The sequence below is a fragment of the Lontra canadensis genome, unplaced genomic scaffold (genome assembly GCF_010015895.1).
Source record: "Lontra canadensis isolate GAN:19392208 unplaced genomic scaffold, GSC_riverotter_1.0 scaffold40, whole genome shotgun sequence".
In the NCBI taxonomy this organism is placed as follows: Eukaryota; Metazoa; Chordata; class Mammalia; order Carnivora; family Mustelidae; genus Lontra; species Lontra canadensis.
Genome location: NW_022631034.1, coordinates 17,318,616 through 17,442,134, shown reverse-complemented (window position 1 = coordinate 17,442,134; position 123,519 = coordinate 17,318,616). Strand labels below are relative to the sequence as shown.

The 123,519-nt window shown below is 43.6% G+C and overlaps 2 protein-coding genes and 1 non-coding gene across 8 annotated transcripts in view; all 3 read left to right on the top strand.

Annotated features, from left to right (window-relative positions):
* The first annotated feature begins 1,998 nt into the window (after positions 1–1,998).
* On the top strand, positions 1,999–54,752 carry MCOLN2 (mucolipin 2). 5 transcript variants are annotated; one of them, XM_032870269.1, is made up of 14 exons: positions 1,999–2,176; positions 18,854–19,013; positions 24,737–24,910; positions 26,859–27,012; positions 30,882–30,957; positions 31,062–31,158; positions 32,954–33,053; positions 38,674–38,786; positions 40,002–40,151; positions 41,589–41,690; positions 41,797–41,919; positions 49,616–49,822; positions 51,440–51,561; positions 53,909–54,752. In XM_032870269.1, exons 1-14 carry the CDS (start codon positions 2,100–2,102, stop codon positions 53,943–53,945), a joined length of 1,692 nt encoding a protein of 563 aa, XP_032726160.1. In that variant the 5' UTR covers positions 1,999–2,099; the 3' UTR covers positions 53,946–54,752. The 5 variants fall into 5 exon arrangements, with proteins under 5 accessions (XP_032726160.1, XP_032726162.1, XP_032726161.1 ...); XM_032870271.1 differs by lacking the exon at positions 1,999–2,176 and adding an exon at positions 2,586–2,607; XM_032870270.1 differs by lacking the exon at positions 1,999–2,176 and adding an exon at positions 2,681–2,824.
* Positions 54,753–82,509: 27,757 nt separating this feature from the next.
* LPAR3 (lysophosphatidic acid receptor 3) overlaps positions 82,510–123,519 on the top strand; it is a 76,322-nt gene continuing 35,312 nt past the window's right edge. Inside the window, exons 1-2 of one of the 2 annotated variants that reach the window (XM_032870267.1) lie at positions 82,510–82,679; positions 109,025–109,781. In XM_032870267.1, the coding sequence (XP_032726158.1) occupies positions 109,046–109,781 (736 nt within the window). In that variant the 5' untranslated portion in view covers positions 82,510–82,679; positions 109,025–109,045. Of the gene's footprint in view, positions 82,680–83,043; positions 83,096–109,024; positions 109,782–123,519 lie in introns of those variants that run through there. The other variant, XM_032870268.1, reaches the window with a different exon arrangement.
* On the top strand, positions 113,643–113,749 carry LOC116875114. Its single transcript, XR_004384135.1, has one exon. It is a non-coding gene; the product is annotated as a U6 spliceosomal RNA (small nuclear RNA).

Here is a 123,519-nt window from a genome sequence, read left to right as displayed (position 1 = left end):
AAAGGCTTTGGAAACTCAAAGACCTGAATAGAAACCTTGGATCTACTACAAATTGTGTGGGTGACCTCGGGGCAGTAACTTAAGCCTCTCTGAACCCATTTTCCTCATTTCAAAAGGAGAGGACAGGACACAGAGTGCTGAGTGTTCTGTGAGATAACATGTAAATCAAGCTTCATAACTGGTGGGCACTCAGGGTTACTCTGGTCCCTTGAAGCACACAGCCCTTGCACGTGGTGAATGTTAATAAATGCACTGTTAGGGGTGCGTGGGTTGGCTAAGACTCTGCCTTTGGCTCAGGTCATGGTCTCAGGGTCCTGGGATCGAGCCCCACATCGGGCTCTCTGCACAGCGGGGAGCCTGCTTCCCCCTCTCTCTGCCTGCCTCTCTGCCTACTTGTGATCTGTCAAATAAGTAAAATCTTAAAAAAATAAATAAATGCACTATTAACAACAAATTTTCTTTTTAAATACCCAATCATAAGTTATTTAGTAGGAATATGAAGTTTTAGAAAACACCTGTAATGAGAAGTCGGCTGATATAAAAAGAAGTTATCCCAGTTTACAGTCCCCCTCTAAAGGGATTGTTGTTCTTAGTGGAGTCCTAGCGTTTTGAGATTAATAGGGTGGCTCTTCATGGTGAATTTTCTTTCAATTAAAAAGCCTTGAAAATTCCGTAGTGTAAAAACTGTGCATATACATGTGCTATATACATGATATGTAATTGTGTACATATTTACACTATATATATATATATAAACATAGTATGTCTTACTTTCCATATGCTTCCTCCAACACTTTCCAATCAAGCCACAGTCTGTCTTTTTCATGGAGTCCACATCCTCCCCACAAAAACCACGCTGTACTATTTCCTCTCCTCTTCCAAAAAGGAACCTAACCAAACCACCCTTGCGCCCACCTGTAGATTCAGTACTACGCAAACGAGATTTTCCAAGCCTGTCCGCACCCAGTGGGCACCTTTGTGAAAAGAACTCTAAAATAGGTACTTTTGCCTTAAAAGTGACTTTCAGAAGAGGGTCAGTTATGTGTATCTATTTACCTTATTCTGTCCAATTACGTCTACCAGCAGGCGCATTTTAATATAATTACCTAGCAGAATATTCTTTTCCCTAGCTAACCCCAGAAACCTTTTAAGCACTTGCCGATCCAAATCGCCTGAACTCAGGACTTTGCTGCTGCTGCTGCTGCTGCTGCTGCTACCACGGGGAAAGAAGGAATAGGACTCCCCGGAAACGAGGCTGTCGGCCTGGTCCAAACTGCCAAGTCAACATTACCCGCAGCTGAGCATGACATTTGAGCACGTGCCCGAGAACCTCATTTCCAAGATTCATACCCGGTTTCCAGCAGGCCGGTGTCCTTTCCTTTGTGCCCTGGGAGGGAAGAGCGGCGGCAGCAGCAGCAGGCTCGGGCTCGGGCTGCCGCTGTCCCCCCGCTCCGGTCCTGCACGTCTGCGCGATCCCTCTGTCCCGCCCAGGGCCACGCGGACACGCACTCCCTGCGCAGAAGGTCCCCTCCAGTTTCCTCATGCGAGCGAAAGGCGGTTTGTTTCTCTTTTCCTCGTGCCTCCGTAGCGCTTAATATCTCCGGGACGTGGCCCTTGAGCCGTGTGATCGTGTACTTAAGAATACAGACACGGTCTAACGAATGAACTTATCCGAGTGAACTTGCCGGTGGTGCAAAGTCCTAGAGCAGAGGACCGTCTCTTTCTTATCCCGGTGTCCACAGCGCCCAGCATTCGGCTTGGCACTGAGTCCCGAAAGTATCAAAATAGAAATGACTAGAGTAGTGCGCGGAATGGTGTAGAAAACGGGAGCACGGAAAGGCAGGCGGCCTCGGAGGGCAAGGAGTGCGCGCCCCCGCCGCCCGGGGGCAGTGTGGAGCTCCACCACCCGGTTCCCTTTGGACCGCGCTTCTCCCCAGCTGGAGCTCGCGGCAGACACCCGGGACGCGGGGCCGGCTGGCCGCATCTCCCAGCATCACCCGAGACCCGAAGGCGGGGGCCTCGGGCGAGTTCCTCGGGGCCGAGGCAGGTGCAGCCGTCCCACCCTCGGCCTCCTCCTCCTGACTCACGGGGGCCGCACCATGCCTCCCGGCGTGGAGGCTCTGGACCTTCCGGCGTGGAACGGAGCCTCAGACGCGTCCTGGGGTCCCCGCGGCAGGTCAGTACCCCCGAGGCGCCCGGCTCTCCAGCATCCCACGGTCCCTCCCCGGGGACGCCACCGCCGCCCCCTCCCCGGGCTGCGTTCCTCCCGGGGTCTTCTGGCGGCCGCATCTCCGCTCCACCTCTCACCGCCCCCGCCGGCCTCCGCTTCGCTGCCTCCCGCCCTCGGGGCTCCGAGAGGCCTGCCGGGTTCCACGTGGGAAGAGTGCCCCAGGGCCCGAGTTGAGAAGCTCTCAGCCAGCTGCCCGGTCTGCCCAGCCCCGGCGGGAGGCGAAGAGGTGGAGGAGGTGGCTCGGGGGCGGGGCGGGAACGCCTGAGCCACGCGCCCCTGGGCTACCGGCGCGCACTTGAGCCCTGTGGTCCTGCCGCCGGCGGCCGCCGTCCTCACCCCCGGGCTCGGGTCTGCGCGCGCCGGCGGCTACAGGAAGGGTAAGAGATGGGAGCCCGCCTGGAAGGTCTCCGAAGTTGGGGCGGGCGTGCCCGGGAAGGCCGAGATGCGTGTGCACTGAGCGGGTTTTCCTGCTCAGAACCCCGAACGAAAGCTGTGGAAAGTTTGGAAGGCGGAGGCACTGGCCCCGCAGCCTTATCTGTTTCCCTGGGCCGGGAAGCCCGAGACAGGATCAGGTGTTTTCAGGCTAACGATCAGGTGAGGCGCCCGAGCTGTGTCTTTCAGGATGTCAGATTCTGGAGGAACTCTCCTCAAGTGGATGCCTTTACTGTTCTAAACTAGAGCTTACTTGGGGCCTTAGGAGTGCTTACATTCACTGCTTGCAGTTGGTTAAATAAGGCTGGGCTTTGCTTTCCGGAACAAACAGGCCTTTTCCTCAGGTGGGAGGGTTATAGTGCGGCTAACCCCCATTCCTCTGCTTTTATGAAAAGGCGTACAGTTCAGCTGGGTGATGCTGCCAAGGGGCCCCACCTCCGTGGTCAGAGCTGCAAACACCCAACTGCGCAGCTGAGCCCGGGGGTGGGGAGGTGGAGGAGGTTGAGTACAAACAGGCCTTGGCTCCCCCACCTCTGCTCACAAAACAAATATAGAGGTGGGCCGTTAAATTTTCTAAAATAGTGTAGAGACTCTCCTGCTTTTCCTGCGTGGCGTTCTCAGTGTTATACACAGACTTAATGCTAGCAAGGAAAGCCAGAATTTAGTAGAAGCACTCACTTGATCTCTGCTGGCTGTCCTGATAAGTAGTTCCAAGCCAGGGTGGCATACACTTTACTAGTGTGTGTGGAACCCATGTTCCACTCTTCGCCTGACTGTTCCCACGCAGAGGTCAACATAATGGTGCCAATTTGATTTAATTTCCTGCCCTTAAAAATCGGTATATGCTGATGAAGTATTTGAGGAGGCCGTGTTGTTTTCTCGCAAGGAGGAGCATATCGAAAGTGGTGTTTTTAACAACAGAATAGTAAATATAAAGTCTCCTAATGAAGCAAGGAGGAAAAGTAGGGAGACAATTTTGCAAGGTCAGTTTTGAATGAGAAGACATAACTTTGGTACAACTTTTTTGACAACTGGATACTGGTCAATGTTACACCAAAAACGACCATCTCTTCTAATATTAGGTGTCTATTTTTAATGGGGCAGATCGGCAGAAATCATACATTTCTTCCATCTGCTTTAGCTCTAAACCCCTGTTCTGAAAGGGGGAGCAAATGGACTCTGGCTTTATTTATGTTCCCCTTGGACTGGTAAACAGGCTGGTGCTTATGGTGGGTGTGGTCTATAATCTTGCTCTTTTTTAAATCTTTATGCCAGTATTTTTCTCAGCCTATTTCCTCCAGGAGTTAACCATTTGCATCCACTCCAGAGAGTATCTCTAAAAGCTCCCACTCTTTTTTTTTTTAAATTAACATATAATGTATTACTTGCCCCCGGGAGTACAGGTCTGTGAATCATCAGGCTTACACATTTCACAGCACTCACCATAGCACATACCCTCCCCAATGTCCATAACACAACCACCCACACCCTAACCCCCCAACCCTGTTTGTTTTGTGAGATTAAGAATCTCTTATGGTTTGTCTCCCTCCCAATCCCATCTTGTTTCATTTTTTTCCTTCCCTACCAGAGGCTCCCATTCTTACACTGTGGAACACGTACTCGGCTCTACCCACAAATAGCTTTCGAAGGGATTCAGATTTGAAATATATGTGTGTGTATGTCTGGTTGTGCGATGCCAGTGGGAAATTGGATTGTATCATTGTAAACTGAGAATGGAAGAAGGGGTTATTAAGAGACAGGTGGAGAAGTTGTCTAGAACATCAGGATAGGAATTCTTATGTTTTCTGTTGAAGGGACCAGCTACCTCATTCTCTGCAGAGGTGGGATGTGGGCTTCACACTTTCAGGAACTGCTCACCACCTCTGTGATGTGCTAACCAAATAGCCCAAGTGTGGGGGAATCCAGCAGCTTCTTCCTTTTGAGTCAGCAGTCTCAAGATTTTAGCTCATCTTCCTCTTCATACTTTGAGTCAAACTCCCATGACTGTAAAGTTAGCCTTCTGTAGCAAACCTCCCTTAAACCAGGTTCTGTGGCCTGGACCCATTGTAAACACCCATGTTCCATTCGCCTGACTGTTCCCATGCAGAGGCCAACATAATGGTGCCAATTTGATTTAATTTCCTGCCCTTAAAAATCAGTAAATCTTGATGAAGTATTTGAGGAGGCCGTGTTCTTTTCTTGCAAGGAGGAGCATATCAAAAGTGGTGCTTTTTAACAACAGAATAACAAATATAAAATGTTTTCTAATGAAGCAAGGAGGAAATGTAGGGAGACAAATTTCGAACAGAGTGGCAGAGAATAGAGAACTGAAAGTCAGGAATGATCCTATTCATAAGCTGAGTTCTTCAGGCTCGGTCTCTATCAGTGAAGTGAAACCCAGGATAAGACAAACCTCAAAGCTTAGTGGGAAAACAGGTGGCTTCTTGTGGCTACAACTTTCAAAGTAAAATCAGTAGCTGAAAGAAACCCTTTTGGCCAGACAGCTAGAAGTGGGATCTTCCCTGAGGCTAGGCTGTTCTAGGTTCCCTGTGTCATTTCTGAAGAGTGAGAGCTCCCTTCGGGGAGTTCTGACATCACGTGTTGTGAGATTCATAGAGAAAAGAAATTTTATTTCCAGACTTCATTCTTTTTTACTCAGGCTGCAATATTCTTCTCAGGGGCAAATGTTTAAAGCCAAGTTTGATTGGTTGGTTGGTTTGCTTTGGCAATCATCTGGGGGGTTTTCATCCCATTTTCCTTAGCCTACCCCTAGCTGAGCTTTCTACTCTGTTTTGATCTTGGTCTCTGCTGCCTTCCCTCTCCCTCCCCCCAAGTCCCCAGGTGACAAGACAGCTTTGGGGGGGGGTGATGCCAATATTCCTGTCCCCTCTGTTGGGAGATGGCTTCCTTTCTTCTCCTTTGAAGGTGATCTCCCCTTGAATACATCTGGTATTTCAGCCTAAAGCATCTGTCAGGCAATAATTGGTGACTCGTGAAGCTAAACGTTCGGAAATACTGTCCTTGCTATAATTCCAGGACACCGGTAATTTAAGTGATGGGCTTAAAAAAAATCATGTCACCTATGGTGACTGGAGGGAATTGTTAGAGATAGGGTGAATCTAGGGATTCCCCAACCGACACGGAGGTGGGCTTGTCTAAAAATAAGGTAAACTCATTCAGTGGTTCGAGGAGAAAATGATTAATTATGGCTTTGTGGCTTTTAATTTTATTTTTCCTTAGGGATTAGGCATCAGCATGACCCTGTTAAATTGGGCACTTATTGATATGTTAGAGGAAGCAAAATGTAAGGAATGCCATAATTCCAGTCATTTTCTCAAGCTTCAAGTCTTTTTTTCCCTTAGGCTGGCTCCGTGCCTGGCGCAGAACCTACTTGGGGCTTCATCTTAGGACCCTGAGATCATGACTTAGGCAGAGATCAAGAGTCAGAGGCTTAACTGAGCCATCCAAGTGCCCCATCTTCTCCAGCTTTAAGTGCTTTGGGAATCCTGTATTGCTGAGAAATGGAGTTTTGCTTTACTTATCTGTGACCTAGAGAGCCGATTGGTCAGGATGTGTTTTCAAAAGGGGTGTGACTTGTTCTGAACAAGCACTTTTTAAATGTGCAGACTAGTTCTTCTTTTCTGCTGCTCAGAGGCAGCAAAGTGGTGATGGGAGATGATTTTTTAGGAACTTGGTGACATGGTTGGTCATGTCTAGGGAAATTCCTGAAAGTTGTAGCATGCATATTCTTTATGAGTAGCTCTAGTGGAAAATGAAAAGCCGTTCAGTCTTTCTTCCCAGTGCTTCTCAGGATTAGAATGGGCATATCATTTATGTTCTGAGAGCTATGCTTAGAGGGTAACCAAGGTTTCTTTCTTTGAGTTTCTTTTCTTTTCCTTTTTTTGTTTTTCCCTCCTTGACTTCCTTTAATTAGGGCCTAACTACCCAGAGCCTCAGCTGTCTGGATCACGCTCTTTCTTTCTTTCTTCCTTTCTCCTTCCCATCCATTCCTTCCCTCTCCCTTCCTCTCTCTGTCTCTCTCTCTCAGCAACTCTTCAAATCATGACAAAATCAGTTCATTGCAAGAATTGGAGTAGAAGGGGCATCTGGGTGGCTCAGTGGATTAAAGCCTCTGCCTTCAGCTCAGGTCATGATCTCAGGGTCCTGGGATCCAGTCCCACATCAGGCTCTCTGCTCAGTGGGGAGCCTCTCTGCCTTCCTCCCTTCCTCTCTCTCTGCCTGCCTCTCTGCCTACTTGTGATCTTTGTCTGTCAAATAAATAGATAAAATCTTAAAAAAAAAAAAAAAGAATTGGAGTAGAAGAAAAAAACCAATGTGGTTTGTTGGGATTTTTCTAAAGTCTTCCATCTGCCAGATTGCCCTGTGGCACCCCCACCCCTGGAAACACCACAGTTCAGCCTCTGCATGACTTCCCCACTTTCTCCCTCCCCCATGAATGTTGGGCAGGGAAATACTGGATTACATGTATTATTAGATCCTCTTTGACATAGCTTATTTTAACTCATAATGGTAACTCAAGAATCTGTATGTCAGTCACCAAAAATCAAGAAAATGTGGAAAATTTAAAGAAGAAAATTAAGATTATATATAACATGACTTCACCAAATTACCAAGACTTTTTTTCCTGGTTTATGCACTTCTAGACTTTTAAGATGTCTAATTACAGATATAAATGTCAACATTTTTGGAAGGATAGAACCTCAGTATATTTGTTTTGTAACTTAAAAAAATTAACAATATGCATAGACATCTTTAGGCCAATTACAAACTTGTCAGTAGGGTTACAGTGAACATTTTTGTAGTCATTGTTCTGACTGGTGCTTGTTCTGAAAAACTCACACCCCCTTTGACAACCCATCTTGTTTTTTGTTATGCCACATTTGTGGCATAAATCCATAGAAGTTTGATTCGTAGATCCCAGTTACTGTCCCAAGTGCCCTTCAGAAATTTACATTTCCATCAATAGAGTTTTGTTCTTGTTATGATAAATAAAACTTTAGATTTTCACCAATTTGTCTGTTAGTCCATTTTTGTTGTTGTTAAATGTTCACTGTCCTGTTCAGATCCTCGGCCTGTGATTACACTGGGTTGTCTTTTTCTTACTAATAGCTGAGAGCTCTCTACAGATAACAGGTCATAAACTTTTCTGTCTGTTCAAATATATTGCAGACCTTTTCTGCATTCTGTCTTTTAACTTCTTGAAATCATAGATGTTTGTGTAAAGATCTTTCAGTCTTCATTGGCTTGTAAATTTTGTTATCTTTAGAAAGGCCATGTCAAATCCTATTTTAAAAATGTCTATCATATGCTCCAACCAATTTTACTTTTTTAAATGTATCTAAGTTTTACTTATGCATTTAATTTCAAGGAGGACACTCCTTTTCTCTCTCCCCAATGTATTGTGAGTTTTTGTGATAAGTCATGGAATCATTCATTCTTTGGAAAGACTTTAGGAATATTAATTGAAACAAAATAGCAATTCAATTACCTAAAACTCTCTAATGTATCTTGGCTAAGCAAACCTTTTCAGTATATTTTTAATTCAAATTTTCCTACCCATGTTTTAGACTTTGCATTCTTGTTATTGTATTGCTTTTATTATATTTGTTTCTGTGACTGGCATTATTATTAGTTCACTTTATCAGGTGCTGGCCAAAAAATGTTCATGTTGTCAGCATTGTTGTCTCCTTCATTGACCCATTTCTTCCCAAAACAAATATTCATTGAACACCTCTTATGTGTTAGGTGCTCTGCTGTATGCTAGGGGATATAGTGACTAGCAAGACTGGACCTTCCTGCAGTTCTCTTGTAGGGAAGACCAATAAAGAATGTTATCTTAGTTATAAAGGAAAATCAGTGATGGGAGAGGCAGTGGGGAGCCAGGCATGCAGAGAGCTGGGCAGAGCAGAAGGACAGGTGAAGCAGCAAATGCATATGTCCAGATCAGGATGTTCCAGGGCTAGGCAGGAGGCCAGTGGGGTAGTGAGGAAGGGGAAGGGTGGGTGTGGGAAGGAGGGGGGCAGGAGACTTTTAGGCAATGGTGTGGGAGGGGGGCTTGGATTTTAGTTTGAGAGCTGGGGAAAGCCACTACAGAGTTTTCAGCAGGGAATGATATCTGACTTGGGCTTTTAACATTACCCCTCTGACTAGCCTGTGGGACAGTGGAAGGCTGTTAAGCTGTCAAGTGAGAAGTGACAGGGCATGGACCAGGGAGGCAGCATTGGATAGAGAGAGAGATGGAGACCAATCCATGATGTGCTTTGAAGGAAGACTTGATCAATTGGATGTGAGGATTGATGAAAAGGAGGACCCATCGTAGGGCTCTGGAGTACAAGTTCCTACACTTTCCTGCCCATTAGAATCACCTGAAAATCTTATCAGAAATCTTGATGTTCAGCTCATAACTGGACCCAATTAAATCAGAATGTCTCGGGGCTGGAAGCCAGGTACTGAAACGTTTTAAAAGTCCCCAGGTGCTTCTACTGCATAGCCAAGCAGGGGGAACCACTGATAGGGGAAGTGATTACAGCTGAAACATCTGGACAGATGCATTGAGCAGATGGGTGGAGAAAGGGGTGGGGAGTTGATTGAGAAATCTCTTAGGCGGGTGGAGTTTCAAGAAAGAGGTTGGATAAGGGAGTCTGTTCAAGAGAGAGACTTGCTGGAGTGTCAAATGTGAAGAGTCCACATCACGTGGGTAGTATTTAAAGCCACAGGACGGGGCAAAGTCTTCTAGAAGGGAGGACAGGGCGGGGGATGGAGGAGCCCTGGGACGTGTCCTGAGGCACTCCCATTCAGATGGGAGAGGAGCCAGCGAAGGAGACCGGGAAATGCCCAGTGAAGTAGGCAGAAAAACCAGGGCAGTGGGGGGTCCTAGAAGCAGAGAGAAGAGGTGGTCCCAGGGCATGTCGTGGTCAGCTGTATCAAATGCTGCTGAGCCCTTACGCTGCAGCCTGAGGAGTGGCAACCGGAGCCCGCAGCAGCGGAGGGCGCACCTCCAGCAGTTCCAACAGAGCAGAACAGATGGAACGCTCTAGACGGTCAGAAGCCCGCAGAGACCCGGAGCAAAGTAGATGTTGGCTTTGTCCCATCAGATGGCTTCTCCTGTTTTTTCTTTCTCATTTTGATAACATGACCGTGTAGAAGTCTCCTGATCTTAGGGACTAGGATCCTGTTGTTGGCTAAATTCCGCACATTTCGAAATGGGAGAAAGTGTGTTTGAAATACTAGTTTATTTGCACATAACACTTTTTTTCTTCGTTCTTTACCCTCCTACAGGCCATGATTCCTTAAGAAGTATTTAATTCTGGGATCAGGAAGGAATACTGTCAGGGTCAGCAACTTGCATTCTTTGGGGGCGGGTTGCAACGTTAGGGACCTTTAGGTGTCTTATTCATAAAACAAGGAGACAGAAACTATAATCTCTCAGGTAGAGGATTTCAAACTGGGTGTACGGTAGAATAACCTGGGGAGTTTTTAAGAGCTCCCCCCACCCAGATGCCCAGGCTGCACCCCCACCAGTGAGGCCAGAATCTCTGGGGGTGGAAGCTGGGCTTCCGTGGTTCTCAAGTGCCCCCAGGTGACTGTGTGTGGCCGAGTTGGTAAACAGTGGTTTTGTGTTTTTGCCTAGCTCTTCTATTGAATGACCCTATTCTTGGGTGTGAATATATTCCCTACTCTCAACAAAATCAGGAAGAAGGGAGGAATGGATACTGGGCGGGCAGTTAGCAATGTCTATCAGGGGAAGGCTCAAAATTTACTTTCCAGGCTTCCTTTCACAGGCAGGGATGGATGGATACTCGCCATAAAAATGAGGGAATAAAGGAAGTCCTGGAAATGCGGCATCCAATTTGGGAAGAAGGTGAAGAGAATTCCCAAATGGATGGCTCTTTATAGGGATTAGAAGCAACCAGTGTATAGGCTGGAGCAAGAGGATGTATGGGGAACGATGAGTTGAAACAAATTGACAAGTTGCCCCACTTGTTTGACTGTATTGAAGGGAGCTGGCAGATTCAGCCGGTTTGGTGATGAGCCCTTGTTGGTGTGCTGAAAACTGAGCAAATGGGGCAAAAGGCAATTAAACACCAAAACCTTCTTTTTGTAAGAAAGAATAAAAAATAGGGTGGGGGGTTGCCTGCTTGGCTCAGTCCGTAGAGCATGCCACCCTTAATCTCAGGGTTGTTAGTTCAAGCCCCGTGTTGGGCATGGAGCCTACTTAAAAAGAAAAAAGAAACATATAAATATACATATATATATATATATATATATATATATAAAATTTACATTTACATATAATATATGAATATAATTTATATTTATATATATAAAATCACAGTGTACTACTGGCTCAACTATGAAAAGTATTTGCATATTTACTTTGTAAATTTTGAATATTAATTTATCTAAAAGTTTTATTAAAATTTTATTGGGACAATGGAGAGGTGAATGTGTATGTTTGCTGGTGGGGAGCAGATGTAAGAGCTAAAATCATCTTTTCCATAGGAGGATATAAATTGATAATATCTAAAAGAGTAATAAATAGTGGGATAATATTATTGAGAAATATTAAAATAAATAGCTGAAGAGAAACGTGAAAGAAATTTCCTCCAAGGAGCGAAAATCAGGGGTGGGGTTGTTACTATTCTTTTGAAATTATGTGCACTCTTAAATTTGGGGGGAAAAGATGACATTGTGGGGGGGGTAGGTGAGACCAGATGAAACAGAGCTCCCCAGATGTGGGTTCCTGGAAGGCTGGTGGTACTTATTGGTCCCTGTGCTAAGGATAGAGAAAGCATCGACTATGGAAGTGGTTCCCCTGCTTCTGCTGTGTCATCCTCTGGGACGAGTAAGAGAGTTGTGAATTAGGAAAACCATTCTGTTCTAGCACCACTGCGTCGATATAAGATCCCCAAGCAGTGATGTCTGTCAGGAGCTAGGAGAACAAACCCCAACTCCCCCCAAGCTAAGGAGTTTATAATGTCAGCAGGGACAACAGAAGAACAGCCACTGAGGTGTGGTTGGAGCTCTGAGAAGCTCCAAGACTAGAGAAGTAGTCCCAAAGATTTTTGATAATTTACCCCATCAACTAAAAGAACATCCACCCTCTCTGAATGTGTATCTGTATATTGTAAGTAGAATCATATCCACTATGAAAAAGGTGAACATTTTTAAGAGGTAGGCAGAGGAAGAGGGAGAGAGAGGATCTCAAGCAGGCTCACGCCGGGAGTGGAGCCTGTTAGGGGGCTTGATCTCATGACCCTGAGATCCTGACCTGAGCCAAAGGCAGACACTTAACCAACAGAACCACCCAGGCACCCCCTAAAGAGCTTTCTTGATAAATCTGTTTCTTTTTTCCAGATCAGATCTACTTTTCATCTTTTTTAAACTCATGGCAAGCAAAAGTTGCACTAGGAGAGTATTTGAGTTTCCATTTTCTTGATGTTAACATGGGCCCTCATTCATTTTCCAGTGAGTCTCAATTTTTGGCCAGAACCTTTATGTCCCTTGCCCACCTTGTGAGGGTTGACTAAACAGGAAAGTATACTTCAAAAGTGCTTAAATGGGCCACGTAAGCCTTTAGTGGTAGGGCCATGCCGAAAATCAGTGAGGCCACCACCATCAAGACCCTACTTTGGGAAATGGCTTTCTTCCCCAGGGTGTGTTGCCTACCTATGTGAGGCACAGGTATCCTTCGTTCTGACCAGGTGAGGGCAGCTTCGGTGTGATACACAATGATCCCTATATTAAACCTTGTAAACTTCACTTCTGGCTTTGCTAGGTTAGTCCACTTAGAAGCCCTAACCCTTTCTTCCCACATACCAGTAATCGGCCTTAACTCCCTCTTGTGTGCACACATACCTCTTTGGATGCCACTAGAGTAGAAAACAGTATTTTCTACCTCTTTCTATGTAGGGTAAGGGTCATGCAAGCTGAGAAACTAGCAGCCTGGGCTGGCTAGCTTATTTGCTGAGCTGATTACACGAATAGGAACAAGGTACCGTCATCGAAATTGGTGTGTGCATTTTTCTGAGGCAAAGGTCAAAAGTTTTCACTGGTTCTCACAGGGGGTTATGAGATTAAGAATTGCTGGTAACTTGTTTTCTTTTACGTTTTTTAAAACTTCAAGCTTCCATGGACTTTCTTAGTTATTGATTTGTTAAAGACGGAATTGCCCTTGGTCACACGATAGCCTTAAGTGTAGCTGACATTGCGCAGTCCTGATTATCGGAGGGAAGAGTAGATTTTCTTAGTAACAGACAGTAGCTTTGATGTGACTTCTCCCCATACTACCCAGGCTCGGGCGTCTCTCTTTCCCAAGTGCTGTTTGCTTTGCCATTTAGCATCTCTAGCTTTCATTTAGCCCATCATGTGGGTGCATTTCCATCCTGTCCCAGATCTTGTTTTTATGCTCCCCAGTCCTGGGCTTTTCCCCTCTGATACTTTGGTCTTTAACAGTTCTCTTTATTAAGCTTATATAATCCAGATCATGCATTTCCTATAGTTTAGTGAGACATAAATAATTCATGAGTCCTGACTGTTCTTATTTATTTCGTGCAATTTCAGCTTCACGACTATGCTGCAGTGGATGGGTCCGATTTAGATCTTCATTGATTTCTCTCCCTTACCTTTTTTTATGGTGCAGTTTCCCTTCCCCCGAATTGTGTTACAAGTTCTCGGTTCTCTGTCCTTTTCTCAACCTGTTGGTGCATTTTCATCATCTGTGATCGAACTTGCAGTGTTTCTCCCGCCAACTTAATTCTTGCTTCTAAAGTTGAGATCGCAGCTTCCAGCCTCTTGTACCAAACACCCCGCTTGGTGCTCAGCACAGGAGGGTGTTGGATGTCAATGGGTGTCAAATGCGGGGATGTTTTAGTCCAGTGATACTCTCTTGCCTCTTTTCTTTTTTTCATTTTCCTTCTTTTTCACTTTGCACCATTTGTTTGTTTCGCACCATTGTATTTTTGTTCTAGGATGTCTAGTTGTACATGGGTGTGTGTTTAATACCCTTTGCCGACCAGGGAGATAGGGCAGATCTACAAACTGGGAAGAGCAGGGCAAGAAAGAACGCTTAGAAAAGTGAAGATTGGAAACCTTAAGCATTTACATTACCCTTGAGATTCCAGAATTCTTGAACCAAAATATCATTACCTTTTCCTCCAAACTTTAGATGTTATTTCTTTAGTAGAAATTTACTTATTGATTTTAGAGGGAGGGACAGAGGAGGAGGGAGAAAGAACCTCAAGCAGACTCCCCGCTAAGCACAGATCCCACTCCGGGCTCCATCTCACAACCCTGAGATCACGACTGGAGCAGAAATTGAGTCGAACGCTCAACCAACTGAGCTACTCAGCCCCCACCCCCCAGATGTTATTTCTAAACTTAAGTTGGACTTACTAAAAAGAGCCATCTCATAACTTTATTATTCACATGAGTTCTTTTTTCTGTACTTCTATTGATTACGTTCGACTAGTGCTATCCTTTATTTCACCAAGGGGCTCCTGTATGCTTGAGGGGAAAGTTTTTCATGCTGGCTTTTCCGTTTTTCTTTTTATCCTTCACCATGCCAGAAGTATTACAGCCGCTCTATAAGTGAAAAACTTCAGGTGGATAGAGTTGTGTGAATAATTCAACAAAATAAACCCTGATGTTTATGATCTCTTACTTTTTGTATGTGTGTGAATTATCTTTTTTTTTTAAGATTTTATGTATTTATTTGACAGAAAGAGAGAGCACAAACAGGGGGAGCAGCAGGCAGAGGGGGAAGCAGGCTCCCTGCTGAGCAGAGAGCTTGATGCAGGGCTCAATCCCAGGACCCCAGGATCATGACCTGAGCTGAAGGCAGACACTTAACCACTGAGCCACCCAGGTATCCCTGTGAATTATCTTCCTAATTAGGCTTCTTAGGGTAATGTTAACATCAGTTACCATGTTTTGAACATTTAGTGACAAAGTAGTCAAAGAAACTAGCAGCTGAAAGAATTCTCTGGAGCTACTTGAAGCAATTGGGGCAGTGTGTTGTCTGTGGCTGGGGTGCCCAATGCATATTTCATTTACAGCATGGAACACATTTTATTGTACATTCATGTATTCATACATCTCATTTCTACTGCACTGAGCTGGAAGACAGGAGAATGTCTCTGGCACACCTGGGCTCACAAGGCGTTCACTAAGTGTTTGCCCTAATGCCCTGTGTTTCACACCAGTGTTCTCAAGAAAACCATCTCTGTCTTCAGTATGGTGTTTCTCACGCTAGAGACCAAGGCAGGAGTTTCCATGCCGTGTTCTGAGGGTTTGATCACAACTTTTCAGATGCCTTCTTCCTTTTATTAAATGGAAAAAGTACCGTGATTCATCAGGATGACTGTATTAGCCACACAGGTCCGCTAAAGCAATGGTGGTTAACTCTAAATTTGGTACTGCTCAAACATGCCCATGAAGATTTCTTCTGGCATGTTCTCAGGGGTCTGAACTCTCACCTCCGAGGATGTTGCTGTCAGGCACAGTTAAGATACCACATTCTTCTGGGAAATACCTCCCTCCGTGCTCCTTGTCAGGCTCCCCCAACCCCCTGTGTGTTATGAGGGGATTTCCCCTTGGGCTCTGTGAACCTCTGTGTCAGAGTTAGGCCTGTTTCCACAGTGCTTTTCACACTCAGGTACAGCATTCATGAAGCTATGTGGTAACTTGGGAATGTGCACTCAGGGCTCTCTCTCTCTCCCCTACTGGAGCCGAGCATCTGCAGTCAGGGGTGCTCTCCAGCACTGAGTCCGGAGCACCCAGCTCAGTCCCAGCACTGTGCCCAGGAAGGCGGTCTGATCTGATCCGATCCAGAGCAGACTAGAGTGGACGCAGGCAAACACATTGCAAAGGTCTCCTCATTCTCTTGAGATGAGACTCATGTGGTTGATTTTTCATTTCTAAAAGTAGTTTTTGTTTTTCCCAAATTGGTCTTAGAGATAATTTTACCTTTTCTTATCTTCCAATACACTGAGCATGATGGTCTTTCCAACCCATGTCTGATTCCTATAGACTTGGTCCTGGTTCTGGTCCCTGTCTCTAAGTAGACTTCTCAAGGGACCTGGTTTCCTCATGTGCTGGGTTATATATTACGACCTGCTGATTAATGTGTATTTTAGGTTCTGTGGCAGAGTGTTAGAGAGGCCACATCCTAGGATGAATCTCTGGAGAGTTCTGTGGGAGTTTGCTAGGAGACAGGACAGGCTCAGTCTGGATCCCCTGAACCAAGCAAGCTCTCATGGTTTGAAGTTCTCTGACTCCTCGGGGTGTAAGGCTCAAAGGGCTGTGTCATGAGCATCATTTCTCAGGATGGGCCTATTTTTTAATTTAATTTCCTGTTTATTTTCTTGCTTTGAAACTACTCTGGCCTTCTCCATAGCCCTCTAAGTTTGGGGACAGGTAGTTGTGAGGCAAGGTATTTTTCTGAGAGGGTGGCCCTTTTGGGATCCCCATCTCAATTTGAGGAGGGTCTCCTGTCAGATCTTGGGTGAGCTTTGGGCCTTGAGTCCTGGCTCCCTCATTCCCCTTTCCTGGGGCTGCAGACGAAGCCTAAGTGGGCATGAATGGCAGTGGGCTCCCACTTCTCCAGGATCCCCACAAGCTAGACTGGGAGTTCCTTGCTCTTAAATTGTTCTGTGTTCTTAGAAACATCTTTATTATATGTTTTTTAAATTGAAATATATTTGATGTATAACATTGTACAAATTTAAGGTATATAACTGATTTGATACATTTATATATTATAATACAATGGCTACTATAGCAATAGTTAGCTCCTCTCCAACCTCACAGAATTATCATTTCTTTTTGGCTGTGAGAATAATTAAGATCTTGTCTCTTAGCAAGTTTGATGTTTATAATACAACATTATTGTCTAGATTCACTATATTGTGCATTAGATCTCTAGGACTTACTGGTCTACATTTCACTCCTCAGTCTTTTACAGGTACTTCCTCCATCTGCCCCCCAAAATATGTAGGTATTTTATCCAGCCTGTCTTTTCTCTTTTCTTTTTCTTTTCTAACCTTCTTTCTAACCTCCCTCTTCTTCCCCTTTCCTTTTTCTTTCCTTTCCCCCTCCCTCCTTCTATCTTCCTTCCTTTTTCCTTCTTTCCTTCTTCCTTTCCTCCCTCTCTCCCTCCCTCCTTCCTTTCCTTCCTCCCTTCCTTCCTTTTTTGTACCCAGCAGGAAAATTCTAAATAACCTAGCCTACTCATTATTCTGGCAATAGGAGATCTAAAAATCAATTTAAAGATAGAAAATTATTAACTGAGTATAAGTCTTAAAATAATCTTAAAATAAGCCTTAAAAACACTTTCCTTTTTAGTCTTATTATTTATTTATTTATTTTTAAAAATTTTATGTAGGCTTCACACCCAACATGGGGCTTGAACTCACGACTCTGAGATCAAGTGTCGCATGCTCTACTGATGAGCCAGCCAGGCAATGCCTCCCCCACCCCCCTCCACCTTTTAGTGTTTAAAACTTGAGGTAGATAATGTAGATCTGAAGTCAGTATACAAATAGGTCATTTAGATATTTTAGGTGAAAAGATGCCCCCAAATGACCCCCAATTATAAAAACTTCCCTAGAAATGGGTACCTTGAATGATTGGCTGAACTTAGCAAAATTTAATCCTTGAATTTACCATCAAGACACTTCCTGTTGTAAGAAGCACAAGACTAACTCAAACTAGCATAAACCCCAAAGAGTATTCATTAGCTTACATTGCAGGTTTTGGGATGAATGGCTGTAGGCACAGCTGGATCCAAGAACTCAAGTGTTATCATTAGGCTTAGTATCTGTCTCTTGTCTGTTCTGTGTTAGCTCCACTCTCTGGCATGCTCTTCTATGATGGCAAGGTGTATTCCACAAACTCCAGACTCACAGCCTTTCCTTTAAATCTGTGATCTCTAGGCTTTTTGATTATGTATCCAATGATAAAAGTCAAGCACCTGTTCTCAATGTGTGTATACCTACTTATAAATTGTATGTGATTATATACTACTGTTAGCCTATATGTTATATGAGTTAGTAGAGTTCAGATTTCTTTCGTTTTTTAGATAAAGAATAATCTAGGGGCACCTGGCTGGCCCAGTCAGTAGAGCATGTGACCCTTGATCTTGGAGTAGTGAGTTCCAGCCCCCTGTTGGGCACAGAGTTTACTTAGAATAAAAAATTAAACTATAAAATTAATTTCTAAAAAAAAAGAAGAAAACAGAAGTACTAATACTTTCTACACTGCCAGTGGATTGTTTTGCACACACAATTTGGTGGTAGTTTAGTAGGCCTCTTTCCCATCAGATACAGTCACAGTCTTGAGACCACAACTCATTCGTTCTTTTGGGCCTAGCTTGAGTCACATGCCTGTTCCTGAGATCAGAACCCTCAAAATAGTAAAAGCAAACTTTACTAATGTAAAGTGACACAAATACCTGACAGGGCATAAATAGATACTATTTTAAGTTTTTAAATGTATTTACATTTTTGAACCTTATTATCATTGGTATATTATAAAAAAGGGACATAATCATTTAGTACCACATTTTAGAACAAAGATTCTCTATTTTCATAGCAATTTATTTCTGTTAGTCCATACTCAGTTGCTGTGATTTCATACCTGGTGTATCATGAAAGTGTCCCTTCTAGTTTTTGTTAATATTCCAGTGATAGGTGAATGCTATATGTTAAGATACAGGAATTGATGAGTCTTGCAAATAAAATCCCATTCTTACAAATTTTGACAGTGGCCATTTTGAACAAGATAGATAATTGTGTGGGAAGGCAAATGATGGAGGGTCCTGAATAATTTTCAGATTTCCAAAGAGAAGAGGATTCACTGGTTGAAGGGAGAATTTTGCTTGTAAGGATGGGTAAAGTATTATTCAGAAACTTTCTTTTTTAAAAAAATATTTGAGAGAGAGAAAGAGAACGAACTAGTGGAGGGAAGGGCATAGGGGAGAGAGAGAATCTCAAGCAGATCCCATGTTGAATGTGTAACCCAACACAGGTCTCTATCCCATGACCCTGAAATCATGACCTGAACTGAAACCAAGAGTCAGACATTTAACCGATTGAGCTGTCCAGGTGCCCCTCAGAAACTTTCTGATGAACAAGATGTTCTTTGTATTTAAAAATTGATCTTGTGTGACAGAAATGCAATGGCTCATCTTGATTCTGAGGTGAAAGAAGAATGTCTGAGGGAAGACCTGAAGTTTTACTTCATGAACCCTTGTGAAAAATACCGAGCCAGACACCAGATTCCTTGGAAGCTGGGATTGCAGATTTTGAAGATAGTCATGGTCACCACACAGGTAATTCATATTATCAGTTTGTTTGTTGTTTTTTTTCCCCTTATCCCAAGATGAAACTCTTTTCATGTGTTCCACCCTTGACTTTCGTTCTGAAAAGTCCATACTCGAGTTCATAGAACTGTGAAATTATGTTGACTCTGGAGGACAGATGGTAGGTTGAAGTTCAGTTTCAATAATGACCTTCTTTTAGTAACGGTTCCTGAGGTCATCTTCCCACAGGTTCTACAAATAAAGATAAATAGTAGGTCTATGTAATAGCAGATTGATATGGCGGTGGGGTGGGGTTCTATATCTGAATGAGGCACAGGAAGTTGCTCAATCCCAAGTGAGTGTGTTCTTGAAATTTCTCGTCTCCTTTCAAATACACTTTTGAAATTGCATTTTTGACTGTTTTGATTTGAGACTTGACAGAAGTCTGTTTCCCTTCCATCGTAGTATGAATCGGTCAGTGAATAATTGGGCCTGTCAGGAGAGTACAAGGTCTACCTTGGGATCTTTGGTTGAATTTCTTGTTGTTGAGACTTTATCTCCAGGACCAAAACAGCCATCAGAGTTGTCATCTAGTTTTTGAGACTGTGGTTTGGAAGCTGTTTCAGGGAGGCTCCTGTCTAGATAACTACATTTGAAAAGCGTGCCCTTCTAAAAACATGATCAGCCTGGGGTATTTGGCTCCTTTGGCAAATAATCATCTTGTCATCAATGTAAAGATGTTGCTCATAAAGATGTTATTTCTGGAACACAAAAATAAAGACCTTTCTAAAAATAGGTTTGTATAGTTTTAGAAATGAGAGGAGGTTCCTATTGTAACTGAAGTTGCATCTTTCTTCTCTGATCATAAAGAAGTCTTTTCACTAAAAGACATACTTTTCATTACACCAAGTTTTAGGATAACCAAGTTGCTTTAAAAGAAACAACAAAGTTGAAAAAGAAAACCCAACAAAGTTGAGGCATAGGGACCCTGTTAAATGTGTATGCTTGGCTTTTTCCATTTAAACATCTTTTCATTTTAATTCTTGGGTTTGAAATTTTAATTCCGGCATCCTAGAAAGTAGGTACATTATTAGTCTTACTTGGAAGGAGGAGAAATAATGTCCCCTTTTTCATTTGGTTAATTGTGTTTCGTAATTTCTTCTCCGGCCAAATCAGCTTTTGGTTCAGCTTCTTGATCTATTAATGTTACCAAAACTCCACCTTATCTAGGCATCGAACGTCCCGATCTTTGACTTACCTTCTTTGTCCTGAAGCCTACTAAATCTCATGGGTTCTTCCTTCAAAACTGTTTCTACTTATGCTTTACCATACTCACCATCTTCTCTCTCTAGCCCAGACTCTTATCTGATTAATTTACAATATGTATGACGCACCTCCCGTGCTGTGAGTCCTGCTGGGAATACAGCTGGGAATACGTCACCGCTGCTGAGAGGTAACCTACCATGTGGCGTAGCATTTGCCATGTGCCAAGCGAGGTGCTGTCCGCATGTTCATTCATTTCATCCTCACAGCAACCCTGTGAGGCGGGTCCGTTATTGCTCCCATCTTGTGGATAAGGAAATGGAACCAAAGAGAATAACTAATTTGCTTATGGCCATTCAGTTGGTAAGTGGTAGAGTCGGATTGGAGCCCTGTGGTCTGACTCTAGGGTCTGCACTCTTACCCTCAGATCGTTTTTATTCCAGGCATGGGTCTTGTCCTCAGTTCATGGTCTAGGAATACAGTCAAGTTAACGAGTCTGCTTCCAGACTTTGTCTTATGCCGACCTTCCTTGTCCACACCCACACCAGTGTGTTCAATGCTAATATCAAATGAATTTTTCTTAGAATGTCTTCATTGGGTCACTCTCCTGCTCAGAATCTTTGGTGGTACCTGTTTTCCCACAGAAGAGAATCTTGACTGTGTACCTTGAAGTTCAGATTTCCATAGTCTCCTTCGACTTGCCTTTCCAACGGGTTTTCATTCATTTGCTCCCCAATCCCAGCCAGCTGGATGCACCCAAGGATTCTCATCCCTGCCCTGTTTGCTCCACCAAATCCAGAGTGGTTCTTTTTCTCCATCATTTTGCAGGTGCCCTTGGAAGTCCCCCGCTGGTTTTTCCTGACCACTCCCCACGTGGTTTTCCTGGGGACACTGCTACCTGTTGCTGTCTGTTTGAATGCTTTTGCTTTAAATACACTATTTCTGGGGGGCACCTGGGTGGCTCAGTGGGTTAAGGCCTCTGACTTCGGCTCAGGTCATGATCCCAGGGTCTTGGGATAGAGCCCCATATTGGGCTCTCTGCTCAGTGGGGAGCCTACTTCCCCCACCCCCCACCTGCCTCTCTGCCTACTTGTGATATCTGTCAAATAAATAAATAAAATCTTTAAAAAGTCTAAAAAATATAGTGTGAATAATAGTCTAAAAATACAGACTAAATAGTAGTCTAAAAAATAGACTATTTCTGGGAAATAATAATTTGCTTTTTGTGTGGGTACACCTTGTCTTCCCTAACAAAGTTGGGAGGTGTTAGGTTCTTGTCCTGCTGGAGGACCATTCTAATAAGTTTTCCTATGTGGATGATATCTAATTGGAGCAGATTTCTCAAATACCTTTCTTCCTTCTTTCAGATCCCACTTGTCCCTCTTCCTCTTTTTCTGTCTCTTAGCACTCCATCCTCAAGTCTAAAGGGATGGGTGGCATTTTATCAGGGTTGATGAGGAGGAAACTTAAAAAAAAAAAAAAGACATTTCTATTCTGCAGTAATTTGTAATCTTGAGAGAGGTGTCCACATATTTGTTCTACTTGTTCCTTCTCATATTCTGTGTACATTATTAGAGTAGAATCTTGTTTTTCACCTGGTACAGAATATTTTCTCCTACACTGATTTCATAATAAAGTCTTACCTTCACGAAGTGCCAAAGTGCACTTAATGTGTAACTATTCTGTTTCCTATCATAGTCTTGGCAAATCTTAAGATCTAGTTAGTGGGGCAAGAGTGCATTTTTATGTCAACCATTAGACCAAAACCATCATCCTGAAAGTTGAGCTGATGAGCTTTGAGTTTAAATAAGGGGGTAGCTTAAAATATCAGCAAATAGTACACCACTTTCTTGGTCAAGTTATCCATTCCCCATTCACATTTTTGTGTGTGTGGTTTTTTTGTTTTCTTTGGTTTTTCTCAAGTGTGAATGTGGAAGGAATAGGTCAAATACCCCGGTTTCTAGAGTTAAGTTTGCAGCATCTCTGAGAGGTAGTGGGGCCAGATGGTCCAGAGAAGGGATATGTAAGCCTAATAGACACCTCACTGACATTTTCTAGCTGTTCCAACTTGAATAAGTTCCCTAACTTCAGCTGCACATGTATAAAATGGGATTATATTCATCAGTGGGTTCTGTATTTGACTCTGGCAGTTCCTAAGTGGGGAGTGGCGGTGGGGGGGGGGGGCGGGACCCTGTCCTTGTGGAGCCCAGTGTAATATCCCCCTCATAGACAAATTAAATTTTTTTTAAAATTATAAATTTTTGGCATAGTCCCTGACACTCAGTAGATAAGGGCTGTGATTCAACACCATGCAACTCCATCTTCCCCACATCATATAATAAACACTCAGCAGACTTTGACTGAAGAACTCAATTCATGTGTGTGTATACCAATTTTTTTTTTCATTTGTGCGTCAGTATTTAATAAGGCCTTGAAACAATCATGTGTGTATTGGTTCCCTGGTTTACTTTTGGCATTCAGAAAGCGGCATGACCCTTTCTGGCATCTCCTACAGCTACCATTGACAGATGTTACATGCTTGGAAAACCTTTGGCTTCCAGTTGCTTGATTTCTAGCCCAGCTGGATGATGTGGGGTTTCTTATCTGGTATTTTCCTTAGACTAGCTGGGATTTAACAATTGCTCAATCCTTTGACTTGGTATTTGAGGAATGTGACCTGGTGAAGCTCAGATGCTAGAGTGTCAACTAAGTATGTTCTCAAATGGTAGTGGCCATTCTCAAAAGCCAGCACCTAAATTCTTTTCTCTAAGAATCCCAAAGCAGATTCTTCAACAAAGATAAATTGTATAGCACAATAGGGTGACTTTGGAGTTAGACCTGACTTTCATTCTAGTTAGGGGACTTAGGGCAATTTAATGGGGCTAAATCTCAGTTTCCACAAGCATAAAGTGGGGATTAACCATAGTCATGTCACTTAGAGTTGGTGTGTTAGTAACAGAGACAGTGCTTGTAGTGAAGTTCGGTAAGCACCTGGAGTATAATAGTTGCTGAAAAGCGGTAGCTATTTTTTTTTAATTATTCAGCTTTTTCAAAGAGTCAGACAAACTTAAATTAAGCTAAAAAATATAAATCATTAAAAATAGTATATATATTTGCATATGCAGATTCCCGTGTGTTTCATCTGAAAGTGTCACTAGTTGAGGTCCGGTTCAGTGCCATGGAGTCTCTCATAGCCAGCCGCGGAGTGACTGCACATAACAGAAACGCCACAGTCGTCTAGCTGGACCTGATGATTTCACACATGAAGAAACAGTCCCAAATTGCTTTGGAGACTTACCAGGATAAAGATTTAGGGCACAATTTTTGGACTTTTATTGTCTTATGAAGTAGATGAGGAGACAAAATAGGTAGATGGGGAAGGGTGTGTGGGACAGAGCTTAGAAAGGTCTGACTTATCTTCTGCCATTACGTGTGTGTGTGTGTGTGTGTGTGAGAGAGAGAGAGAGAGAGAGAGAGAGGGGGAAAGAGAGAGACTGAGAGAGATTGTTGGTGTGAGTATAATTTCCTGGGTTTGTTTGGTACATATTTAGTGCCTGCTAATTTTCCCCACTTCCTGGATTCCAAGATGGGCAGGAAGAATACATTCCCTCCTGGTAAAGGGAGACCTTGGTGCCTGAGCTTGGACTAGGATACAGTGTAGGGCAGAGTAAGTAGTTTTATCACAATAAGGTGGGTGCTTACTGATAGTGAATGGGTTTGAACTCAGAGTGGTAAAGCAAGCCCTGTAATTCTCTCAGAGGCTTAGATGCTATAGATTTTGGAGCAGGAACTCCTAGGTGTAAATCTTATACAAAAGTTCTTGCAGAGGGGCGCCTGGGTGGCTCAGTGGGTTGGGCCTCTGCCTTCACCAGGGTCCTTGGCTCTCTGCTCAGTGGGGAGCCTGCTTCCCCCTCTCTCTCTGCCTGCCTCTCTGCATACTTGTGATGTCTGTCAAATAAATAAAATTTAAAAAAAATTCTTGCAGAGCTGGAATCATTGAATTCCTTTGACAACTCTTACCTCTTAGTTGGAGTAAGTATCATATAGCTCACTTTTCCAAAAGCATCCTTAAAAGCTATATATAAAACATAGTTGTGATTTTTAAAAATAATTGCAATTTCTAAATGTTAAATCAACAAAAAATGACTTATTTTATGGAGCACATCAGTTTTTAAGACCATTAATTTGAAGCTGAAGTATACAAAAAATGGATTCTGACTTCACTGATTTGAATTTCTCCTTTTTCTCCTTCATTAAAGTCCAGTAGGGTTGGCAGTCACTGGGAGTGGTAATTTCCTCTAATTTTACACTATTTTGACTTGGTGATGAGTTTGATGAGGATTTTCTTTGGGGGGACTTGTATTTGGACATAAATACAGTTAATAAACCCTGGCTGAGGTTTCCAGGCAGGGGTTGATGATAATAAGAATGCATTTGCCTGCCCTGGTAAATGGAAAATTCACATCTTCCTATTTGATTTTCTTTTCTAGCTTGTTCGTTTTGGTTTAAGTAACCAGATGGTGGTTGCTTTCAAAGAAGAGAACACTGTTGCTTTTAAGCACTTGTTTTTAAAAGGCTATTCTGGCACGGATGAAGATGACTACAGTTGCAGTGTGTATACTCAGGAGGATGTCTATGAGAGCATCTTTTTTGTTCTCAGTCAGGCAAGTGTTCTGTTGTGAATGACCTACACTTTATGAATATGTTGATACTTGGTTGTTTTTAGCAAAAAAAAAAAAAATTACACATGTATTAAAATATTCTAATTTAAATTTTGCCTTGTCTGCCCAAAAAAGTTCATTGCTATTTCTCTAGCTACATTTCCACACAATAGATTTTGCTGATTTAAGTTTTTTCTTTAAGATTTGTGTATTTTATTTATCCCTTTACACCCACTACCTTTGGGAGATTACTTTCCCCCAAGTTCAAATTGCCGAGAGGGGATTTATAATCTCAGAAGTTTTGATGAAGGAGATACCAAATCTATGACTCCAGCGTCTCAACATCGGTGTCTTAGCATTAATAAGCCGAGCTGGATCTTAAGAATATGGAGTAGGATAGGATATAGTTGTATCTAAGCAAGTATTGAGAAGCCAGATTGATAGGCCTGAAGAAAGCATTTAGGGGCAAGAAATCATTCTTCTTCTTTTTTCTTTTCTTATTCATTCAAGAAATATTTGGGTGCCTACAATACACAAAATACTGTGCTAGACACTGGGGATGCATCATGAATAAAATGGACAAAAGCCCTGTTTTTACAGAACTTCATTGTAGAGGAGAGAACCAGACAAATGAGAGGTGAACTGGATAGCCTGAGTGCTAGCTCCCTGAAAACACCACCAGGAGAACACGTTGATAAGCAAAACTGAGCTTATTGCTTTACAGAGGTGGGGGAGATGTTCCCTTCATCCTTCTCCTTAGCTCCTTGGGTAAAGAGGGCAAAGTCCAAATACACATTTTTAAGACGACGTAGGGTGGGTCTTTCAGTGTGAGGGGAGCTCATTTAGAATTGGGTAAAGATAGGATATAATAGTTTTGGATTGGTGGGCACAAGAAGGCGAGGGTTTTGGAGAGGGGCATGGTTTCAAAAAGTCTTGGATTTATTAGACTCAATCATCAAACTGATTATCTGCTTAAATGGGTTGGTTTGGCTATTCCTGAAATGAACAATAGGGTTATTTGTAACTTATGTTTCTGGGCAGTATTTTTCTGGTATGGGACGCCAGGGTGACTCTGTCAGTTAAGTGTCCAGCTCTTGATTTCTCTGCAGGTCATGATCTCATCTTAGGGTCTTGAGCTCAAGCCCCAGTTGGGCTCCACTGCCACGGGTGGGCGTGGGCGTGGAGCCTGATTAAGATTCCACACCCTCCCCCTCTCAAAAAAGAAAAAAAAAGTTTCCCAGAATAGTAAAGTCATGTTAATGAAAGGTGGGAGCTAAGAAAACCCTCTTCACCCTCTTAGTGCAGGCTGGCGAATGGTAAAGTCATTTAATGAGAGCCACTGTAAGTTCATATAAGCCAAGGCCAGTTGTGCTAACGCGAGCTGTGGGGAGTAGACGGCTTGGGTCTTCAGTGATGTGTCAGAAAGTGATAGTGCTGTGAAATAAAGCAGGGGAGGAGAAGGGCAGTGCCTGCTGGAGCCTGTGCGGTGGGGATGGATGTTTGCTACTTGTACTGGACGGTAAGAGAAGACCTCACCAAAGTGGTAATTTTTGACTCAAGATCTGAAGGGGTGAACCTAGCAGATAGATAACACGGGGTTCCAGGCAGGGGGAACAGCGAAGGCTGAGGCAGGAATGTGCCTGGAAAGCTCCAAGAAACGCCTGGAGGCCAGTGTGGCTTGGGAAGGTTGGGCTTGGCACCAGAGGACAGTACTCTGCTGCGAGGCCAGAGCACCCTGGCTTTGGCCGTCACTGCGGTGGGGGGCGTCTGGCAGCATGTTTACGTTAGCTCTGAGTTCCGTGAGACAGTGTGTTTCCTGCCCAACCATGAGAAAATCACCTTGTGGTATTTTACACAGGGGAGTTCTGTTGAGGGATTGATAGAAATATGCTGTAACTTCTGATGAAATCCTTAAAAGCCTGTATTATTTTTATTTAACTATTTTTAACAGTATCGTCAACTAAAGAACATATCCCTGGGGACCCTTGGTTATGGAGAAAATGAAGACAACAGAATTGGCTTAAAAGTCTGTAAGCAACATTACAAGAAAGGGACCATGTTTCCTTCTAATGAGACACTGAATATTGACAGCGACATTGAAAAAGGTAACACACAGATAATTTCATTATATACTCTTATCATCTTCTGTGGAAAGAGCAAACATCCCCTCATGTGCTGATGACCCAAATGGACCCATGTTGCTTTTGTGACAGCTAATTTGAATATATGCCTGCAAACGGCTTTGCCTCAGGGAGCTGCGGGTCTACTGAGTTAGGACCGGGGAGCATTTGTGGAACTTCTTGTACAACTCAAGATTGTTGGGGGTTGAGGTAAATGGACAGGTGTTTCCTGTTTGTTGAGGTTTTCCCCTCACAAGGAGACAATTGGGCTTTTGAAAAAAAAAAAAAAAGAGTCTATTTATAAATAATGTATGTTAAAATGCTTGGTACTCTTGAATTATATGTTAACCACATTAATGTTCTACAAAGATAAATTGGGGTTAGCAACTCATTTTCTCTTTGAGGAGGTTGCTTTGCAAAAAGTTAATATCTAATCAAGTAGAAGTATTTTGTGCCACTCTGTTAAGAATTTAAAAACACACTATATGTAAGTGCAAAGTGGTTGACTTAGGGCTCTGGGGGTTTTGCCATTCATTCAACAAATCTCTGGTGTAGAACCTATCATGCCCAAGTCACTTCCTGTTTCATGTACTGGGGTTCTGTACTACCAAGATTCATCATTCATGACTCCTCTAGAAGCTAACAGTTCAGGAGTGGGGGGGGGGGTCCTAGGAGCAGTTTAAATGTGGAATAGTTTTATTAAGAGAGCATCACACAATGCATTTGATGGTACTTCCTATAATCCCATCTTAAGACACTTTGGTAAAATAATCAAAGAACACATCTCTCGAATAGAGGTTCTGAGTCTGTTTCCACAAGCTGCCCACTGAGAATCTCTTCATGAGTCAATGTGTCCCATGCTCTTAACCCTGAAAGAAGCAGCCCATAAGCCAGCACTACCAAGGGTCACAGGGTGCTTTGAGAGGTCATCTAGGTGTCTGCAGTGTGGTTCTGTGGTCAGCAGCCTTGAAGTGCCTCTTGTCCTCTTAAAAACATGCGTACAACTATTTTCCAGTGATTCTTACATCGTTTTTCTCAATTGATTTTTCTTGGAAAATCGATTAAAGAAATGTGGCCAGAGTCGGTGTCAGTGGCTGGGTAGGACAGGCAGTGCCAGAGAGCAGGATTTATTACCTGAACCCTGGGCAATGGTGTCCTTGTTTGTTTTCCATCTATCAGAATCTGGAATAGTTTTAACCAAATGGAGAGAAGTTGGTTATTAAGAGATGAGCAAGTTAATTGTATTTTTGACTTAGGAAATGTAACTCATCAAAGAGAACCCTTTGACATATCTATTGAAAAGATGTAAAGAATACAATTAGGATGCCTTATATTGGATCTTAGACTTTCTTTTCTCAGATATGTTGGAGGAAGCCTGCACATGATGGGAATAGGGGTTGGTGGGTGTTACAGTTTATGTGGGTGAACTAGCAGAAGCTGTTCTAGATTACCTACCTATGCATGAATTTTGCATCATCTTTGTCATTAAGAGTCATCCTTCGGTGTGCTAAATGCAGAGGTCACTGTCCATGCCCACTTCCTTGGTGGGTCTCTATTTAATTGCATGATGAAACGTGCCCTTCAAGCTAAGGGTTTCCCTTAAGTCATGCTATGGGCATATCATTCTTCTAGACCTATAGCTTTAGAGTTTAGCCTCATTGGGGGGGCTGTTATAAATTTCTGTTTTTAAAAATGTTTTTACAACATTTGGATTGCTATCATTTTAATACAGTAGTGCTTCATCTTCTGTAACACAGATTTTGAATTCATGTTCTCCTTTCCACATGTTCTCAGCCTGAGACATTACGAGCATTTCATCATTTTCCCTGTTGTTGTAAGAACATGTAAACTCTACCTTCCCTTTATCTCTAAGAGCATTGTTATTTCATTTGCTGGAGTATTCTGCACTGTAAATGAGATTCTCTGAGTGCCCAGGATGCTACTCTAATGCCAGTTCGTTCTGTTTGAGGTTTGATGTTTTACTTAAGGCTTTTGCTGTCCTTAAATAAAAACCCAAAACCCAGTGCTCCGATTTTATTGCCAAAAGGTGCTTGGTGTCCTCATTAGCAGTGACTGTAACAGAAGATCAGCCAGACTTCAGAGAGTCCTGAATGTACATTTAGAGGAATGTAACTCCATACTTACAATTACAAAACTTGAATAACCAAATAGACTTTTACAAGGCGAATTTTACATAAAGTGTAAAATTAACTAACAAATGCTATTATATTTCTCTGAATCTAAGATGCCACTAATATTGTTAAATATAAGTATAAATATTAAAACTCTTCTGTTTCAGAGGTATTTAAAAGTGAAAAAAAAGAAATAGCTTAGAATGAGTGAAATACAGGAAAAAGAGACCTTGGACAGAACGTGGCACATAGATTTTGAACATGTTCCTTCTCTTTTCAGAATCCAGCCACTTAAATCACTTTAAATGTTTTATTTTCTTTTACTTTGTCTTCAAATAAGAATGTGAGAAGTGGAAGGACCTTAAATATCATCAGTTTGGCTTTTACTTTACATCTGACGAAACTGGCGTTCAGTCAGGCGAGGTGGCTAAGCCGAGGTCATGTCCTGTTTAGTGATGGGAGGTCATTGCTACTCCAGGAGCAGCGGAAGAAGATGCTTAAAGAATCGGCCATCAAGTCTACCAAGGTTCTCAAGAACCTCCTGGGTACTAGACACTGCCGCAGCCCTGACTTCTCCATTCCAAAGGCAGCATGAAGGGGCAGCAACAGCCTGGGCAAGAGGCAGCCAGGCTGGCTTCCCCCTGTTCTGTGTCAGGGCTTTGTGACCTTGAAAGGCATTCACCATTTCTAGACCTCCTTGCTTTCCTGCCAAGGTGTTGAGCTACCCAAGGACGAGACTATTTTTATGGGAGGCTCTTGGAATTGTTCTTTTATAGTTTACAGTTCATAACTTGCTTTTACTTGAGTAAAACCTAAGTTTCTTTCTTTTCTCTTTTTTATTTTATTTTATTTTTGGGTTTTGAAAAAACATCAGACTTAACAGAAAGGTTGCAAAATAGCACAAAGATTTCCTGGTAATACCTTTCATCTAGATTTTCCAAAGGCTAACATTTTACCACTTTTGTTTTATCATTCTTCCAATGTATAAATATTTCTCCTGAAATGTATGAGAATAAGGTACAGACTTGATGTCTCTTTACCTCTAAATACTTCAATGTGCATTTCCCCTAGACAAGAACATTCTCTTACATAACCACCATACATTGCTCAAAAGCACCAAGGAACCTGGATACAGTACTGTAATCTCCAAATCCTATTCACATATCACCCATTGTCCTGTTCTTTATAGAAAAAGAAAACTGCCTGCCCATCCCCCCACCTCTCTCCCCTACCCTCGCCATGGGCCCCTCCCCCACCCCCTGGCACCTCCCTGGACCAGGATCACAGAATGCATTTAGTTGTCAGGTCACTTTAATCTCCTTTAATCTGGAGCAAAATGAAATTCCTTAGCCCTTTTTTTGTTTTTTTCAATGACCTTGACATTTTAAAAGAGTAGAATGTTCCTCACCTGGGTTTTTCTATTTCTTTATGACTTGATTGAGGTTATGCATTTGGAGGGAGAATACCACATAGTACATTATTTCAGGAGGTTCATGATGTCTCTTTATCCCATTACTGGTGATGTTAACTGTGATTATGTGGTTAGGGTGTATCTCCAGGTTCTTCCCTGTCAAGTTACAGGTCTTGTTACAATGAATACGGATTTTGTGGGAAGATACTTTGGAACTTTTAAGTGTCCTGCTTCTCAGCACACCTTGCCCCACTACTTTTGGCATTTGATTGTTGCCTGAAACAATCCTTCTTGTTGTTTCATTGCTCTAGACTGTGTTCACTTAGACCTCTCCAAGTCCCCTCAGGACTGGAAGAACTCGTCATTGTTCAGACTGGAATTTTATCGGTAAATATGTTTTTAAGTCTCATTTCCCAGGAGACAGGGGTGGGGAAAGCAGAGTAGGATAGTAAGACCATGACAATTTATACCTTGTAATATTTCTTATTCAGGCTCTTACAAGTTGAAATTTCCTTTCACCTCAAAGGCATTGACCTACAGACGATTCATTCCCGAGAGTTACCAGACTGTTATGTCTTTCAGAACACGGCAAGTGTCTTGTCATACTAAAGGTTTTTATTATTTTTCTCTACTCCTATTGCAGATGCCAAACCTAAGTTTCTTTCTTTTTCTTTTTCATTTTATTTTATTTTTTGGTTTTGAAAAAGCATCAGACTAACAGAAAGATTGCAAAATAGCACAAAGATTTCCCGCTATTGCAGATGCCAAGTGGAAAACACACCAGCCTCTAAGAGATGTGTTAGGGGCAGTTGTGTTTCAAACAGCTTAATGACACTTCCTAGTGTTGTTGGTCCAGAGACCATTCCTTGGGAAAATGAACCAAACCCTTTCCAACATTTTAAAACCAGACTTCTGGGCTGGAAAGAGGAATTTTCAAGATTAGCTTTGACCTAGCACTCCCATAATATATTAGGGGAAAAAAAGTTGATGACAAGTGTTTTGAGTGTTTCTGATGTTTCTCCTACTTTCAGAGGAAGGTCTTTGCAACTGTTAATAGCAAATGTTTTCAAACCTCCAGGCAGAAAGTGCTCCCTCTCCCCACTTGATCTGAGGGCCAGTCTGCAAAGGATTAGTTGTTGTTTCTTTTATTTTGAGGGGAGGCACGTGCACTAGAGGAGAGTATACACTTCTGTGGGGAGACTAACTGGCCCTCTCGTTCCTTGGACTTTCGCTCTTACCTTCCCTCTTTCGCTCCCGTTTATAGAGGGACAAAACCAAAGGCTAAGCCGACAGTTGTCTGTGACCACCCTTTAGCAACTCAGAGGAGTGTTCTGTTCAACAACAGCCAGTCAGTATGGAATGAGTCCCCCCTACGCACCAGACACGGCCACACTGTCAGGGTGCAGTGGCCCTCAGGAAACTTACAGCCTGGTGGAAGAGCTCACCTGGAAAACATGTACACAAAGAAATAAAAGTAATTCTAAATCTTGACATGTGGTGAGGAAGAATGTCTCTGGCACAGAAGAGTATGATTAACCTCCCTGGGGTGTCCTACATATTACAGAACACAATGCAGAAACCCCCAGTACTCACAGGCAGAGAGCTCGTAGAGCTGCATGTGTAGGGGATCAGTAATGAAATCCACACGTGCCCCATGAGCCACACTCCGTGTAATCCAAGAATATCCCTCCAACCAAACCAGAGGCTTGAGAATTAGACCTGCGAGCCCCACTTCAGGGCCTGTGGCCTGTGAGGACACCCCCACTAACCCTGGCTCACGCACAGCCTCGTCCTCCCCTGGGAAAGCCCCCCCAGTACTGCTCTCAAGCCTTAAGATCTTCTGCGCATTCCACTTGTAAACAGCATGACTGAAACATAAGTGGAAGGTCGAGGCTGTTTGGAAATCTTAAATTCAGACTGCAGCCTGGGAGCAATCTTTGTCACTTATGAAAGCATTGTAGCATTTGAAGCAAATAGAAAAATAATTTCCATCCGAGTGAAGACCTAGCATTTCATTCCCAAAGGACTAAGCTGAAGCAAATGCTTTTAAATTCCAGTCAGTATAGTAAATGAGATCAGTGTGTTCTCTTGTCAAAGTCTGGTGAATCTTGGTTTTGTTCTGAGGACTGGTTAGCTGTTACGCTCTCAGATTTCTCTGAACCCAAATGTGATTCATTAGACGGCACGTGTTCACCTTTTGGGCCCTATTTCTTCATTAGTAACAGAAACGTGGGAAGGAATCATGTGACGAGGGCATTTTCATCAGTATCCTTATTCTGGAATCAGCGAGCTGTGTGAATGCCAGTGGTGTTTGAAGTAGAGTTGCTCCGGTGGGCCATACTTCCTGCTGGGCCGTAACCTTGCCGTGCATTTGTGTCTCCAGATCACCTTTGACAATAAAGCTCACAGTGGCAAGATCAAGATCTATTTTGACAGTGAAGCTAAAATTGAAGAATGTAAAGACTTGAACATATCTGGTTCTAGTAAGTATGTCACCTGCTTGCTCATGATGGACCATGGATGATTTTTAACACATTATTTTGGGGTTGGGGGTATTTAAGTGGTGATGGGAAGAAAGAGCTCCAGAAAACTCTTGAGCATTCAGTCCTCTGCGGTATATCCTAGAGCTTTGCCTTTTTGTTCCATTTCAGCAGGTGTTGACTGCACACGTCTTAGGAAAGGCCATGTTCCCAGTCCTTAGGGCCAATTTCTAGAGCCAGACTGCCTGGGTCTGGGTCTTGGTTTTAGTCACTATGCATGTGATCTTGAACAAATTACTTAACCTATTTCTTAGTACCTTTCTCTATAAAATGAGGGTGACGATAGTACCTACCTTCCAGGATGCTGAGTATTAAATGAATTGCATCAAGGAAAGCACCAAAAAAATGAGTTGGCATATAGTAATTGCTAGGCACTACGGAAAAAGAAAGGAAATGCCTCAGGAGAGAGGTTGACATGACTGTGAAATCTAAGTGGTGGAGGTAGAAAGGGATGAGGATAAAGAAGCAACAGTTAACTTTGGGGCAGAGTGAGGAATAAAAACCAGCAGTGATTTTTGGAGAAGGTATGCTTTGAGCCAAGTGTTTGACAATGGACAGAGATCAAAACCTCGGAGGTCAGAGAGCAGCCTGTACAAACACTGAGTGGTTTACTCAGTTCTTACTCAGAAAACACCTCTTCATCCACGGGTTAAAATGGGTGGTCGTGATGGTGTTAATAATGGATCGTCAGTATTTTTTTATTTAAATCTAATGAATTAACATAATGTACTACTAGTTTCAGAAGTCAGGTTTTTTTTTTTTTTAAGATTTATTATTTGAAAGAGAGGGAGAAAGCATGAGTGAGTGGGTGGGAGGGACAGAGGGAGAGAGAGAGTCTCAGGCAGACTCTCCGCTGATCACAGAGCAGGGCTCGATTCCTCAACCCTGAGATCATGATCGGAGCGGAAATCAAGACAAGCAGAAATCAAGTGACTGAGCCACTCAGGTGCCCCAGATTGTCAGTATCTTTTCCATTAAAAAATAATTCAAAAAAAAAATTTTTTTTTTTGAATCAGAGATAGAAAGAGAGAGTGAGCACAAGCAGGGAGAGCAGCAGGCAGAGGGAGAAGCAGACTCCCCGCTGAGCAAGGAGCCTGATGTGGGACTCTATCCAGGACCCTGCAGTCATGACCCAAGCCAAAGGCAGACTTTAGTGGGCTGAGCCACCCAGGTGTCCTTTGTCAGTATGTTTTAATTTACCAGTTTTGTTGAAGTGAATTTGCCTTTGATCAGATTATTAGAACCAAAGAAAACATAAAATACTTGTGGTTTTTTAACTGTTTTAGATTTATTTTAATCTAGATTTGTGTGTGGCCCGGGGCTGTTTGGTTATATAATATATCCCAATGATTCTGAAAGTTTGGTTTTAGTATTTCCATTAACTGACTCAAGGCTCTGATCAGCATAGACAGTTTTAGTTTCTTTCTGTTTGAAAGTGGTTCCTATTTCCCAGCAGAGACACCCCCCTGCCCAAGAAACACACAGATCACATGCATATTTGGCAAGTCCAAGTGTAGATTCAGCTATTTAATGTGAGAAAAGCTAACCTTTGTCGCACATGAAATGTGGTTTGGAATAGTCATTCTGACCAAAAGAGTTAGTGGGTCAAATGTGTTGCCAGAACCTGGTTTCCTTTATCCCTCCAGGGCTGCTAGGTTGTTGGGGAGTTTTTGGTGCCTGTTCTCAGAAGAGAAGAGCTCTGGCTCCCTTCTGTGGCCAGTGAGGAGAAACACAAACCTCACAGACCACTGAGTAGAAACATGAACATTCATCTTTCTCCCAGACCTGTGTACTAAGTAACCAGATTCTGTTACTAGGAGAATATGAATTTTACATGATGTGACGTGAAAACCTTAAAAGCTGAAGTTTGGAAACCAGCTTAGGAAGTGGATTTTTTTTCCCCCATCTATGGAAGCTGTCTGGTGGATGGATTGAAAGTGGGAGAAAGGCAAGGGTGACATCTGGTGGGATCTATGTGCTATTTGCAGAAAGTTCTGAGGCTCCTTCAAGTCCATATTCTTACCCTGAGGTTTTTCTCTTCCTCTTGTCATTACCTGTGTTATCTCAGGAAGAATGATGAGGGATCGTCCATCTTCACACACAAACCTCACATTGCCTTTTATGACTTCTAATACCCATCCCCAAGTGTGCCACTCATCTTCACTTTAACTGGATTTTATAAACATAGGAAGGAGGGTATGAGGGACTGAAGATGGTAGGGACTGGTGGGCAAGATCCCCCACTAAGGGGTGATTTCCCAAGTGTCACAGGGAAAGAGCGGTTCGCAAGCAGGGGAAGCCCTGGGTTAGAGGCCCTCAGGTGGACAGTGACAGTTAGTGCAGGACTTCTCAGGACCTCCAGGAGGAGGGGTGGTGTGTACGACTTCCTTAACCAGGTTGGCAGGGGCTTCTCTCTGGATTAGTGTTTTATAACCAAAATTTAAGAAATGTTCCTATGGCAGGAATATAGATTCAATGGAGTAAGAAAACAATTGCAACATTCATAAAATTCGTTTTTTTAGCACACCAACTAGTCTTTTCAATAGATAAAACAGAATATGAGAAACAGACAAACCAGGAAATGGGCTCTTTTTTCAAAATTTTTTATTTTTTAAGATTATTTGAGAGAGAGAGCAGGGGGGAGGGGCAGAGGAAGAAGGAGAGAGTCCTAAGCAGACTCCACGCTGAGTGTGGAACCCAACACAGGGCTCGATCTTGTGACCCTGAGTTCATAACCTGAGTTGAAATCAAGATTTGGACAAACTGAGAGACACTTAACCGACTGTGCCACCCAGGCGGGTGTTGTATAACTGTCGTACACCTGAAACTAATATTACACAGTATGCTAACCAACTGGAATTAAAGAAAAAAAAATAAATAAAAAGATGTCTGAAGCTAATATGACAACAATAATAAGAAGAACAAAGGCTGAATATGAGACTGGTTTGTCTGTTAGGGTGGGTGGTTTATCCTTCTCTTAGATATGGGCCTCCATTTCCCCATTTGTAAATAAGACCCAACACAAGTAATCATAGAGATTTTGTTCTGGTTATACGCCAGCAAGGAAAGTACTAGATGCTGTCCTTGTGTTTCATAAGGTTTTCAGGCCCATCTTCCCAAGCACCATACCTATTCCCTCTGTCCCATCCCATGGCTCCGACAGGCAGGCAGACAGACAGACAGAGATAGATAGATAGATAGATAGATAGATAGGAAAGAAAGAAAGAAAGTCTTGGGTTCTGGTTATGTTATGTTGTTACCTACCCATCAGATGATATCTCAAGATAACTAAAACTTCATAGTTATAAAACGGCCATAAGTAAATGTAAGTGCTAGGTGCTGTTCTAACAAGCACTTGACGCGGATTATTTCACCTGGTGTCCTGACAGCCCATGAAGAAGGTACAGTAGGCTCTGTTTTGTAGTGGAGGCATCTAAAACTTCGCAAGGCTCAGTAATTCGCTCAGTGAACTACATTTACTAGCTGGCTCTGCTCATAACCCACGGGATGAGCTGTTTTGCCCTCAGACTGACTGGCCACTGCTGCTCACACCCTTGAATTATTAAATCCATGGACACTTGGTCTTTTTGTTAAAGGCCTTTTTTGTAGAGGGCTCTGCTTTATAATCCCCGCCCCGCCCCGAGTGCCCCACCGAAGGTCGCCTGTCCTCAGTGCCATTCTCTTCTCCCTTGGCCCTTCTCAGTCTACTTCCTAAGCTCAGCTCCTCCCACAATTCCCCACATTGCGGCCCCTCCTCCTGTCCTTCCTAGTCCCTGTTCCCCTCTGTGGTCTCAGTGGCCATGTCCGCACCCATGGCTTTAACTGCCACCAATTCGTCCTCTCTTGTCGTGAACATCCAGACTGAGCTCAGTTCACTCAAGACAGAAAATCAGGAGTCGTTCTTGGATGGTCCTTTTCTCTTACTGCTTCGGTCCCTCTGGAGACCTTGGTCTCTCACAGCTCTGTGCCTTCTCTCCCTCTGCATGTAACGAGCTCAGACCTTCACGGGTTCTAACTTGAGTTATTCAGTAGTTTTCTCATGTTCCAGAGGCTCTGGATTCCTCTGTAAGCATTCTGAAACATCGGGAAAGCACAGACACCGTAGTGTTGAGCAAATGTATGTGGTCCCTGCTTCCTAGGGTCAGTCATTTGGTGGGGAAGATAGACCGACCGGTGATATCCAGTAGGAAGCACTGGAAATGCTGTTCTTTCCCTGGGGCTCTTCCAGGGGCTTTAGTCTATGAACTTGTTTCATCCTCACAACTGCCCTGTGGTGGAGGGTTTTTTTTTCCTACCTTTCTTTTTTTTTGGACGAGACATCTGAGGCAACTTCCCCAAAGCTCCACAGCTTCTGAGCACAGACCTGAGATTCAGACCCAGCGCATGAGGCTCCCAAGACTGTCTTTCCTGTTCTGCCCTGTCTCTGTGCCCCTTGATGTGCTGTCTTGGGAGGTGTGTGTACTTGTGCACAGTGCTCTGAAAGAGTATAGGAGGGGGCTGATATGGATGGGAATCTAGGGAATTCTCTTCTGGGGAGGAAAATATTTCATCTGAAACCCAAAGCTGAAAAAGAAGAATTTAACTTGAGGGGTGGGAAGGGCCCTGCTCCAGGCAGAGGGATCAGCCCTTGTAAAAGTCCCTGAGGCAAGAGAGAAAGGAAACCTGATAGGAGCAGGGACAGAGGAACAACAGTGTGGCCTCAAGGTAGAGAAGGTGGGGAGAGAGGAGGGACAGGTACCGAAGCTGCAGGAATGGGCAGGGGACCAGGCGTTGGGAATGCGACCATCAGGTCTCAGAGAAGCTGGGGTTCCAGGTGCATATACCTCCAGTATACTCCCCCGTGCTATGGTGAATTCCACCACAAAAATGTGGTCACTGTTGTTCTTACTTCCATTCCAGGGGGCTCTTTGCCCCATGTGCAGAAGTAGCTCATGGGATTGGCACTATTTACTGGTCAGGTACACAGTAAGGTTGAGAAGCAGAAATGGATTCTGAGGAGTGGTGTTTTAAATTAGTCCCTCACGGGCGCCTGGGTGGCTCAGTGGATTAAAGCCTCTGCCTTTGGCTCAGGTCATGATCCCAGGGATGGAGCCCCGCATCAGGCTCTCTGCTCGGCAGGGAGCCTGCTTCCCCCAGCACCGCCCCCCCACCCCCACCCCCGCCTACTTGTGATCTCTGTCAAATAAATAAATAAAATCTTAAAAAAAATAAATTGTTCCTTCATCGGTGGAGAACTTGGTGTTTGTGCTTTTATGAAAAAGAACTCAAGAGTATGTCCCTTTTGCCTCTTTTGAATAGACCCCAAAGGGACCACCCTCTGTTGAGTTCTAGCCCATTGAAAGTATTTTTAGTACATGTAGCAGAGTTTATATGTTTTTAAATGTACAGTTCTTAACATCAGGGAATGTTTCACCTTATGTAAAGGCTTCTGAATGAATGCAGTGTGATTTGTTTCTGATGTTCAAGCATTTATCATTTGAACTTCTCTTCAGACTGCCATTCTGTTTGGAAATTATTCCCAAGTAACATGAATTTGACATTTGAATTCTGTTTCTATTCCACAGTTCAGAAAAATACTCAGTATGTCCTGGTGTTTGATGCATTTGTCATTGTGATTTGCTTGGCGTCTCTTATTCTGTGCACAAGATCCATTGTTCTAGCTCTCAGGTTACGCAAGGTAAGTGTGTGTTCAAGTGTGCTCTCTCCCTTCTTGGCCTCCGCCCTGTTTGTCCAGACAGTGGACCCTTGATGTTGGGTCATCCTGCCCTTTCTGGAGCTCTCAACTAGATTGGATTCCTTTGAATGATTGCCCCCCCCAACAACAAGACATTAATCAGCTTGAGGTGTGGAGGGTGAGTTAAGGGCTCCTGACATGTCGGGTGGGATCAGATAATTATCCTGCTTAAAACTGAGCTACTAGGCACAAGTGCACAGTGGTGAACTCTCAAGCTTTTGAATGTTTCCAGAATAAATGAGAGACCCTTTTAAATTCAGGAGCGATCTTAAAAACAGAGTAATAGCATGTGTGGGTTTCATCTTTTGTCTTTAAATGAGTTCATTTTGACAGGGAGGCACGGCATATGGGTTATAATGAAGCATAAAATACTTTATTCTATTTTTATAAATAGTTTAAAAATTCTCTCCTGAGTTTCATTTTACCTTTTTACCCTCCGAGTTCTCTAGAATGTATACTTCAGCTTCCCACAAATCTTATTCTGGTTTGTGGCATGTGATTAAATGCAGACTGGGGTCAGGGGAAAAAGGAAGTCATCTGTTGTGGATACCATTTGGAGCAAGAAAATAGTCTATACCCTAGTTTTCTTATTCTTGACCTTTGTTGACTTATAATGTAAATATCCACTTCTCCTGCCTGTCCCCCAAGCCTCTTGACATTCTGAATCCAAGGTCAGGGTCCTGGGTCTGCCAGAGTTAGGGGCCATATCATTGAGAGTCATACTGACTCCCACCATCAGGTACACACATTCTGGAGCCAGGCTGCTGGGTCCAGACCGTGGCCTAGCCTTTCTGTGCCTGAGTTCCCTCTTCTGGAGATAGGCCTGGTTCATGGGGTTGTCAGAATGAATGAGATGGTAACAGGTAAAATATTGGGAATGTCCTGAGTGTTGTGTATTATGACAGGAGTCTCTTGGTGTTAGAGCATAACCCTTTGATGTGTGAGTTAACTTAGCAGGTACTGGAATGCTGACTTATAGCTTTGGTAGGTTATGGGAGAAAGTGGCGGCCATAACCGTCACCCTTGAGGTGGCTCCATCCAGTTGGGAAAGGTAATGCCACGTCACTTTACAAGGCAAGAGCACTGTTTTGCGCCTGTCTTCTCCTTCCAGAGGGCAGTGTGGTTTATAAGAAATGCTTTTTAAAACATTTGCCACAGAGATTTCTAGATTTCTTCCTGGAGAAGTACAAGCGACGAGTGTGTGACGCCGACCAGTGGGAGTTCATCAATGGATGGTATATTCTGGTGATTATCAGCGACCTAATGACAGTAATTGGATCCATATTAAAAATGGAAATTAAGGCAAAGGTGAGGGGCAACGCATTTTAATCTTTGATTCTTTCCATCCTTCTGGGTGACCCCAGGCACTTTGAGATATAAAATCCTTATGGAGACTATCTGAGTCTCGTATTTTCTCTTCTCACGTCCATATAACCGAAGCTTCCTCTGACTTCATTCCTCATCAAGGGAACATGTGAAAACCATTGTTCTGTGGAAGGTAACATTTCTACGAGTCTCCGCCAGAGACTCAGCAGCACCTTCAGAGTAGGAACTGAAGTTTGAGAAGCTTGGCAGTTTGGGTGGGCTTCATTTTTTTTTTTTTCAAGTTGCAGAAGAAGCAGCTGGCCCACGAACCAATCATGTCAGGAGCCAGTAATGACCCTCCAGGACGGATGGGTGCTCTGGGAGGGGAGTGAGGGCAGGAGTGTTGAGTGACCACCAAGCACCTGATGTTCTCTTGTGGTGGTTAGTTGATTTGATCTCATGACTCCATCTTGCCTCCTCCTCCATCCGGCTCTTTCCCCCTGTGTGCTGCCAGCCGGCAGGTCTCACCCCTTTTACCATGTGACCACCTACCGTGCCTCCCTCCTCTCCACTCTGACTACTCTGGCTCCCTTCAGGTTATCTTCCTTTCTGGCCTGGACGCTACAACAGTCCCCGCACTGGCTTTCCTGCCTTCCACCTTCTATGCCTCAGACCCATCCACACCACTGTCAGACTCATTTTTCTCCAAGTATGGAAACCTTCTGCCTCACAGGGCCCCCACTGGGATGCAGTGGCCTCCCTTCAGCGTGGCCTCTGCGGTCCTCATTCTCTTGCTCTGCTTCCTTCCTTGTCCTAGCTCTCCTGAACCCATCAGTCTTCCTCACCAGGACATCCTGCCCACCCTTGGCCTTGGGTCTTTGATCAGCCTTTATCCGTTGACCTACAGTGCCCCCCACCCCCCAGCCTGTCCTCCAGGCCCAGCTCCATTCTGGAGTCACACCACGGAAAGCGATTGTGACAAGCCGGGCGTTGTGGCTCTCGTTGCACTTACCGTATTAAGTTAGAGCTGTGCTTTTGTGTGTTTGTCTCCTCAGGGAGACCTAGAAGGCCTCAAGAGCAGGCATTGGGTGAGCAAATCATGTTGGAGCTTTCCTTCGAAAATAGCTGAGTGGTATTGTTTGGTATTTACCAAGCACTATCACCTTATATTCTTTAATGCCTGGGTCAGTAGTCAGGGCAATTTCTCTTTCAGGATATTGTTTGAACAGAAACTCAATTCAACCAATTCAAACACAGAGAGGAAATGAGAGACACATTTGGAATTGGGCTGTTTTCTTCTTCAGTGTGCAGCGCTTGGTGTCACCTGAGAGAGGCAGGCAGTCCATTCTCTTCCAAGACCATACTTTTCTATTTAAAGTGAGATTAACAAGCTGAGTGGAGTGGAATGTCTTGCTCACGTCTATTTTTTTCATGCCTTAGAATCTCACAAATTATGATCTGTGCAGCATTTTGCTCGGGACGTCTACGCTTTTTGTCTGGGTCGGCGTCATCAGATACCTGGGGTACTTCCAAGCATATAACGTAAGCATGTGGCCTTGGGTAGGGCACGGGGACTGAGACTCATTTCTTCACTGGGTCCTGGTAAGCCACTGTTTAATTCCCCTCATCCTGTTGATTTTTATTTCAGGTGCTCATTTTAACGATGCAAGCCTCACTGCCCAAAGTTCTTCGCTTCTGCGCTTGCGCTGGTATGATCTACCTGGGCTACACGTTCTGTGGCTGGATTGTCTTAGGACCGTATCACGACAAGGTGTGTAGCCCCGATTCTTCCTGCTGCACGTTAGGCACTCAGAGCCCTTCCAGGAGGGCTCCCCATGCTGCCCTGCTTCCCACTTAGCGCCAGCAGGTACCAAGTCAGTAAGACATATGTTCGCATCAGTTTTCTTTGCCTTTTCAGCACACTGTGGTGACTTCGGGATATCGAAACAAGAACTGTAGAGCTGTAACGAGAGGATACATTTCCTAGTTGTCAGGGACCGGCTTCAGGGGGTGCATAGTAGCCCAGCCGATCACCAGCTGAGAACTGTTTGGACACAAGATCGCTGTATTGAAAATGAAAATTAAATAAGGAAAATTATCACGGTAGTCTTCTCACCTAAAGTATTAGTGTTCTCATCCACATTAATTGAGAGAATGAAGGTAGACAAAGGCAGCCCAAAAGGACCGTCTTAGTTCTAGGGTTACAATGATAACACACGTCTTTGCAGGTGGTTTCGATTACAGTGTCATCTTCGTGCCTTATTAAAGATCAGTATCTGAATTCCAGGCTATCCGTGGGCTTCACATCTCAGGGACACCAAAGTTACATTCAGATGTTCTAGTTTTGGGTTTTTTTTGTTGTTGTTTTTTTTAAGATTTTATTTATTTATTTGACAAACAGAGATCACAAGTAGGCAGGGAGGCAGGCAGAGAGAGAGGAGGAAGCAGGCTCCCTGTGGAGCAGAGAGCCCAATGCGGGGCTCCATCCCAGGACCCTGGGATCATGACCTGAGCAGAAGGCAGAGGCTTTAACCCACTGAGCCACCCAGGCGCCCCCAGATGTTCTAGTTTTAAAATGATAAATTTGATTGATAGATGCCTCGGGAAATGAAATTCAGTAGGCCTTGCTTTCAAACCAAAAAAAAAGTAAAAGGAATTACTGCATCTTATCGTTTTCTTCCATGGGCCTCAGGCAGCTGGAGCAACAGAAACAACACAATGACCAATGATAACTGGTAACCACCGTTACCAGATGCCTGTATGTTGGGTACTATGCTAAGCATGGCTCTTATTTAATCTCTGCAGCCCAGGGACTGGGCTTGCCTTAGGTTCTCTGTAAGGAGAAAAGAGGTAAACACGCAAAGGGTGGTGTTGAAGCTTATAGAACAGCTCACCCTTAAGTTTGGAGCTGGATGGTTGCACTAAACAAAACATAATATCAAATCTTGTTTGCAAACTACTCACAGAAAGTGAGTAGTCCACAAGGTTCCAGCTTTCTGTGTTCTCATACTAAAATAAATCCTGTACCTTGACACACAGGCAGGTTTTCTCCTCTACATTTAACATGTCCAAAGAGAATGACTGTTCTACTATTTGAGCAACTGTATAATTAACCAAGTGACAAGCCCTGGGTTAATAGTAAATCTTGATAATCTTATTGCTCTTCCATTTCCATGCCACTGCTTTAAAGGTGACTCATGAGTAAAAATTGTGCTTTGATATAATCTCTCTGATCTGGAGAACTTACTGTCTTAGTGCCTAGGAAAATTTACATTTTTCTTCCTTGCCTGCCTCCCGCTCTGAATGCTTGTCCACATTTTTGTCACTAGAGGGCAGTGTTGCACCGTGTGGAATGAACACTGAGCCTGAGACTTGGATCTCCAATTCACTGGCTCCAAGGCCTCAGGTTGAATGATTCTGTCTCCTTTGCCCTCCATCTCCCTTACCCTACCATTATTCTGGAAGGTGATTAGATCATGTTGCTTGCATTTTGCTAAGAGGGCTACCATTCTCGAGCATTATATGCGAATAGATATAGTGCCCAAGTTCTCTACCTCTTGCTATGTCAACCCTCCCAGCAGCCCTGTGGGGAGATATTATATTTCTTTTACTGAAAATAAGGTTCTTAATATGTTAGTTTACCCGAGGTTATACAGCTAGTAAACGGCAGAGATAGGATTTACACCCAGGTTTGTCTGACCCCAATACACGTGCTTTGATCAATACCCTGCAGGGGTTTTCTTGGTATTGTCTAAAACAGATCTTTACAAAAGAGCATTTCATTTCATCTGTGAGAGGAGAGCTGTGTAATCAGTCCTATTTCCCTCAGTGTGTCGACCTTGAAGAAAACGATGTTATTCGCTTTGTGGGTCTGAGTGTGTTTTCATACGTTGGCTCTGTCCTTTTCAGAATCCAGGCGAGACTGGGTTGCTCTGACAGCACTGCAGTAAAAATACGAGAGCTCCAGAGGAGAGCCACAGCTGTCCTTTCACATATTCTAGGAGCCACATTAAGAAAAGAAACCAATGAAGTGACTGAGGTTATGTATTTATTTAATTCAATATATCCAAAATATTAGTGTGTTACTTTATCAGGCACTCAATATAAAACATTGAGAGACTCTCCGTCCCCCCCCCCCCCCCCCCTTTCTCGGTGCTTGGGAATCTGGTGTGTATCTTCTCCGGAGAGCAGCTCTCAGCCTGGACTAGTTGCTGTCGATCAGGTGCTCGGTCATCACATGTAGCTAGTGGCTGTCATATTGTACAGGGCTCCTCCTGAGTTGTAGCTCCCACTCAGTGCCAGCCCTCTGTTTCTCCCCCAGAGGAGCAGATGACAAGGGCTGCATGGCAGGTCCATCAATGGCATCTATCTTTCATCTCTAGCCAGCCTGATATATTGGGGCAATGCACAGTTGAATTAACGCAGCAGATGCCTTAGTGGAAGCAGAAGACCTTCACTCTGGTTCTGGACTTTTGTGCTTTTCTTCTCTACTTTGCTTCTTCTTCTTGGACTCCGAAGTTTAAAATGTTGACAGCCCCCTGCACCCACTCCCCCTGCAAATTAATCCAAACTGTCTGAATTTTTAGATTTTGTCAGCCTCTGTTGAATCAGAAGACCTTTCGAATGACCTGAGGTCTTGAAAAGCAGGGCACCATGGCAAGCATTTTCTAGGATTTCTAAAATATAGCAACCTTGGGGGTGGAAGTGATCTCTTCCTTTAAACCAAACACTCTAAGAGGAGGTGTCAGGAAAACTAGGTTCACACGGCAGTTTGATTGGTAGCAGGCCTCCCATATTTCAGCTTCCTGCTTTCCTGTCAGACATTGGATTTTGGTCTTTCCCGTCAGACATTGGATTTTGGTGGTTCAGCTGGAAGGGAGTAAAGGGACCAGTGTCCTGCCAACACTGATCCCAGCACTAATGGACTTTGGCATGGCGCCCTTTCAAAATGTCTGGGCATGGAGGACTAGAGACTGTTGGTGTTTAATAATTCAAGATAAGGGTTGGAAGAACATTATTCTAATGCGGCTCTTCCATTTCCAGAGGAATTTTTCACTGTGAAGAATAAACCAGTCTTACCTCGTCCTCATTTTACAGACGACAAGACCAAGCCGTTGAAAAATCGTTGGACTTTGCTGATGGCCTGGGTAGAAGTTGGGCAGAATCTACAGGACATCCTCATGCTTTTAAAAGACTTCTCCTTGTAAACCAAGCTCCTCTCTTATTCAAAACAACAGTTATCCAGTTAAAATATTTCACCCTAAAGTTGCATGAGGTTCTCAGGACCAGCTCTCAAAGCAAATTTTTATGTCATTCTCCGTAATAAGGCACTGCAGGTTAAGTGTTCATTCAAATGAAAGTTCTTTGTGGCTCAGTCACAAAGTGTGGAACAAATGCTCAAGTTCTCACTCTGGTCCCATGGAACCTAGGGGAACTCTTTATGGAAATAACCATTTAATATTTACTAAGTGTACACCAAGTCTTGTCAGGTTCTTCTAGATTGAGTTCCCTGAGTGACTATGGCTCCTTGCTTTTTGCATTCCCCATGTCCAGCATGGTGTGTAGAATGTGGTAGAGGCTCAGCAAGTTTTTTAATGAACAAAGAACAGAGAGATAATAGCACTTGATTTTTAGGGGCTTACAACTTCATAAGAACCAATGCAATTCCCTCTAAATGTAGTATTTCTAGACTGGAAGCCCATAAGGCTCTTCTCCTTACCTTGGGTATTATTAAAGTTCACTCCTGCTGTGGATTTTGGCCACCAAAACTGACTGTGTGGTTCACAACCACTTCTTGTACAAAATGGCAAGCTGTGTATCACTTAACTTTATTGGGTCTCTTTTAAATTTCTGGTGGGTTAAAATAAGTCTCATGTGCATAGAGGAGAGGGAGTTACACTGGTTGTGAATAACATTAACATTGTGGCAGGTGTCACATCTAGGCTGATACATGTAACTGCAGGGGAGACTGAGGAATGAATTTGATGCATACTCACCAACTGCCCATTTGCCCTTTTGGAACCCGAAGCGCAGACTGTTACGGGTTCTTGAAACTAAAGAAAGGACTTGACCAGAGTCCAAAAGAATTATTAATGGTGCCGGCAGAGTTGTAATTCACATCCATAGAAACCAGCTTTGATTTCATTGTCTCAAGGCCGGTAGGGATGGAAAATATTTACTCTGAGAACTGCCCGTCTTACTGTTAAATAATCTGCATATTGTTAAGCAGTCACTCCCGTGGATGTTACCTCCAGATCTCTGGGGAGACCAACTTCAGAGCTTCTCAGAGTTGTTGCTGATGTGCTGAAGGCATGGGCATGATCTCTGTGTGGGCTACATTTGTGTACTCTCCCTTGGTTACAGGCTTTACCCTGTAGGTTCAGTCATGGAGCAGGGAGGTTAGGACGTGGTGTGTTATCTAGTTGGGGTATGGAGAAGCATATAAACCGATCAGAAGACAAACGAGTGATTTCCTCGGTGGTTCTTACTGATCCAGGGAAGGGACTAGAGCTGCCAGGGCGGTCTGGCTTGAAGTGGACTTTGAAGTAGCCCTTTAGTGTTGGCGTAATGGGATACACAGACAGGTGGAGAGGAGGAGGGGAAGGAGGGCATCCCAGCAGGTGAAGAAAACACATCCACGAGGAAAAGAGAAAGAAGTGGGCCTGGTGTGTGGGCGCAGACAGGAGCAGGACGCTATTGTCAGTGAGGAGAGGGGAAGAGGCCACGTGAAGAGGAGATGTATCCCAGCCTTCTTGTTTGGGATTTTCACTTTGCATCCTAGCTTTGTATATTCTTAAGCAAGAGAAATGACCCAAATGAAGGCTATGTTCAGTGAAGTTTAGATTTTCCTGAAGTTTGGACTGCAGAATGAAGAGGTTGGAGTAGACTTGCTTGGAGGTTTCTGTAATAATCCGGGTGTAAGTGCTGGTGTTGAAATGGATCAGACATCCTAGGAGCAGACAGACCTTAGAAGATTGAAGACAAGGGAAGACTGATCAATTCGATTACTCAATTATTTTGGAGTAAATGTTTCTTTGATAGGAGACAGAAGTCACTGATAGAAATAGGGAATTAGAGGGAAAGACCAGTTTCCTGGTCGGGGTGGGAGGTTTTGCCTTGCGGCATGTGAAATAACACCACCACTTCTGAGTGGAGGTGCACTGGAGAAATTCGTCAGGAACGGGGCTATCCCCAGAGCCACGTGGACTCCGTGGACATGTGCGTCTCATGCTCAGAACAGAATCAGGTTCAAAACTCTACACGAATGTGTCCCATCTGTGTTTGAAAACTTCACTGTCTTTGGCCTCTGAGGTCGTAATTGTTCGTTAGAAGATTTTACATTCCACCAATGTTTAACCCTCTGGCCCTGGAGACGTCCCGTTATTAAGCTGTTTGTTGGTAGTTGCTGTAGCAATAGTTTGTCAATCACTTCGAGCCAGGATGGCTGCCTGTGGGGTTCTGGTGGGATTCCCTACTGCGTACGCTCAGCTCCCGAACCTCCCACTAACCTCCTCATAGCAGCATTTCTCCCTGGCACCTCGGACTTGCTGCACAGAAAACGGAGTTCCCTAGGTGTGTCTGTCCTTTCCCAGGCTTATGTTCATCTACCTTCCTCTTCCTCCCAGTCTCTCCCAGATTCCTTGCAACCCGGGGCTCCTGCATGCCCCGTGCCATGGTTAAGGAACACAGATCAGATCATGTCACTGGGGCATGAAGCATTTTCCTGGTTTCAAGTGATGGCCTGTATTTGCTTGAAGTGTGGAAAAGACCACAGGGGCCCTTCAGCGTGGCATAGACATGCCTCTTCAGCTGCTGTCCAGGCTGAGCTCTTTACTTCTCCGGTGTTTACTGAGTAAATCCTGACCTTTCTCCTCTCACGGGTGAATGACCCAGCCTTCCGGCCCTGGTTTCTGAGGGTCGCTTTCGCTCCACAGCGCCCCCTAGCTCTACACAGGGTACTACATGTCTAGGTTAGGGTCTGTCCGCTGTTAGCAGGGGAGCCCCACGAAGGCACAAACCATGATCCCTCATCTTTTGACACTCTCCCACCCTTGGAAATCTTTAGTTTTTAATGTGCTAAAATTACTCGGACTGACAGTTGGAAAGGCGAATGTAAAACCCTCCATGTAGCAAAACTTTCTTGAGCCTATGCTATGTCCAAGACACTTCCCTCTCTGCTGGTTGCAGAACACAGCAGCCACTGTTCTTCCAGAAAGCAGTTTGGCATATGAGACCCAATAACAGGAAAAAACACTGTGCTGAGAAATGTTTATTACATTGTTCTTTATTATATTGTGAACATTATCGGGATGTCTAGCCAGAGGGAAATAGTTAAGTTTGACATCTAAGAAATGATCTGTTATATTATAAAAAGACTTTCTAAGTGTGAGTAACGTAAGAAAATGTTCAGTAGAAAAAAAAAAATCAGGATCCCAAACTGTTAGATGATATGACCAACAATATACATAAAGTGCAAAGGAAAAAAACTGAAGAAAATATCAAGAGATTATCTTTATAAGCACGGAGGAGAGTTTAAAAAAAAAGATTATTTATTAGAAACAGTGTAAGCAGGGGGAGAAGCAGAGGGATAGGGAGATAAGCAGACTCCCTGCTGAGCAAGAAGCCTGACAAGGGGCTTGATGTCAGGACCCTGAGATCAAGACCTAAGCCAAAATCATGTCAGGTGCTTAACCAAATGAGCCGCCTGGGTGCCCCGAGGAGAGTTTTGAATAATGTTTTCTTTTCGTGGTATATTCTAGATGTTCTTTAATTTATTTTTAGAGATTTTATATTTATTCAAGAGAGAGAACACGAGTAGGGGGAGGAGCAGAGGGAGAAACAGGCTCCCCACTGAGCAGGGAGTCTGACGCTGCACTCCATCCCAGGACCCCAAGATCATGACCTGAGGCAAAAGCAGATGCTTAACCAAGGGAGCCCCTCAGCTGCCCCTAAAATTCATTTTAAAGCATCTAGAAAAGGGGTGCCTGGGTGGCTCAGTCATTAAGCATCTGCCTTCAGCTCAGGTCATGATTCTGGTGTCCAGGGATCAAGCCCTGCACTGGGCTCCCTGCCCAGTGGGGAGCCTGCTTCTCCCTCTGCTCCTCCCCCTACTCATGCTCTCTCTCTCTCAGATAAATAAATAAAATCTTTAAAAAAAATAAAATGAGGGCACCTGGGTGGCTCAGTGGGTTAAGCCTCTGCCTTTGGCTCAGGTCACGATCTCAGGGTCCTGGGATGGAGCCCCGCATCAGGCTCTCTGCTCAGTGGGGAGCTGCTTCCTCCTTTCTCTCTCCCTGCCTCTCTGCCTACTTGTGATCTCTCTCTCTCTGTCAAATAAATAAATAAAATCTTTAAAAAATAAAAATGAGTATTAATAATAGAGACAACAACAAGATAAGTTAACTAGATACTTTCCTGCTTTTTGGGACCATACCTCTTAAAAACTCATTTTGGTTTCCCCCCTACAGTTTGAAGATCTGAACACAGTTGCCGAGTGTCTGTTTTCTCTGGTCAACGGCGATGACATGTTTGCGACCTTCGCTCAAATCCAGCAGAAGAGCATATTGGTGTGGCTGTTTAGTCGCCTATACTTGTACTCCTTCATCAGTCTTTTCATATATATGATCCTCAGCTTGTTCATCGCACTGATTACAGATTCCTACGACACCATTAAGGTCAGTCACATTTCCTGCCAAAAAAACGACAACAAATTCTGTATGGGTTGGAACATTGGAAAATGCTATGCTTTTTTTTTTTTTAAATTAAAATTGTACTCTTTTATTTGGATTTTGAGATTTTTCTAGAAAAGAAACTTCGTAGGTGCTGGTGGTGAATTTCAGATATGCATTTCGGGCATTGTCCCTGTCACCCAGACCGAGGCGGACTGGTTTGGAGGTGTGTTGCAAAAGAGAAAGGATGTGGGTCCCAATGGGCTGAGTTAGGTCAGTCAGGGAGTTGGGCTGTCAGTCTCCACAGTGGCAGCTGTACCTGCCCGTCTTGGAACTTAAGCTTAGAATAATAAGCTTCAGCGATAAGGGATGACGGCCACCTTGACAGCATGTCCAGATGCAGGCACGCCTGGACGCTGCACGACATGGCCATCTGCGTGGTGCAGGTTTCCTTGAGATGATGAAAACTTAGGCTTTCGTGGCTGCCTCGCCTCTTACCTCCCTCAGCCGCCCTGTGGTCTGTGTGCTTTCAGACCGATCTGCATTGTTGCTCTGTAGCTCACAGGAAACTCTGTGCCCCCTCGTGGGATGGCCCCTCCACAGCAGAGGGTCGTGCTTGGAAAATCCCATTTCAGGACCCGCATCTGAGCACCCAGAGGTATTATGTCAATGCCTTGGGGTTTTGTCCTCTTCTTAAACTCAAACTAATTCGGAAGAAGACCATCCATTGAGGGGCGCCTGGATGGCTCAGTTGGTTAAGCATCTGCCTTTGGCTCAGGTCATGATCTCAGGGTCCTGGGATCAAGCCCACGTTGGGCTCCCTCAGCAAGGGAGCCTGCTTCTCCCTCTTCCTCTGCCTGCTGTTCCCCCTGCTTGTGCTCTCACTCTCTCTGACAAATAAGTAAAATCTTAAAAAAAAGAAAAAAAGAGAAGAAGAAGAAGAAGAAAACAACAATGACAATGACCACCGTCCACTGGAAATGCTCCCGAGTGCTTTGTCAATGGGGAGACAAGTGCTCACATGGGGATGGGTGGTTGGCTCTAGTAGCAGGGCTGGGCATGGAGATGGGAACTGCACACTTTTGCCCTGGGGGTTCCTGTCTTTGATGAGGCTGTGGCCCTGGGAGTGGGTCAAGCCTCGGTGCCCTCAGGAACCATGGGACAAGCGGGGTCTCAGGCAGGGTCTTTTTGTCTACTGGGAAGAACTTGCTGCCTTCTGCCCCACTGAGTGTCCAACTTCTATAAAAGTAGAGGAAACAGGCCTTTCTCCTCTCTAGACTCTATACTGGCAGTGAGAGAAAGGGGAGATCTTATCTGGTCTTATAATTAGCATTAAAATTTTAGACTTTTGACTATTTCCTTCATCCCCCTTACTAACCCAGCCCTCCCCTGCCCAGCCATGGCTTGCTTTCTGGGACTTTCGGATTGTTTCTGTTCCCATGGTAGCCCTGGCTTGGCTTTTAGGACTGACAGATTGATGCATCACTGTTAATATCAGATCTTGGATCTGAGTGAGCAATGTGGGAGAGTTTTATTTTAGCCAAGGTGGGTTTGATGTGTTGACAAAGGGAGCAGTTTCTCATGCTCTATAAATAAGGTAACAACACTGTGTACTTTTTACAGAAATACCAACAGAATGGGTTTCCTGAAACGGATCTTCAGGAATTCCTGAAGGAGTGTAGTAGCAAAGAGAAGTATCAGAAAGAGTCCTCAGCCTTCTTGTCATGCGTCTGCTGCCTGAGGAGGTCAGTATGGTGTTTAGTCAGGTCTCCATGCTCCTACGATGAGCTTCTCCATGGCCTTAACAAAGAGTTCTTCTAAGGTTTACTCTGCACTCAGAAATCAGCTCATTGTGGGAAATGATTTGTCTTTCATTTTCTTTCCTCCCACTGAAACTGGCTTCAGAAATGAATTATTTCTTTTAAAACGGGGTAGAAAGCCACATGACATGGTTGAAATCTCTTGGGGCTATTATGAGACTCTAATGGGAAGTCATGAGTTATGTCCCTAAAGTTAAGAAGGTGAACTCTGAGGTGGCCACGTAAGAGGTCCAAACTCTTATTTTTAGAGGTGGAGCTCTGGGAATGTCCAAGGCCTTTTCCCTTGCTGCAATACTGGGTACAAATAACCGTTCTTGAGCAGAGTGGGAAACCTGCTTGAGAGGAGGCCTTGTCTGGGAGCACACATCAGGAGCTCTACCTTGACCAACTTGGCTCGTGTCAGCAGGACACTCAAGCAAATGGTCTATACCTCGACGGCAAAACATCCACATGGTGTTTTGGGGGCTAGAATGGAGGTCAGATGAGGATAGTTTTCTTGATTGTACCCTTGTTTGTTTTCATGTGAAGTCAGAGGTGGGGTTGTTAACTAAAAATACCCCCTACCCATGTTTTCTGAGAAGAATTCTCTAAACCAAATTCCTGAAGGCAGACGGAAGAACATAATTGCTACTTAAAACCACAAGATGTATTTTCTCTTAATCAATTCATACCGCATCTTGGGATTTTGAAATGATATGATTGAGCATTTCCAAAGAATGTCTGATAAATACGAAATGAGGTCTTCTGAGAAAAGTGAAGTTTTAAAAAATCACATTTCTTCCTCTCAGAGCATTAAATTGTTGCCATAGGAGCTGAGATAAAGGGAAATTAACTTTCCTAATAGACAGCTACTGCCCAAGAGGCACCTTGTATAAGAAAAGTCTTGTGAAGTTGCTCCTTCTCATGTGTATTTAACTGTAAAGAAAAAATATTCATCAGAGAAAGTAATTGTGAATTCTGCAAAGTAACCAGTCAGTCTTTAGTGTTTGGTTTTTGGACCTTGGTGTGCATCACAAAAAGCCACAGGTGATTTTTTAAATATTTTCTCATGCAGCCATATGGAATGAGTAAAAGGTTTAAGGGGTAGAGGAGAAAAGTTCTTGATCAGATTGGGTCTGAGGGCTGAGAAGAAGTAGCAGTATCAGCAGACTGTCCTCTGTATGCTGTGCTAGGGGCCATTGAGAAGATGCTGGTTCAGGGGAGTGTCTGCTGGTCATGATGAATGAAAGAATTAAATGGAATGAAGGCATCCACCAAGGAAGTCAACTGAAGAACTAAAATGTTGAAAGTTTTGAGCAAAGGGATCTCAAAAATGAAAACAGTAGTGTCTGTTACTAAAGATGGTCATGGGTGAAGTCAGCTAGAGCGGTTTGACTTGACTCATCAGATCAAGGCCTGGATCCTGGGCAGATTTGGATGGACCCTGATGAGAGTAAATGAAGGTCATGGGACTGAGGCAGGGAATGGATTGTTCTGAGAATAAGTGATGGCTTTGACTCCATCAAAAACTCAGCACCCCTGCGTGTGTTTAAAGGCTACAAATCTAAGAATGGTTTAAAATTGAGCAAAGCCGTAAATGGAGAGTAAATATTGGAGAAGGACCTCACTGAGGGAACCTAGAGATTGCGGGCATCACAAATGTTGGTTTCGGGACCCCCAGCTGGTGCCTGTGACTGACAGCCCCAGCTATCACAGCTTTGCCTCCTGCAGAGCACAGACGGGTGTCACTCTCTTTTAATCAAGCAGTCCGGCGACCACCACAGACTGATTCACCTTCAAATTATTGCCAGAGCCTCTAGCCTGATCCTCAGAAGACCTGAGTTTCTGTTTTGGAACCTACCGGTTACTGAATGTGTCCCCTGAGCTCTCCTTAACCTCCTGATCTTTCTTTCCAGTGCCACCAGACTGTGACATACGACCTCTGAAATGTCTTCCAGTTCTAATGTGATGTAATTCTTTGGAAAGATCTACTGGGATGGACAGTTGCAGAGTTGAGCTTTCCCCTTCTCCGCTGCAGTACAGGGGAGAATCTGTTGTAGCCATTGAGTGAGGCTTTGTCAATATAAGGAGATGCAGGGTCCCAGGACAGGGACAGCTCCTCAGATATGCCAAAGGCATCCACTCAAACCAAAAATAATGTGCATTGTCCTTCTTAGCCTTTCTTCCTCTTCCATGTGACACTCAGCAGCTCTAGAACCTAAAGTAGTCCTCTTCCATCTCAAAGATTTTGAAATCATTGTTTTCTCTTTCTTTGTCTCCCTTTCTGATACAGGAAAAGAAGTGAGGACCGCTTGATACCTGTCACCTAAAGTCCTTCTGCTAAAGATAACCAAGTTTCAGGCCTAACTTTACCGAGTGACAATGCAGAGGGACCCTGAACAACTTGGACCAGCACTCCCCAAAATACTGAATTATTTATTGGTGGAGCAGGAAAGAGGACTGTGAGCTGGTTGAACACAACTGAAGTTCCAAAGTTCCTCTTATGAACTTGGATGATAAAGCATAGACCGTAGTCAACTACTGGGCATAAGTGCAATAGAGCCATGATAATGACATTCCGCTTCGGACTTTAATTTATGATGACACAGTGGTGGGATGGAAAAAGGTATCAATTTCAGAGTGCTCAAAAACAATAGCACTTGAAGCCGTGCGTTGAAAGATGCGTGTTTATCATCCAATAAGTGTTTGTTTTAAAAGTGATAATTGGATTCAAAGACATTTGTTAATTCATGGTGTGTACAGCAATGAGGTTGGTTGCAATACTAAATTAAAAATTCCAAGCTGGAGAACTAGTAAGCCTTTTAAAGAGCACACTTACATCAACAAAAAGACCACTTGTAGTGGACATGTCTGGGCCTATTTGTGTGTGTGTGTGTGTGTGTCAGCATGACAGGAAGCAACTGTTGGCATGGTCAGTGGGATAAACTAGAAACAGTCATTTGGAGACCTTGTCACTTGTGCTGAGTGTTGACAGTACCTGTGACATGTGGACGTGAACTGTAGCAGTGCTCACTCATTGTAACAGTTGAACTCTACTATGGTGGTGATTTGCCCTCGTCAAGCAAATAAAGATGGTATTTTTTCCCCCAAATAAATTTATTTTTATCACAACAAAAGGAGCCGCTGCTATTTTTTTTAATGTAGTATTTCTTAATATCCACTGAGTGCAAAATTCAGATCATATCTCTTTTAACTATCTGGTCTCCAAATAGGATTTCTCACTTTCTTAAAGGCAGTGAAGGAAGGGTTAATGTATAGAAGTTATTCAATAAATATTTATGATAATGACTTGAGAGTTAGATCACTTCATGCATGGATTTATCTCTACTGTCACTACCTTTTAGGGGTCAACTATTTTAAATTTCTTAGAGAAGAACAGAATTTGAATTAAGCAGGACACTCATCCCAAGGTTCTCCCTCTTTTTTCCCTGCTCCTCCCTGCCAAGCCCCTTTCAGATTTCCTTTCCCATACTCTGCCCTTTCCCCCCACGCCCCCTTTCACCAAATCTAGGCCAAGAAAATCATTCACTTAATACCATTAAAATTAATAAGTAACTCATGTCTACACACAAGATACTTTGCTAAAGTGATCATTTTAGTTAACTTTATTAAAAAAAAAGATTATTTGAGAGAGAAAGAACATGAGTGGAGCGGGGGAGGGGCAAAGGGAGAGGAAGAAGCAGACTTCACGCTGAGCAGAGAGCCCAATTTGGGGCTCGATCCCAGAACCCTGAGACCACAACCCAAGCTAAAAGTAGATGCTTAATCAACTGAGCCACCCAGGTGCCACATTTTAGTTAACTTCTTACTGAAAAATGTCAAGTTATATTCAACTTTTAAACTAAGGGACCACTTAACTGGTAGTTCTAGGGTCATTCCCAAGACTCCAGAATCAGGTATGCGATTGGATCACTCGCTCACTTCTGAGTACACCCCCAGTATTTAGTCTCTGAATAGAACTGCTATTAAAGCCCTCTGTAGTCTGCAGCTGTGTGACGGTCATTTGAATAGAAGATGAATGATGGTCTTCTGTGCTCATGTTTTTCTTTTATTGGCTTTCATGTTTCCTTTTCTCTCTTTTCCCTCTAGATAAACAAAACACTTTCAGGAAGAAAACTCTTTTTCAAGGTTACCCTCTGACCATGGAAGCCTTGTTTTCTCTCTTTTTAGTAATTTTAAATGGTTGCCATTTTGCCAATGGTATTATCCATTGAGGTTTTATTGAACAATGTTGCTTTCACAGTTCTGCTCATAGACACATCTGGGGAAAACCATTTTCTCTCCCACCCAGGCCTCTGCTTGGAGAGTTCATCATGGAAGGTGGCAGATGTATTCTCCTTGGTTCTGTTGGTTTCATCCTGGGATCTCCAACCCTTGAGGATGACCCTCCCAGCCAGATGCTACTCCCTGGAGCTTGTTGACTGGAGGTGGGAGGAAAGAGTCTGGGCGTGGGAGCCATCTGGAGTGACTCGAGTGAAAGTCCAAGCTTCCTCTGGAGCTCTGTCCTTCTGAATGATGGTGATAAACCTCAACAGACTGTGGGATTTGCATGTCAGAGAACTCGGGTAAATCCGGCACTAAAATTGAAACCTGAGCCATTCTTTCCTTCTGATTCTTCTGTCATGTTTGTAAGTAGGTTCCACAGTATCAGACAATAGTGAAGACGTTAAGATGTTTAGTGTGCATCCCTTCTTCCTGGGCTCCTGTCCTCTTCCTACTGAGTCTCCTTGGACAGATCCCCCAGGGCCTCAGTTTCCTCATCTGTACAATGGGGACCAGGAGGATTAAATGAGTCAAACATTAAGTGCCTAGAACTGGGCATGGCTCCTGAGTGCCTGGTGAATGTTATGTCTTTGAGTAGTTTTTCTAGCATAGTGTACAAGTATGCAGATCTATTCACCTAGGCTGGCCAGGAAGATCTTTATTTTGTCGTGAGCTTACCACCCACTTTTAGTGGACTCTGTTCCCGTTAGGACTTTAAGTGTGGAAATACCCCACATCCAGTCCTGTGGGGAGTAGGCTTGGTGAACTGCTGCTGTGGTCTTGACCATGGTTTGTTCCTGCCACTGCAAAGATCCATGGTATGTAAAGATAATGAGTCCCATCATCTGAAGGATTCCCCTGTAGCCACCATTTATTTCGGTAACTTTGGATGACTAGATCATGCTTTACTCTTAACCATGTTCACCTTTGTTTTCATGTAACTCGAGCAAATTTTATTTTGCTACTCCTCACTTCAAGTTTGAACATCCCAACCATAACGTTATCGGAGTCTCTCTACAAAATTCAGAATAACATTACTTGTGAGACATACAGGAAGCAGCTCTTGTGGGACAGTAAGACCGAGGAACACCAGATGAACCCCTGAGCGTGGTGTTCAGATCGGAGGCACTTGAGGAAGGACCCTGAGCTCTAGACACAGGAGGGAAAATGTGGTGGGCCGAGTTGGAGCGAGGGCAGAGCATGTCTGCTTTCCCGTCCCTTCTATTTGAGATGCTTGATTTTGATGCCATGCAGCTTTGGGGCCCCATGACCTATGTGTTCCCAAAGGACCCCACATGGGATTTAATGCTTTGCCTGCACAACCTTGCAATTCTTAATATTTTTTGAGCAAGAGGCCCCACAAGTCATGTAGCAAATTCTCATGTTAGGACAGTGTAACTCAGTGATGACCTCAATGATTAAAGCGTGGTCCTTTAGGATAAAGCTAGAAACCCAGGATTGTACTTTGTCTTCAAACCAATGGAAATTTAATGAAAGGAAAGAGAGAACCTGAGTACATTGGCAGGTTGGACGCTGGCAGGTTGGACTCTGGGTTGCTCACTTTTCCCCTCATGCCTCATTTGCTTACTTTCTATTCCATGTGTTTCCCTTGACAGAGAGGCAGATGGGGGCAGTTCATCCTCTAAACTCCAGCATGTTCACCCAGGCACCATATGACATCTGACCTGGCTCAGCAAAGTCTTGTGGGACCTGCTCCCCAGGACAGTGGGACGCTTTCTCCAAGCTCTTTGCAGCCATTTGCTGTTTGAAGGGCCTGTCTTGAATGGGGAGATGTAAAATTGCTAAACATGCTGTGTGTTGGAGAAAAGAACATATTAGCACCGGGAAGACATCAAGATGAACCAAATCTCAGAACAGACATTCAGGTTCTTAGGGAAAACAATACAATTCAAGGCTGTCCTACCATGGGCTCCTTTCCAGCAAATGCTGCTGCAAACCAGTGGGTGAAAATGGTAGCAAATGTCTCTCCTGCCATCTGTCTCTGCCGGAGACCTGGGGAGTGAATGAGAAGCTAAATGAGTCACATACAACATTTCCACACCATCTTGTATAACAAGGACAGCACAACTCTGACTTCTTAAAGACCCCCGGGAGCTATTGGCTGTGGTAAATGGGAGAGACAATTTATTAGGGTGATGTATGTTTCTTAGTTTCTAATGATACATAAATTATCCCATGAGCCATGATACATATGGTTTAAAGAGAATTTTAAATGAAAGCAATTTTTTTTTTCCCAGCAACACTAATTGCCTAGCAGCAGTAAATTACTCATACCCCGCTGCCTGTGGGCTGTGGTCATTATTCTCTCCTTGAGGTTGTGCAGATGTCCCCCAAGAGGAATGTTTGCTATGACAAAGTGAATTTACATCTTCACTTGTGTGTCTTCCATGCTGGGTCTACCAGAGGAGAGAGTATTAATAGCACCATTTGGACCTAGCCCCGTGGGTTGCGCCAGCCTGCGTGTGTTATCCGTGATAGCCGGACAATGAGTTGGTCTTAGCTCTTGGTTGCCTTTGGGGGAAAATCAGGGAGCCGTTATCAATATTTAATTTTCTCCAGCTGGAGGGTTTGAGAGGTAGACTTGGCTAATAAGCATGGACATTTCCTAGATGACAAGTTGGCCAAGGGAAGTGATAAGCACCACTAATTTGGGGAAACACTAGGTAACCACATGATGTGTAGATGGAAAAAGGAGATGCTATTAAAGACCATTAATTCAATGCATATTTGTTGATTTCTAATACTGTAGTAGGTACTAAGGATGCAAGGAATGAATTCCATGATCTCTGGGCCCCAAGAAGTTTAGAGTCTAGTGGGGAAGACAACAATGTACAAAGCAAGGATAAGACAGGGTCACCCAAAGTGTTGTGTGAGAGCAGAATGGCCATAGCTCCTGCTTGTCTGAAGGATAAATTAAGGCTTCTTATGGAGAACTGGACAAGGTTGGAAATGAGACTTGAATAATAAGTTGTGCTTGGCCAGATGGCCGTGGTGTGGGGTCAGGGTAGAGCTTTCTGGAGGAAAGCAATGGTAGGGCAAAGGCATGGATATATGAGAGAACCCAACCAGTTACTAAAACTGTTTTGGGGTGGTTAGAATGCAGGTTATGTATTGAGGAAAGTAATAGAAGACAAGACCAGAGAAGTGGTAGGCAAGGCCATAGGGACCATAGGGACCAGGGAGCTACACGGCCAGAAAAGACAGCACTATGAAGGACGGATTAGATTTGGGTGAGATGAGTGGGAAAATTAGTTACAAAGCTGCTGCCATCATCCAGATTAAAACAGCAACACAGTGATGCCATTTCCCTGTAATTAAGCACAATAACAAACACAAGGAGAAATTTGCCTGAAAACTGTCTCTAGGGAATATACCAGATCTCATGTATATATTTTATCTACCTGTATACATATTTTTGCTTTCTCAGAAGACTTTTCTGCTAAATACCCTGTCATTTTCTTGGGAGTTCGTGCTTTTGGACTATGCATTTAGAGAGGAGGGTCTGTTTTCCTAACTCCTGTTATGGAGAAATACACTTATTAGGAGGAATGGCTTGAATGCATATTTCTATCCCACGGGCATTTCTCCTTCCCATACACTTAACAGAAGCTTATTCAAGACTTTCTGTTGCTGCAGCATCCAGCCACACCTGCCCTACATACACACATGCACGCACGTACACACACACATGCAAGCATGCACATACACACACACGTACACACGCACGCACATGCACTCTGTAGTACCAGACCTTAAGGCCAGCCACTGTTTGCATCTGTAAAGGTGACAACGTGTGTGTGTGTGTGTAACTGCCATTAAAGCCAGCCTGACTTCCATTGTCTGAAGCTTACAGATCGCAGAGACTCTATGAAGAAGTCCCTCTTCCTCACCACCCCCCCATGGCCGCTATCAAGATTCAGGTGTGGGGTCACAAAGGTTCAGAACTAAGTGGGGCTCCCTGAGAAAGGGGGGTGTTCCGGGTAAATGCTAGGAGGTGCTTCCCGTTTATGCCTCCCTTAGGCAGGGGCCGTGAGTGGGGAGGTCGAGGATTAGGGGATGGGGGGCGCACTGACTGAGGGATTCAGAGGACTGTCTTCTGCCCACCCCCACTGCCTCGATTTGGGGGATGGTAATGAATGAGGTCATGTTAGAGGAGTATTCCTGAGCCTGATGGCCCAGGAGGGGACTGTGTGTCTGGGGGGCGCAGGGCAAAGAGGGTGGCGTGGCCATTGCCTCACAAATGAAGAAGACATGGAGCTGTCCACGTGCCTGAGTGCACATGGGGCTGATCTGCCCATTTCTTTCCAGAGCCCAACAGAGAATGGCAGTGGTTTGGGCCAAGACCAACCCTGATACCTGTTTGCAAGCTCTTTCTGACTCTGGTAAAACAACTCTGTGAGTGCTGTGGGTGGTAAACTCTTAATACTTCCTTAACATGTGGAATGCGTGGGGCGGCAGGGTGCTAGGAAACCCCATCAGGAGCTTCCGTACTTCCCAGAGCAGGAGGTCAGAGGAGCCCAGCTGGGCACCGGTGGTGAGGGAGAATGCTCGAAGCTCTGCGGACTGACCATGGAGCAGGGAGGTGATGCGGTCCCTGAGGGGCGCCGTGGGCAGCTGGCTCAGGCTGCATGCTCAAAGGACCAAACCATGGGCTCAGCAGGATCCATACTGGCACTGTGACACCGGCTGAGCAGCGAGACATGCCAATGTGGGGAAACTACCATGTCCACACTCACCCTTGGCCCGTGAGGCCACCCAGCCCAAGTCCAATCTCTGGGCAGGTGCATCTGAGCTGCCAGCCAGACTAACACAGAGACTGCTTCCCATATCCTTTCTTGAGTAGGTCACATTCTAGAACAGGTTTTAAGGACCCAAAGTAACAGACTGAGGAAGGGTTACGTGACGATTTATAAGAATTTTCTTTCCCTGTCATAAATGCTTCCATAGTGCATCTGGGAAAGATGACCATAAGATGACAGGCAGTTGAGGGAAGCTTTAGTGTGAGTGTCTGTGGCTAATACAGTGATGACATGACTCTCTCTCTCATAATTTTCTCTAGGCTTAGAGTGCCTCTGACCTTTAAACCTCGTATAAAATATTCTGTTTAAGTTTCACATTTATATGACTGAGGCAAAAGAACTGACACTGATTGTTCTACCTTAAAAATGAAGGAAGTAAATGGGATAAAACCCATCGATATACATTTTCCCCTTTGGCCTTTTTCAAAGAATGGCCGTTCACGTTTATGGCAGACAACTCAGAGGGGAAGTTATGGAACAGAAATGGGTACAAACCAAATGAGCCGCCAGTATCATAAACCAGTATTATCAGGAATGTGTCTTAAAAAGATGACCCTTCAGCACCTTAGCACCATGGAGCCAAACAAATTCTGAGTGGATTAAAGATTTAAGTGTGAAGAACAGCCTGTAACAAAACTAGGAACAAGTATAGATGTCTGAAAACTGATCTGACACGAGAAGTAGAGAAAGGCTTTCTGGGTTTAAGTCTATCAGTAAACCATGACAAAAATCATTTAGATTTATTCCACAAAAGTGAAAAACGTCAGAGAATGAAGAATGTAAACAAAAGGGGCACAGTCAGTGGAGGGTCTGACTCTCGGTCTGGCTCAGGGCTCAGATCATGACGTCAGGGTTGAGGTGGAGCCCCACCTCCCATCCCCGCTCAGCAAGGAGTCTGCTTGAACATTCATTGCTCTACCCCCCCCCCACCCCTCTCTACAATACATAACGAAATCTTCAAAAAAGAAGAATGTAAACAAAATTTAAAAAGCGTACTCAGAAAAAAAAACAACTGTGGCATATACAACTGGCTTAGAATCCTTGCTCGACGAGGAAGCACTACAAATTCCTGAAGGGTGAGCGAGCCCCTGACGGTAGGGACTACATTTTCTGTGTCTCCATGTTTCATGTGCATAGCAGGGTTCCTGGTGAGTAGCAAGTGCTCAAAAAATAGTATATATTTAAAAAGGTATTTTGGTTGAATGCCTACTATGTACAGGTAGTATTGCTACACATCACAACATCCGAATTTCCATTTTACCAAAGAGAAAACTGAGCACAGAGTAGGTGGCAGAGACTGGCTTCATGTCTGAATCTTCTGGCTCCCAAACTCTCCCCCAACTCACCCTGCTTCCTGCCTTCTAAATACTTCTTGCTGAATCAAATTGAATAGCAGAAAATTAAGTGTCACCTGCTTAATGAGAAGTGTGACTTTTATTTTTGAACCACACCTTGTTCAAAGGAAACAAGTTTCCTTGAAGTCACACAACACTGGTGCTGATGGAAGACAAATCTCTCTTTGTAGGGGAGCTGAGAAAGCTCCACAGAAGCTCCCAGCCGTAACACGGAATTGTCAAGCAATTTAGACAACTCGCTGAGCTGCCCCAAGCCTCAGAGTCCTTATCTGTAATGCAGAGATAATAAAATCGAGAATACAGGAAGGTACAGGAAGGTAAAGGAGCTTTCCAACGTCACACCACAGTAGACACCAGAGCTGGGACACAAGACTGAGGGAGAACATCTTTAGAGCTGAGTAGTTCACAAGGTAGACATCATGTCTAGGAGATAATGGACGTAAGCAGCTTTGAAAAGGATAAACCGGATACACTGGTGAGTGGAGGTAAAACTTAAGGTTATAAGCCTGCGTGTGTGTGTGTGTGTGTGTGTTTATGTGTGTGTGAGAATTGTGAAAATCAAAGCTTGATGGGGACATCGCAAATGTCTGGGTATGTCCTTCTCGACCTATAATCTATCTTTCAATGGACATGGCTGGAAATGTCTGCTGACAAACTGGCCATCCCCTCCCTCTCACCCCCTTTATGTAAAGCAGCGTGAGACTAATGGATCAAAGTCAGTATGCCCACATTTAGAATCTCATCTAACAGCCTCCTTGTTTTAAAAAAGATTTTATTTATTTATTTGAGAGAGAAAGAGTTAGTGAGAGAGTGAGAGAGAGAGCACGCACTTAAGCGAGGAGGAGAGGGAGAAGTAGGCTCCCCCCTGAGCAAGGAGGCTAATGCGGGGCTTGATGCCAGGGCTCAGGGATCATGACCTGACCTGAAGGCAGACACTTAACTGACTGAGTCACCCAGGTCACCTAACAGTCTCCTTTAAAAAAAAAGAAAAGAAAAGAAAATGAAAGTAAAAGTAAAACATAATTACAGACAGTGGGGTGGATTTTCTGGCAAGTGCAATAATGAATCACCACATAGTTGTGATTGAATAATAAAACCACCCCATAAAACTTTGACTCAGCATGTCTTTCATTTTACTGGCCAGAAGTCAAGAGAGCCAGCGTTAGTAACATGTTTTAATATTGCTTATGTACTTTTCATGTCTCAGTGTAGTATTTGACCATTGATGAAGTCAGCAGTGGTACACACAACTCAATGCATGTACCTTTCAGAAAATGTCCTTCATATTCTCTGTACCTCTAATTTATAGAATTTATTTTTCTGAACCATTTGAGAGAAGGTTGCATATATTATGCCTAAATACATCAGAATGTATTTCCTATCAAGAATGGCTTCTTGGGGCGCCTGGGTGGCTCAGTGGGTTAAGCCTCTGCCTTTGGCTCAGGTCATGATCTCAGGGTCCTGGAATCGAGCCCCGCATCGGGCTCTCTGCTCAGCAGGGAGCCTACTTCCTCCCCTCTCTCTCTCTCTCTCTCTCTGCCTGCCTCTCTGCCTACTTGTGATCTCTGTCTCTGTGTCAAATAAATAAATGAAATCTAAAAAAAAAAAAAAGAGTGGCTTCCTATGGAACCACAGTCTGGTGATCAAACTCAGGAAATGAAGCATTACTACAACACTTTCATCAAATCTTGCTGCACTTAATCCAATTGCATCTGTTGTCCCAATAGTGTTCTTGCCGCCATTCTTTCCCCTCCAGCATGGGACCCAATCCAGGGTCACTGCTGAGTTTAGCCATCATGCCTCCTTACATTCCTTTCATCTGGAAAACCTCCCCAGGCTTTGTCTTCCACGGCACTGAGATTTTTGAAAACTACTGGTCATTATTTGCATGTAGCCCCTTAACTTGTATTTGTCGATGCTTCCTCAGGATTAGATTCAGGCTACGCATGTTTGGGGGACAGACCACAGAAGCACTGTGGTGTCCTCCTCTGCGTATCCTATCAGAGGTACATGATATTGGTCTGCCCCTCACGGGTGATACTCGTTTTGATCGCACTATAAGGTGTTCTCAGGTCTCTCCATCCTTGCTGTGGCCACGAAAATGCAAGGCCTGGCTCTCCTGCTTGGAGGAGCTCCCTGGAGGCTGCATCTGTTGCCGGGCTCTGCTCCGAATCTGTCTGCACCTGTCTGAAGTTGAGCTTTCCATGGATCACTTGGCCAGTGGGGGGATGCAACAGTGGTCCTAAAGCAGACTCATTTCTGGTACACGGGGAACCCTCTGGTGGCCTCCCTATCAGCTTGGCTGGATCCCTCTCAGATCTAGGCTGCTTCTAAGACTTTCCTACTTGACATTCCTCCTCTTCCTCTGTCCATCTTGGGGTCAGACCCACACTGCAGCCTCACAGCCCTCCTGGCCTCCACTGGCTCGCTCCCCTTTTTCCCTTACAGGAGCTGGCCCACAAATCCTCTTGCATTTCTAGTCCTATATTGGCACTCTGCCTCTTGGAGGGTCTGAAGTAACACAACATGGTCCTGAAAAAGATAGTTGAAACGACGTGTAAGACGGAGATCTGAGCCTAGTTTATTCATCCCTGGTAGGCAAAGAGGGTGGGGCAAAGAGAGTCCCTGATACAAGCCAGTGGCCCACTTGCCAAGGCTTTCCCTGGTGGTGACCTGGCAAAGCGTCTTGGTGGTGGGGACTGCTGTCACAGCTGCAGTGATTAGGAATGATTCCAGCATTTAGAAGATATGGTGAAAGGGATGCTTACAAAGACAGTAGAGTGGTTTCATCACTTCTAAGTTGATCGACACTCTGCCGAGAGATGAGAAACTGTAGGCTGAGATCAAGTAGTTAAGGCCAAGTAGAAGAGCAGAGGTCTTGGTGGAAGCCTACATAGAGCCGCTGATTCTCTGTGGCATAAGAGCACACAGGCTGGGCAGCAGACCGAGCACCCTGTTTCATAGACTTCCTCACCCCTACTTGATATGTAGATTTCCTTCAGTAGATTTCCTTGCCCCTGTTTTAAAATGGAGGCTTGAAAAGACGATGTAACTCGCCTTTCTTCACCCACATTTCTGACAGTTCTGCCTGCCTCCACAGCACTTAACTCTTTCTTCAGATGCCTTTGTGTGGATCCACAGATTCTACAGAAGGAGAAGAAGGGGGGCACCTGGGTGGCTCAGTGGGTTAAAGCCTGTGCCTTCAGCTCAGGTCATGATGTCAGAGTCCTGGGATCGAGCCCCACATCGGGCTCTCTGCTCAGCAGGGAGCCTGCTTCCTTCTCTCTCTCTCTCTCTCTGCCTGCCTCTCTGCCTACTTGTGACCTCCATCTGTCAAGTAAATAAATAAAATCTTAAAAAAAAAAAAAGAAGGAGAAGAAGGTCATGACCTTTGGAGGGAATGTTGCTATCTCCTATCTACTGTCTATTCAGCTTCATCCCCTCTTCCCTACAATTTTGACTGCAATTTTTTTCCTTACCAGATTCACATTATTTACCTCAAGAATTTGGTGTTATCTACATAAGAGTAGTGAGTCAAGTCACAAGAAGGCAGTGCAAGATATTCTAGCCCTACTTACAAGAGCCACAAAACCCATTATTAAAGAAAAAATTTTCACACTAAATACTGAAGCAAGTTTTCCTTGTCCTTGAATGTACCTGTAGCTGTGTGGTGTGTGTGTCCAGCAAGAGAAAGGTAAGCAGCTGTTTTATTTGTATAAATATTTGTGTAAATATATAGTATTTGTGTAATATCGTATGTTTTATTTGTGTGAATAATATTTGTGTAAATATATAAATGCGAGTAGTTTTACTCTTCAAGATTAGATAAAACTCAGCCACAGAAGATTGAAATTTTACAGACATGTTCAAGGAAGGGTAGGTAAGGCATCTTAATATGAACATTCCATCCCAGGACTATGGATTCATAATGATCTCTTACATTACATAATGCTAAAAGGTTTGCAAAGAGCTTTCCCATGTATTATTTAGTTTTATCCTCACAATAACCCTGTACCAAGTAGAGCAAGTGTTATTACTCCTAGTTTGCATATGGGGAAGCTGTATTCTTTCACAAACAGAAAAACTGAATGAAGAAAATTAATTGAAATGCCCATCCGTTATGGGAAATGTATTTGAAACCTGGCATAAGAGGAACTCAGTTTTTGAAACTACTCACTGTTTTGCCTAGAAACTTTAATTTCTTTCAGAACATTTAATATTTAATGTAATTGCTAATACACTGGAGTCAGTGTTTCCAACCTGCAGAAAACCCTCACGAAAATCTATAATTCCTTTTGCTGCTTATTGCACTAAGGATTTAATAAATAAAGTAACAGGAGTGCTTAACATGAATCCTTTTCCTTCAACATTGCTGAAAAATTTAAGTGACATTAATCCTTTCAGATTGCCATGGGCTTAATTAAAAAGGAGAGAGAAAAGAACCAAACTCGGTCATTTAGATCTGATTTATTTGGGAGGTTAATAGGAAGGTGTTATTATTTTTTCCCAGTAGGAATACTTCTATAAAAGTTGCAACGGAAGTGGTGAGAATACAGTTTTATGGACAGAACTTTGCTTTTTAACAAAGTAGCTCCTTGGAGAATTATTACTTTTATATATGTGGCAATTCTCTTTTTCCCAATAACACTTTTTGCCTTAAGGTCTCTTTTGTTTGACATTAACAGTTAAACAGGGTTTCTTTTGGTTAGTATTCGCTAACTCTGTATTTCCTGTCGTCACAACTTAAATAGGTCTCATTCGTAGAGCATGTAGCTGGATTCCTTGGTTTCATTACAATATCTCTATGTCAACTGAGTTGTTTGTTTTACTTACATTGTTATGATAATGGATATATTTGGACTTCTTTCTATAATCCTAGTTTGTGCGTTCTATGAATTATACTCTTTTCTTTCTTGTTTCTCTCCTCCACTGCCCATCCCCCATCTTTCCTTTTTTTGAATTAATGGAACTTTCCTTGATTCACCTCCACTTCCTTTCTTTTAGTATGTATTCTTAACTTGTCAACTTCTCACCTGACTTAGAAAACTCTAAAGCTATTCTAAATATCTCCGCCACTCTTCAATAATGTAAGAAGCTTTGGTCTTTCCCCCAGATCATCTTCATTCTCTGTTTTCCTTGTCTAGTCTGTTAGTTCCTTTTTCCATTTTTCTTCCCTCGTTGTTATTTTTACTTAGTGTCTGGTACAGACAATATTTCCTCAGTTTCACTCGTGTTTTTACCACTTACCATGGTAAAAATGATTTCTGCAGACCACTTCTTCTTTCTGAGTCCAATTTCCTTCTTTGTTTTGTGGTTTTTTGGTTTATCGAGGCTCAGTCTTCATCTGAAAAACATTTTCATTTCACCCTTGTTTTTCAGTAATTCTTTAGTTGGACATTAAATCCTAGGTTGCCCCTCTTTTCCCTCAACATGTTGGTAATAGAATTCCATTTTCTCCTGGTCTTTATTGTTGTTGAGAAGTGTTACCGGTCCAAGGAATCTGACTGTTCTCCTGGATTGCTTTTAAGACTTATTCATCTTTAATACTTCATTGTGTGTGCGTATGTGTTTTAAAATTTAATTGTTCGAGATAATTGTGGTTTTTGAATAAAAAAATTCATGTCTTTCCTCAATTCTTAAAACTACTGAGTCATTAACTTTTTGTCTTTTTTTTTTTTTTTTTTTTTTTTACTATTGTTTCTGTCTTTCCATTGCCTCTTGTGCTTTCTGACTCTGATTAGAAACAAGTTGAGGGGCACCTGGGTGGGTCAGTCAGTGGAGCATACAACTCTTGATCTCGGGGTTGTAAGTTTGAGCCCCACGTTGAGTATACAGAATACTTTAAAAAATAGAATCTTTAAAAAAGAAAAGAAAGAAACATTGTGAACATTCTCGTTTGTTCCTTCTCATTCCTTCATCTCTTAATCTCTCTTTCATATTTTCGATTCCCTTTCTCTTTCTGCTATAGTCTAATGAGTTTCTTTAGAGATATTTTTTGGTTCATTAATTCTCTCTTTAGCTGCTTTTAAGTTTTTGTTTAATTGGTTCATTGAGGGTTATTTGTTTTGTTTTTGGCACATAAGCAACACACATTTATTTCTTGTAATTCTGGAGGCTGGGAAGTTCAAGATCAAGGTGCTGGCAGATTCAGTGTCTGGGAAGGGCCCACTTCCTGGTTCATAGACAGCCATCTTCTTGTTATAACCTTACTTGATGAAAGAACCAAGGGAGTGCTCTGGCACCTCTTTTTAAAAGGGCTTCACTCTTGTAACCTAATCACATCTTAAAAGCCCCACCTCCAAATATCATCACATTGGAAATTAGGTTTCAATATATGAATTTGGGAGGTGGGGGGATACAAATTTTCAGTTTGTAATACTCCCCATTATTTGCTTCCTTTTCCCCACCAGCCCTATAGACAACTACTTTACTTTCTGTATTTATACATTTGCCTATTGTGGACATTTAATTCATTGAGTTTTTTTTGTTTGTTTTTTGTTTTTTGTTTTTACAATGACTTGGGTTTTCATTTCTAGAAGTTCCTTTTGGGTTTCTTTTCCTTTTTTAAAAGAGTGATTTATTTATTTGAGAGGGAGAGAGAGAAAGAACATGGACAGGAGGGAGGAGCAGAGGGAAAGGAAGAATCAGATTCCCCATTCAGCAGGGAGCCCAACGTGGGGCTCAATCCCAGGACCCCAGGAAATGACCTGAGCTTATGGCAGATGCTTAAATGACTGAGCCACCCAGGTGCTCCTCTATTTTCAATTTTTTGTGTGAGCTGGACTCAGTAAGATATGAACAGAACATAAATTTAATCTTTCCCCAGCTACCCATTTAAATCCAATATATAACCTGGCCTTTTTCTTGCCTTTTGGGTGAAATCTCAGGCAAGTCTCATAAATGTTCTAGTTATTATTAGATAATCAGGCATCCTGGGATTACTTTTAGAAGAAAGAATAGCCTTATTTCAATAATTGCGATGTCCTTCCTGGTATAATAATTAAATTTCTGAATTTCATTTAAAGTCAAAATTTCTCTCCTTCTAAGGCTTGTGTTTTTCCAGCTGGAAAACCTGAAGTAGGAGAGGGAATCCTGGTTGTCTTTGGTCTTCTTTTTCCTACCTGTATCCCTCTACCCAATTGTCTTAGTTTCTAACCTCGCAGGAGCTAGCCAGGAGGAATACAAGAAAGGAGACATTCGTATATGGCTGATGCTATCTTGTCTGGATTTGGGGACTCTCTGGATAGAAAATATTCAATAGTGGTGTCTTTCTCTCACAGGACTTTTCTGGCTTTCTCAGAGATGACTCTCTTTCCCAAACCCCCTGCCTCCCAAAACCCTTAGGAAAAGATAGTTGCAAGTTCCAGGCGTGGGCAAAGCCTTGCTTGTAGCCAACTGCTTACTTTCCCAGTCTTGGTCCGGGAGCTCTCATCGTACACCCCCAGCGACTACTTTGCTCAAGCAAAATCCCCTTCAAACCAGCCCGAGACTGACAGCACATTGTGTGGATCTTGTTTGATTCACAGACACACCAACTCTGTGCTGCCTTGGGTGAGAGTGCATTGGGCTCCCAGTGTGGCCCTCTTTCCTCCTCTGTGCTACCCGCAGGGTGACTTGGACACAGTTCCTCATTCCAGTCCAGATGCTCACCCAAAATCTAAGATAGTGTCTCTCAACCCTTAATGCACATACCAGTCCACTGGAGAATACTGTTAAAATGCAGATTCTGGCTCAGTGAGTCTGGGCTGGAGTTAAGATTCTGCATTTCTCACAAGCTTCCAGGTGATGTCCATGATAATGATCTGTGGACCACAGTTTGATGGTCTAGGGCATATATGTCAAGTTCACTGACTGGTGTTCTCATTTGCTTGAGATGGGGCGGAAGCACCTTAGTCCTTTATCTGAAGTCAGAGGACAGAAAACTGTCCTTACTGAGCTACTGCTCAGTAACATTTTCCAAAGAAACCCCCTTGTTTGACCTCTCCCACTTGTTTGACCTCTTGTAGGTTGTAGGGGACAGACTGCCCATGTTGGAAGGAACAGTTTTACAGTGTTTATACATTGTGCAACTGGGGTCTAGCATGTCATCTTAGACTACAAGGTTCTGCTGTCTATTTTGTTTTGGGCACTTGAGGCTTCAGTCAAATCTGAAAAGGAGAGAAAGCCATTAAAGCAACTTATTAGAATCGTTATATATTTTATTAGCTTAAAATTTATGCTATGGAAATTTACAAATATATCCAAATATAGAGAGAGTCATAATTTAGTACAGATTTTCAGTGTGAAGATCACTGGTTTTGGAGAAACCAGGATATAGAATGTTTTACCCCCAGAAGTTCTCTTGAGCTCCTTTCCAATGAATCCTGTGACTCTGATTTCTATCACCATACCTTGGTTTTGTTTGTTTAAACTTCATATAATTGGAATCGTATTCAATGTCTGAAATCTTTCATGCAACCTGATGCTTTTTATATTCTTCTCAGTTGTTGCTATGTCAATAGTTCATTATTATTTTTATTGTCAAGTAGAATTCCATTGTATAGTTATATAAAAATGTGTTCCTTCATCTGTTGAGAGACATTTGTGTTATTTCTAGTTTTTAGCTATTACAAATAAAACTGCTTTGAGTACTACTATAAAAGTCTTTTGGTGGACATATGTTCTTATTTTTCTTGAGTAAATAATTACAATTGGAATTGCAGAGTCATAGAGCAGGTGTATGTTTAAACGTATTCAAAACAGGTTTTCAAAATGGTCATACAATTTTATACTCCTATTGGCAATATACAAGACTCCCAGTTGTCTCACTTTTTGCCATATTTGGTATTTTTAATCTTTTTACATTAGTCATTATGTGTATGCAATGATAAATCCTGGCAGTTTTAATTCGGGTTTTGCTGTTGACTTTTAATTATCTTTTCATGTGCTTATTACCTATTTCACTTATATTCTTCTGTGAAGTATCTGTTCTAATAGTGTGTGCATTTGACAATTTTTTTATTATTGATTTTTAGGAGATCTTTGTGTATTTCAGATGTAAGTCCTTTGTCAAATTCTTGTGAAACAAGTATTTTTCCCCAATCTATAGATTATATTATATTTTCATTTTCTTAATGATGTCTTTTGAGAAGAAGTTATAATTCTGAAGTCTACATTTGTTATTTTTTTTTCTTTTCCGTTAGTGCTCTTTGTTTCCTGGCTAATAAATGTTTACCTCTATCAGTATAATTTCCTATAGTTTCTTCTAGAAGCTTTATAATTTTAACTTTTTTGGATAGGTCTGTGATTCATTTTGAAATAATTTTTTGGCATTAGATTAAAGTTGAAGTCTGTTTTCTTTCCACATAGATATCTAGCTGTTCTGGGGCCATTTGTTGAAAGACTATGCTTTCTCCGCTGAATTACCCTGACTCTAGTTGAAAATCAATTTGCCATGTGTGTTGTGACCTCCTTGTGGGCTCTATTCTGTCCCACTGACCTACTACTTATCCAATCCTGCATCACTGTCATGCTATCTCAATTACTGTAACTTAATATTCTTGAAATCAAATAATGTAGGTCCTCCAACTTTGATCTTCTTAGAAATTGTTTTGGTTATTTTAGGTCCTTTATTTTCTCATATGAATTAAGAATCAGCTCTTCAATGTCTATCAAAAAAGCCTAGTAGGATTTTAATTGGGATAGCATTGATTATAAAGATTAAGTAGGGGAAAATTAAAACCTTAACCCATCAACATGGTATAGCACTTCATGTATTCTTCATGTATTTCCAATATGGATGGGCTTTTATTTTGTTTAATTACCTTTTTGCACAGTTTCCTGTAGAATTTTGAAGAGAAGTGGTAAAAATGAATATTCTTGCTTTGTTCCCAATCTGAGTCAAAGTGTTCAACATTTTGCCATTAAGTATGAGGTCAGGAGTAGGTTTTTCATAGATGGCCTTTATTACAATGGGAAAATTCTATTTTATTTCTAGTTTGCTAAGTATTTTTTAATCATAAATGGATGTTAAATTTTTTCAAGTGCATTTTCTGCATTAATTGAAATGATCATGTTTTTTCTTCCTATTCTGTTAATATGGGAAATTACTTCGATTTTTCAAATGCTGAATCAACCTTATATTCATGAGGTAAATTTCACTTGGTTGTATTGTGTTATCTGTATATTTTGCTAGATTTGATTTACTAATTATTTTTGAGGATTTCTTTTATATATTCATAAATGATATTGGTCCTTTACTTTCCTTGTAGTCTTTTTGTCAGGTTTTGCTTTTAAAACTATTCAGGCTTTACACAATAAGTAAGGAGGTTCTTCTTCCTCCTCTATTTTCTCAGAAAGTTTTTTCTGTGAAATCAATACTATTTTCTTCTTAAATATTTGATAAATTGACCAGTGAAACTATCTGAACCTGCTGTTTTCTATGTGAGAAGGCTTTTATTTATATTTTAAATTTCTCTGCTAGGCATAATGCTACCGATTTTCTATGGCCTTTTTTGTCAGTTGGTAAGTCCTGTTTCCTAAGGAGTTCATCCTTCTTATCACAAATTGTCAAATTTGTCAGCATAAAGTTGTTCTCATATTATTTTATTATCTTTTTGTTATGTGTACAATTGAGAGTGAGGTCCCTCTTTCATTCTTGATATTGTTAATTTGTGGCTTTCTTCTTCCTTACCTAGACCAATCTAGTATAGGCTTATCAGTTATATTAATCTTTTCAACCGCTCAGTTTTTAGTTTCCTTGATTTTCTCTGGTTTTATTTTCTATGTCATTATTTCCATTTTTTTAAAAAATTATTTCCTTTCTCTACTTTAGGTTTAATTTTCTCTTCTTTTTCTAGCTTCTTAGATTGTTAATTTTTAAACTCCATTTCTTTCAAATAGAAGCATTAGAAGCTATAAACATTCCTCTAAGTACTGCTTTGACCAATAGCCCCTAAATTTTGGTATGTAATGTTTTCATTATCATTCGATTCAAAGTATTTTCTAAATTCTCTTGAGATTTCTTCTTTAATTCATAGGTTATTTTTAGGTATGTTACTTAGTTTTCAGATATTTGGGGATTTTCTAGACGTTTTTTGGTTTTGGCTTCTAATTTATTACCCTTTTGGCCAGAGAATAATTTTAGTCTTCTTAGATTTACTGAAACCTGTTTTATGATTCAGAATATGGCCTATCTCCTGATGTTACATTTATACTTAAAAAATATGTATTTTACAGTGCTATTTTATAGCATTATACCCATAGTGCTTCATAAATGCCAATTAAGTCAAGGTCAAGTTGGTTGATAGTGTTGTTCAAATCATTTATAACCTGATTTTTAATATTTTACATATTTTATAAATAGAAAAATACAGTATATAGTCTCCAACTATGTGGATTTGTCTATTGCTTTTGGATTTGTTAATTGTGGATATTGTCTATTGCTCCTTTTAGTTATGTTAATTTTTATTTTATTTATTTTGAAGGTCTATTATATGATGACCCTTTTATTATCATGAAATAACTGTTTTTTTCCCTAAAAATAAACTCATCTTAAAAATTGCTCCAATATACTATTTTTTTAATTCTCACTATATTTGGAGGTAATTAACTTTGTTGCATTTATAGCTGTAGACACTGAGTGAAACTGGGCAAGATTGTCTAACTAATAACTATGGTGGAGCATACTGAAGTTTTTGAACTTGACAGCAAGTCTTAGAAGTTATAGATACTTTAATTAACACAATTCTTCTACGATAAAGTTCTATAATGTGTCTTATTTTTATTCTTTTGGTTTTCAGTACTTTAAAAAATTTTTTTAAATATTTTATTTATTTATTTGACAGAGAGAGACACAGTGAGAGAAGGAACACAGGGCGAGTAGGAGAGGGAGAAAGAAGCAAGGCCTCCTGTTGACCAGGGAGCCCAATGTGGGGCTTAATCCCAGGACGCTGGGATCATGACCTGAGCCAAAGGCAGATGCTTAACCAACTGAGCCACCCAGGCACCCTTGTGTTAGTACTTTTTAATTGATGTTTATTCCTACATACATGAGTCATCATTATCCTTACTAATATTCATACTTCCCCCTCATTGTTATTTGCCTCCACTATATCCATTCCTAGTATAATACGATATAATGAAAGTAAATCATACCACAGTAATAAAAAATTAAGATTTTGAGTCTCCTAAAAAATCTTCTTTTACAGCAAAATAATTTATCGTGATATTTTCTTGTTTGTAAGTAAAATATTTATTAATGATTGAAAAGCCAAGTATAAAATTACTTGATACAATTACTATCAAGTGTTTCTTTCATAAAATTACAAAATCCCATTTTATTTTATACTGTATTTTAGTTTATATTGTATCTTATACTGTATTTCTAGTTTCAAACTTAATCACATTAAAAAGAACTCAAAACTTCTTAGCTCTTCATCTTTCATTTTAAATGAGTCAATCCTCTATTTTAAATGGGCTAAAGATTAACAGCTCAAATTGTTTTTATAGTGCATTCATGTCCAAGTCAATTGTAGTATTCAAATTACACAAGAACATTAAATATTAATCTGGCCAGTATTTATCAAATCCAATTGAATAAATCAGTCTCAGATATAAGAATGTTAATGTCATATTATGGCCTTCTTTTGCAAAACAAGGGGAAAAGTTTAGTGCATAGAATGCAGAAAATTCTAACAAATTATTTACAACTCTCTCCTTTTTCTCTATCAGGTTTACCAGAATAAATATTTGTGCAGCCGAAAGTGTTGCTAATAGCAGATTCTTGGTGCCCGACTCAGGTACGGCAGATATCTAGTCAATAGCTTGAGCACCAAGTTTGGGGGAAGTTAGCCTACTATACAAGGGGTTACCATTGCCCACACATGGCTTCATCCTTGTCTGAGTGGACCCTCAGCACCCCACGTTGTGGAATATATGCCTGCTCCATGATGCCCTCTTAGAGTATCCTGGTGTAGTGTATACAAATTTCTCAGGCTGCAAACTTTGCAGGAAAACATACGACTGTTTTTCTAAAAGTGAATCTAAACTCTATCTTGAACTTCCTATTTCTATCACTGACAGAATTGAATGTTACTGTTACTGTAATGTCCTGTTACTTTCTAGGTAAACTCCGGCCAATTCAATGGCCTTGGTCATTTGGAGTTTATCTATCCTTAGGCTTCTGTCCCCCCCATTTCTTTCCCTGTTGTGGGATTGAAGTTCAAAATGGACTTTGCAGTGTTCAGGAGTTGGGGTGAAGTGGGTAGGTAATGAAAACCTGCTTCACTACATCCTTTTGAGAAATGATCCCATCTCCTAATCATACTGACTTCTGTCCCTGTTGCATCTGCTGCCAGTATTTCCCTTTAGGTACTTTTCTGGGAGGAACTGACGTCAGTGCTGTTCTGCCTCACTCAGGGACCCACAGAGAACTCAGAGAGAGTGGATTCAGTTCCTCTTGTGTTTAACTATGCCATGACACCACTTTGGTATCGCTGTTCCCCTGTCACAGTGACAGGGAGCGCGCATGTATGAATGCTTCCTATCCAAGTCTCAGGTGGACGGCAGGGTATAGGACTCTGTGCTTGTGTTGGTCAGGACAGGCTGGGTTATGCTGTGGTGATGAATGCCCCCCAAATCTCAGCTGCTTAGAAGGACAAAGGTCTACTTCTTCCTTGGATGTCATTCAGGTCAGCCATGGTGCTGCTCCATGACCTCCTCCCTCCTGGATCCAGGCTGATGGAGCTGCCTCTCTCTAGGACACCGCTGGTGGCAGGGCAGGGGAAAAGAGACCACGGAGAACTTCCTGCTGGATAGTACAGCTCACACTTTGTTGGCCAAAGCAAGTCAAATGGATAAGCGGAGAGGTATAATTCTACCCCAGGGAGGGGCAGCTTTTATTTTTAATTAATACAATCTACCCTATGATCCCTGGGTTGCTAACTCAAGGGAGCATCTATTTTGCTCTAACAACTTCGCCTGAGGAGGGGTGAGGGGTCAGAAACCTCCGCCCGGAGCTATCAGTGTTGCTTCTCCTCCAGCTCAAATTCTTCTCCCCAGGCAGGAAACCTTATCTCGTCTTCAGGGAGGGTGGTCTGGTTCTCCCATCTGTTTTCTTCTAGTTGACTGTTTCTGGGGGGAAAAGAAAAAAAAAAGTTTATATTAAGCTTCTTTCAGCATGTAGGGCTTTGAAACTCAAGAGAACCCATCTTTTACAAAGCACAAACCTTGGTGTTTATTTTGTGCATGTGTGTGCTATCAGTTTAAGGAAATCTATTTAGGAACCCAGGAGCTGAGAACTGATTTCTTGTATTCTTTCAGGTTTTTTTCTCTGAAAGACATGTAGTTTTGTGTTCTCCTTTATTAAATGCTCCAAAGAACAATGAATGATCAGGAGTCAGAGGGGCAGTAAGGAAAAGCAGTCAAAGAAAACCTCAATTATTATCTCCAAATGCAATTTCATCATAATTGTAAAGAAAGTGAAGTGGTTGTGAAAATGAAGTCTGCTTGGGGGAGGGGAGATTTGGGGCATTGTTATCTTGAGTGAAAAAATCTCACTTTTCCCTGGTGATGGTGGATGACCATTTCCCATGCCTTGGTCTCCAAGGCTCATTGTAAAGGATTTTGGTAAAGGACTTACAATTGCAATGCTAGCCTCCTAGCTTTTGCTTGGGACCTTTCCTTTGAGAAGTGCTGTGTTTGCCTGTGGTAGTTCACTAGCCAAGCTCACAGGTATGAGAAATCAATATTCCAGTGAATCCCCACTAAAAGGAGTCAAGCAGAAAATGCGTAAAACAAGAAACTAATCTTTTCCCTTAGAGTCTGGTTTCTTGGACCATATAAAATTGAGCAAACCCTCCCATCGCTATTTGATGATATGCTTTCCTTATTTATAGTTATTTATATTTGAAAAGGTATGGGATCCACAGGACTATTTATTTATAAGAATTTACCACAAAATATTATTTGTAAAACATTTGGGCTACAAAAGTTACACATGCTCATGGCATAACATTTTGAAAATACAGCAAAATATGTAAAAAATAAAAATGTACATAATCTGGCCTGCCCTTTATATCTACAGTTAACATATAGGGGTAGTTTTTCTTTTATGTAGGCAAATGTGTTTTCAAGAGAAAACAGATTTAATTAAATAGTTTTGTTTTCTACTTTTTATAAAAATTTAATATGAAATACAGTGGGTATGTGGTTTCCTTTTGGGGTGACAGGCATGCTTGGGGACATAGAAGCACTATGAATGTACTAAATGCCACTGAATTATTTATTCACTTTAAAATGCTTCTTTTCATGTTATGCAAATTTTGCTTAAATAAAACAAAAATAAGAAAATTCATATAGACACATTGACAAAATTTAATATGCAATGAGGAATATCTTCCTAAGTCATTATATATTCTTTGAGAACATCATTATTAAGGCTAGATACCATTCAGTCCTATGAATGTATGCTAATTTATTTGATCAATTTCTTATTGAGCTCTGCAGGTTAGACTTTTAGGTTGTTTTTAACATTTCAGTTGTATAAATAATACTGAAATGTTTATATTTGTACTAAAATTTCTGCATGCCTCTAATGGTGTCTTTAGGATAACTTTCCGGATATGAATTTGCTGGGTCAAACAGTATGAACAAATGGTATGGGTTCTTAATATATCATAGTGCATCATACCCAAGGTCTCATAAATTGTGATGTGCACTGTTATTTTATGTGATACCAAAAAGGAAGATGATGCCAATTAAACACAGTGCTTTCTTAACACTATATCTTTTATTTTATAATTATTGAAAGAGTTTCCTCTTTCAATAATTGAAATCTTTCTTTATTGAAATTGTATTTCAAAATACAATTAACTTATATTTTTTTATTATTATTTTTTAAGATTTTATTTATTTGATAGAGAGAGAGAGAGCAGGCAGAGGGAGAGGCAGGCTCTCCCCTGAGCAGGGAGCCCGAAGTGGGGATCAACCCTAGGACCCTGGGATTGTGAGCTGAGCTGAAGGCAGATGCTTAACAGACGGAGGCACCTTGCAGAGGGGACAGTTTGTATTTTATTCTTTTGTACCCAGAAAGAAGAAGCAAAAACCCTGGCTAAGGTATTCATTCCTGAACTTCCTCATTCTTTGAAATCACTTTTTGACACAGTGTGGTCCTCAGCCTGAGTGCATCGGAAGCATTTTGATGCAGTATATATTAAAAATGTTCTCCACTCTTTGCTCCAGGATTCCACACAACAGCTGACAGCCAGTCTTCAAAACCCGGTGCACAGAGGCAGCAGGTGGTAACTAACTCATGAGCACTGGCTGGCTGACAGGGATCATAAAACGCATCTCAATTTAGAGATGCTAAAATGTGAAAAACAACTGTGTTCCTGAGAATGAATGGAAGATACTCGATTGCAAATTGTCCACCAGAAAAGTTTTCCCAATTTGAATTCCTACCCACACCACAAGAAGTCACCCTTTTCCCTTATACCTTAGCTCGTATTGGCAATCTCTGTAATCAAAAACCTTTGCCATCGGCTAGGTGAAAAGTAGTCTCCCATTTTCATTTCCACTTGTCTTACTATTAGAGTGGTTGAAATTTACCTTCATATATTTTTGGTCATGTGTATTTCTTCTTTTGCAGTTGCCTATATACTTGCCTTATTTTTGTTTTGGTGTTAATCTTTTCATTTTCTACATGCCTCTCAATAACTAAGGTAGGAAGGGTGTTAATCTGTCATCTATCACATGTAGCAAATGGTCTTTTCCCGAGTTTCTAGTTTGATTTCTAAAATTTAAATTTACAGGACTATTTTTATTATGTGTAGGAGCATCTAATTTGCATGCAATCAGCTTAGTTAATAATTTCTTCTGTGATTTCTTCCCTTGCTCTGAAGTTTAAAAAAGTTCATCACAGGGACACCTGGGTGGCTCAGTCAGTTAAGCATCTGCCTTCAGCTCAGGTCATGATCCCAGGGTCCTGGGATCAAGTCCCACATCAGGCTCCTTGCTTGGTGGGGAGCCTGCTTCTCCCTCTGCCTGATGTTCCCCCTACTTGTTCTCACTCTCTGACAAATAAATAAATAAAATCTTTTTTTTTTAAAGTTCATCACAAATTTTATATTTTTATTTTTTACAAACTTTAAATCAAATAAATATTAATCTTTGCTTCTGCTTGTTTTATGGTTCTTTCTCCTTTTTAACAAACTAACACTTTCATGCATATGAGAGTTGTTCTTCTAAGTGTCTAACCTTATTTTTCCCCAAAGGTCAATGAATTATAGCAGGGCAATTGACTGAATAGGCCTTCCATTCCCTACTGATTTAGGATGTCAGCTTCTTCTGTACTTACTATGATTTGTATATGGGATGGATAGGTATTCTGGTCTAATGTTTTGTCTTTCTAGCTTCGTACTGGTGTCATATTGTTTTAATTATTAATTAAATTCACCATCTAATATAAATCAACCAAACCAGGCTGCTTTTGCAAGTGAATTATGCCTGCATGACAGGCTCAAATCTGAATCCAGGGGCACCTACTCGTGATGCTTTTATAATGTATTTTCATTTTTGCTACAGCAAGATTCTCATGACTTTTGTTTTCAAAATTGGTTAGTCTTATCTAAAGCATAAAAATATGCAGAAATTAAGAAGTAATAAGATGTGTATCTAAGAAGAATTTTTGAATGACTTACATACATCATATGAGATGGTTTGCTCAATTTAAATGAGCTTGAGTTGGATTTTTGATATTTTGGTATTTGTTGAATATTTCTGTGACTTAGTTCCTTTCCACTTCGAGTTACATGCAGTTGAGAGGTACTCTATGGGGCCATCATCTTGCTTATGCCATCTCTCTTTTCCTTTGGGTTCTACAGAGTTACCCTTTTGCCTCAGTCTGTCCTCAGCATCTTCTAGCTAACTGTTATTTCAGATACCATTTACATCCCTTGTGCCCTTCCACTTTCACTATTCATCTGCTGTAGGCATCTTCATTGCCAATTAGTACAGAGGAGCAAAAATTTAACAGTTTCAGCTCGGACTTCCCAAAGTTGAGAATGATAAGTCTATGAATTTCTGCTCATGCTATCAGAGGTCCAAAACAAGTAAGGAGCAGAGGAACATGAGTCTCTTACCATAAATCCTGAGAGGGAGAGATGACGTGCCTGAGTCCTGTGTTGCCGCTCACTGTAGTAGGTGTCAGGCTGGGTTTTGGTTTTATTTGTTTACATATTTATTTTGCAGAAATTATTCTTTGCTAAGTAGATGTTGGTGGACAAAGGTTCTCCAAGGCTAAAATTGCACCTGCAGCCATCACAATTCCTTTCATCAAGCGCAGTGGAATGTCCCTTTCTTGCCCTTATAGAAACAATGTTATAAATTTTTGTATCTCCAGGAACACAAAACACAACCCTCAGGACATAGGAACCTCATCAGCAAATGTTTGTTGAAAAAGTTTTGGATGAGTTTCCAACCAATGATCTCTAAAACTAAGTATACCCTCAACCATGGCATTTGTCATTTTTCATGCCAACTTTAGTTTTATTAATAAAAACATTTTGGTAGAGAAGTGAGACACCACAGAACCTGGAAGGACTTAAGGAAGGTTCTGGTGGATACTCCCACCAGAAGCTTCTTTTCAAACATGAGAATGTGGGGCCACATCTTTCTTTTTACTTGTGCTTTGACTCTTGTCCTTTTTGTCCTTTCCTGCTCATAAGTCTGTAAGTTGGGTGTTCTCTCTGCCTCTTTCCCGCGCATTTCTTTTCTGGCTAACTTTCTTGCCTTTCCCTCACTTTTGACCCACATTAGTTAAAAAAATCATCTAGCTGGAATGTCTGTTTCCTTTCGCAACCCAGTTTCACCATATTCCCTTCTCCTTTCTCCTTTGTTTAGGACTCCTATATTAAAGGTAATCACATTTGGCTTTACAGAATCCCTGTTCTCTTTTGCAATGCTCAAGTTCAGGAAGTTCCCAAGTTACAACACAATCATGTTTCCCCAGTGCCTTTGCTAGTAAGTTGCTTGGAACCTGGGAAAAATTTCCAGCCAAAGAAGGCTTTGACCGGTGTGTACAGTTGCTTGTTTACAGTTACAACAACTTACTCAACTTCCTCAACTTTAGCAGGGTCTGAGTGCTGGCGGTTGCTAATTTTTGTGTTCACCCGGTTGCCCTTTCAGCACTCTAGCTGTTGGAGTTGAGCTGTTCACTCCCCTCACCCTGTTCTCATATATCATCTGCCACGTTTTTCCTTGTCCCAGTAAACATGATCTTTCTTTAGCACTAGCTCTGCAAGTTGTAGCCCTCCCTATACCATTCATCTGTAGAACACCACAGGAATTTTCTGAACACCCCGGTGGAGCAACGAAAATTTCCACATGTCGCTCAAGATTTAGCCATACCCTGTGAAAGCTGGAGGTGTAGCAGGATGTCATGCTCTCTGGGATGAGGTCCATCACGTAAGGAATAAAACATTAAAATATTATCTTCAGAGAAAGCTCCATTTCTCGGATGGTAGGGGGCAGGTTACCATACAGTCCATCTCAGGAGGTCCTATTATCAACATCGAATGGACAAGGAATGAACGAATGGCCAAGGGCTACAGCCAGACCTCTGGGCACAGGCTCTCGGCCTTTCCTGAGGTTTTGAAGTGTGAGTAAGAAGGATCTCACTTCACAGTATTTTTCTCTGTGAGGTTATCAGAAATTCCCAGCTTTTAGCATGTCTGTGACTTCATTTTGCTTTGCAAAGTTCAGATAGAACAAAGTCTTGAGAACAGACATTGTTTCCCTTTGCATCTTTCTTTACCAAAGGTGGGTCAACGGAGTCTATTTCAGCTTTGAAAAACAAAGTATCCGGAACTATTTACCCCAGGAGGTTAAACAGCCTCTCTCAAGAACTTGTAAGTTTTTTTTTTTTTTTTTTTTTTTTTAATATCTTGTTTCAACAAAAAGATGCCCAGGAAAGATTCCAGGTCAGAAGCACGTGAATATGCTTGCCCTCTGGGGGCTGCCTGCACCCTGGGGTAGCTTTAGGGTTCAAGTTTTAGAGCAAGCATTCAGCCTGGCAGTGAGCCTGCCTCCCCTGGAAGGGTTGGGCCGCACTTACCGCAGCCCCTTCACATCTCTCCCAGGAGAGTGAGGAGAGAGGGACAGCGCTTTAATACCGCGCTCCGAGGTATGGCTCTGTGAGCCCCGTGGCTGCTCACGGTCCTTTAGTGGGTGCCATGTCCTGCTTTGGGACTGCCACCCTCGTGGGGACCAGTTCCAGGCAGGCCAGCACCCACAGGAACGCTCGGGGGCACAGATCCGTGCCTCGCCGGTGGGGGGCGCTCTCCCGTGGGAACGCTCGGACTCCAGGGGATGGGCTGGGCAGGGCGGGGCAGGGCGGGGACGCGCCCCCTCGGCGCCACCCCTCGCTCCGCCAAACTTTCCTTAGGCTCCGGGCGTGTCACAAGCCGCTGGATAGGAGGCGCGCCGCCGCCCGCCCGCCTTGTCCTCCACTGCCCCGTGCGCCCGGCCAGAGCCCGGCCCCCGGTCGCCTCGTCGCACTCGGCCCCGAGGGCATGCGGCAGCCGCAGGGGCCCCCGCTCCCGGGCTCGGTGGCGGGCGAGCGTGAGCGGTGAGTGCGGGCGCCGGGGGCGGGGAGGGTTCCCGGAGCCCGGGCGGGCCGGGGCGCGCTTGGGGAGAGGCTGGGGCGCACCTCCGCCGGGCCGGATCCGCGGCTCTCCAGGGTTGCCTGGCGGCCCGGCGGGCGCCAAACCCACTCCGAGCACCTGGGACGAGACTCTCTGGGGGGCGCATGTTGCCCTCCCCCCCCACTGTTTTCCTTGGCGCGAGAAGCCACCGGGATGCCAGATCGGCGCTGCCCCGCGCGTGCTGTGTGGTGGGCAGGACGCCGGGAGCTCGGCGCAGGCTCCCTCCGCTTTGGCGCAGGTACTTCTTGTCCGAGCTCGGCTTTAACACCCGTCGACGGTTAACTGAGAATCTCCGGCGGAGCCCAGGGATGTCACATTTTTCAGCCTCCATTTACGCCCGGTGCGATGGTGTGTCCGGGAAAAAGCTGGAAGTGTGCAAGGCATAAAATTCCGGAAATAGAGATTATTAACCAACTGGTAACACTGTGGGGGGTGGTGCTTTGTGAGTGAGCGAAGGTGCCCGCGATCCCCCTCACCAGCGACAGACAAAAGTGCTTTGTTCTGTAGCATTGTTACTTTATTGCATTCCCGCAGCAAGTTGCGACGACCCAAAATTGCTTAGAAGTTTCTCAACTTGTAATATGAGTAGTGACGGTGAATATTGGAAACAATTTAGTCTTATTAAGGTAATCATTAAAACGGCTCTCAAAAGCGATTTTTAACTGAGTGATTTCCACGAAATGTGTCTCTGTAATTTGTTATTGTCTTTGCACCGCATTTCTCCCTCTTCGCCCCTTTGCTGCCCAGAGTATTACCTGGTCTTGGAATGTTACTTTAGAAGTTCAGGTCTGCTTAGCTTCTCACGGTTCCTACGTGTGGGGGTTTAAGTCGGAGAATAAACTAAGTGGCAGTTACAGACAGATGATCCCTTCTTTACCAATAGGTTATGCGTCCATACTCTGTGTGACATTTAATCAGTGCATGGACTTTTCTGTTGCGAAGTTCCCAGTGAAGAATCCCTAGTTGCTAACCCTGCTTCCCCTAAGACATTTGTGTGGTCTGAGTCCAGTAAATAGAATTTTCCTTTTTTTTTTCTTTCAATTGGAAGTCATAGTTAGAAACACACAACCTTGGTTCTGTTAACCTCACGCTTGTCTAAACAAACTAGACCATTCTAAAAAGAGCGGCAAACAAATCCTGCCAGCAATGTTGATGTACTTGAGATAAGCTTCCAGAGTTGTCTCCTGTGCCTTGAGACTGTATGGACCTAGATCATGTACTAGACATGTCCGATCTGGACATTTAACCATCTGAACATAACTGATACTGATTGTCACTACCATGTGACTAGGAAAGCAGATCATTTGGGCACATTCTTCTTATTTTCTTTTTTATCATTAGCATTCCAAATTTCTGGCTTTGATTTAACTATAAATGACATGTCCTCTTCCCTAAATCTGACAAATGTATAAACTGATGCCAGCCTCTTTATATTAAATCAGATCTATTTTAGGTATCTGGTTGTTTTATAGGAGGTTTGATAGAACAGATCTGCATATGTTTCCTGTAAATGAAGACTGAAATGAAAACAGTTAAGACATGTGATTGCTTTTTTGGGGTACGTTCCTCAGAACCCATTTGAGAGTCTACAACATGCTCATGCTTTCTCTCATCTTTCCAAAACACACACACTTAGGGGGACAGATGCACACACAGCATTGTAGCCAGGCAGCAACCAAGACACACCCTCTCCAAGTCATATATACAGACCCACGGTGGGCTCCTTCTCCCTCAAGTTCTCTGTCTTTTTGATGCGGGGCAGAAATGCACCATAACATAAGGCCAACGTCTTATTTCTTTGGGCTGGGGCAAGGGGAATCCTTGTAACTCAAATGGGAATTACTATAACTCAAATTACCTATTAGCCATTCCCCTTGGAGGATACATTAGTTCAGAATGCTTTCTTGTCTGTGATTAGACCCAACAGAATGGTTAAGCCTGATGGCAAGCTTCTAAATGGCAGAGCCCAGGCCCAGGGCATTATTAATGCAATCTAAGGAAAAGAGCAGGGCTTCACAGTCAGGCCAGCCTTTGTTCCAGGCCAGGCTTTGTGACCTTGCTTCATTTCTCTAAGCCTTAATTTCCTTGTCTGTAAAAATGAAGCTTATATCCACCTCCCAAGATTAGAAAAGAAAGCACTTAGTAGAGTACTCCTTAAATGCTGGTTGCCATCTTTTCCTCCAAGATAAATTTTAAAATATTGGTATTTCTGTAAACATGGGTGCAAATGTACATTGTTCTGGCAAGAGTGCAAATGTAGATCCCCAAGGTGTAGGTGAGGCGACTTAGAGGTGTTGCCCGTACTTGGCTTGCTTGCTCTCCCCAGTTTCCTGGCCCTTTTGCTCTTCCCTGCATCATTCCTCCTGCAGGGTCTGAGCCGCCTCCTCTTTGGCTTTGCTGGTCCTTTGTTGCTCATCCTGGATTCTGCATGGCCGTGAAGGAGTCCCCCGGGACTTAGTCCCACCGTGGATGAGGAAGGTGGAGGTGAGGGGTGTGGCCCTGTCCACAGAAGCCCTGAGACTTTGTGCTTTTTTTTTTTTTTTTAATAATTTTATTTTTTATAAATATATATATATATATATATGTATATATATATATATATATATTTTCCCCCAGGGGTACAGGTCTGTGAATCTCCACGTTTACAAACTTCACAGCACTCACCATAGCACATACCCTACCCAATGTCCATAACCCCCCCCAACCCCCCTCTGCCCAGCAACCCTCAGTTTGTTTTGTGAGATTAAGAGTCACTTATGGTTTGTCTCCCTCCCAATCCCAACTTGTTTCATTTACTCTTCTCCTAGACTTTGTGCTTTTATAATGCTGAGTTAGAGAGGCTCTTGGAGCACAGCAGTCTGGATTCTAGCCCCAGCCCTGCCTTTGTGAGTTCTTGTGACCTTGAATAAGCCACTTGTTGTCCTTGAATCCGTTTTCCCATTTTTACAGCAGGGATAGTAATTCCTTTTTACCTACATGCGTGTGTTGTGGGTTCCATGAAATCATCTATGTGAAAGAGCTTTGCACCCAGCGAGGACTACATAAACATTGTGGGACACCCCAGGCAGGCTGCATGGGGGTGGTCGGGTGTCCGTGTGGGTGTTGGGTGGGCTAAACTGCCATCCCTCCACACCTCTCTCTCCTGCCCTCTCATGCTGAAGCGGACTTCAGGGAGGAAATCCTGCCAGAGGTTGCGAAACCGCCCTATGGGGAATGCACAAGGAACAGAAGTTTTAGGACTGAGATGACCTAACCCTGTGTGATCGGAGGCACAGGGCAGAGTTCCGAAGAGACTGTAATTCCTTTGTAGAATCACCTGTACTGTTTGCTCATCTCAGTGCTTAGTGGACAAAAACACAGAGCCGGCTCACCAGCCAGTGAGTCAGAAGAGCGTGGTTGTGCAGTTGCTGGACATTGAACAGGACTGCCTGATGCCACCCTCCCTGGCCTGTGCCTTCTTGCTAACTTGGGTCTTTAAGGTCCACCCTGCAAAGCACTAAACCAACACGGTGCATTTCCCTGCTGTGAACAATTAAGCTAATTATTTAATTTGAGTCTGAAAGATGTGTTGCTCTCCTGGTGAGCCAGGAGACTAGTACCCAGTGAGAGGAAGGTTTTGGTTTCCCAGGTGGCACCTATCTCTTTTCGTTCCCCAGGCTGATGTCCTTCTCCTTATTCCCATCCGTCTTTATCTGCTGACCCTTCCTGTGTGGTACCTGACACCTGTCCTCCCGTCCTGTCTGCCTCTTGCCTTGAACTCCTCCCTTGCCTTGACCCCTGACATCACCGGCTCCCACAGACCTTTCCTCCCCTCCTCAGATGTGAATCATTTATACATCTTAGGCTGGGCCAGACTGGGTGTCACTCTGAAAACAACCTGCCCTGTACAGCCTGCTTCAGCCCTTCCTAAAGATGTTAGTCAGCCCCCTACTTACTCATCTGTTAGCCCGGTCGCTTTATTATTCTCTGGGACATGAGGCTGGAGGTGCTGCTAGCTCTGGCCTTACCTTAGCCCCATGCAGATTCTGTGGTCTTCTCAGGGATGGCTTGGCAGGTGGCAGGGCTGGGTTGGAGGGCAGTGGAGTCCTTCCATAAACGCCACCAATTTATCCAAAGGCCCTCTGAACAAACATGCTGTCTGAACGAAAGCAGTGGGCTTGCTTTGTAAATAAAGCTTTAAGGTTGCCCTGGTCTCCCCTCACAGATAGGTGGCCCCAAAGCCCTTCCTCTACAGAAAGGGGTGCCTGGATAGCTCAGTCAGTTAAACATCTGTCTTTGGCTCAATCATGATCCTGGGATCGAGTCCCGCATCAGGCTCCCTGCTCAGTGCGGAGTCTGCTACTTCCTCTTACTCTGCCCCTCCTCCCCGCTTGTGCTCTCTATCTCAAATAAATACATAAAAATCTTTAAAGGACAAAAAAAGAAATTCTGGACCTGCCCCCAGATAGAGTCAGACCATATAAGTCAAAGGTGGGCAGTGGAGTCAGTCAGAGGCATTTGTTCCCCAAAGAGAGCTAAAGAAATCCAAAGTTAAGCTCTTGGGGGTAACTAGTTGTTGAAGACCAAAACAAGAGTTCAGATAGAGAACTCACTGACTCATTTGCCTCCTGCCCTGGTTGATTTTTAATAGGTTAGTTCTTTGAATGGGGGCCTTTTCCCTAGACTAAACTGAAAATAAGTATGACCTTTTTCTATATCCCCGTTGCATTTGGATTCGTCAGGGTTCTCCAAAGAAACAGAACTGATAGGATATATATAGAGAGAGATGTGTGAAGATGCTTATTAAAGGAGTTGGCTCATAGGGTCATGGAGGCTGGGAAGCCCCTTAATGTGCCGTCTGTAAGCTGGAGAACCAGGAAAGCGGGTCATGTCATTCAGTCTGTCTGAAGGTCTGAGAACCGGAAGCACTGATGTCCAAGGACAGGACGTGTATCTCCCAGTTCAAGCGACAGGGCAAATTCGACCTTCTTCCTCTTTTTTTCTTCTACTCAGGCTCTCAGTAGAAGATGCACTCACTCACTCACTCGCCTTGGTGAAGGCGATCTTCTTTAGTTAGTTCACAGTTCAAGTGCTAATCGCTTCTGGAAACACCCTCAGGGACACACCCAGAGAATATTTTACCAGCTACCTGTGCACCCCTTAACCTGGTTATGTTGACACACAAAATTGGTCATTGTGCCACCAGATCAGGAAGTTGACCATGGTACAACTCTCTACCATCCAGTCTACAGAACCCCTTCCTAATTCATCAGTCATTCCCCCAATGCCTCAGTGTCTCTTTTCCTGCTTTTTCTAGGATCCAAGTTACATTGTTTGTCATGTCCCTTCTGGAATAGTTCCTCTGACTTACTCTGATCCTAGGGTCCTTGTAGCTGTTCCAGGGTCTCACATTCTGTAGGTGGATTCCCCATCTGGGTCTGGCAGGTGTTTCTTCAGAACCAGACTCAGGTGCTGTGTCTTTGGTGGTCCCCTGCTCTTCTGGACACAGCACATTAGAAGGGGCTCCGTGTCAGACTGTCCTACCACAGGTGCCTTGAGCACCTGGGTATGTTGGTGTCGTCCAGATTCCCTCCCCTTAAATCCCCTTAAATCCGCCATTTTTCCCTTTGAAATTTGCTGGCGTTTGTGGGGAAGTACTCTGAGGTTATATTAATAGCCTGTTCCTCCTTAAACCTCCACCTGCCACCTTTACCATTCCTTGGAGGACTTCTGCCTGAATTACCCACCTCTCTGAAGGTTGCCACCTGATGCTTCTTTATTTCCATCACTCAGTAGTCCGTGTTTACTCATTAGCATTATACTCTAAGGAAGAGCTTTCTCCCTCGTGTATTTATTCATTTCTATTCGCATGTATTCATGGATTCCTTTTGTATTCAAAATGTTGACATCTGTTACCGTTATTATTTATTCTGATGCTCAATTTGTCTTCATTTGGCCAGCGGAAGTCCCTCTAAGCTGGCTCCTGTGTCCTTTCGATATTCCCATTATTCGTTGAACATTTAAGATGTTTTTTTTTTTTTAATTTTAATTACTTATTTGAGAGAGAGAGAAAACGAGAGAGAGCACACAAGAAGGGGGAGGGGCAGGCAGAGGGAGAAGCAGGCTCGCCACTGAGCAGGGGGCCCAATGCCATGTGGGGCTCAACCCCAGGCCGCTGGGATCATGACTTGAGCTGAAGGCAGGCACTTAACCAACTGAACCACCCAGGTGCTTCTCACTGAGCATTTAAAAATATTCTGGCACCACAAGATATTTCAGGCTTCTGTTCTACATTCCCTGACCTAGTCAGTCTCCCTTCTGGTAAAGAATGATATTATAAAGATATGGAAGGTTGATGTGCCCATTGTTTCTGGAGTGCCATTGCTTTAGACCTCTCAGGGGACAAAGGTAGGAAATACACGTATATATGTATATGCACGTGAACGTTTATAAATCTTTCCACGGAAGGCTATGTATTATAAAATCATGAATTCATAACAAATGCCTCCAACTCCAACCCAATGCCCAGAAATCTTTCTGTTCTCACCCTTTTATATATTTGTACATACCTTCTCTGGCAGTAGGAAGCTTGTAGCCCATTATTCTCAATCTTTTTACTTTTATTTTACTTTATTTTCCCCTGTTCTACTCACGCTAGCCCGTCTTGAAACCAGAGAGGCCATCTGGGCTCCCCTGTACCTGGTTCTGTAACGTTGCCTCTTCTTCTCTGCGGCCCGGCCTGCCCACCTCCACCCCCGCCCCCGCCCCCGCCCCACCTCCCCCACCCCCGCCCCACCTCCCCCCCCCCCCCCCCCCCCGCCCCACCTCCCCCACCCCCGCCCCGCCCCACCTTCTCCATCCCCGCCCCGCCCCGCCCCGGGACTCTCTGCGCCTTTGTGAGAGGCCTGCGCTCTCATGGCTCTCGGGCCACAGCTCAGGCTTTCATTCCTCTCCCACCCTGCCTCCCATCATACCGCCTTCTCATCCGCGAGCTGACCCTGGGGAAGGAAGAGAAGAGAAGGCAGAGGAAGAGGGGAAGATGGAAATGGAAAGAAAGCAAAGATAGAAATTGTATATATACATTTTTAAAGCTCTTAATGTGTGTTGACTCATGGCTCCCCCCACAAGCTGTATCCTTCCACGTTCTCACCCACGCAGTCTGCAGATGCCATTTTCCCTAGACCCTTGCCAGCACTGTTTCTGTCACCTGTTTACCCACCCATCTGCTAGTACCTCACTTTTGTCTCTCTGCTAACTCACACCATAGTCACTCTGCTGCACTGTGACACTCTGAGTTGTCACCTTGACCCTTTAGATCCGGCTTTCTCAAGCTTGGCACAGCCGACATCTCGGGCTCCATAATTCTCGGTGGTGGGGCCCGTCCTGTGCCTGGTAGCACGTGTAGCAGCACCCCTGGCATCCACCCTCCGGATGCCCATAGTACCCCCGGCTGGGTCTAACACATGCGTCTCCAGGTACTGTGAGATGTCCTGGGGCAGGGGTGTGTGGAGGATGAGCCCTGGTTGAGCGCCTACTGCTCTAGATGATGAGCTTCCCCGGGGGCATTTTCCATCTTTGAAATGTTTGCACATCTCTTGTCTCTCTCTCCTGCATAGAATGAACCCTGAGGAAATGTTAGCTGGACAGGGATGAGAGGGATCCATGGTGGAGTAGCGTTCCCCAGAACAGGACCAGTGGAACTCACCCATCACGTAGTTGGAACTTGTCACGTAGCCAAATTCCATGATTCCTCAACAGAGGGAGAAGAAAAGGAATGTCAGCAAGGCTAATTTCTTGTAAGTCAGGTAATTGAATTCTGTGGTCTAGTTCAATTGATAGACTGTGGTGTTGATGGGGAAAGCAAATGTTTGGGAGAAGGCCTTTTTTCAGTTAGATTGTTCAGGGCGGTAGAGGTCAGCCCAGTTGCTTGTTCTGAATTCTCTCTGAAGCAGGCAAACTGAGTCATCACTGCTATTTTTTGTTATGTATTTAGAGTTTTATTCTATTGTTTTCATTGGATTATATGGACTTTTTCCCATAAACTTTTGTCAAAACTTCTAAGTGGGGATACACTTACGAATTTTATTGACATTTACCATAATCACATTATATTTCTTCTGGAATCAGTAAATGCTTGCAAAAGGCATTAATGTCGTTATAGAGAATAGATCTCTGTTATTTCATTTCTCATGGGGGCATAGAATTAAATACGGGAAAAGGATTTCAGTGGTCAGTGTGGCCTAAGAGTCTGGGGGCCAGAAGGATGAGGGCTGGTGAGAGTGAATCAGGCTGTCCCAGTTTTAGTTTTCTTCTCTGTAATGTGGTGAAGGCTACACTGTCCTCTCACGGTGGGATCAAATGGGAAAAGAGATGGGAACTTACTTTGACCACTGTTCCGTGGTATGTCAATGAATGTGTTTTGATGGATTATTCTAAGATCCAGACAGAGTGGCCTAGAGCAAGCATGGTAGTATAATTAGAATGTTTCAACCCAGCTGGCTAACCTCCTCTTATACATATTCATCTAAGTGTTTTCAGTGGTAGTGAAAAACACCAGTTCGTGACTCTGGACGGTGGTAGAGGAGAGACAGCCTTGGCTTTGGGGTTGTTAAGTTGGTGACCCACCCATTCTGAGGGAGGGGTATACTCTTCTGGTCTCCCCTTCCTAGAAGTCTCTGTTGAGACCCCCACTTCCTGTCCTATTGGGAACAAGGCAATTTACTGGACTCTTTTGACTCCTCTGGACTTGGAAGTGGGCTGAGGTCTTTACATTGGTTACTTCATTCATTTTGTCCTAATTGCCCAATAACCTAGCAATTTAGAACTGTTTTTAGAACTTTTACAGCTCAAAGAGGGTAAGTAGCTTTCCCAAGACCCTATTGATAATGACTGTAAAGGAATGTCAGATTTAAATCTGCCAACAGTCTTAGGAAGAAGATACTGTTATTATCCCTGTCTTAAAGATGAGGAAAATAAGACACAGAGAGATTAACTAACTTTCTGGTAAGCAAGGCTTCTGATCTAGGCCGTGTAGCTCCAGAGGCTGTGCTCCTTTGCATGGGGATGCCAAGTTTCTCCAAGACTATTTGTGGAAGAGACTGTCTTTACCCCACTGTGTCTTCTGGGCACCCTTGTTGAAGACCAGTGGACCGTGTATGCATGGATTTGTTTCTGGGCTCTCCATTCTGTTCTTTAGGTTTCTGTGTATGTCTTTTTGCCAGTACTGTACTGTTTTAATTACTGTAGCTTTGTAATATGTTTTAAAATCAGGAAATATGTAGCCTTCAAATTTGTTCTTCTTTTTCAAGATTGTTTCAGCTGTTGGTGATCCTTTGCGTTCTATATGCATTTTAGGATTTTTTTTTAAAGTGCCATTGAGATCTTGATAGGGCTAGTTCTGAATCTTTAAATCACTTTGACTAGTATGGACATTTTGACAAAATTGAGTCTTCCTACCCACTAACATAGCATGTCTTTCTATTTATTTGTGTCTCCTTTAATTTCTTTCATTGATGTCTTGTAGTTTTCAGTGTCTAAGTCTTTTGCCTCTTTGGCTAAGTTTATTTTTCAGCATTTTACTCTTTCTGATGTTATTGTGCATAGATTATTTCTTAACTTCCCTTTTGAATGGTTCATTGTTAGTGTATAGAAGTGCAACTGATTTTTGTATGTTTATTTTATATCCTGCAACTTTACTGAATTCAGTTATTAGATTTTTGTGCAGCCTTTAGGGTTTTCTCTGTATAAGATTATGTCACCTGTGAACACACAATTCTACTTCTGCTTTTCCCATGTGGATCCCTTTTCACTCTTTATCTTGCCTAATTACCCTGGCTGGAACTTGCAGTACTATGATGAACAGAAGTGGCCAGAGTGGGCATCCTTGCCTTGTTCTTGATTCTAGAGGAAAAACTCTTAGTTTCTGACTGCTGAGTCTGGTGTTTGTGTGGGAGCCATGCTCTTTTTTTTTTTTTTTTTTAAAGATTTTATTTATTCGTCGGGGGTGGGGGTAGAGAGCGCACACAAGCAGCGAGAGTGGCAGGCAGAGGCGGAGAGAGCGAAGCAGGCTTCCCACCCAGCAAGAAGCCCGATGTGGGACTTGATCCCAGGACCCTGGGATCATAACCTGAGCCAAAGGCTTAACCGACTGAGCCACCCAGGCGTCCCAGGGAACCATGTACTTTAACTGCTTTGCTCACCTGCTTATCTGTTGGTGTTTGAAGCCAGACCCTGAGGTCTGTATTCTTCTACCCCAGCATGCTGTCACCGCTCTCCCTCCTCCACCCCCTTCTCCATCCCTGCCTCTCTGCTTGGTTTCAAGCAGCAGCAGAAGGAAGTGGTAGTGCCTTCAGCTTAGTCACTGTGGTCCTGGGCCCATTCTCAGGCAGGGAGAAACTCGTTCCAACTGAAGTTATTTTAGTATTTTAGTCATCCATAGGATGAATTTGTCATCACTCCTTGTTAGATGAAGGTGTCAGAGCATGAACAGTTAAACTTTCAGAATGCCAGTTGTATATTCCACTGACTTTTTTTTTAAAGATTTTATTTGTTTATTTATTAGAGAGAGAGAGAGAGCATGAGAGGGAAGAGGTCAGAGGGAGAAGCAGACTCCCCACAGAGCAGGGATCCTGATGTGGGACTTGATCCCGGGATTCCAGGATCATGACCTGAGCTGAAGACAGGTGCGCAACCAACTGAGCCACCCAACCACCATCCACTGACTTTTTAAAAGAAGTTTTGAGTTATCTAATTTTCTTAGAAGGTACTATTTGCCATGTATTACTTCCTATGGGCTAGACATCTTGTTAATCACTTTATAGACACTTTTAATTTAATCCTTCAACAATCCCAGTCATTGTAGTGATGGTGCCTTTTTTATGGAGAAAAGCAAGGGCTCTGGCTGAATCTGTAGGTGTGCCAGGTCAAAGCCCTTCCTGAGTGGGACAAGCATCCCTCTGACCCAGGGCCAGCTGATGCCAAAACTTCTGCTCCTTGCCCCAGGTTCCCTTGCCCACCTGGGTGTCATGGCCTGCCGTGCTTGCCTTGAGAGGGTTTAATTTACCAGACTCCACAGGGCTAGCCTTTTCCTCTCTAACCTCTGTTTTCTCTGCCAGTGCTGAAATGTTCCTTTCTTTCTTTATTCTGACTGGCTGGCGTCTGCTATCTCATAGAAGAGGAGAAATGAGAAAACCACATAAAAATAAAACTCTCCCTCTGAAACAAATAATACATCATATATTTATTAAAAAAATAATAAAATAAAACACACCAATATAAAAAAATAAACTCCCATTCACAGGAACAGGACACTGGTAGCAGTCACAGGTGCCTAGAAATAATAAAGCCTGCTGGGCAGGAATGAGAACCTCTCAGCCCTGGCAGTGGAGGCATTCTGTGGCTGGTCCCTGCTTCTACTCTCTGGGAGAGGCCTCACGAAGACCCTGAACTTGACTTTGTTTCCTGTGAAGTTCTTCCTGTCTGTTCCCCTCTGCAGCCATATCTAAAATGGGTGTGGGAGAGCGTGTGCTCCTTGGGGAAGAGTGAGCAGGGGCCTTTCCAGGCCCAGCTGTGGCTTCCATGGCAACATAATAACTTTAAGAAGTTCCCAGTCTTTCTGGTCTGTTTGGTTCTAGTCAGTCCCACGCCAGTCACCATATTCACATTTCATTCTGGACCAAGTTCTTAAGCTTGTCTGACTTCCCACCTTCTATGCTTGGCCCACCTCTGTCATCCCTCTTCTTCGATCCCCACCTTGAGGTCCTCCAAGACATGAACTTGGGAGGAAGGTGCACCTTTCTGTGGATCTTTACTCTAAGCCTGTGGTCCTTGGCTTCTCTGCAACATCTTCTTGAGAGGCCTTCAAAAAAGGCTGTGAGTGGTGATATTATCTTTTCTTTGGGGTCCCAGCAGTTAACATCTCTCATCTCATCTCCAGATGCTGTCTGTTCCTTTGCCTCTGTGCTTACAAACTTACAACAGTTCTTCCCTGAGCTCAGGCTTTGCTGACAGCTGCAAGGAAGGAGCAGCCAGTGCATGTTCCCATTCTGTTTCCTTCCAGCACCTTCACCTACAGCTGCAGGCTTCTTGGGCAGAGTTCCCAAAGCACAGTGGCTTGACCAAGACAGAAGTTTACTTATCTGTCTTGCTCACAGTCCCAAGGTGAGTGGTTCGGGTTTGAAGGGTCCCTTTCATCTCGTTTTTCCACCATCCACTAGGGCAGTGCTTCTCAAACTCTCTTTGTTTAGAGACTGGTTTTCTTTATTTCCAGTACAGCAAAGACCAGTAGCTGTGGTTCATACTCCACTGATCATGCACTTGGTCTTTCGCAGTAATGTCAAAGTGCTGTAAACTTTTCTAGGTGTTTATTTGAAATTTCGGTGCTTATCTCCTCATTGATAGAGACTTGTCCATGAACTACGCGGAATTGTGCTCCTCTAGGGTTTTGCCCTGCTCGAAATGCTGAATGCAGAATGTCAGGCTAGCCCTACTCGAACTTGCAGGAAAGTGAAGAGCATGGAGAGGCACACATGATGTGTTTTAGGGTTAACCTGGAAGTAGCAAATGTTTATGTTCACATTCCACTGCAGAAACTTAGCCTCAAGGAGGCTAGGGAATGGAGTTTGTTACAATTGGAAAACAATTTGGTAGTCTGTGCCATAGAACAGAAAGCTAAATATAGATACAAAGAAATAATCCTGAGAGAAGTGGCAGGGCGATATACAATTATGCGCCAATGAGTTAGCAGAATGAGTTCAGGGTCGTACCAGGCAGAACAGAACTTCTGAGAAATGGAGTCAGAGGTCCTGTTAGCCCTTCTTTGCAGTCTGAGGGTCACAGGCCTGCTGCATGGTATGGTTAAGAAGGGGGAGTTCACTTGAGAAGAGGCTGAGAACTATTCTCGGGGGAAAGCCCAGCAAGGATATAATCAGGTTTGGAGCTGAGTTAGAATCTCCAAGAGCATATCCAGAGGGCTGGAACAGGAGCAGATTGAGAGCCCAGAACATTTTAACAGTGAGGACCCAGTGGAGCATCAGGGAGAGGGCCTCTACTAGTCTCCCTGGGCCTAAGCCAAACACCCAAGGCCCTGGCCAGCACAAGTGGGACAAATGCTGTCCCATTCCAAACCTCTCTGCTAACTTCCAAATGCTGGACTACAAGCAAGGAGTGAGGCTCGACACCATCATTCTAGCTCCTTATCTTGAAAACTTGGTGTTTAAACCTATAACTTTATTCTTTTAAAATATTTTATTTATTTCTTTAGCCAAAGAGAGAGAACATGCAGGGGAAATGGCAAGCGGAGGAAGAAGCAGGCTCTCAACAGAGAGCCTGATGCGGGGCTCGATCCCAGGACTCTGGGATCATGACTTGAGCGGAAGGCAGTCTCTTAACTGACTGAGCCACCCAGGCATCCTGAAGCCTCCAACTTAATTTTTTATTGTGGTCTCATTATCTCCAAGGGCCGAAAGGAGGGACGTTGCAAGTTCCAACCTACATATGTACTATGTTTACGGTGACTTGCTTCTCGTTTATCTTGAAGGCAGTCTGGGAGCTTAGCCTGGGGGCTTGTGAGAGATGTTGGGGCTTGAGATAGTCATTCAGGAGTCATCCACAGAGAGGAAATAATGTAAGCAATCGTAGTGCTGGAGGAGGGAAGTTTAAAGGGAAGAGAAGAGGAGGCTGAGGACCAGTCTGTGGGTGTGTACACGACAGGGCTGGTGGGAGAACGGGACAGAGACACCGAGGACAGCGGGAACACACTAGGAAAGGATAGAGTCCCCGAGGCTCAGGTGGGGAGTTTCAAGAAGGGAGTAACTGTCTGTCAGCTCCACAGTGAACCAAAGGAAAAGAGGACTGGAAACAGAGGATTTGGGGATTAATAGAAGAGGAACGCATTTTTATTTTGTGCTGATTACAAGCAAGTATTTGTTTGTGTTTCACAGGACAGGGACAGGGAGACAGGATACCAGCTGTGTATGTAACAGGTTTGGAGCCAGTGTCAGGACGAACGTGCAGTCAAGCGTGCTGAATGCCGTAGAAGAGGCACCGAGCTTTTCTCAGCCACGTTTCTTGAAAGAATAGCCTGCGCTTTCTTTTTACTCCCGTTATTATTCAGCATGATGGGACGGAGTTTCCACTGCCTTTACTCCCCACCAGCTAACTGAAACTAAGCAGCGCAGGAACCGAACATTTATTGGGTATCCGCTCAGTGCTCCTCTGCTGGTCATCAGGTGCACACATGTCAGTAAGAAACCGTCCCAGCCCTTGAGAAGCTCCCAGTCTGGGGAGAAAGGCGGACTCTGGATCGAAGATGCTCCTCGCGTGCACGCTCAGGGGCGTTCTCCCCAGCGGTGGCTAGAGCAGAGTCTGAAGCTAATGCGTAAAGAGTCAGTTAGGGCAAGTCAGGGTATACGTATAGGAAACTGAGATTTGTCTAAGCTCCAGAGTCACGGATGACCTCTGATCTCCCCCGAGCCTGTCTGTGTTCGTACTGGAGGGAGCAGGTGGAGGAGCAGGGGTGAAGAACGCTAGCGTACGATGGAGCTACTATTGGGATAAGGACGAGCTTATTCCTGAAACACCCCCCACCCCACCCTACCCCTCCGTGCTTTGAGCCCCCCAGCTTCTTGGCCTCTTCAGGGACTCTGTCAGGCTTATATCCCCAGAGTCTAAAGATCGTCTGCCTTTGTAGCATCCCCAGAGCATCTGAGAGAGCAGCACCGATGCGGGATTGCCCTCAGCTGGCCGTGCCACCAGCCCTGCCAGGGGAGGGTGGCTCGGTGGTGCCCCTACACATAGCCCTTGTGGGACATCTGCATGGCTTTTGCCTCGAGTTAGGCTGCGCTGCCTGCTCAGCTCAGGTTGTCATTACCCCTGCCCCCACCCCGCCCTGCCCTCCTCACAGGCATTATAAGGAAAAGACTACTAATCCCTTCACCATACCATGGGGTTTCAAACCTGGCTAACCTTTAGGCGGAACTTAACACTTAAGTCCCTGTCATTTATCTCCATGGTATCTAAGACCACCAACGCAGGCGGAGCTGGGACCCATCCATGATGACACAGAAGGACATCAGTGATGTAGACTCCAGTGTGTCGGGATCTGGTGGAATCCAGCGGCATCACCTATATTTTATAGAACCCCTCTTACTTGGGGTAAATCACCCATTGTGTAAAGCACTCATCACATGTAGAGAAATTTAGTAGGTTCCGGTGCAGGTAGGGGACACTGAGGACATCAAGGAATGGTGATACTGGTCCATGCCTTCAGGAGTATGATTTATTCCTCTTTCCTCCTCTGGGAGTTGTTATATTCACATCCAAGAAATGTCACAGTGTAAATATAACTAAAAGATTTAAGAAAACCCATAACATATTAAACCCTTGAAAATACCACTTGTTGTTGTATTATAGTGCACTGGAAATGGCATCTGTATTATCAGTGTTCCACAAGAAACACAAGATACAGTCAAACTGGTAATTGGAGCTGGAGAAGGGGGATGGTAACTTGGCCCTTGGGGGGAGGGCAGAGTTCACAGAAGCCAACAAGAGATGGCATAGTGTCAACCAAGAGCTGGGAACAGCAAGGAGCAGTTAGCACCCCTCAACCTGAAAGCCAGGGACGGGGGAGACGAGGCCGCCTGCGTGGGGAGGCCAGCTCACAGGGGCTAACCTGGCCCTTCCAGAGCAGCCCAGCAGGGAGGGAGCAAGGAAAATCAGTGTCCCAGCCTGGGCCTCCTGCCACCTGATCTCTTGCTGTCCCTTTCATTGGCAGGAGCTGGAGGACAAAGCCCGCTGATGCAGTCCTGCAGGGTAGGGAGCGCAGGGAGAAGGGTGGAGAGGGGAATTGGAGGGCGAAGGGGCCAGTGGTTGAGGTCAGGCTCAGCACTCAATGCCTTTATCTACATTTCCATGACCTGGCCACCTTGACTCAGACGCGCCCTTTTACGTTGGGGCAGGCACAGGGTGGGAGAGGGGGGCAGGCTGGGGAGGGCTGTGAGCCTCCCACTTTCCTAATGAATCCTGCTTCCCGACCAAGGTCCAGAACTCCTGCCGGAGGCCCTGTGACTTGTTCTTTTAGCTGTAGGGGTTCTCTCCTACAGAATCTCAGAAGCCTTGTTTACAACAGTGGTTTCCTATTGAAGCCACATGCTTTGAAAATACGATTTCCCTTTCTCTGCACTTGTAGGGTTTAGTCACGCACTGACCTGGGCTGCTGTGGTCTCCAGACGCATGGAGATGTCACTTCAGATCACCATCGACCCATCGCTGCTAATAGTGTGGGATTGTTGGGAACAAATGGTGTTGAGCAAGAGGCTCTTGAATGTCCTTTTTAGGACTGGAGGCAGGGGACAGGGTCATGAAATGGAATGAGCGAGGGAGCGCAGTGCTATGGGTAGGTTAGGACGAAGGGTTGGGACCAAAATTTTGTCTGTTGTGGATTTTATATCTAAAGACACCTAATTTTCTTTTCACGGAAAGTCCTTGCCGTAAGTAGGAACTCTGTGAAGTTTCTCAAAATACATTTTCACAGCGACCGAGTTCTTCCTACAAGAAGAATATCTTCTTCAGCTATAAATGTCCACGTTTTAAATTTTGGCACTTTCCTCCTTCAGAGAGTAAAGCCTGTGATTGCATAATGGTCTCAAGTTTATTAGCTATGCAGTAGAACATACTTAGTCATATTCTGTATAAACATCAATTTCAAGCATTGTGACTAGCATCTTTACTTTTGAGAGGGTCAAAGGACAAAGTATATCTGTCGTCTTTCTAGCCTCCTGAGTTAGATGAGATTAAAATTCTATAATAGATTAAGCAAACACAATTAAATATTTACATTATATTCAGATAAGTTATGTCAGGGAATCTGCTGATCGTATAAAACCTGTGTCTCCTTCGGTTTGGTTCTGGATGTTTTCCGGTAGGCTTTCCTGTTTAGTCAAGAGGTTTAAGATGGACTTCAGTCATCAGTGACATCTGGGGAACAATATGTTTGTCCACGGTTGTTTAATAAACAAGTCCTCCCTCCCCAAAGGCCGCCTCCACACGCAGTGGCATAGTGACCCATTTATTGTTTATTGTGCGCAGCTCCAGCTGCCGGGCTCCCCCGTGGGTCACCACCTCGGGGCGAGGAGGACTGGAGGCCCGGATGTTTGTCATTTCCCAGACACACCCTGAGGGTGCCTGCCCCTCCCCTGTGTGGCCACTTCCCAGGAGGCACTGGCTGTGTTGTGGAGACAGAGGGTCTCCATCTGTATGCCTGACTTCACCATCCCTTCTTAAGAGATGGAGTGGCCTCCCGTTAGCAAAGTTGAGTTTAGCTTTCTTGAGAGAACTGATCTAGGGGTACGGAGATAGGGTATCAGATTTGTGCACTTAACAGCACCCCTAAGCCAACATACTAGCCTTACCCGATGACAACAAAGGCTTTCCGCACTCTGTCCCAGATAATCTCCATTTACACCGAGCCCCAAACAAATTGCCTCTCGTCTGTGTATTTTACCCCAACCAAGGATAGGGACAGTTTAGGAAACACGCAAGCTCTGTTTATCTTAAAATTAGTGGAGTATCATGAAGTTCATAACCTCTTCTCCTCTCTCTTTTAAATCTATTTTAGTATTTATTTATAGAGCAGTTTTATATTGACAGAAAAATCGAGCAGATAGTCTGGAGTTTCCATGTAACACTTCCGTTCTGGCACACAGTATCTCCTATCATTTACATCTTCATCAGTGTGGTACATTTGTTATCATTAGCGAACAGATATGGAGACAGTATTATTAGCTAAAGTCCATATTTTATTCAGATTTTCCTAGTTTTTACCTAATGTCTCTTTTCTGTTCTAGGATCCAGGATACACATTGCATTTACAACTTGTATCTTCATCAGTTTCTCTTAGCTGTGACAGTTTCTCAGATTCTCCTTAGTTTCCATAACCTTGACAGTTTTTGAGGAGTCCTGGTCAGGAACTTTGCAGAATGCCACCCAGTTGGGAATTGTCTGAGGTTTTTCCCCTGCTGAGCCTGTGGTTTTGGGTTTGGGGAAGGAAGATCACAGAGTTAAGTGCCATTCTTAATGTATATCAAGATTACAGATTGGCAACATGACTTATGACCACTGTTGTTGACCTTGATCACCTCGCTAAAGTCATTTGTTGGGTTTCTCCACTGAAACTCGACAAATGATTCCCTACCTTTAACCGCCACCCCCTGCCCTTTCCCTGCAGCCCTCTGGCAGAAATCATGTTCCCTTCTTTTAGAGCAGAATGTCTCTATAATTTATTTGGAATTCTTCTACATGGGAGATTTATCTCCTCTTTTTCATTTGTTATTTTATTCCATCATTTACTTACATCAGTATGCAGTAAGGATGTTTAGTTTATACATTGGTTTATAGTCCAGTGCTATTTTATTTTGTTGCTCAAATTGTTCTAGCATTGGCCATTGGGTTCTGTTCTCTTTTGGGAGTTTTGTTTAAAAAGGAGTCATGGCTATCAGACACATGAAAAAATGTTCATCATCACTAGTCATCAGGGAGATTCAAATTAAAACCACATTGAGATACCACCTTACACAAGTTAGAATGGCCAAAATTAGCAAGACAGGAAACAACATGTGTTGGAGAGGATGTGGAGAAAGGGGAACCCTCTTCCACTGTTGGTGGGAATGCAAGTTGGTGCAGCCACTTTGGAGAACAGTGTGGAGATTCCTCAAGAAATTAAAAATAGAGCTTCCCTATGACCCTGCCATTGCACTACTGGGTATTTACCCCAAAGATACAGATGTAGTGAAAAGAAGGGCCATCTGTGCCCCAATGTTTATAGCAGCAATGGCCACGGTCACCAAACTGTGGAAAGAACCAAGATGCCCTTCAATGGACGAATGGATAAGGAAGATGTGGTCCATATACACTATGGAGTATTATGCCTCCATCCATCAAAGGATGAATACCCAACTTTTGTAGCAACATGGACAGGACCGGGAGAGATTATGCTGAGCGAAATAAGTCAAGCAGAGAGAGTCAAGTATCATATGGTTTCACTTATTTGTGGAGCATAACAAATAACATGGAGGATGTAGGGAGATGGAGAGGAGATGGGAGTTGAGGGAAATTGGAAGGGGAGGTGAACCATGAGAGATTATGGACTCTGAAAAACAATGTGAGGGTTTTGAAGGGGCGAGGGGTGGGAGGTTGAGGGAGCCAGGTGGAGGGTATTAAGGAGGGCACGTATTGCATGGAGCACTGGGTGTGGTGCAAAAACAATGAATTCTGTTATGCTGAAAAGAAATTAAAAAAAAAAAAAAGGAGCCATGGTTTCTAATGTCCCTACACACAAGGGAGAGGTCTCTACTGTGCACTTTACTGTGACCGCCCTCCAGACCACCCTGTTCAAGGGTGGCAAACTCCTCACACCTCTTGGCCAGCTGGGCTTGGGGCCAGCTCTGTGGAGGGAAATGAAAGAGTTGTGAGATCCAAATTGGAGAGTTCACCAAAGAAGAAAGCAATAATGCTCAGTCTGGGTAAACAGTGAGGGGCATGCATGCATGTGTGCACAAGGACTTGCTTTCATTCTGTAGCTAACAAGTGTTTACTGAGTGTGTACTATGGGTTGGGCATTGTTCCAGGTACTGGGGAGGCCCCATAACCACACAACATCCCTGGCTTCCTAACGCATAAAACCAGACCCTAAGCCCTAGAGAGATTCAGGTATTGAGAAATGTTGCAGAGAAAGACCAGGCAGGACAGAGAGTGGAAGCTCAGCAAGGTGGTGTGAGGTGTACTTTTAGAGAATGGTAGAGGGATCTCTGATGCAGTGACATCTGAGCAGGAATGATGTGGGGAAATGGGCCGATGGCTGTCTGGGGGAGGAGCCTTCTGGATAGAGGGCATAGTAGGCATGAAGACTTTGAAACTTATGGCTAAAATGAACCTCAGGGATTGTTATGTGGATTTAAATCTCCTATGCCATCCTGATTTCACCATTAATGTGAATTACTGAGAAGAATTCAGTGAGCAGATGTGATTGCTTAAGCAGGAGTGGTCTCTTCCCTGGCTGTGGGCACATTAGCTGACCAAACCTCTAACTTCCATCTGGCTGGGGTTTTCAGAGAGGAGAGAACTGGTCTACCTTTGCAGGCCCTCAGAGAAGAAAATATGCACAGTGCCCACTGACCTCGTTTAGGATGACCCCGCTTCATCCTAGGAGGCAGAGGGGAGTGTTACCGAAAGCCAGCTAAAAGGCCAGCAGCACCAGGTCCTGTAAGAGGTAGCTAGAAATAAAAGCTGCTTGAGTGGTTTTCAAATGTCTTAATTTTCATAATTGTTTCCACATTATGGGCTGGCTAAACATTTTTTCAGAGAATCAAGTTTGGGAGAATCTAAATGAGAGCTTTGCTCATGAAGTTTTCATTTGGATTCCACATATAGACTTTCTAAACCATCATTTTATGAAGTCTCAAATTACTGAAGTTTGAAGTTGTGGTAATAGCTCCAAAGTTTAACATCTTTTGTTTTGGGGTCACAACTAGCCAAATCCTCTAAACCTTTGGTATAAAAAAAAAAAAAAAAAAAAAAAGAAAAGAAAAGAAAGGAAAAAAAACATTTCAGGATTTGGTGGAAGTAAAGTTTAGCAACATTAATCTTGAAATTAACCACATCATGGGTCTACTTACCGTAAAATTTGAAAACATATTTTCAGAAAAATGTCTCTTCTGTGCTTCTCAGGGCTATTCAAAGAGAACAAAGAAAACCTAGGGACACCTGAGTGGCTCAGTCAGTTAAGTACCAGACTCTTGGCTCTGGCTCAAGCCCCACATCTGGCTCTGTGCTCAGTGGGGAGTCTGCTTGAGATTCTCTAGAGAATCTCTCTCCCTCTGCCTCTCCCCATCTTGTGTCTGTGTGTACTCTCTCTCATATGAAAAAATCTTAAAAAAAAAAAAAAAAAGAAACCCTAAAGGCTATTTATAATGCTCCCACCCACCTTTTTCTTATAGTGCCAGACAGTCTTTGAATGTGTTTTGATTGGCTCATTCTGTTTTGGTGACACTATAGTTATTGTAAGTATGACTATAGTTCTTGGTCTGTCTGGTGTTTTGTTTGCCCATGGAGAGAAAGTCTGATGTTATCCATAAGCACACAGGTCGGGGAGCACGACTTCCCCAGCACAGTCCAGGGTCTTCTTTTCCTGCTTGTATGACTGTCAGGAAGGACACTTCAGTTTCCTCATCAGCAAAGCGGGTTTGATAATAGAATCTGCATCACTGTTGGGAGGATCAGATGAGATGACCAGGAACAAAGCAATCCCTCAAATACTAGCAATTAAGAATAATAATAATGAAGTGGAGATATTCAGTAACTAACCCAAAAGCACAGTTAAATGAAGCTGTTCACTAACTGACCTACTTAGTGGGTGATGTGTATGTAAGTCTGCAAAGATGTTTAATTGAACTTGGCATTTTAGTGGTGGAAGAGGCAGTGTAGGACAGAGATTCATTCATCCCATCCACAAATGCTCAAGCTAAGGATGTGATTTTTTTTTACAAGATTTTATTTATTTATTTGAGAGAGAATGAGAGAGAGAGAGCCTGAGCAGGGTGAAGGGCCAAGGGAGAAGCAGACTCCCTGCTAAGCACGATCTTAGGACTTTGGGATCATGACCTGAGCCGAAGGCAGATGCTTAACCGACTGAGCCACCCAAGCACCCCTATGGATGGACGTGATCTTAAGAGGCAGGGTCCCTGCTGTACTGAGCAGAACAGTCTAGCAGTGGGGGATGGGCATAAAAACAAGAGAAAACTCATAACAAATGATAGGTGCTCTGTGAAGATAAACAGGTCTTTAGGGTTACTTTGGATAGATTAGAGAAGGTATCTCTGTGGAGGAGATGTTGAGGCTGGGATCACAGAATCACATTTTAAGATTTGAGAGAGTTCGAGAGACGATACATTGATTGTTTGTTAGAAGCCCCCTGAAGTTTTGGTAATTTCCCACTAAGAAAATATGGTGATCTGTCATTAGTATATCCCGGGGACTGTCAACAAGCTTGGCAGCATATGGCAGGGAAGGAAAAAAAAAAAAAGATCAAAAGCACTAATTCACAAAACTGCCAGTTATTCATTCATTTTTGGAGCTCTGGGATGATTGCATTAGGAAATGTTTTACAGGAGAGTTGGGTAAGTGACGTCCTGATTTCATTATAGTTGTCAATGTATAAGATTTTACAGCTACATGATATTTTAAGTAGAAAACCATTTTATTTTCATTATCACTGAAAAACTCTAAAGTGTGCTGTGCTGGTGAGAGTAGTAATAACGAACATAGTGAATCTTTGAGGCTTTTCCTTTGAACATCAATTTTGATTTTTTTGGAGCTGTATTTGTCAAAGAAAGGTTGAATACATTAAGAATGCATGCTCCGAAGACAGAATTTTAAACTAGCATTTAAAAGTCTATTTATTTACTGGGGCACCTGCATGGCTTACTTGGTTGGGTATCTGCCTTCAGGTCAGGTCATGCTCTCAGGGTTCTGGGTTCAAGCCCCACATCTGGCTCCCTGCTCAGGGGGGAGCCTGCTTCTCTCTCTCCTCCTGCCACTCCCCCTCACCACGCTCCTGTGCTCTCTTTCTTTCAAATAAAATCTTTAAAAAAAAAAGTACAATAGGATTTTTTAAAAAAGTCTGTTTTTTATTACAGAAAATGTGGAACAGAGAAAAAATTGGAATTGTTTTAAATGATCACTAATCCCACTTAAGGAAGTACTTACACTTTTAAGATTTTTTCCTGATTTTTTCCTATATTTTTAAAATATAGTCAAGAAATATGTGTATGTATATATCTTTTTTTTTTTTAAAGATTTTGTTTATTTATTTGACAGACAGAGATCACAAGTAGGCAAAGAGGCAGGCAGAGAGAGAGGAGGAAGCAGGCTCCCTGCTGAGCAGAGAGCCCGATGTGGGGCTCGATCCTAGGACCCTGGGATCATGACCTGGGCCGAAGGCAGAGGCTTTAACCCACTGAGCCACCCAGGTGCCCCTATGTATATATCTTTATATCTATAAAATATGTGTGTATATGTATACATACGTATATAATTATTTATAATTAAAATAATGACATGTGCTTCTTCTCATATTACCACAGCTTCATGGTAAATATGATTTTCAGTGGCTGTATAATATTCCGTCCTGTGGACTGTTTTTCAGTTTCCCCATATGAACTTTATTTACTCTCATAGCGTTTCTCCCGAAAGTATGATTTGAGACTGTGAGATAGGGAGGTGCTTGGTGGGAGTTCTGGTTAATTATGTTTTCTTCTGGGGCACCTGGGTGGCTCAGTCAGTTAAGCCTCTGCCTTCACCTCAGGTCATGATCTCAGTGTCCTGGGATCCAGCCCCACATCAGGGTCCCCACTCGGTGGGAAGCCTGCTTCTCCCTCTTTCTCTGCCTACTGCTCCCTCTGCTTGTGCTCTCTCTCTGTCAAATAAATAAAATCTTTCTTAAAAATTATGGTTTTTTTCTGTGTCTTCTCAACTTTGGAAGACAAAACTGCTTCTCAGTCTCAAGATGATTTTTTGTCAAAATATGTCTAAGAATGTGCCACTTGGGTTTTGATGGGGGAGAGCTGAATATGAAGACTTTTCAAATAAAAATCATTAAGGTTTTCTGATATCATATAATTACAAATTTCTCCAAATTTGTGAACCAAAGCTAAAATGTTAAGACCCCTTCCAAAGGAAATCAGGAAATTATAAAATTTTTTTGGTAGTATCTTCATACCAACATCTTTCTGATATCTTAATTGATATTGCTGATGAGTTAGTCAAGATAATGTAACTTTTAAATTAGAAATGCATTTCTCTTAGCTATCCAGACCATCTAGCAAAATAAAATACATGAAATATTTTTTATTAGTGAAAGGACACATCATAATTGCACCATGAAAATTTCTCTTGGGCTATTTGTCTTGAATTTCTATATACTTCCAACACTATTGAACGCTGAATTTTCTCCTTGAATATTTAAATTGAATTACACTAGATTAGTATCTCCTGTTCAATTCTCATATACTGCTGGTAGGATTGGAAATACGATTTGTCTTAAGGACAGTTCGACAGTCTGTATCAGAAGTCTTTAAATAAATGTGTATTCTTTACTTCAGCAACTTGAAATGTGTGGATTAATCCTAAGCAAATAATTGGCCAAGTATGTAGAGATTACTGCACAAGAAAACAGCCTTGCTTATAGAGGGTAAATATTGGAGACAACTGAAATATCCAACATTTAGGGATTAGTTAGGTAAGGCGTGTTATGATCATTACTGGAACATTGTGAAGCTATTAAAATTTTATATCTGTATTTTTTAAAAGATTTTATTTATTTATTTGACAGAGAGAGATCACAAGTAGGCAGAGAGGCAGGGGGAAGCAGGCTCCCCACTGAGCAGAGAGCCCAATCCGGGGCTCAATCCCAGGACCCTGAGATCATGACCTGAGCCAAAGGTGGAGGCCTAACCCATTGAGCCACCCAGGTGACACATATATCTGTATTTTTAATTTGGGAAAATGACCATGATGCAGCATAGGTGTATTGGCCTACTAAATGGAGTTCGCTGCTATCGGCAGTTGAACATTGGTGAATGTCTGCCAAAGAGTAATTTTTGTTTTGTCATTAAAATCAAGTCCCCTTCCTTGTAATTGAGCTTCTAGAGCCATATGTCTCTTGAGACCACTCCCAGTTTGCTTATTGTAAGCTTATTAATTGGTATTTTACCTTCCATTTGCTAAGGCACAGAAGTATGTATCTAATTCATTTAAAAGTATCCTTATACCATTAAAATATAAATTAAAAAGAACACTAAGATATATTTGTATTTTGTGCTACTTCAGATTGCTCTCTGATCTGCTTATCCTGATTCTTGGATATGGTATGAGACAGCAGAATTTATGAGAGTCTTCAAAGCTAGGCATTTCTATTAAGCTTTTGCTGTTAGAGCCACTTCATTCCCATCAGTGGATTGCTCAGTGCCTGGGCCTACTGGATCTCTGGTTCTCCAGTGAACAAATCACCACCTTATTCCTTGAAAGGGAGCCCACAGGCATTGTCACGCTAAATTTCCCAGCTTTCAGCTCCAGTCTCCTTCGACTGGACCCTTCATAGCTGTGGCCAGACCACTGTGAGGCAGAACACCTGGTCTTTCCACCAAGATAGTTGGAGAGGCATCCTTAGCGCCCCTCCCAATCCTTCCTTGGCCAGAATCCCTTAGTTTTGGTGTCCAAGAGATCTTGTCCTGAGATGAGTGTCTTCTGTCTGCCCAGTTTGGGCTGATACCCCAGTTTGGGCTGATAACGCAGTTTGGGGTCTACTTTCAGACATATGTCCCAAGAACTTGCCCTCACTTGGCAGGTATGCTTTCACATTCTTGAATGTCTGCCCAAACTCCAGAGCTCAGTCTTGTCCCTGGAGCCAGGCTCTTCTACCACCTGCTGTGTTGAAAGCCCAGGGAAGGAACCTGACTTAAAGTGGTTGGGTTGGAAAATCTAGTAAGCACATTCACCACCGGTACAATTTGGATTAGGACAATAAGGAAGAAGTGAACAAAAAAGGAAGGAGGAGTACTGAGAACACAGTCTTCAGTCCTGTGTCACATGCTCCATCAGTGAGCCTTGTCATTATAGCTTGATACCAAAAGATGGCAGAAGGAAGCTCGGGAGTGGAATCAGAAGTGGTAGAAAAATGATCTCTTGGGGAATCCATTTGGTTATGTGAAGAGTCACTCAGCACTCAGTTATCTTGTTGACAGTGTGCCTGGCATTACCAACTTGCCCTTGCCTAGTGAACAGAGCCCATATATAAGGAATGAGCTGGAAGCTACCATGAGAAAACATTAATGTGCTATGTCGTAATTATTACTCATGCAGAGTGGTATTGCAGGACTCAGAATTATTTGATCTGTTGCCGATCCACGATCAGTCAGTCAGTTAGCCAGCCATTTGTCAAACACCTGTCGTGAGGCAGACAGGGCAGTTGGGTCTTGGGATTAAATGGCGACCAAAAGAGACATAGACCCTCCCTCCCTGGGCTTGCACCTAGACTGGGAAAGAGACAACAGTTACTGATGCAGGATAACTGCTGTAACAAGAGGTCAGGGGCTAGAATCCTGGAGCAAGGGACGTTTATGTTGGGATCCGAAGGATTAATGAATGTTGGCTGGAACTGGGGCTTAGCGGGGGCAATTGATGGTTTAGTGACTGAATTTGCAAAGAGTGATGTTTGTTTCTTCTTTAAATTTCTTTCTAGGATGTTCAGTCCTTCTCCACAATGAATGAGTGTTACTATGACAAGCGGATGGACTTTTTTTACAACAGGAGCAACACAGACACTGCTGATGAGTGGACAGGAACAAAGCTTGTGATCGTGTTGTGTGTTGGAACATTTTTCTGCCTGTTTATTTTTTTTTCGAATTCTCTAGTTATTGCCGCGGTGATCAAAAACAGAAAGTTTCACTTCCCCTTCTACTACCTGTTGGCTAACCTAGCCGCTGCGGATTTCTTTGCCGGAATTGCCTACGTATTCCTGATGTTTAACACCGGCCCCGTGTCAAAGACTTTGACTGTCAACCGCTGGTTTCTCCGCCAGGGGCTCCTGGACACCAGCTTGACTGCCTCTCTGACCAATCTGCTGGTGATTGCTGTGGAGAGGCACATGTCAATCATGAGGATGAGGATCCACAGCAACCTGACGAAAAAGAGGGTTACGCTGCTCATTTTGTGTATCTGGGCCATCGCTATCTTTATGGGGGCTGTCCCCACCCTGGGCTGGAATTGCCTCTGTGACATCTCTGCCTGCTCTTCCCTGGCCCCCATTTATAGCAGGAGTTACCTCATTTTCTGGACCGTGTCCAACCTTGTGGCCTTTTTCATCATGGTTGTGGTGTACCTGCGGATCTACATGTATGTCAAGAGGAAAACCAATGTTTTGTCTCCACATACGAGTGGGTCCATCAGCCGCCGGAAGACACCCATGAAGCTGATGAAGACAGTGATGACTGTTTTAGGTAAGGAGGAAGCAAGTGAGCCCTTATTCCCATTCACTCAGCAAACATTTACTGATTACCTAGAGTACGCAAGGTGTTTACCAGGTAATAGCAATGTGGTATTGAGTAAGAACAGTCATAAATCCCCAAGCTACTTGGAGCTTCTACTCCAGTAGGGGAAGACAACATAAGTATTGTATAGGGATAAACAAAATAATTTTATAGTGCATTTTAATATAATGCTTATAAAATAAGGTAAGGAAGCTGAGCAGGTCTATGTTGCAATTCTAGCTTCAGCTAGAAGATGACTTTTGAGCAGATGTGAAGATGGTGAGGAAGCGAGCCATGTGTGTCTGGGGAAGGTCACCAGGCAGAAGACGCAGTAAGCATAGGAGGCCGGAACAGCAAGGCGGCTCATGTGGCTGGAGTAGAGCAAGTCGGGAGAGGGGGAAGATATGAGGTCGGAGGGCTAGTGGGAGGTACTCAGATTATGTAGGTCTGTGTAGTTATCGTAAGGACTTTGGCTTTCCCAAGTGAGAGGAGAAGCCATGGGAAGGTTTTGAACAAGGAAGTAACATGATGGGACCTACATTTTAATGGTATTTCTTTGGCTGCCATTTTGTGAGGGGAACAGGCAAAGGCAAGAAAATTGCTAAAGAGGGTATTTCAGTACTCAGAATGGTGATAGTGACTGGGACCAGAGGGCAGTTGGGAGGTAATGCCATGTGATTGGATTCTGGATGTTTTTTAAAGGTCAGGGTGATAGGATTTGCTGACGGGTAAGGTATGAAGCAAGGTGAGAGGAGGAGGGAGAGTGTGGAGTATCATTCACGGAGATGGGGAGGCTGAAGAGGTTTGTGGGGAAGATCAGGAGTTTGCTTCTGGACAAACTACGTTTAGAATTGTATTAGACATCCAACTGAGTTGGATGGGCTCCTCAAGACTGGATAGGCTTACCATGGCTAGGTGCATGTGGATGGTGAACATGGAGAAGAGGACCGAAGAACAAACCTTGGGATGCTCCGCTGTGAGGAGGGTGGGAAATCAAGGAAAACTGGCAAAAGAACCCTCCCAGGAGTAGCTGGAAAACCCAGGAGAATATGGTGGCCTAGAAGCTGCGAGAAGAGAGCCATCAAGGAAAGAGAGAATGAGCAATGTGAATACTCTTTTGGGAGGTGGAGTTAAATGAGGTCATACTGGGCTTAGCTTAGCAAACAAGTAGTTTTTAGGTGACTTTGAGGAGATCAAATCTGGTATAGCCAAGAGCCTGATCAGAACAAAATGAAGAAAGGGAGGAGAGGCCTTAGGATAGCATGTTTGAACAGCTCTGAGGACTTCCACTTTGCACTGCCAGCCCTGTTCCCAGAATACGTATTTGGTGCAAGAAATGTTCCCTCTGTTTTATTTTCTCTCTGGTAGGCTGCCCCCCAATTCCAGTCCAGTTTATAGTTGGAATTGGTGCTGCATGGGCTCACAGGCCCTGTCTTCTGTGTCAGAGAGGCCATTTCTTAGCATGTGCGATGGCCGCAGCAGTGGGGACTGTTCCCGAGAGAGGTTCCGGAGCATGTCCTGTCCAACCCCGATGTGAAGGAATTCTTGGGCAGCAATTCATAGTCGAGGATGCAGGGACTATGTGGTGTGGGACGGGAGCCATCAGGATATCTCTAGGTCCTGAACTTGCCAGTACAGTATGGAAGTCAGCAGACACACAGCATGATGGTTAAAATGATTTCAAACTGAGGGTGTATTTTAGTTAACAGGTAGTTATATAGTCCTTACTAGGTGTCAGGCATTGTCCTATGTGTTTTATAGATGATAATCGATTCCATCCTCATGCCAATCTTGTGATGTAGGTGCTACCATTAGCCTCATTGACCAGATGAAGAAACCGAGCAGAGCAGCCTGCCCAGGGCCCTCAGTGATACATACATAAGGGTGTTAGTGTCCCTGGGCCATTGGCTTTTGGAGCCTATGTGTTTAGCACCGTATTCTTTTTTTTTTTTTTTAAGATTTTATTTATTTATTTGACAGAGATCACAAGTAGACAGAGAGGCAGGCAGAGAGAGAGAGAGGGAAGCAGGCTCCCTGCTGAGCAGAGAGCCCGATGCAGGACTCGATCCCAGGACCCTGAGATCATGACCTGAGCCGAAGGCAGTGGCTTAACCCACTGAGCCACCCAGGCGCCCCTAGCACCATATTCTGCAGCCAGTTTTGATTCCTGGTTTTTGGACTTTTACTGACTTCCCTGGTTTCCTCTTTGTCCCATCTTCTGATTTGGCTATGTCATTCTTCATTTAGCCTCTTGACAAGAATATAGGCTAAGAGTAAGAAAAGGAAGGGGGGTGTGGTTCACATCAATCAGTTTTTGCACCCTTGAACTAGGCAGGATACGGATGTTTTTGGCAAAGGTAACTAACATTCAGTACTTATTGGTATTGTCCATGAATTTGCTATTTTCCCTTCTTGACTTGCAAGCATCATTGTTTGGCCATGTGTCTTAAAGGCCATGTGTCAAGAAGGTAATGAATGACCTTCTTGATTAAAGAGAAAGCTCTCTCTTCCCCCGCCCCCCAGCATTTTATGTATCATATACAGGGTGAGATAGAAAAGGTATAATCTTAGGTGGGGAGAACAGGACTCCGTAGGACAGTCTTGGTCCCTAGCTTCAGCTCTGAATGTAACTTTGCCTGGAGTGGTTACAGAGGGTAAAATACAGGAGCAGTGAGGTTTGGGCAGGTCTGTTTGGATAAGGGGGGAAAAAACGGAATAAAGAGTGAAATTGCTAAGTAAGAGGAGAGAAGTTGTGGTGCTGAGATGGAACAGTGTGGAGGAACTGGTTTACGGCGGGAAGACAGTTTGATGGCGAGGACCTGGGGAAGTTCCTTAGTGGTGAGACAGAGGGATCTGGCGGAAGACGAAAAGTCTGGGGACAGAGGAAGTGAAACTGAAGGGCTGGGTGTTATGAGGTTTTTGGGCTTCTAGATCCTGATTTCTTTAGATTATAGAAGGTATGGTTTTAGCCTCAAATCTGTCATTTCCCATAAGGGGGATCTGAAGTACATTATTAGCTCACCTTTTCCTGATTAAATTTCATCCTTCGAGGTGGAATAGATAATCTTTAAATTCTTTCCAACGATAAAATCCAACGATCCTGTAATAACAGTAAGTAACCAAAGTCAACACAGAGTTCAGTATGTTGACTGTGTATCAAAGCAGAGTCTCTTTCCATGAAAGCATCTCCAACAGCAGCTCCTCAGGGAGGAGGCTTCTCTGTTGCTCACTGGGATGCATGTAAAAATTCCGTTGCCTAACATGAGTGTCTCCCAGATAATAGTATCTTTGAAAATCAGCAGTGCTGGCTCTTCCATCATTGTAAGTTCTAAGTATGTGTATTTGTATTAATAGCTTAATATTGATTTCTGCAATGATTGTCTGATTTAATCATTTAAACCTTTTTTTGCTTACATTGATAGATAATGTTGTAGGAAAGGTTAAGATGGAAGTTTCTAAAAATATGCCTTCTTTTAAATATTAGAAAGTCACTCCATAAATATATATTAACCATCTCTTAAACAGCATCTAAAAGGCAGAGATGCATGAATTCAGGGAGCAGAATCTCATTTCAGAGAAGGAAGCTGGGATGGACAGGTGCTATTTTCCCTTCTTGACTTGCAAGCATCATTGTTTGTTTGGCCATGTGGGGACGGCTCCCTGGAGGGCTTGGGATGTGATCTGGAAGGATGGGTGGAATGTGAATGGGCAGGGGGGAAAGGTATTTTAAGTAAGAGAAATGGCAGAATCAAAAGTGACAGTAGAAACCTCTAAACTTGGGTAGTACCACAGGGAAGGCCCGTGCAGATGCATTTGTGGTACAACAGGAAGTAGCTCAATTATGCAGCATATAGACTAAAATTGGAATGATATAGAGATGATGAGCATGGCCCCTGGGCAAGGATGACACGCAAATTCATCAACTGTTCAATATTTTTTCAGCCATCAAAAAAAGAAAAATGAAATCTTGCATTTGCAACAACATACATGGAACTAGAGGGTGTTACGTTAAGCGAAATAAGTCTATCTGACAAAGACATTTATCATATGATCTTACTCATATGTGGAATTTTTTTTAAGATTTTATTTATTTATTTGACAGACGGAGATCACAGAGAAGCAGGCAGAGAGAGAGAGGAGGAAGCAGGCTCCCTGCTGAGCAGAGAGCCCAATGCGGGGCTCGATCCCAGGACCCTGGGATCATGACCTGAGCTGAAGGCAGAGGCTTTAACCCACTGAGCCACCCAGGCACCCCTCATATGTGGAATTTAAGAAACAAAACAGAGGATCATAGGAGAAGAGATGGAAAACTAAAACAAGATGACATCAGAGAGGGGGACAAATCATAGGAAATAAACTGAGGGTTGTTGGAGGGGAGAGGGATTGGATAAATGGGGGATAGACACTGGGGAAGACTCATGATAAAATGAGCGCTGGATATTGTATAGACTGATGAATCACTGACCTCTACCTCTGAAACGAATAGTATACTCTATGTAAATTAATTTAACTTAAATTTTTTAAAAAAGGAAATTGCTCAGTTGTGAGCCAGGAAAGTTTAGTCGGCCATCCTCTTTGGAAGGAAAGAGGGAGACCAGATGACCTTTGTGTTTCTTTCCAGCATTAGTATTTTGGTTGCCTACAGAGCTTACAGAGCTGGCCGGGGGCAGACTTTTTCTTTGTTGAGGGAGGTGGTAGTAGTGATGATGGTGGCGTGAATCTTGAATCTGTCTATGAGTGGAAAGGCATCTAGGCATCATGTTCCCATTTTAGCAGCCCTGAGGCAGAGTCTTGCTCATTTCTGAGTCACGATGTGTGATGAGCCCTTGACATGAAAGAAGTTGCTTATTGAACGTTCCCATGGAAAAGACATTGCAGACATCTGATCCTGTTTTCTATAGGGCAGCACGGCCCTGCCTAAGAGAGAGTCGTGAATTTTGAAATCCTACCTGTTAACAGGGCTAATCGGCCTTAGCAACCAAACAGAAAGCCTTCCCCATGGAAGAACATCTGTTGTCAGACAACACTCCCTGTGAGCTGTGCACATGAGGATGTTCCGTTTCCGGGAAATGGACTGGATTTTCTTCTATTTTGCAGTGTCTTGAAAGGCAAAAGAAAAGAAGGCTGAGGGGATTTGTGAACCATACTCTTGAAATCTTCCACCAAAAAAAAAAAAAAAAAAAAATCTTCCATAAACCTTCTTGTCTCTCAGGGTGGTGCTTTTTCAAACCTCAGGTGGTGACCCACTGGCAAGTGATGAAATCCGTGAGGAGACTGTAACTGACACTTTCTGCATGTGCACAGGATTGTGATATAAAATGTATTTCTTAACATGGGTTATGGCCAAATATGTTTGAAAAGTCATGGTTTGGGGGGTCAAGGTCTCCTTTCTGGCCGATAATGACTGAAATCTTCTAAATTACGAGAAGCATTACAGTTAAGGGACCTTGAAAAGCTTTGTGGTAATTGAAACAAAGAGCTAGATGTTTCTCTTGTCCTTTCTCCCTCCCACCACTCCACTTAGGTCAGTGCTAAACCCTCCTTGCTTTCTCTCAGTGGAGAAACAGTCCTGGGAGTGCTCACACTGGAAGGAAATGGGTGAAAATCAAGTCCATCACGAGCCTTGCTAGAGTACTAATAATGAGCATACACGATGTTTATGTAGCACTTTTTCAGTGTTTTAATATGTGTTCCCATTCCGTCTTGGGTAATCCTGCAAGGTAAGTGGGAAAGGTATTATTCTGCTTTCCTGCCACTCCCTTAGATGGGCCCTCCACTCAGCTGTAATTGCTTATCGTTTTTGTGTTTAGTGTCTCTAAGCCTTGCACGTGGTGGAACACCTTCCCCCTTGTTCTGTCTGGGAAACTTCCATTCATCTCATAAGACTCAGCTCAAGGGCCAACTCCTGTGACTCTTTCCTTGCCCTACCTGGTAGATCTGCTTATGGCATCCTTTGGGCCTCCCCTCTCTTTTGTTCGTACTTCATCCCCTTAATGGTTACCCGCCTTCATCTTGAACTGGAGTGTGCGTGCTTTGAAGTCAGAGATGGTCCCTTGTTTCTCTCTCTTTGCATGTCTATCATGGAGCATGCTGTCTGGAACATATGTGTTGAGATTATAATAGAATAAGTGAATGAATGAGGAAATGGTGGTTTAGGGAAGTTAAGTGGCTTTTTGAAAGCTGGAACTGAAAGTAGAAACCGGGTTTCCTCACATCTAGCCTGGCCTTTGGCAGGATCTGGCTATGACAGGCCTGTGAGGGGGACGATGACCAGGGAATGGGTGTGTCTCCCATTTTATAGTATGGGAAACTGAGACCTTAGAAGGGTGAGTGGTAGTGCTGTCTTGGGAAGAGGAAAACAAATGAACATTTTTTGAGTGCCTACCAGTAGGAAGTCTGTGAGTTACCTGTTACGCAGATCTGTTTTGTGGAAAAGGAAGTTTGGGTGGACTTAAGTGTCTTTCCCACAGACCCAAAGTAGCAAAAATAACTACAGTATCTACTCTGTGCACTTGGTTCTGAGCACTTGGCATGTTCATTTAATCTCCATGACAGGTCTTTAAGGGAAGTTCTGTAATTATTGCCAGATGAGGAAACTGAGGCCCAGAGAGGTTCAGTGTCTTGCCTAAGATTAGTAGCCAAGCTGAGCTCTGAATCCAAGCAGATTGGCTCCAGGACCCCGCACTTCAAGGTTAATGAGCAGCTTCACCTAAGTGGTAGGGATAGAACAACAGCAACCCTAGTAATGAGGTTTATAACTTGTATCTCCCTCAATTTCTAGTTATTTCTGTGAAGTCACCTGGACTCTCAACATTGCATTCGCCATTGATTTGTGCTGAAGACTTTTGCCGTGTGGTGTTGACCATTGTGAAGACATCTCTTGGGCAATGACAGCTGCCCACTCCTGAAACTTTATGCAAGATGTAGACAGCAGGAGCAGGTGCTTGGGAAGAGGGAGGGAACCAGATTTCAGTCCTGGCTTTGCCGCTTCCAGGTTCTGTGACCCTGAGCAACTTACCTGACATTCTGTGACTTAGTTTCTTACACGTGGGGCTAATATCACTTCCTCTGGCATGGCAAGCTTTTGAGGACGCAATGAGACAATATGCATTACGAGAACCTAGTGTAGTGCTTGGCACATAGTATGTGCTAAGTAAACATGGCTACTCTTCTGAGGCCTTAGTTTGACTCTGAAGAGCCTGGCCCTGCATTTGGACAGAGTGTCCTTTTATTCCCAGTGATGTCACAGGTCCTGTGGAGAGGGAGGTCGGGGGCCTACTGTCGGTACCCTCACAGGGGCCAGTTTTGTAATGTGGATAGATGGTTGGGAGGAAGTTGCCTGGGTGGGCCGCCTGACCTCTAGCGACAGCAACCGTTCAGTTCCAGAGAACCAGGCTGACCAGAACACATGGGCTCCACGGAACTAAAAAGCTCCACATTTGCCTGACTAGACCCTGTACACACCAGCCCCAGCCCTGAAATGCTGTTACTGATTCCTGTCTCTGACAGATGATCTTAGCATTCATAATTCATTTTACTTTTGCAACACTTATGAATAAAACATAAGCGAGACCCTCACCACTAAGTGTTGGCTTATTAAGAATCCCGTAATACAGCACCATCTTGTGTATCGTCTAGAAGACATTCCTCCTAAGAAACGGTCCCGTCTCGCTAATGAATCCCACCAGGATGCCTTGTTAGTCGAGCGCTGTTGCCACCTTTCCCAGGGTTGGGAAGTTGGCTCTTTGTCTGAAAACAGCTGAGACCAGAACCTAGGCCTTTTCATATTATTTATGGGTTTCCATTATGAAGTGTCCTTTTTCCAGTAAAAAAAAAACCAAAACAAAACAGACACACGCACACACACACACACACACACACACACACAGAAACCAGGAGTTGAGAAATGCTAAGAGAGTCCCAGGAAATCCTATGTTTGTTTTCAGCGTTGGTAGTCTCGGAGTAGTGTCTGCAGGGCAGGAGCCTACCTTCAGTGTTTGCGGCCTTGCATGCCTGAGTTATCACATACCTGCTTAAGAAAAAAAGTGAGAGCTTTGCTTTAAGAAATGCTGAAACGATCAGGTCGTTAGTTGGCATGCAGGAGCTCTCTTGTTGCTGGGCAGTCCGATCAGGCCGAGAATGTCTAATTCTTTTCAGAGCCAAACCATCCAGGCACCAGGACTTACTCCACTGAGTCCAGGGCTGTTCAAACTTCTTTTCAAAACAGCTTATCCAAGGAGCACCTTTGCTGCAGAGCCGTTCTGTGTGTGCTTCTTGGCATCGCCACGGGCGCCTTCCAGGAAGGACACACTGGCTTGCAGGGTGAGCTGGGAGTGCTCACGTGGCCTGCCTGGGTTGTGGCCTCCCACGCTACTGTTTGACACACGCCCTCTGTCCTCAGGGGGACATGGTGATGGAGAAGACCTCACGGTCTGATGTTACAAGGAGGTCAGGTTCAAGTTCAACCCCACCCTTGTGTGTCCCTCAATCCCACCTTTTCAAGTTGCCGTTGCTTCTTCACAGCTTGCCCACCCAGAGGTGTTTGGAAATCTGGGTCTCCCCGCTGTCTCTGCCTAGGTGGCTGTTCGGGTCTCTCCGGCTCTCGGTTCTTTTTTCCCCCTCCTGCTTCACTCCTTCACATGCCTCCCTCTGCAGTCAAATCTAAAGTCCCTTTTCGAACTCATCATTTTCATTTCCAGTTTGATCCCTGCCCTGCCTACTTTCTTCCATTTCTTCTACACAGCCCTTCCATTCTGTCACACTAAACACGACCCAGCTTCTTTTATCTCCCTAGCACCCTTCCTCCTTCAGAACAGTTTTTCTGGCTGTTTTTCTTTTTAAAGAAACCTGAAACCTTTTTCAGCTGGAACGAACAATTATTGACAAATAATACCCAAGTGTGAGGTACAGACTGACTTCCGTACTTCTCAATTTCTTCTCTCTTCTCAAATTCTACCTTTGTGTTTTCCTCCAACTTTTTGAAGAATAATTAACAAACATAGCTGGGTATATTTAAAGTATCTGATGGAACAATGTGATTTACATATATGTTGTGGAATAATTACTAAGATCGAGATAATTACCAAGATAATTACCAGATACAGGATCCTCCCTCCCCCCTCTACCCTGCCTGCCTCCCTTCTTTCCTCCTTTCCTTCCGCCTCCCCACTTGCTTGCTTGCTTGCTTCCTTCCTTCCTTTTTTGCAGTCAAAATGCTTAAGATCTATTCTCAGCAGATTTCAAGTACGCAATCCTGTATTATTAACTGTGGTCATTGTGCTGTACCTTAGGTCCTCAGAACTTACAGTTCTTATAACTAAATATTTGTACCTTTTGACCTATATCTCTCCATTCCCCTTCCCCCGGCCACCACCATTCTATGCTCTGTTTCTATGAAATTGGCTTTTTTCTTCTCTTTTCCCCCCTCTTTTTTTCCCCTTATGATTCTACATATAAATGATACCATAACAGTGTTTGTTTTTACCTGTCTCGCTTATTTCACTTAGCAGAGATGTTCCATTACCCAACTATGTCCAGTCCTCCTGCCAGCACCCAGCCAGCCTCCTGCAAGGGTCAGATTTCCAGAACTCAGTAAAGCCTTCTCTTAGGGCCTCAATTCCTCAAGGAATGTGGCTATCGTCTGTTACCCAGGTGTCACACCACTGGGCTCATACCTGGCATAGCATGCTATGTGCTGACCCAAGTCCGTGCTAACATCATTTGTATTTTTAGACTTTCAGCTGGAGACCGCTGCACTGTGTGTAGTTAAAGCAAACAGGTTGGGTGGGAATCGGGAGTAAAGTTGTTTTCTGGAATTATGCCTGGTCAGACCTAGGAATCAACATAGAAGCTGGGATAGAGGGCAGGTGAACAAGAAGTATGGGCTGGGGGACACCATTGGTGAGCAGCCTTCATCCCGCTCTGACGGTGTCCCCCTACTCCAGCCACCCACTCTCCCTCACACCAGATTGTTGGTATAACTGCAGCGTGTGAGAAGGAAGGATCCAGTTACCTCGAAGAATCAGTATCTGTTGAGAGGTTTGTCCAAGTTCACCTTGTAAGTCATTGCTGGTCACCTTGTAAGTCATTGCTGGTGTTGAGGTCAGGGCTCTGGATTTCCAAGTTCCTGCTTCTTCTAATGGGTCTCTCTTCTTGCCCTGGTAAAATATGCTTGTCCTTGAATGGCCAAGTGACCATGATATATACCAAGGGTTGTTTGTTTTTGTCAGGTCAGAGAGTTCACGGCCCAACCCTGAGCCTGTTTTATCCTTTTGGTTTTCTGGACATGGAGAGATTTCTGGTTTTTATATTTTTCTCATCATAAACATGTATTGGGTACCTCTGCCCTAAAGGAGCTACAAATCTGGGCTTGCTGTGATGTTTTATGGTTATCAGGAGGTGACCAATGTTCATGAATCAATCGTTGGGTCATGTGGGAGGTAGATTACACAAAGGAAGTTCTGCTCTGTTGGTTTTTTGTGTGTAAATTTAAAGGGAGCCCTGCTTATAGGCTGGTCTGAGAAAATAAGAAGGTTACAAAACAAAAAAGGAGGATAACTGAAGGAACAAATAAATATATAGAAGGGTCAAGTGAGGGTGCCCAGGCAGAAAATGCTGTGGGTTTGAATGGCCTATGGAGGCTTCCTTGAGAGGCAGGATATAACCCTGATCTCAGTATAACAGGTAGAGAAGAGAGGGCAAAGCTTTGCAGACAGGTGGAATGGCAGGATGGAAGACAGGCATACAGATAGCCAGGGAAACCATACTTGGGCCAAGAGTGGGAAGGGGAACAGGATAGACTGATTTCTGGAATAATGGGTTTGCAGAGTAATGACAGTCTGGTTTGAGAAGCATACTGGAGTCAGAGAATGGGAGCCTTGAATCCCAAGATAGCGTGGGCTTCATGGTCAAATGTCTACAGAGGCTGGGCAGATGACACCGGTGCCTGGGTTGGCCTTGGACTTATAAGGCAACAGGGTAGGATGGCACCTGTCACTGCCTACACAGATTCAACTTTTGTTCAAAGACTCTAGGTCTAGGGCCACAGCTCAACTGCCTCATCTGGCAATGGAGAGCCCTTGTGGGGATCTGGAGAGCATTGATGGGTTGAGAGGAAGGTGGGAGTTGCTAAATGCAGAATTTTAGAAAGATAGGGGATGGTTGAAGAAGGAGAGATCATTTAGGAGATTGCTGGAATTGGCCCAATACTCTGTGGGTGCTAGGGAGCCCAGATGCCACAGAGAAGGCAGAGCTGGTCCCTTCCAGAGCAGGAAGGTAGAGCTGTCAGCAGAGGCCAAGTCTACATGGGCCAGGAGGAGCAGCCAGGGAAGCCCAGCAGCCGGGGAGTGGAAGGGGAGCAGGCCTGTGGAGCATAAGCTGCAGAAATCTAGCAAGAGGCAGAGATCAAATAAGCAGAAGCCCAAGGTCAGAGAAGCTTGGAAGCAGGAAGCAGAGATCCATCCTGGAAACTAAGATTCAGGGGCAGGAATTCATCCTGGAAACTAAGATTTCTTAAAGCCTTTGAGCTTTGCCCCTTCTCAACCCATAGCTGACCTTACCTTCCTTGCTTGCTTCTAACCAAGAAGATAGAAGTCTAATGTGAATGTTCCTATTACCGTTCCCTCCACCGTCTTAGCTAATCCACAAAGGCCTCAAATTTACCTTCTAGCTTTCTATGAGAGCCCATTACTTCCAGCCTTCCCAGGAGCCTTTTCTCGTTATTCTTGCTCTGCTATGTATTTGGCCTTAAAAGATATAGCCTCTGATCCTATATCCCCTTTCTAATGGCTGTTCTGTCTCTCTTCTTTCATTTCTTATCCTATTTTCTTAGTACCCCAAGCCGTGGTAAGCTAGCTCTGCCCTATTAAGATTGTGCTGATGAAGCCTCCATTGTCCTCCTAACTGCCCGCTCCGGTGATCTGACTTGAGCTCCTTGTTGCCCAGCTGCCTGCTTCATGCTACCCTTGATGCTTTCTTCCCCCTTGTTCCTTCTCTGTCTCTTGTCCAGTCCCTGCCATCTCTGGGCATCCGGAAATGACCTTTTTTCCTGTCCTCTGTGGCTGCCCATGTTCTCTTAAGATGAACTTCCTCTTGAGGCTTGGACCAGTGCCTCTCTGTGAATGCTACTCAAAGACCTATCTCCATCCTTGACCTCTCTTCTGAGATCCAGAGATCTATTTCCAGCTGTGGCTGGTGCACACACAGCCAGATACTCTACAGGTCCAGCAAACTTCTTACATACTGTCAGCTGAGGCCCATCCTAAAGAACACAAGGAACTGTCTCATCTTTTCTGGGCCCTTCTTGCATTCTAGATAAAGTCCAAATTATTGAGCTAGCTGGAATTAGGAGGCCATTTCACAGTTCTGGTCCCAACCTTCTTCTCTAAACATCCCGCCTTCCACACAGCCCAGGCTCCTACAGTGCTGAGCTTCTCCCCATTTCTGCTGTTGTGCGGGTCTGCAGGTCTGCCTGATGCTCCTCTTGGGTAATCCTTTTTTTTTTTAAGTATTTTTTTTATTATTATTCTGTGTAAAAAATTTTTAAAGTAATCTCTACGGTCAACATGGGGCTCGAACCCATGACCCTGGGATCAAGCATAGCATGCTTTACCAACTGAGCCAGCCAGGTGCCCATCTGAGTATTCTCAGTATGACAACTCTCTAATTATCTTTTAAGATCCTTCTCTGTGATAGTTTCTGACTCTCCCAAAGTTAATTATCCAAAGCTTCTCTAGCATACTATTTATATGTATAAAAGTATTTATTTAGCTCATATTATTGTAATTTATTTGCTAAGTGCCTGTATCTCTTACTAGACTGAGCTTGTCAAGGACAGCACTGTGTCTGTCTTCATTTCTGCAGTGCCTGGCACACAGTAGCTACTCAACAAACATTCACTGTTTATATAATGATCTAACAAACATATTAACGGGATGTGTCCTGGGACAGGCACTGAGCAGCTGCCCCAATCTCCGTCCTTGGCTTGGTCATAATCACAGGGAAGGTCCTATGGCTGTTTGGGATCCTTCTTACCCTGTGATGTCATAACATGATTTGCTTTCTGGAATGCCACCCCCGACGTCCTGATCTTACCAATGATCTTTTTGAGCTGGGGGGAGTTTGAAGTGGATAAGCCTTAAGTGAGTGACTCTAAGGCATAAAAGGAGATTTCTTTTGTGGGAATGGGATCAGAGGCAGAGAAATCACCAGAGAATACAAGGCTATTGTGTCTTTAATTCCCTCCTTCGTGGATGAACTGGTTACTTGGGAGGCTGTTATACAGAGCTATGGACTGGACTGGCTACACAATTCATGGGCCCCATATAAGAAAGGCAGGGGAAAAGAGTGCGGCCAAAGGCACTAAGATCTAAAACTCCTTCCTTTCTTCTGGACATCTCCGCTCACACTCATCCCCTGTTGTCCCGCCAAACATCGCTTACCAACTCTAAGTTCAAAGGTAAACGTACTGCGGATTTCAAGATGGAGACAGCAGATCGCGAAGCGGAGCTCAGGGTGCTGGTGAGCATGGGCCGTGTGTGACCGTGAGGGCCACACGCCCACAAGATTGGCCTGGCCACTGAGTATAACCTTCCGGCCTTAACTAGCCCACAACCACACGCAGAGACTCTGCTCTCATTGAATTTATCCTCCCCCAGGATTGCAAGGGCCGACTGTGAGTGTTGTCTCACGATCCATCTCCTCCATCGCG

Excerpts from the sequence above, each read along its gene's own strand:
- MCOLN2 (XM_032870269.1), top strand. The coding sequence starts at position 2,100 with ATGCCTCCCGGCGTGGAGGCTCTGGACCTTCCGGCGTGGAACGGAGCC. Across the intron at positions 33,054-38,673 it reads CTTGAACATATCTGGTTCTA|TTCAGAAAAATACTCAGTAT; the intron begins GTAAGTATGTCA and ends TCTATTCCACAG. Across the intron at positions 40,152-41,588 it reads AAATGGAAATTAAGGCAAAG|AATCTCACAAATTATGATCT; the intron begins GTGAGGGGCAAC and ends TTCATGCCTTAG.